This window comes from Aquarana catesbeiana, linkage group LG05 (genome assembly GCF_042186555.1).
Source record: "Aquarana catesbeiana isolate 2022-GZ linkage group LG05, ASM4218655v1, whole genome shotgun sequence".
NCBI classification, from domain to species: Eukaryota; Metazoa; Chordata; class Amphibia; order Anura; family Ranidae; genus Aquarana; species Aquarana catesbeiana.
Window position 1 is genome coordinate 109,740,878 of NC_133328.1, and position 144,179 is coordinate 109,885,056.

Sequence of the window (144,179 nt, forward strand, 5' to 3'; positions counted from 1 at the left end):
ATTTGCAAATTTCTATAGGAAGTTTATCAAGGGATTCTCAGCAATAATTTCCCCTATTACTCAACTGACAAGACAATGCAAGCGATTCCAATGGTCTTCTGAAGCACAGTCTGCATTTGAATCTTTGAAAGGACTCTTTACTTCTGCACCTATACTTTGGCACCCAGACCCTGCTCTGCCATTTGTCCTGGAAGTGGATGCCTCAGAAATGGCGGTGGGGGCGGTTCTGTCCCAACGTCAAGGGGCCAAGGCCTTACTACACCTTGTTGCATTCTTTTCATGCAAGCTGTCCCCGGCAGAAAAGAACTATGACGTCGTAGACCATGAACTCTTGGCAATTAAAGTTGCTTTTGAAGAATGGAGATACTTGCTGGGGCAAGCTCACCCGATCTTTATATACACTAATCACACGAATTTGGAATACTTACAAGCTGGAAGACGTCTGAAACCACGACAGGCCAGGTGGGTATTATTTTTCACGAGATTTGCTTTCCATATAACTTACTGGCCAGAGTCAAAGAACACAAAGCCGGATGCTCTTTCTCACATGTTTGGTGTTTCAGAAGAACCTGCTCCACCAGATACCATCCTATCTTCTGGGAACTTTTTTCTGTTACAGGGAGATTTTTTGTCACAGATCAAACAAGCTTCTATTGGTATCTGACCATCTTATGGGATGACGATGCAAGTAAGGGATGGACTGTTATGGCACGATGGCAACATTTTTGTACCTGAAAACCTGCGATTCGCTGCTTTTGGTCTCTGCCATGACCATGCCCTTGCAGGACATTTTGGAATTCACAAGACGTCTGAACTTCTACAGCGTACCTTTTGGTGGCATTGCCTAAAGGAAGATTGTAAGAAGTATGTAGAGACCTGCCCTACATGTGTCAGAAATAAGACTAGCAGGACTAAGTCTTGGGGTCTGCTGAAACCTCTGCTAATTCTGGATAGACCTTAGAAGATGATTTCAATAGACTTCATTGTTGAACTCCCTCCATCTGAAGGTCACACTGCTATCTTTGTGGTCGTGGATCGCTTGTCAAAAATGGCACACTTCATACCCATGAGGGGTACACCATCAGCTTTAGAGATGGCACAAATTTTTATAAAAGAAGTTGTGAGATTACATGACTTCCCATTAATATTGTGTCGGATCACGGGGTTCAATTCACATCTAGGTTTTGGAGAGCTTTGTGCGAAACCCTGAAGACTGAGTCTTTTTTCTCAGCATACCACCCACAGACCAACGGTCAAACTGAAAGGACCAATCAGACGTTGGAACAGTATTTACACTGCTTTTCTTCCTTTTCCCAGAATAATTGGGTGTCACTATTACCATTAGCTGAGTTTGCATAAATAATTCTGAACATTCTGCCATTAAGCAATCTCCATTTTTAGCCAACTATGGGATTCACCCCTCATTCCTGACCACCACAGCCCCTGAATGTCCAATTCTAGCAGTTCAGGACACAGTGAACTTCTTCAACTCCAACAATCAGCTGCTACAAGAAACTATGACTAAAGCCCAAGAAGACTATAAAAGGTCTTTTGATAAAAAGAAATGGGGAGATCTGATCCTGGAACCTCGTGATCAGGTATGGTTGGCCACTAATCTAACCAAACTAACTAATCTAAAGTTAGCCTGCCCATCTAAGAAATTGGGTCCTAAATACGTGGGACCATTCACCGTGAAGAAAAGAATCAATGTTGTTGCCTATGAGTTGGTGCTACCAGATTCGTTTAAAATTCACCCTGTCTTCCATATAACTCTACTGAAGTCTGCGGTGCCAGACCCATTTCCTGAATGGAATAGTGGTCCTCCTGAGCCAGTAATTGTGAATGGTGAAGAGGAATATGATGTAGAGGCAATCATGGAATGCAGAAAGAGACGGAATCATGTCCAGTACCTGGTCAAATGGAAGGGGTACGGACCTGAGCAGAATTCTTTGGGAACCTGAGGACAATATTCATGCTGAGAGACTTATCCAAGCATTCAGTCATAATCACCCAAAGAAACTAGCCGGAGGCTGCCCATTGGGGGGGCAATGTCAGGCTACACATGCCAGCAGACAGAATAATCCCTCTAGAACTCCTGCGCACAAGCTAAAACTGATTCCCTTTCGTGCTGGTAATAGATATGTGCATGCACTGACTCACGTGCAAAAACAGGCTGTCGTGCATCCCCATGCGTGCCGACGCTTGCGCACACCTGTGGCTGGTGCTGGCGCCAAACAGACTACTTAAACCCAGCCAGTGCTCAGATCCAGCGCTGCCTTGTCTTCAGACTTCTGTGTATCTGGCATTCTGTGAACCTGTATCCTGCTTCCAGTTATCTACCCGGCTTGTCTTGACCATTCCCTGTGTGAGTGATCTTGCCCTTCTGAAGGTAATGTTTGGTTTAGCACCTTCTGAAGGTAATGTTTGGTTTAGCATCTGTATATTTACAGAGGATAGGATCATTGGTGAGAAGATACCAAATATTTCCCGTATACATGAGTGTTAGCCGTTATAGGTGATAATAACCCTAGAAGTATCTTCCTCATTTTGTCAGGGTCTCTTACATAAAGCTTCCTGTCTAGTCTGCTTAAATGCTCTTTTATAGGCTTTTTTAATGCTCTCTTTGAGTATCCCCTATCGGACAATCTCATCCGTAGTGTGTTTGCTTCCTGTTTAAATAGAGTGTCATTGGAGCTGATTCTGCAAAACCTGAGATACTGCCCATAAGGGATATTGTTAATGAGAGGGGTAGGATGAAAACTATTAGCATGTAAGAGGGTGTTCCCCGTTGTCTCCTTTCGGTATAAAGTGGTGTTAATATTCCTATCACCTTCAATCACTATTGTAATGTCCAGAAAGGCAATGGATTTCTTACGTTGATGCATAGTAAATTTTAAATTAAATGCATTCTGGTCTAGATCATGCATGAAGTCAGCGAAATCAGTAGTGGAACCAGTCCACAACATCAGCACGTCATCTATATACCTATTCCACATCAGGATAAGATCCCAATATTTGGTGTACCTGTCGTCAGAAAAGAGCATGCGTTCCCACCCCCCCAGGTACAGGTTGGCATACGATGGTACACAAGAAGTCACCATCGCAATCCCCTGCACCTGGAGGTAGTGGGAATCTTTGAAGGTAAAGACATTGCCTATCAAAATGTGCTGTAAAATGGAAAAGATAAATTTGCTAGAGGACCATGAATCCTGAGTCCTCTCACTTAGAAAGTCCTGTGTAACAGACAGACCCAACGAGTGTGGAATGCTGCTATACAGGGCTTCAATATCAATAGCTACCAAAATAGTATCCATAGGTACTTGGATGTTTTCCAGACGTCGCAAAAGATCCAGTGTGTCCTGAACATAGGAAGGAAGTAAAACAACATGGGAGTGGAGGTATTGGTCAACTAGTTGACTAGCATGTTCAGTATATGCACCATTCCCAGATATGATCGGCCTTCAAGGGGGACACACCAGATCCTATGTTCATGTGAGCCCCCTGGGTGTGAATCATCGAGAAGCCTTTTCTTACCACCTCGTATGCGTCCATTGCCATAAATGAAAGGTTTCTTTTGGGGATTATGTTTTTTTCCATGAGATCTAGCCGTATCTTGTGAAAAGCAAGAGTTATTAGAAGCCTTAGAGGAATCTGAGTCCCTAACTTGCTGTTCATTATGATTCCTAAGTTGCTGTGCCCCCTGACACCAACCCCAAGAGCATCTCGAATTCGGAAGAGACCATTTATATGATTGATAATTTGCAAACCCAATTTTGGATATTAAGGACTGGTACAAAATAATTTCTGAAGAACATGCTAGCAAAGTTCAGGATGAATTCCACTTACTCCTTCTGGGCTCTTTTCATCAAGGAGTTATCTATATACAAGGCTCTCCTCATTAAATACCCTGTCATGCCCACTTTTTACTCTCTTCCTAAGACGCATAAGGATCTGGTGTGTCCCCCTGGAAGGCTGAACATATCCGGGAACAGTGCATATACTGAACAGGCTAGTCAACTAGTTGACCAATACCTCCGCTCCCATGTTGTTTCACTTCCTTCCTATTTTCAGGACACACCGGATCTTTTGCGACGTCTGGAAAACATCCAAGTACCTATGGATTGGTAGCTATTGATATCGAAGCCAAGTATAGCAGCATTCCACACTCCTTGGGTCTGTCTGTTACACAGGACTTGTGAGCGGACTCAGGATTCATGGTCCTTTAGCAAATTTATCCTTTCTATTTTAGAGCACATTTTGACAGGCAATGTCTTTACCTTCAACGATTCCCACTACCTCCAGGTGCAGGGGGTTGCGATGGGGACTTCTTGTGCCCCATCGTATGCCAACCTGTACCTGGGGGGATGGGAATATATGCTCTTTACTGACGACAGGTACGCCAAATATTGGGATCTTATCCTGATGTGGAATATAGATGACGTGATGATGTTGTGGACTGATTCCACTATTAATCTTGCTGACTTCATGCATGATCTAGACCAGAATGCATTTAATTTTAAATTTACTATGCATAAAAGAAATCCATTCCCTTTCTGGACATCACAGTAGTGATTGAAGGTGATGGGAATATTAACACCATTTTATACCGAAAGTAGACAGCAGGGAACACCCTCTTACATGCTAATAGTTTTCATCCTACCCCTCTTATTAACAGTATCCCTTAGGGCAGTATCTCAGGTTGTGCAAAATCTGCTCCAATGACACTCTATTTAACCACTTGACCACTGGGCACTTAAACCCCCTTCCTAACTAGACCAATTTTCAGCTTTCAGTGCTCTCACATTTTGAATGACAATTATTTAGTCAGGCAACATGCTACCCATATGAATCTTTTGTTCTTATTTTCACACAAAAAGAGCTTTCTTTTGGTGGTATTTGATCACCACTGTGTTTTTTATTTTTTGCGCTATAAATGAAAAAAGAAAAATTTTTCTTTGTTTCGGTTATAAAATTAACTACTCATTTTTCTTCATAAATTGTGCACAAAATGTATACTGCCACATATATTTGGTAAAAATAACCAAAATCAGTGTATATTATTTGGTCTGTATGAAAGTTATAGAGTCTACAAGCTATGGTGCCAATCACTGAAAATTGATCTCACCTGATCACACCTGATGTACTGACGGCCTATCGCATTTCTTGAGACACTAACAAGCCAGGAAAGTACAAATACCCCCTAAATGACAGCTTTTTGGAAAATAAACATTCCAAGGTATTTAGTAAAAGGCATTTTGAGTTTTTGAAGTTGTAATTTTTTCCCACAATTCTTTGCAACATTAATTTTTTTTCTTTTTTCCACAGAATTGTCATATTAACAGGTTATTTCTCTCACACAGGATATGCATACCACAAATTATACCCCAAAACACATTCTAGTACTCCTCCTGAGTATAGCGATACCACACGTGTGAGACTTTTACACAGCCTGGCCACATACAGAGGACCAACATGCAGGGAGCAACGTCAGGCGTTCTAGGGACATAAATTACACATTTCATTTTTTGACTACCTCTTACACTTTTGAAGGCCCTGGAGCACCAGGACAATGGAAACGTCCACAAAATGATCCCATTTTGGAAAGTAAACACCCCAACGTATATTCTGTAAGGCATAATGAGTCTTTTGAACATGTCATTTTTTTCCCACAAGTTTTTGGAAAACGTGAAAAGAAAATGAAAACACATTTTTTTTTTTTTTTACAAAAAGTCCATTTATTATATATAAGTTATTTCTAACACATAGCATGTATATAGCAAAAATGACACCCCAAAATATATTCTGCTACTCCTCCTGAGTATGGCGATACCACACATGGCAGACTTTTTCACCAGCGCCCTCTAAGTGCAGCATGTATGTTAAAAATATTTATTACAATAGATAAAAACACTCACATTTGAGTTGCTAAAAACCAGCATGTAAAGTAGTTTCATCCGCGTGCTCTCGGGGGATGTGGGTGTCACGGGCCAGTGGGGGGGCTCCTGGGATGTGAGTCCTGTGACCTGGGTCCTGGTAGCTGTTCCGGTGGTGCCGAGGGTCCTCAGAGCCTCCAGGTGGCCAGGATGTCGGTCATGGATCCTCCATGGAGCGCCGTGCTGACCTGCGTCTTCACTTCCGGGAGCGGGGTGAGGCAGGCGGTGCTTTGCGTTCGGAGCATGCGTGCTCCTTCATCAGGCTGGAGCATAGCCTGATGAAGGAGCACGCATGCTCCGAATGTGAAGCACCGCCCGCCTCACACCGCTCCCGGAAGTGAAGACACAGGTCAGCACGGCACTCCACGGAGGATCCATGACCGACATGGCCAGGACTGGCCACCTGGAGGCTCTGAGGACCCCCAGAACAGCTACCAGGACCCAGGTCACAGGACTCACATCCCAGGAACCCCCCCACTGGCCCGTGACACCCACATCCCCCGAGAGCACGCAGATGAAACTACTTTACATGCTGGTTTTTAGCAACTCAAATGTGAGTGTTTTTATCTATTGTAATAAATATTTTTAACATACATACTGCACTTAGAGGGCGCCGTCCTTCTTTCTTTTTTATTGTTCCAGAGCTTCTTCTAGCTTTTATAGACTGGCTGCCTTCCATTTATTCAGCATCATTTTATCCTTACATGGACTAATACCTGAACTTGTTGTGAAACATTAACTACCACCATCAAGTTCCCCCTCTCAGGAAACCCCCAACCCACCCCCTTCCCCCCACCATTTTTAGTTATATGTACTCAGCTACCTCCATTGTGCGCCATATTAACCCCTTGATCGGAGGACGCAGTAGCTGTCCTGAGGAAGCTAATATTTGTGTGAAACGCGTCGATGAGCAAGTTCTTTGAGGCATTGCTGGATCAAAAAATGTCTTTTTCACTTTGATATAATACCAAACCGATCCTTGTACCTTAGATCCAGCCCTCTGTAACTGCATTATTGGGTAACTGGTAACTGTGTCCATACAGGGTGTTGTTTTATATTGTTTATAGATATCCTAAGTATTCCACAATCAGCATGCCGGGTATAAACATCAGGGTCAGTGATATGAATAGGTCCAGGAACTGTGGGAAGGCATAGTTAGGCAATGTTTGCCTGAAAGATACTACTGCAGTAGAAGATAAAGTTTGGGGTTCCACTGCCTCATCAACAGATGTCCTGTGTTGAGGCAGGAGCACACTTTGACTACCAGTAGCATTACTAATGACAGTGTCAGGGGGAAGGCCTGTAGAGACAACCTCTCTTAAAGGGTAGGTAAAGTAAATGTTCTGTGAGCCGCTTCTCATTGTTCCAGCCATATAATGAAAGTTTCCTTACTTATATGAATGAACATCACCCCCTTGTGAGATGCAAGTGTAGACGTTTATGAAAAGACCTTGTAGATGAAGCAAAGGGCTCCAAAGAACATAACGGGTTGTCTTATGTGATAGAGGTGTCTTATTTAATGGATTTTATCCATAGTGACCAGATTTTACCGATCAAAGTCACCACTATCAGAGGATTGAAATCTGTCTGTTAGTGAAATTCTGAAAAGTGAGAACACCATAAGCCTGTTCAGTAATTTACTTGTTAACCACTTGCTGACCGGCTCAGGCACATTTACGTTTTAGGCAAAATGACGTACCAGTACATCGGCCCCTTTAAGAGCCATAGAAGGCGTAAGTACATGCTTGCTGCATGGTGAGGGGCCTGATGAGCGTGGTCAGCGGGCATGATCGCTTCCGGCCACCCACGTGGGCACGAGAGCCAGAATGGGCATTTGTGTGTGTTAACACACAAATCCCTGTTCTGACAAGGGAGAAGAGACACATCTGCTGTTTGTAGTATGTCTACTCCCCCCAGTCAGTCCCATCCAATAAATACCCACCTCCACCAATCCTAGTCAGAGAGCACAAGACAGGAGGCCCCGCCAACCCAGCCAAACAAAGGCGGGGGAGGCCGTCCACAACCATGTAGAAGAATACATATTGGCCTAAACTGATGAAGAAATTTGTTTTATAAAAACATTTTTGGGGATATTTATTAAAGCAAAATGTAAAAAATATTGTTTTTTTCAAAATTGTCACTTATTTTTTTTATAGCGCAAAAATAAAAAAATGCAGGTATTGCAAAGGGAATAAGCTCCATCATATTGTCAGGTGGATCCCAGGACTTTGAAGGGTGTTTCTAGTCCTCGTAGAAGAATGTTTTAATTACTGTGTGTAATGGAAAGGGTTTTGCAGCTGTAAGAACTCTAAATGACCTTAGACCTAAAGAAACAGACTGATCCTGTAAAAGCAAGGTAGTAGGTCCTGCATTAACCAGGTTAGAAACAACCTCTTGTAAATCTGAGTCATATGGAGTTTGTACAAAAACAACCTCTCCAGGGGTAGACTGTGAGGAGTATCAATCTGAAAGAGATAATAGGGCCTCAGGCACAGTTATAGATAGAAGACCAGATGGGTCAGAGTGAAACCCTGCTGAGGATGGTGCTGGAATGTGCTTGGAGCATCTTGGGCAAATTGCACCATTAAACGTACACAAACTGATAAAGTCTAAAGTGAATATTAAGGCTCTGTCGACAAAAGAGGAGGTCTTGACCTCACCAGGCAGAGCTAAAAAAAAACTCAAATGAGAACCCTATAAAAATGGGGATCTTAGAATCTAGGTTACAAGTGTGAGTTCTTTCTGGGGATAAATTGCTCCTAGAAATATTAGGGGAGTGTTGGGCTCCAGGCATTTGTTGAAGTGGGACTGTACTCTGTGCATCTTTGAGGATACATGTTCTACTATCGTAGCAGAAAGCAACTAGACCCAAAGTAAGGCAATGCCTCGGGTACTCACAAATACAAGCAGCTGGAGCTGATGAGGTTTCAGGTGGCCAGAGGTATTGAAGTCACTGAAGGTGGGAAGTGGAATGATACAGTACATTGGATGGTCCACAAAGAAGCAATAGCAGGATGGTGCTTCCCCTAGGATGATTAGTAGAGGATGGAGGGTCAAGCATACATGCACAGTACTCCTCCTAGGGATGATATCAGCTCCCTGATCCCTCAGGCTTAAAATGTTACTAAACCCACAAAAGTAAAATCAGTCTGTATATACAGTAAAGAATGCTTGTTATACTCACTGTAGAACCTAAGGGATTAATCCCCTGAATTGTGTAAAAAGGCTGTTTGATCCTGTCTTCTCTGATCTTCCCCTTCTTTCACTGTCCCCAATCCATCTCCTAATAGTACATAGCCTTGGGTGCACTCTAAACATGCTCAGTTTGGTGTGTATTGCTAGAGAGTTTTTTTTCTTGGGAGGATGCATGTGATCGGCAAAGGGCCAATCAGCACTGTCCAGACAGAGGGTCAGGGGTCCTGCAGCCTCAAGAGACATCCAGAGGAGAATGAAAACTCCCCCTAGCTTTAACCAGACACTGATGTAAGCCATAAGACTTCTACAGTATATACTGCTGATGAGAGAAAAGGTATTTAACAGTTTATATTTACTAAACTATTTACATTTCCATGTTCTGTGTACTGTGGGAGACCAGATAGAGCCCTGGGTTTAGTAACACTTTAACTGTTTTTTAGGTATGATGATGATGGGAGGAATTATAAAATGACATCCAGTGAGATAGCTTGTAGTGCTTCAACCTAACTGAAAAGATATAATTTTACCCCTGTACAAATAATTAGTAAGATATCATCTGGAATATACAGTACAGTTTTGGACACTAGTTTACAAAAAGGATATCGGGGAACTGGAGAAGGCGCAGAGAAGAGCAACCAAACTGATAAAAGGCAGGGAGGAGCTAAGCTATGAGAAAAGATTAGAGGAACTGTTTTTTTTTTCTTAAGAGGAGATAAGGGGGGATATGATCAACATGTATAAATACATAAGTGGTCCATATAGTGAACTTGGTGTTGATTTATTCACTGTAATGTCATCACAGAGGACAAGGTCGCACTCTTTACGTCTGGAGGAAAAGAGATTTCATCTCCAAATACAAGAAAGGTTTCTTCAGAGTAAGAGCTATGAAAATGTGGAATAGACTCCCTCCAGAGCTGGTCCTGGACAGTTCAGTAGATTGTTTTAAAAAAGGCCTGGATTCTTTCCTAAATGTACATAATATAATTGGATACCAACATTCATAGGTAAAGTTCCTCCAGGGAATATCTGATTGCCTCTCAGGCGGTCAGGAAGGAATCCCCCCCCCCCTGCTGGAGCAAATTGAGCCATGCTTTGCTGGGGGGTTTTGCCTTCCTCTGGATCAGCTGTTGGTATAGGATTGTGTATATGGAATTGTATATTTAGTTTATTTTCCCCTTTTATAGGTTAAACCTGACTAACTATGTAACTGGCTCTACTAGTTCTCAGAGACTAGGTCACAGCAGAGACAGTGCCAGGACACAAGTCTGGAAAGTGCCACAATGCAGGGGCCAGCACCCAAAAGTCACATTCCAGGCTAAGGCTAACCCTGCAATCAAGGGAGGACTTTAAATGTTCCCATTTTTCAGCCTTTAAACTCCTGTGTCCCTCAATGACACATAAGGACGTTTTATTGCTAGGATACAAAATTGCAAAAAATACTTTAGCAGCAGTGCAAGCAATACCCAAAAGCCTGGCAGCAAAAAGGTTAATCAGTTTGTCATCAGGTTTGCACTGAAGACCCAGCTACTGTGATGCTGCACAATATCCTTGTGCTCAGCGTGTCTGTCTGATAGCAGCAGTGATGATAAATATCCTAACCCCCCCCCCCACACACACACACACACACACACACACACACACACACAAACAGGCTCTGCAATTTCAGGAGCTAAGCACTGAACAGCTCTTTAAACTGGCCCCAGCTCTCCTTAATAAGCTGCTGTGGAGACGCCCACCTCTTTATGCAGCTCTGGGCAATGCCTAATGGAATCGCCCTCCCTCACTGATACATATAAGCTGTAACCCTGACATTGGGGGCTGGGGGGTGTAAACTGGAATGAGTGTCGGTCTCCAGCCCAGGAATTGGTGCTTTGAGCACAAGCTCATTTAAGTAACGGGAGAGCGAACAGTGGCCGTTTAGCACCTTGGACAGAGCAGTGGCCGTTCAGCACCTTGGACAGCACAGTGACCGATCAGACCAACGGACAGAGCAGAGGCCGTTCAGCACCTTGGACAGCCCACTGGTCATTCAGCACCTTGGACAGCGCAGCGGCCGTTCAGACCATCGGACAGAGCAGTGGCCATTCCGCACCTTGGACAGCGCCCTGGCTAGGAGGCGGTCAGCACCTCGGACAGCACCAGCACATCCCAACCCTTTGACAGCTCGTCACCCGTGCCTTAGACTACGGACATCTCTTCCCAGTGACACCCCCGCGGAGCTCATTTAGCGCAAAGTGGTAATAGTCAGTCTTCTTATCCGTGTGTAAAGATGACAGACAGGAAAAGTTTGCAGAGCAGCAGAGCTGGGAAACGTAAGAAGAAGCTGTGAGAGGTGGGGAAGGTGGACGGTGCCGTTTTCCTGGCTGATCTGGAGGGAAGGATGACAGGAGAAGCATGTGCACCAGCAGTCAGATCATCGGCAGTCTCCTGGTGCTCTCTGTGCTGGAGATAGGACTGGGCTTATCCAGCGTGGCAGTGGGAGCTGTCACCTTCATCAGGGTCAGGAACAGGACGGAGCCACCGCCGCAGCTGGGAGACTCTTCTCCGGTATGGAGCGGGGCGTGTGTACGTTAGCCATTTCACTACCTTTATTTCTATACCCTTGTGATTAGGTTAGTCATGCATCCTATTTTACATGGACATTCCCTAAGTCTCCTCCTGTTGCTCATTATCATTCCGGTCAGTGGGGTTTTAATAGAGAAGGGTAAACTTGTGCTGTATGTCTGGGTGTCCATACCTGTAGTGCTCCATAATATTGATATAAGATTACAAATTAAACCAGAAAACCAGAAATGAATAATTTGCAGTTTACCAGTCCTTGGATGTAGTGGCTGCATTTGTTTTTTTTTTTTTCTTTGTTTTTTTTAAGACTTAAAGTGGTGGTTGTAAAGCCTAAACGTGTTTTACCTTGGTTGTAAAGGCAGAAAGTTTTTTTTTTTTTTATCTTAACGCACTCTGCATTAAGAAAAAAAGCCTTCTGTTTGCAGCATTCCCCCTAAAACCCCTTTCACGCTGGGGCGTTATATAGGCGCTATAGCGTTAAAAAAGTGCCTGTAAAGCACTTGAAAGAAACCTCATCTGCAATCCCAATGAGAAAGCCTGAGTGCTTTAAGAGCCCTTTCGCACTGCCAGTGCCCGAAAAACGCTGGTAAAGCTCCGCTTAAACTAGCGGCTCTTAACCAGCATTTTTTGAGCGCTAGCGGGGCGCTTTTAACCCCCGCTAGTGGCCGAAAAAAGGGTTAAAAGCACCCACAAAGCGCCGCTGCCAAGGCGCTTTGCAGGCACTTTCCATTGATTGCAACGGGAAGGGGCGCTTTAGGAGCGGTGTATTCGCTGCTCCTAAAGCGCTGCAAAGAAGCTGCTTGCAGGACTTTTTTTGATGCCCTGCCAGCGCAGCGCCTCAGTGTGAAAGCACTTGGGCTTTCACATTGGGATTGCAGATGAGGCTTCTTTCAGGGGCTTTACAGGCACTTTTTTTAAAGCTAAAGTGCCTAAAAAACACCCCAGTGTGAAAGGGATCTCAGTGTGAAAGCGCTCGGGCTTTCACATTGGAATTGCAGATGAGGCTTCTTTTAGGCTCTTTCCAGGCGCTTTTTTTTAACGCTAAAGCACCTGAAAAACGCCCCAGTGTGAAAGGGGTCTAATACTTACCTGAGCCCATCTCGATCCAGCAATGTCCACAAGTGCTTCTGTTGTTGGGGGTTCACCCTCCTGATTGGCTGAGACACAGCAGCGTCAAAATTGGCTCCCATTGCTGTCAATCAAGGTCAATTAGCCAATGAGGAGAGAGAGGGGGTGGGCTCCGTGTCTGATTGGCTCAGGTGCCCCCATAGCAAGCTGCTTGCTGTGGGGGCACTTGACAGGAGGGAGGGGCCAGGAGCACTGAAGAGGTACCCGAGAAGAGGGGGATCTGGGCTGCTCTGTGCAAAACCACTGCACATAGAAGGTAAGTATGACATGTTTGTTATTTTTATAGGAAAAAAAAAACTAGACTTTAGCATCACTTTAATGAATTCCTTGCAATAAAGAAGTTGTAAAGTCAGAAGGTTTTTTATCTTATTGCATTCTATGCATTAAGATAAAAAGCCTTCTGTGTGCGGCAGCCCCCCTCAGCCCCCCCTAATCCTTACCTGAGCCCCATCTCTGTCCAGCAATGTCCACGAGTGTCTTGGCCATCCATGACACTCCTTCCTGATTGGCTGAGATACAGCAGCAGGGCCATTGGCTCCCACTGCTGTCAATTAAAGTCAGTCAGCCAATCAGGAGAGAGAGGGGACAGGGCCTGGCTGCAGCTCCATTTCTGAATGGACACAGGAAGCTGTGACTCGGCTCAGGTGCCCCCACAGCAAGCTGCTTTCTGTGGGGGCACTCAACAGGAGGGAGGGGCCAGGAGAACCAAAGAGGGACCCGAGAAGAGGAGGATCTGGGGTGCTCTGTGCAAAGCCACTGCAACAGAGCAGGTAAGGATAACATGTTTGTTATTTTTATTGAAGAAAAAAAATGAGGCTTTACAATCACTTTAAGGTAAAAAAATGTTTAGGTGTCAGCATCCCCCCTCACCCCCCCTTTTTTTACTAACCTGAGCCCTCATTCAATCCAGCGCCATGCAGAGGAGAGACTAGGAGAGCAGGCGGGGGACCCACAAAGAGGAGGTTCATGGCCACTCTGTGCAATTCCATTAAAAAAAAAAAATGACCTTTACAATCACTTTAATTTTCATCTGTTTATCTACCATTAAGAGTTCATTCACACATGTGGCAGGAGGTTGGTAAAAACAGGTGGTTTAGCCCCAATCTTATACAGAGAGAATTGTATGAGTATGTTTATGCTGGTTGTAGTCCTTGCCACACAAAACTGAAAAGCCCACACAACCACCCTGCAACTATGTGCATTGTGTATGGTTGCAGGGCAGTTGAAGTACAGTTTTATTGACTTGGGAAATACCACATCTGAACACAGCAGGGGGTATCATTTTTGTTATGGCTGTGAAGCAAAGCACAAAAGCTGAGGCATGTATACAACCTGCTCCAGCTGCTGTGTTAGGTTAATGTGGTATTAAATCCATAAGCAAACATTTATTATATTGCAGCTTATCAATTCTTTGGCTTCACTGGCAGCTCCCGAACTTGAGTTTAGGAGTTTTTGGTGTTTTTTTTTTTTTTGGTACAGCTCCTAAACTCAACTCCATAAAACCCTATGGGGTTTATTTACTAAAGCTAGAGAGTGCAAAATTAGTCAATTATCTGCATATAAATCAATCGGCTTCCAACCTCAGCTTGTTCAGATAAACTTTGGCAATAAATCCTGGAAGCTGATTAGTTTCTATGCAGAACTGTGACAAATTTTACACTCTCTAGCTTTAGTAAATAAACCCCTATGTGTCCATGTACACATAGGGGTTTATTTACTAAAGGGAAATCCACTTTGCACTACAAGTGCACTTGGAAGTGCAGTCACTGTAGATCTGAGGGAAAGATCTGATCTACAGCAACTGCACTTCCAAGTGCACTTTCAAGTGCACTTGTAGTGCAAAGTGGATTTCTCTTTAGTAAATAATCCCCATAGTCTTTTATCAGAGTTTAGGAGCTGCTGCGGTTAGGGGAGCTTCAACCTTCCTCAACCTCCCTCTCCTGAACGTTGAAGAATCGCATTCAGGATAGGAATGTTTTGACTGATGGCCACCGGAAAACACAAACTGTGGCAAAATCACGTCATGTTTTGCATTTTCCCAGGGCCGGTGGTCAAAGTAGGCAGTGTGTACATGAAGCCTTAAAGGATCACTAAAGATTATTATTTTTTTTTTATAAAAACAAACATGTTATACTTACCTCCACTGTGCAGCTCGTTTTGCACAGAGTGGCCTGAACCTGGTCTTCTGGGGTCCCTCGGCGGCTCCACCCGCAAGGACTCAACACCTTCATGTGAGCTCCCTCGCATGGTGTTGAGTGCTTGCGGGCACGCTCCTGTGATACAGCCGGTGGCCATAGCCGCTCACTGTATCACTTGGCCCCGCCCCTCGGTGCGCCACATCATCGGATGTGATTGACAGCAGTGCGAGCCAATGGCTGTGCTGCTTTCAATCCATCCACTGTAACCAATCAACGGCCAGGCTGACCGGCAAAGAGGATGTCGGGGGCAAGCGCGGGACTTTCGAGGGGTCAGGTAAGAAAAACGGGGGGGCTGGGAGGGCCGGTATTGTCGGATGTTTTTTTACCTTAATGCATAGAATGCATTAGGGTGAAAAAACTTTTACCTTTACAACCCCTTTAAGCCAAACAGGGACCGACTGAGATTCAAACCATGTATGAGCAGGCTGAATGTCCCCAAGTTCATTGATCGATCGATCAACTTGGGTACAACCAGCCTGTCAGATTTTACATGCGATTATTGTTAGCAGCTATTATAGCCACTAGCAGTTATCACTGTGGGGTTGATTTACTAAAACTGGTGCAGCTGTGCATGGTAGCCAGTCTCTAACTTCAGCTCGTTCAATTAAGCTTTGACAAAAAAAAAACTGGAAGCAGATTGGTTTCTATGCACAGCTGCACCAGATTTTGCAGGAGTTTTAGTAAATCAACTTCTGTGTTCCCGTCAGGACAGCTTCCCCATCCCCTCCCCCCCCCGGAATAACACAATGGAGTAGGTTGATTTACTAAAGGCAAATAGACTGTGCACTTTGTAAAATGCTGTTGCACTCTGCAAGTGCAGTTGCTCCAGAGCTTAGTAAATGAGTAGAAGCTTTGCTGACTTCCATCATCCAATCACATGCAAGCAAAAATTATTTTTTTTTTTCTTGCACATGATTGGGTATTCTTTGCAAAGTGGAGCTCAACCTCATTTACTTGTCCCTGGAGCAAGTGCACTTGCAGTGTTCACCTGCACTTTGCAAAGTGTACAGTCTCTTTGCCTTTAGTAAATCAACCCCATAGGCTCTGTGAGAGGGATTGATGGGGGAATGGCTGTATTCATTTACTTTTTTGGGCTTTCTTTCCTTTATTTTCACCTAGCGATCAGGCCAGTAGGTCTGTTGTTTTTCCAAAGAACAACCTCTACCCTAGCATTTACAGGGATGAGACAAACCATTTGCCACTGACAGGGGTGTTTACAATGATCAGCTGTTATTTATTTATGTAAAGCCTTTATCCCAAAACAAAAAAAAAAACAACAGATTGCTGTAACTGCTTATAAAGTATTAGGTGGAGTTTGGCTTCAATTTATTAGTGTATTTAAATCTGCTAGTACACCTAGCATTCCCCTCTCCAATAATACTGTCCAAGGGTGTCTCTGTTGCTCCTTCAGTGGAGGCACTCTAATACAGGAGGTGTGTTACTGGCCAGATCACCAGATGAAAACAGAGGGGAAAAGGCTTAAAAAAGAAAACTGATGCAGCTACTACATCTAATGATTGGTAAGCTGATATAGAATACATTTTTCGATTTAGGTTTAATACTTCTTTAAGGGGGTGTTAAAACTGTGTCTCAACTGCCTATGCTTACCGCCCCCTAGCCACATGAGTAAACGAACCCCAAGTCTGTTGACAGAGGTGCTTACAGTGATTAACACATTATGTAAAACCTTTATCCTAAAATGAAAACTGCTGTTGCTGTGATTGCTTGAAAAGTGTTAGCTGGAGTTCAGCCTTAATTTGTTAGCAAAGTCCATCTAAATCTTCTAGCACATCTAATACTACCCTCTCCTCAGATTGACAAAGTTACTGTCCAAGGGTGTTTATATTGCTCCTCCATCCAGAGTGGAGACACTATGGAGGTTATTTACTAAAGGCAAATCCACTTTGCACTACAACTGCAAGTCGCTGTAGATCGCTGTAGATCTGAGGGGAAGCTCTGAAATGAGGGGAAGCTCTGCTGATTTTATCATCCAATCATGTGCAAGCAAAAATGCTGTTTTTTATTTTCCTTGCATGTCCCCCTCAGATCTACAGCAACTGCACTTCCAAGTGCACTTTCAGTGCACTTTTAAGTGCACTTGTAGTGCAAAGTGGATTTGCCTTTAGTAAATAAACCCCTGTAAGACAGGAAATGTGTTACTGGCCAGATCACTAGCTAAAAATAAAGGGAAAAAAGCCTAAAAAATAAAATGAACGCAGCCACAACACCTAAGGATTGATGAGCTGCAATATTTTAAATGCTTGTTTTTGAGTTCAACATCACTTAAACAGTTTCTACATGACTATACTACTATATTACTATTACATTCTGTGGAGGTCATTTACTTAAGGCAAATCTACTTTGTACTACAAGTGCACTTCAGGTACACTTGAAAGTGCACTTGGGAGTGTAGTCACTGTAGATCTAAGGGGGACATGCAAGGAAAATAAAAAAACAGCATTTTAGCTTGTACATGGTTGGATGATAAAATTAGCAGAGCTTCCCCTCATTTCAGATCTTCCCCTCAGATCTACAGCGACTGCACTTCCAAGTGCACTTTCAAGTGCACTTGCAGTGCACTTGTAGTGCAAAGTGGATTTGCCTTTAGTAAATAATCCCCGGAGTGTCACTTACCCATGCAAGGTGCATTCTAGAATTGTGCCTCCAATCAGTGTTTGGTGAATTGCATGGGGCTCTTCAGCCCCTTTGATTTTGGCAGAGTCAGTGCTTCTTAGGACATATTGCATGACTTGCTCCCTGATCATCAGAGTATTCTATATTTTATTATATTTTATTTTATACAGTTGAGTTGGGTGCATGATAGTATTATTGTTTAAATAAGGTTTTGAGTGATATACTGTTTATCAGTAGCTCTAAGCTTATTTAATAGGGCAACTTGAAGAGCAGTAACTTGATCATATGTTACATTTAGACAGGCAAACCAGTAAGAAATTATTTCCTATTGGCTGATTGAAGTTAATACACGTTCACATTGCCATTGCTCTTTATATTGCCTTACTATACTGTATGTCAAATGGCATGGTCCCCCATCCCTTTGGTATATTTTAATATGCCCAAGATGCCAGTAAAGGTTGAAAAACACTAAACCAGAATATTGCATTCTACTTTTTGTGAGGGGTTAACATTTCTCTAAACCCTAGAATGGAAATTGATAGTTTTGCAGCTTACAGCTCCCAAGATGTGTTGGCTGTATTATTATTTTTTTTTCCTCAGTTTTTTTCCCTTTATTTTACCCACTTGACCTCCGGAAGGTTTTCTGCACTTCATGTCTAGACCATTTTTGCTATTCAGCACTGCGCTACTTTAACTGGCAATTGCTAGTCATGCGTTATGTTACACACGCTTATATAATTCTTTTACACAAATAGAGCTTTCTTTTCATGGTATTTGATCACCATTTGTTTTTTTAAATTTTTTATTATATAAATGACAAATGACAACACTGCTTGTTTGCGGACACTATACTAATGGGGACACTAGTATAGTTCTGACTGTGACCAGGATACAGACCTGTACAGACACTATACTAGTAATGGTGTGATCAGCGACTTATATTGTGACTGTGATAATGTGGCGGGCAATCAGAGACTATGCTATCTGACGTTGCTAGTGACACTAATACAGTGATCAATGATAATACTGTATGCTGTACTAATGGCACTTGCTGGATGGCAGGGGGGATCAGGAGGGCAACCAAAGGGTTAACTGTGTGCCTAGCAAGTGTATGTGTGCTGATTTTACTCACAGACTGGCTGGCTGGCATTTCTTCCTGATTTCAGTTCTGAATGGTAAGTGAATTTGGGGAGAAAAAAAACAGCCAGATCTGTGTTGTGTTTACTAACATACACAAATCTGTGCTGTGATTGGACACAGCAATCAGTAGGTTCACTGTAGCTGCGAGCCTGCTCACAAACTCATGCTGTGTCTAAGAACAGCACAAGAGGCAGGGGGTGCGCTCATGCCTGTATACCAGGAAGTTTGGCGCGATATACGCATATGCCACAGTGCCCACCCAGATAGCAAGGATAACTTGCTACAAATTTGTGGCAGTGTTGAATTGTAAGTCTGTTAACTTGCTGCACATTTTCACTTTGGAAGTTGTACATTTGCAGAGCACTTGAAGCACAAGTTCTAGTTGACACTTTTCCAATTTGTAGCACATTTGCATGGCAAGCCTATAGCAAGAACAAAGTTTCAGTGGTAAGTCTACAGAGAGAGCTCTGCAAGTCCACAGCATGAAAATTCAGCCACAGTGACCCCTGTGGTGGGATGACTATTGCACAATAAAACTAAGCCAGAACTTGCAGTAGACTTGCAGGATGTTTGCAAAGAAAGTTGATCTGGAGTCATGCAATGCGGACTTGCTGCAATTGTGCAACAAACTTGCGAAGCCTGGCAAGTCTTGCAATAGCTTAGCAATAGCTAGTCATTTTCAAACTTGCAGGACAATTGCTTGCTATCTGGGCAGTGGAGCTGCTATCCAGCAGTAAAATTACTACTGGACAGTCGGCAAGTGGTTAACCTACTAACCCTTCCATTAACTCACTACCTGTTCTAGGGTGACAACCACACAGAGTAATGCTGTCACCCAAGGATAGGGAGCGTCTTTTGGACTACATAACATTGGGGGTTATTTACTAAAGGAAAATTCACTTTGCACTGCTAGTGCACTTGGAAGTAAAGTCACTGTAGATCCGAGGGGGACATGCAAGGAAAATAAAAAACAGCATTTTAGCTTGCACATGATTGGATGATAAAATCAGCAGAGCTTCCACTCATTTCAGATCTACCCCTTAGATTTAGAGCGACTGCACTTCCAAGTGCACTTTCAAGTGCACTTACAGTGCAAAGTGGATTTGCCTTTTGTAAATAACCCCCATTGTGTTACTTAACACTTCTCTTTTATCTCCAAAACAGGGGAGGTGTTTTATAGTTCATGGAGTTGGCAGGAAATAATGCTAACTGATAAAAGTTCAGAGACAGAGAGTTCAGGAAATTATCAGTTAGTACAATTTCTGGCCGAATGATTAGCTACTTTTTTTGCACTTGTCAAACAGATATACAGTAACAAAACACTTTCAGTTATATACTTAACAGAACAAAATGCAATAAGTAAGAGAAATTTACTGTGAGCATTTACAGGAACTTTAACCATGCAAAGAGTTGTGTTTTCCAGTCAGTGGCTAATGAATCATATGGGGCTCATACAGTGGGTCCTCCTGATGTTGCCGGAGGCAGTGCTTCTTAGGAGGCATTGTAAGACCTGTTCTTTGAACATCAGAATATTGTATCCACTGCATAGAATCAAGTTAATTTTATAAAAAATGTAATTAAGTGCTTGGTGGTGTTCATTTTTAAATAATGTTTTGAGCGATACTTCATCTATTAATAGTTGGAAGCCTATTTAACAGCAAAGTTCAAAGGGCAGGCATATTACTATATGACAGGTGGTGTGGCCCACCAAAGGTTTAAAAATACTAACCCAGAATATTCTATTGTGTCCTATAAAATACCCTAGACTTATAATGTTTCTTTCTTTCTTTTTTTCTTTCTTTCTTGGTCGTGCTATATGCTTTTATTCTGAGAGCAATGCATGCATTTTTGTCTGTAGTAAATGGGATCCTGAAAGCACCAAACATGGCAATGATTTAGAACTTATATTTAAATTTTACATAACCTGCAAAAAAGCAATGTTTGATATTTTTAGACTACCTAGTTTCCATTTATGTTCTGCTGTTGTAACTTCACATAAATGTCTTGACAGGTCTCGTAAGTATAGGCACTTGAAATACTGAAAGTGCAATATGTTACAGTTTATATGCAGGAAGCCATCTGCTTATTGGTCTGTTTGCTTATTTCATGCAATATGGTATCTTTGTTATGTATTACCAGGTCAGGGCACATGCAGTACAACTACCTGATAAAATATTGCAATACCATAAACATATCTGGTGAGTTTTATGGGATCTCACTCTGATTAGATCCATAGGAGTCATGCTAAGCTAAAACATGAACTGCATATCTATGAGAGGGAAATCTGTGGTGCTATTTCAGTAGGTGGCACTTTATTACTCCAGCTAAGCTTCCAATTCGTGTGATCAAATGCTCTAGGTCAGGGATCTCCAGACTACGGCCCCACAGCTGTTGTGGAACTACACATCCTATGAGGAATTGTAACACTCTGACATTTACAGACATGACTATTCATGATGGGAATTGTAGTTCCCGAACAACTGGAGGGCCGTAGTTTGGAGACTCCTGCTCTAGATGATAAGTGGATAAGAACTGTGTAAGAATATCATGGAGCAGCCTATACAGTACATTTACCACTTGTTGGAAATTTATATGGAAAACAACTTTTGCTGATGATCTATGTGAGTATGGGCACCTTATGTGTGAGAATCTGTATCAGAAAAGTATTCAATACTGACCTAATTTAACAGAAATTAAACATTATTTTGTGTTCTTTTATTATCACCCCATGTTGGTTTTCAACAAATAAATGCAATACATTTCAATTGCAGGCCTCCAACTGTTCCTCAACCTTGGAAAGTTTTCACTACATAGTCCAATAAAATCTTTGTTTAGCAAATAGTTACCAACGGGACATGATAACATTAATTATGAGAATAATTAATAGAATATATTAAACATATTACTTGCAAAACTAATATTTTCCACCTAGTAGCAATAAACAATTTTGCATGAGGGTACATGCTTTGTGCAATTATCTACAATAGTGAGTATTTCTTGAATCATTTAAAGAGGGGCAGGAGGTACTGGAGAGGTGGACACGGGGAGATTATAGTAAGCGATTGGCACCAGTGGCCAGGGTAAAGGGATGGTTTGAAATAATTTTTAGTACAGATTTGGTTTGATGATGAACTAAAGTATAAAATTAACTTTAGTTGCCCATTCCCACCTGAGTGTTTTGTCAGGCCACTTTCAAAGAGTCATAGTGCTCAAGATGAACAATTCCATTGCTCTTAATGGGACTATTTACACTTGAGCATTTGTATTACTGGTCGCCTTTTGCATGAAGCTCAAAAAAGTACATGATAATCTTTAAATTGATTGTAAAGTCTGAAGGTTTTGCACCTTAATGCATTTTATGCATTAGGGTGAAAAACCTTCTTTGCTGCAGCTGCCCCCAGGAAATCCCCCCCCCCATTTTCTTACCTGAGCCCAATTCGATGCAGCAAAGTGCACAGACCCAGCGGCTCCAGTTGCTGTCTCTCCCCTCATTGGACAGATTGATAACAGCAGGAGCAATTAGCTCCCACTGCTGTCAATCAAATTCAGTGACACGGGAGCAGGGGGCAGGGCCGTGTCCCACTGACTGTGTCAATGGATGCAGCAGTGGGACTTGGGAGTGAGCTCACATGGGTGCCCCCATTGAAAGTGGCTTTCCGTGGGGGCACGCGATGAAGGGGAGGAGCCAGGAGCAACGGTGGGGCAACCCAGAAAAGGAGGATCGGGGATGCTCTGTGCAAAACCATTGCACAGAGCTGGTAAGTATAACATGTTTATTATTTTTATTTGGGAAAAAAACAACCTTTACAACCACTTTAACCTCCCTGGCGGTATGATTATTTCAGATTTTAGGTGCTGAAAGCGGTACCATTATTTTGCATGGAAATTTGGCGTTTTATATTGTAGGTCTGTAAATCTTAACAATAACACACTTAAATCTGTCCAAACCAGAGTCTAGTAGATATCCCGGGTATGATAAAGTTTGAAACACAAAAACATAAATTATAATATAATAAATAAAAATAAATAATTAAAAAAAATTTTAAAAAATAGTAATAAAATAAATTTCCCCACAATTCACTATCGCTCAATTCTGCAAGTGTTCTAATTTACTATCGCTGTTTTCTAGCTGGTCTAAAGCCACTTTTGACGTAAAGGGACACTTTTTGGTTGCTATGGACAATCTCCAGTTTCCAGGCAGAAAGAACAGTGTATATCATGTAAAACTGCATGCAGGGCATGGGCCAGAGCACTGGGGACAAAAGGGATGTGAAATCATTTCATACAGTACTGTAATCTGTAAGATTACAGTACTGTATGTGTTATGATTTTGACAGTTTTTTGAATTTGCCGCCAGGCTCCGCCCCCGTGCGTCGCGACGCTCGCAGGGAACGGAGCCTGGCACGGAGAGGCTTCGGAGGAGGACGGAGCCCTCGGACACTGCGGGTGACATCGCAGGATCCCAGGGACAAGGTAAGTAAAGCCGCCCCAGGATCCTGCAATGCGATCCCGAGTGTGGCTCGGGGTTACCGCTAATGGCACTGAATTTTAACCCCGAGCCACACTCGGGAATACCGCCAGGGAGGTTAAGAATGGCATGTTATGGCCTTATAGACTTTATTGTAAGCACCCACAAAAATGTTTGAAAAGATTTGTTTTTACCTTCCTTTTTCAGACACTCCAATTTAAGAGTTTGCCAGGCCAAGAACAATCATTTATGCTTCTGTACTCCTGGCTATATTCGTGAAGTGTGAATGGGGACTAATAGATTATTTAAACTGAGGGAGGGAGGGAGGTTTGGGTAAAAAACAATAAATATTGGTAACATTTACCCAAGATTGTAAAATAGAAAGGACTTAAATTTCATAGAAGTTTAGGATACTTATATTTTTATTTTTTAGGCTATAACTGTGAAGAAAGGGATACATTAGGAAACAAATTAATTTTCTTTACTTTCAAACAAGAAACCTATGGGGTTATTTACTAAAGGAAACTCCACTTTGCATTACAAGTGAAAAGTGCACTTGGGAGTGCAGTCGCTGTAGATCGTAGGAGGGCATGCAAGGAAAAAAAAAAAACATTTTAGCATGCACATGATTGGATATTAAAATCAGCAGAGCTTCCCCTCATTTCAGATCTACCCCTCAGATTTACAGCGACTGCACTTCCAAGTGCACTTTCAGTGCAATTTCACTTTGCACTTGTAGTTTGCACTTGTAGTGCAAAGTGGATTTGCCTTTAGTAAATAACCCCCTTTGTGTAATTATTGAAATCCCAGAAATCAACCTCAGAACAAAAATGAGTGTGTAAAGGGGGTTATTTACGAAAGGCAAATCCACTTTGCACTTTCAGTGCACTTAAAAGTGCACTCCAATCATGTGCAAGCTAAGCTGTTGTTTTTTTATTTTCCTTGCATGTCCCCCTCGGATTTACAGCGACTTTACTTTCAAGTGCACTTGCAGTGCAAAGTGGATTTTCCTTTAGTAAATAACCCACAATGTCTACACTATGGGGGTTATTTACGAAAGGCAAATCCACTTTGCACTACAAGTGCAAAGTGCACTTGAAATTGCACTTCAAGTGCGCTTGGAAGTTCAGTCGCTGTAAATCTAAAGGGGTAGATCAGAAATGAGAGGAAGCTCTGCTGATTTTATTATCCAATCATGTGCAAGCTAAAATGCTGTTTTTTATTTTCCTTGCATGTCCCCCTCTGGTCTACAACGACTGCACTTGAAAGTGCACTTTCAGTGTACTTTCAAGTGCACTTTGCACTTGTAGTTTGCACTTGTAGTGCAAAGTGGATTTGCCTTTCGTAAATAACCCCCAATATGTGTACATATTATCCAGAGCCTCATATGTATTTGTAAAGACCTCAGGATTAGAGGTGATAGGGGGCTATTTATTATTATTTATTTTTTATGAATTCATTTTATTTATATAATTGTTTTCAAATTTTTGTTCCTCATGAATTAACTAGATGTGGTCAGCAGGACTGATCCAGTTTGCCCATGCATCTATGCAGTAACAGATCATAAATTATATCTATTGCTTGGTGTTATCAGCCATGACCTGCTGCTGGAGGTAAAGGCAGGGCAAAGATGGATCAGCTTTGCCCTGCTCAAATGTGACTCAAGATGACATCACTGGATTTCCTCTTTAAGCACATGAAGAAAAATGTGCTTAAAGAGGTAATGCTCTGTTACTGAGCACTTAGTATCACCATCCAAACCTGAGGAGCTGGACCCTATCTGCTACAGATAGTCAATGGTTCTGACATGCAATATAAGTAAAGCCTAACTGAATAACATCTGTTTTTTTTTCATCTTCCTTTGGTGCCTCTCAGTGCAGCCTGATCTCCTTCAGTCTCTTTCCAACCTTTTCTTGTCTACAACTCCACCAATAGCTGCATGGCATTTCTCATGTCGGGTTTCCTTGTCAAAAGAAGTTTATTGAGTATACAATGTTATAAAGATACATAAAGTAAGTTTACAAGGATCTATAAAGTAAGCTCATTGTTTTACAGTAGGGTTTATATAGGTAAATATCATGAAATTTCAAATATTAAACATTGGGTTCACGTAAACCTAAATTAAAGATATATATCATTTCCTTAGTTACTTTTGTAGGTATTTAAATGATTTATACCTACTATACATATTGTTTACAAGTAGAGTGTATATAGGTCAAATAAATTCTGATAATGAGCTTTAATCGTAAGATGGAGAAAAGGAAAGAGAAAGAAGAAAAAGGGTTGAAAGGTAGAGGTATGGTCCACAAGGTTGTCCCGCTCGTCAGTTTATTATTCTTTTTAGTTCTCTTTGAAGCCTTAGAATGGGTGTCTCTGTAAGTCATTTAATCTGTTACCATGGCAACAGGACAGAGTCATTGAAGTTTGACAGGAACTGTTGTTTTATCCAAGGATGCCAAAGTTTTTCAAATTTTGGAATTTGATTTTGATCGATGGCTACCATCTTAGCATGGGACATTGTATTATTCATTCTGTGAATTGTTTCTGCTAGTACCAATGTAGGAGATTTCCATGCCTTGGCCACTGTTTGTTTTGCAGCCGTTATTAGTTGGATCATAAGTTTGAATTGAGAGAGTGTTAACCATTCCGGTTTTAGATTAAGTAAAGTTAAATATGGATCTGGTTGTATTATTTTTTTAAATATTTTAGATGCAATCACGAAGACTTCCTTCCAGAAGGTTTGGATTACTGGGCACGTCCACCATATGTGTAAATATGTGCCTATTTCTGGGCATCCTCGAAAACAAAGAGCTGAGGTATTAGATGAATATTTTGCCACTCTAGCGGGTACAAGGTACCAGCGAGTTAGGACTTTATAATTTGTCTCCAGTGCTAAGATGTTGGGTGAAGATGACTTAGATGTGAGCCATATGTTAGACCAGTCCGTGTCTTCTAAAGTTCGTCCCAGGTCCTCCTCCCACCTCTGAACGTAAGAGGGTCTATTAAGATTTGGTACTCCATATAATTGATTATAAAGTGATGAAATTGTACCTTTAGCAAATGGATCTTTTGTACAGATTGATTCAAAAATGGATAATTGGGATAATGGTGTATCCCCCTTTAGGAATGGTGTATAGAAATTTTTGATTTGGAGATATCTAAATATCTCAGAGTTTGGTAGATCATATTTTTCTCTAAGCGATGGGAATGAAAGGAATGATTTAGATGCTATGAAGTCATTTAGTGTCTGAATGCCTGATGTTGTCCAAGCTTTAAAAGAATTTGGGTAGATCCATGCCGGATAAAAGGCCGGATTTCTGATAAAAGAAAGGAGAGGATTGTGTGGAGATTGTAACTGATATTTGGTTTTTAGTTTATCCCAGAGAGATAAGAAGTGTTTAGTTATGGGATTATGAATTTTAAAGCGGTCTTTAGGATCAAGCCATAATAAATTTGATATTAATAGAGGGTCATTTTCTGAAGCCTCTATAAATACCCATAATGGGATTTCCTGTTTTGCATGGTATTTGGACAGACTGGCCAAATGTGCCGCTCTGTAGTAGTTAGTAAAATTAGGGTATCCCAGGCCTCCTTTATTTTTGGGAAGATGTAGTGTGTGTATAGGTATACGTGGTTTAGAAGAGCCCCATATAAACGAAGTTGCTCTTTTTTGTACTATTCTCAAAAAATTGGAAGGAATTGGAATAGGGAGGACTCTGAATAGATAAAGCAATTTGGGTAGAATAGTCATTTTGATTGCATTAATCTTCCCCATCCAGGATAAAGGAAGTTGTGACCATTGTTTTATTAGATTTGTGATCTGTCTTAATACAGGAGGATAATTGGTTGAGAATAAGTCAGAATGAGAGGCTGTTAAATGAATTCCAAGATATGGGATTGATTTTTCTGCCCATGTGAATGGGAGTGCAGCCCTAGCCGGGATCAATTCCATGTTTGTGAGTGAAATATTAAGCACTAGGCATTTCTTAGGATTAATCATAAGGCCGGATAGGGTTGCAAATCCATCAAGAGCTGGTATTAAGTTAGGACCAGAGACCTGTGGTGATGATAGAAAAAGTAATATATCGTCTGCAAATATACATAATTTGTGTGTAATACCTCCTACTTCAATGCCAGTTATAGTTTGGTTTGTTCTGATATATTGGGCCATGGGTTCAAGTATAAGGGCAAATAATAAGGGAGATAATGGGCAACCCTGTCGGGTACCTCTTTCGATATTAAAGGCTTCAGATTTGTATCCAGCATATTTTATATAGGCTTTGGGTTTATTATATAATGCTTTGATCCATGTTAAAAAGTGGGGTCCAAAATCCCATTTTTGTAATGAATATTGCATATATTGCCAGGATACTGTGTCAAATGCCCTCTTAATATCGAGAGATAGAAAACATAAAGGGATTTTCCGTTTTTTAGTAATATGTGCCAATAACACTGCCCTGCGTATATTATCGCCTGCCTGTCTATTTGGCATGAAGCCTACTTGATCTCTATGTATTAATTTTCCTATAATGCTATTGAGGCGTTTTGCTATTATTTTTGCTAATAATTTAATATCGAGGTTTAACAGAGAGATAGGCCGATAATTCACACAGGAAGTATCATCAGAAAGGGGTTTTGGGATCATACAAACAATTGCCATTAGTGTTTCTTGCCGAAAAGAATGTCCATCTAGAAGTTTGTTAAAAGTTTCAGTGAGAATGGGAGAGAGTATTTCTGAGAATGTTTTATAGTATAAAGCCGAGTAGCCGTCTGGGCCTGGTCTTTTGTTAAGTTTTAGGTCTTTTATGGCGTTAGCAACTTCATCTATAGTTATAGGCTCATCCAAACTGCTTTTTTGATTCTGAGATAACTCAGGTAAGGTTATTTTTGAGAAGAAGGATTCAGCCTCTGTAGGATTAAATTCATTGTTTGTCTTGTAAAAAGTTGCGAGATGTGAGTGAAATTTATGGACTATTTTAACTGGATTACAAGTGTAAACATTTTTTGATAATTTCAAACGTATTGGTTTGAAAGATTTGTTAGTTGAATTTAATGCCTGAGCCAAATATGTACCTGGTTTGTTTGTATTCATGTAGAAATTGTGTTTGGAGCGTTTGAGGGATTTATCAACTGACTCAGTGAGAAATAGATCGTATTCCAATCTAGATTTTTCCAGATGAGATTTTGTACTCTGAGATGGATTATCTTGAAATGATATGTAGGCTGCATTAAAATTGAGTTCTAGTTTTTTTGCTGGATTTTTGCGTTCCCGTTTAAATAGTGCCATTTGTCTTTGTATTGTACCACGCAAGACAAGCTTATGAGCTTCCCACAGTGTTATTGGGGAGATGTCTGTTGTATTATTAATTGATATGTATTCCTTTAAAGCTTGTTCAATGGCCATCTGATGTAGTGGGTGTTTGAGCATTATGTCCGGTAAGTACCACGTTCGGTCATGCGCTTTTGGTATAGCTGAGGCTAAAGTAGTGTATACTGCATTATGGTCAGACCACAGAATCGGAATTATATCTGATGCAATAATTTCTGGTATCATTCCTGTTGTTAGAAAAATATGATCTATTCTGGTGAAGGTTTGATGAGGGTGCGAGAAATAAGTGAATTTCTTTTTCATTGGGTTACTTTCTCTCCATGAATCTACCAGATTGTATTTGGAAAGAAGTTGAGAAAAAGGTAATCTAGAGGTTATTTTGGATGGTGTAAAAGGTGATTTATCTAGAAATGGGAGGAGGACCTGGTTCGAATCCCCACACATTATCACTGTTCCTATTTTGTGTGTATTAATCACTTGTAATATATGTGAGAGAATGGTGTAGGTTGTTTGTTAGGAGCGTAGTAGGAAATCACCGTGTTTGCTGTATCCATTATATAACCCATGAGTATCAGGTATCTACCTTCTGGGTCTTTAATTTCTGATGATAAGGTGAATGGTGTGGATCGGTGAAATGCAATTAGAGTTCCCCTTTGCTTGGTACAGGCAGAAGCCGTGTAAATTTGTTGATAAAAAGGAGAAATATATTTTGGAGTAGAATCTTTGGTGAAGTGTGTTTCTTGGAGGCATACTATGTGAGCCTTCTTGTTATGGAAAGTACGGAAGGCTTTGGTCCTTTTTTGAGGGACATTTATTCCCTGAACATTCAGGGAAAGTATATTCAGTGGTGCCATGGCAATAGATCAAATAGTTTTGACTTACTTTTTGTTATGCAGAGCTGACTGCGCAGATCAACCTGTGTGGACTGAAGAGATGAATAGATAGAAAAGAAACCAGTGAATTCTGGAGTAAAGAGTAAACAAAAAACATATGAGATTAGATGATACATTGTATAAATTATTTTTTGCAAGTAATCACAATTTACCCGTGAAAGAGAATAAATATCTCTCTCAGGGGAATAAGTGCCTTCGTCACACTCCCACATAATATGGTTGGGAGAATGAGGAGGGCTAATGGGGGTACACGGATCTTCCGCTTACAGGAGAGAAGTGCTATGGCAAAAGACATCAAAATGATGTTTCATTAGTTGGAGTGCAGAATATAGTTTTTGTTGAAATTATTTATTCCAGGGTGGTTGTATATGGTTAGTCTTGCCCTAAACTAAATAATTCAGTTAGAAAGGTACTGTTAATAACTTTGGTATTGATGAAGATAGTTTGAATTATTTTGGGATTTTAACCCTTTTTAGAGTAAACAATTACATATTTTATTCATATGTAACTGTTTAGATATGTTAACTCATAAAATTGAGGTTGTATTGCTTCAGATTAGAATAAACAAAAACATAATTCTAGGAACTAGTTAGGTAATAATATATTTGTTTTAAGAAAAGAAAGAAAAAAAAAAAAAAAAAAAAAAGCTTCCTTTACTTCTGGATTTTTGAACATATTTGTCCTAAAAAGTAATAAATCTATTGTTATTACCTGATAATATATAACTGAACAAGAATTTCCTTATTTCACTTATATATTCTAAGGCTATATGAATCAGAAGTAATAAGAAATATAACTGGAATGTAACATGATCCCACACAGTGTGTGACTATCAGAATGCAGTTACATTCAGTTATAAATATAGGTTTTTTATAGAGAACCATCTCTTAGTATAATAAATGAAGAGATATCAGGAATTAGGATGTCAGTCCATTGAATCTTCTTGGTCCATGGATGATGTGGCATAACGGCCTCTTTTGTGAGAATGATGATTCCCATTTTGTTCTGGAATTTTCTGGGTGCTGCCTGAAAGTGAAGATGACACCACTCTTCTGCGTGTGGGAGTGTTGCTGCTTGTGGGTTCTGTCAGATTTAATTTTAAAAGGGTTTGTTGTAGTTCATCTGCTGATCTGCTTCTGTAAAATGTACCTTGGTAGTTAAATCTGACTGAAAAGGGGAAGCCCCATTGATACATAATGTTGTGGCGTTGCAGTTCCATTAGTTGGGGTTTCATGGATTGTCTTTTAGTAATAGTAAGTTGGGATAGGTCAGCAAAAATTTGATAATTGTGTCCTTGAAAATTAAGTTCCTTTTTTTCTCTTGCAGCAATTAGTATTTGTTCTTTCGTTCTGTAATAATGAAATTTTGTGATTATATCACGTGGGGGTCCATCTTTCTTTTTGGCTGTGAGGGCTCTGTGTACTCTGTCCAGTTCTAAACGTTCAATAGGGATATCTGGCTTTAGTTCTTGTAATAGAGCAGTAATAGTAGATTGCAGGTCTGCCACAGTTTTAGGTATTCCCCTTATGCGCAAGTTTGAACGTCTGGCTCTATTTTCGTAATCTTCGAGCTTAGTTTGAAGTATTAAATTCTCTTTTTTTAATTGTTCCAATTCTGTTATATTTTCTTGAGTTGTAATTTCAATTTCATCCATTTTTATTTCTAAGGCTGCGGTGCGGTTTCCCAGCTCTCTTATTTCTTTGGATAGGCTGTTTGTTATTTGGTCTGAGGTTTGTTTTAAAGCCTTATGAAGCATCTTTTCAAATTGTAATAATATTACTGGGGATACTGAGGAGGCTTGTGGAGAAGTTTGTGAGAGGATTTGTTCTGTATCTGACTCAAATGGAGAGTCTTGCTGTGACATTTTCTGTCTGTGAGAGCGCCCTGATGCTGTATCTTGTGAGGTGACTGGAGCTGCTTCAGCTGCAGTGAGTGCCTGTGAGCTCTTTGTGAGGTGATTTTTATTTCTGCCACGGTTTCCTCCCAGTACCATATTTCCTGCCCAAACTTTCCCAGTTTGTTCCCTGGGGCAAAAAGGTTCAAATGGATACCTTTTGAGCCTGCAGGCTCCACTTTGTCCTTCTCTTCTCTCCTCAGCGGTGTGGAGCTCTAACAATGCATGTCTGCTCCGCTAGGCTCCGCCTCCTGCCCCCCATGTCGGGTTTCATTATTGTTGTAATAAATGGATCATATTTTGTGTAATGTGTATTGAAATGGCCCACTTATAGTCTCTGCCGGGGCCAATATGGCATGGTGGCAATGCATAACAAAAAGTATGTCACCAGCACACCAAGGATCCCCAGGTCCAAAGCTTTATTCAGAAATTATATCATAGTTACAGAAGCAATGTTTTGGAGCCAGGCAGGACCCCTTAATCAGGCATGAATGATGAAGGGGTCCTGCATGTCTCCCAAACATTTCTTCTGTAACTATGATGTGATTACTGATCCATGGTGTGCTTGTGACATACTTTTTGCTTTGAATGTCTTCGGTTCCTAGTTGGTGTTTTCTGAAGCCCCAACTTACACTCACAGCTGATTTGCAGGAACATGTGTATTGGGAATAGTGTATTTAAATAGTGACTCTGCAGGAGCACAATTAGGAAAAGGGACTGAACATTGTCATTCTATAACAGGAAGTGCCTGAACAAGGATGTCCACGAAATATTTAAAAATATTTAAAATTACTTTGGAAACGACTTTAATATGTTAAAACTTATATAAATGTTTAATTATTTGGTTTGGGTCTACTTTAACAACCCCCAGGATCAACTACAACTGCTGAGACTGGGCACCGTTTTAAAATGCTGCTGAGACAAACAAATGTTATTAAATCTATTCAATATGGTGCCTGAGAATCAAGTGGTTAACCTCAGTGCTTCATTAAAATCTAATCTTGGTAGGTTATAATTAGGAAGATTTAAATGACCTTTCAAAAATACTTATTTGGTGCAATTTTCCTAAACATGTGCCCATTAAACTAAATAATTATTTTCAGTGGAATTATACAGAAAAAAATAAAAACATTTAATCAAAAGAGATTGCTTAGGCCACAAATAAATATAACATTGTTTATGAAACTCATAAGTTAGTCAAAACTAAAAACAATGCACTAAGGAGCTCAGTCTATGGTCTCAGGACCTACACAAAGAGGCCAGCCGAAGAGCACAGATTGATGTGGCAAAGATCCACAGTTTCTTCCAGAATAACATTTAAGCACCTTTAAAAATCTAGCTGCAGTAGAGTTCATAAATCTCAGACTGAAGTAACTAGACAAAATTATAGCTGCTTAATAAACGAAAGTACATGCAAGCCTTACAACCCGAGTGGATGAACTCCAGCTGTCACGGACAGCCAGTGGTTCTAGCCTTAAAATATATGTGTAGATGTGTCCAGTATGGACCCTCTGACCTCAACGCCCAACACTAACAGATTTATGTAACTGTCTTTGACATGTATCAGCCACAGGCACAGACAATTGTGGTCTGTGACTTGCTTTATGAATTCCCACCATAGTTTAATAATGGAATGGGTGTCAGAAACAGTTGCCTTTTTTTATATAAAATTCTTTCTGGAATATCAGCTCTGCTGATCACCTGCAGCCTTATTGTAACCTGTTCCTGTCTACATGCATGCTTCAGTCCAAAAACTGCACAGTCCAGAAAATCAGGGCGGTTTCCTTATGATGACAACAGTACACCATACGTTTGCAGTGTACATCAGCCCCGCTGCTTGTAGTCTCCATTGTGAGGCCGTGTGACAGTGCAGGAGAACACTTGGGAGAAAGGGAAAGAACTTTGACAGCACATAAAAGGAAGTACCTGCACAAAGTCCAATTGCGCAGTCATGCGATATTGTACCCAAACAAAATGAATTTCCCTTTTTTCCCACAAATAGAGCTTTCTTTTGGTGGTATTTGATCACCTCTGCGGTTTTTATTTTTTGCGCTATAAAAAAAAAGAGCAACAATTTTGAAACTTAACACTATGGGGGTTATTTACGAAAGACAAATCCACTTTGCACCACAAATGCACTGCACATTCACTTGGAAGTGCAATCATTGTAAATCCAAGGGGGACATGCAAGCAAAATAAAACACAGCATTTTAGCTTTTACATGATTGGATGATAAAATCAGCAGAGCTTCCCCTCATTTTGGATCTACCCCTCAGATTTACAGCGACTGCACTTGCAGTGCACTTGTAGTGCAAAGTGGATTTACCTTTTGTAAATAACCCCCTATATTTTTTACTTTTTGCTATAATTAATATCCCCCAAATAAAAAAAAAAACAAATGTATTCATCAGTTTAGGCCAATATGTATTCTTTTACATATTTTTGGTACAAAAAATAGCAATAGGCGTATATTGATTGGTTTGCGCAAAAGTTATAGCTTCTACAAAATAGGGGATAGGTTTATGGCATTTTTATTTATTTTATTTTTTTACTAGTAATGGCGGCGATCTGCGATTTTTTTGCGGCGGACAGATCGGACACTTTTGACACTTTTTTGGGACCATTGACAATTATACAGAGATCAGTTCTATAAAAATGCACTGGTTACTGTGTAAATGTCACTGGCAGGGAAGGGGTTAACACTAGGGGGCAATCAAGGGGTTAAATATGTTCCCTCGTGTGTGTTTCTAACTGTGAGGGCAGTGTACTGACTGGAGGAGGAGACAATTCCTAATAACTAGGAACAACAGATCTGTCTCTCCTCTCCTGTCAGAACGGGGATTTGTGTGTTTACACACACAAATCCCCATTCTGGATCTCGCGCCCTCGGGTGGCCGGTGGACATCGCACCCGCCGGCCACGTGCATCGGATACCCCGCCGTGCAGCGGGCATCTGCTAAAGCTCTTAAAGGAGCCGACGTACAGGTACATCAATTCGCACAGGGGAGCCAACCTGCTGCCGTAAATGTACGTAAGCCGGTAGGGAAGTGGTTAAATAGAGCGAGTAGCAGATAACATTTTATCTGTTAGCTATAATTAGTGTGTGTACTTTTAAAGATTTTTTTCCCCATGCAAGTTTCTATCCTTCAGGTGTATGCACTATATGGAGAAATAGGCCTCCAGCATAAGCCTAGGCTCCAGCTGGGCATTCACTTAATTTATGTAACATGTTTCTCATTGTTTGTGCTCTCATAGATTTGTACCTTGATCTGGAGTTCCCATATATATTTTGAAAGATATGTAACTGAAACCTTTTTTTTGTTCTTAAAAATGGATGACAGGTTCTCTTCACTTGCTAGGTAGAACCGACTACTCAGAAATTTTGTATTGGATTTTTAATTCATGTTTTAAAAAAAACAGATCATATATTTCTCTGCAACATACATGAAAATGGTATGTTTTCTATAAAGTACTTTTTAATGTTTTACACCTGCACTGTATTGTATTATGCATAATTTAATCAATGAACGATAGGTTTTCTTTTGAACAGGAGCCACTACTGCTTGCACGTACCTTTTTTCTGATGACTGCCTGAATGATTTATGCTTTATATTTATGTACGTTTCAAATGAGCGCAATGGAAAACATAATAATAACGAGAACAAAATGACCTCCTGAGTTGAACTATTTTTGTTTTAATACTTTTCTTTTTGTTGTACCTAAGCAACAAAGAAAATTGCCTCTGACTTTCAAGCAAGTTACATTAGGGTTTTGCAAATAAACTCTACATGCCAACCTGTATATATTTAAGTAATGATGTCACTAGCCCTATAGTAGATTCCCTGCAGAACTATATTGGTAATATACTCTGAGACTAAGGGGGTCCAGCAGAGTTCAGGCTGTCATGGATGGAGAGAGGTTGGGGAAATTTCCTCATCAGCTGAGTGGAGAGTAAAACCTGGGCTCATCCCATGCAAGACTTTTCCAAAACACGCCAAAGCTCCAACTCAGGCCAAAAATGATATTTTTGCACTTTTCGCAAAATCTTTTTCCCAGGTTATTGAGTGTATGTGCTGAGAGTATGGGCAGAGGTTACCCGTTGCAGCTAGACTGTCTATATGTCTTTGAGAAGATATGTTGCATGATGTGGTGGAGAAAAACTGGACCCAAAATGGAGCAAAGCTTTGCATACTCACAAACTCAGGCAGCTTGTGTTAATGAGAGAATGTCTGGTGGCCAGGGGTGACCAAGTGGCTGTAGGTGACCAGACACTGGATGAACCATATTGTTCTTAAGGAGCAGGAGCTATAGCAGGATTGTGTATTCTCTAGACTGAAATGGTGACAAAAAGCATGTGTGCACAAAACACTCCACCTAGGAGATTACGTTGGTGCTCAGTTCCCTCAGCCTCAATCCTTAATGTGAGAAATGGCAGTTCTGGGAAATTTGAAAAGGCACCCAACAGTGCTAACTGTGAGGAAGTTCACAATGATTTAGTCTGGTAAGCTTTACTCAATATGTGAGTCTTCAGAGTTAGGGGCATACCAGAGGCTATACCACACCTCATGACCCAGAAAGCACTCTGAGGCTAACTAACACAAGGCTCAAAGGTCTCAAAAGCACCAAGAGCCCAGTTCCCAAAGGTCGCATTCCAGGCTAGCCCGGTAAACTCCCAGTACAGCAGGGTGAAAGTACAGCTTCCAAATCTGTTGCTGAGGATATGCCAATCCGGATAGCTGACATGTAGAGACTAATCTTGAATGAAGTCACCAAGGGAATAAATATCATCAATGTATCAAGAGTCTTGGATGAAGTTATCAAACAAATAATTAACATGAAGATACTGTATATATATATATATATATATATATATATATATATATATATATATATATATATATATATATACAGTATCTCACAAAAGTGAGTACACCCCTCACATTTTTGTAAAAAATTTATTATATCTTTTCATGTGACAACACTGAAGAAATTACACTTTGCTACAATGTAAAGTAGTGAGTGTACAGCTTGTATAACAGTGTAAATTTGCTGTCCCCTTAAAACAACTCAACACACAGCCATTAATGTCTAAACCACTGGCAACAAAAGTGAATATATACCCCTAAGTGAAAATGTCCAAATTGGGCCCAAAGTGTCAATATTTTGTGTGGCCACCATTATTTTCCAGCATTGCATTAATCCTCTTGGGCATGGAGTTCACCAAAGCTTCACAGGTTGCCACTGGAGTCTTCTTCCACTCTTCCATGACAACATCACTGAGCTGGTGGATGTTAGAGACCTTGCACTCCTCCACCTTCCATTTGAGGATGCCCCACAGATGCTCAATAGGGTTTAGGTCTGGAGACATGCTTGGCCAATCCATCACCTTTACCCTCAGCTTATTTAGCAAGGCAGTGGTCGTCTTGGAGGTCTGTTTGGGGTCATTATGATGTTGGAATATTGCCCTGCAGCCCAGTCTCCGAAGGGAGGGGATCATGCTCTGCTTCAGTATGTCACAGTACATGTTGGCATTCATGGTTCCCTCAATGAACTGTAGCTCCCCAGTGCTGGCAGCACTCATGCAGCCCCAGACCATGACACTCCCATCACCATGCTTGACTGTAGGCAAGACACACTTGTCTTTGTACTCCTCACCTGGTTGCCACCACACATGCTTGTCTCATCAGACCACAGGACATGGTTCGAGTTTGTAGGCTTTCTTGTGCATCATCTATAGAAGAGGCTTCCTTTTGGGACAACAGCCATGCAGACCAATTTGATGAGCACTTACAGCCTGACTCCCCACCCCTTCAACCACTGCAGCAATGCTATCAGAACTTATACGTCTATTTCGACAACCTCTGAATTTGACGCTAAGCAGTGCACTCAATTCCTTTGGTCAACCAAGGCGAGGCCTGTTCTGAGTGGAACCTGTCCTTGTAAACTGCTGTATGGTCTTTTCCAAATGCTGCAGCTCAGTTTCAGGGTCTTGGCAATCTTCTTATAGTCTAGGCCATCTTTATGCAGAGCAACAATTCTTTTTTTTCCAGATCCTCAGAGAGTTCTTTGCCATGAGGTGCCATGTTGAACTTCCAGTGACCAGTACGAGAGAGTGAGAGCGATAATAATAATTTTGAGGGGACAGCAAATTTACACCGTTATACCGTTATACAAGCTGTACACTCACTACTTTACATTGTAGCAAAGTGTAATTTCTTCAGTGTTGTCACATGAAAAGATATAAAAAAATATTTACAAAAATGTGAGGGGTGTACTCTCTTTTGTGAGATACTGTATATATACTGTATGTATACTGTATATACTGTATCTTCATGTATCTTCATGTTAATTATTTGTCAACAAATGGCTACAGATGGGTTTTAAAGTGGTTGTAAACCCTTTACAACCACTTTATACTACAGGCAAGCCTATAATTAGGCTTACCCGTAGCTACACTGGATATCTCCTAAACCTGCACGGTTTAGGAGATATCCCTGTATTTGCGTGTGCTGACGTCATCGGCACATGCGCACTTATGCAAACTGAAGCACTTTAAGCAAACTGAAGCAACGGCATGTACGTGCCGTTGCTTCAGTTGTACTGTGCCATTACCATGCTCGGGAGTGACGTCATCGCGGCTCCAGCCAATCACAGCGCCGGAGCCACGATACCCGGAAGTAACCCCCAGGGGAGATGTCAGCCGCTGGAGCGGTGAACGAGGACTGCTGCGGGGGTTTCGATCTCAGGTAAATAATTCATAATGAGCTACAATGCCTTTGTCTTGCAGGTTTTCTTTTTTTTTGGAATTGTTTAAATGGGTTTACAACCACTTTAAGTCCTCTTATAAAGGGTAAGTTTGTAGTATATCGATATTGATTAATTAATTAATCGGTAGAGGCTGGTGAGCTGCTTCATAAATGACCATTTTATTATTTTAATACCCAGGAGTAAGGATGAGCCGAACACCCCCTGGTTTGGTTCGCACCAGAACTTGCGAACAGGCAAAAAATTTGGATGAACACACGAACACTGTTAAAGTCTATGGGACACGAACATGAAAAATCAAAAGTGCTAATTTTAAAGGTTTATGTGCCATAAAAAGTGTTTGGGGACCCAGGTCCTGCCCCAGGGGACATGTATCAATGCAAAAAAAGTTTTAAAACGTCTGTTTTTTTCGGGAGCAGTGATTTTAATAATGCTTAAAGTGAAACAATAAAAAAGAAATATTCCTTTAAATATTGTGCCTGGGGGGTGTCTATAGTATGCCTGTAAAGTGTCACAGTTTTCCCGTGTTTAGAACAAAACCACAGGAAAATGACATTTCTAAAGGAAAAAAAAGTCCCAGCAATATAATAACTCATTGAAAAAAATGGCACCCACCAGTCCATTACCAGGCCCTTTGGGTCTGGTATGAATATTAAGGGGAGCCCCGAACCAAAATGAAAAAAAAAATTGCATGGGGTCCCCCCAAAATCCATACCAGGCCCTTCAGGTCTGGCATGGATATTAAGGGTAACCCTGCACCAATTTTTTTTTAAAAATGGCGTACGGGTCCCCCTAATAGCCATACTAGACCCTTCAGGTCTGGTATGGATGTTAGGGGGAACCCTGCGCCAAAGTTTAAAAAAAATGGCATAGGGCCCCCCCCAAAATCCATACCAGACACTTTTCCAAGCACGCAACCTGCAGGCTGGAGGAAAAGAGGGGGGTGAGAGAGCGCCCCCCTCCTGAACCGTACCAGGTCACATGCTCTCAACATGGGGAGGGTGCTTTGGAGTAGCCCCCAAAGCATCTTGTCCCCATGTTGATGGGGACAAGGGCCTCATTCCCACAACCCCTGCCTGTGGTTGTGGGGGTCTGCAGGTGGGGGGATTATCGGAATCTGGAAGCCCCCTTTCACAAGGGGACCCCCAGATCCTGGCCTCCCCCCCATGTGAATTGGTAACGGGTACATTGTACCCCTACCAATTCACAAAAAAGTGTCAAAAATAGTAAAAACGACAAGAGACACTTTGTGACAAGTCCTTTTTTTAAAAATAAAAAAATAAAAATGTCCCTTGATGTAGATCCATCTCACGCCGCCTGACGGACCGAAAAAAGAAAAAAAAAAGCAACAGCTCCGTCTCCATGGAAGGCTTCCGCCGAGTGACACCACGTGATGTCAGAGGAAGGCGGGGTCACTCATTTAAGTCACTGGGTGGCCCCGCCCAAAGCTATATAACAGCTGTCAACTAGAAGAAGAGTCACTCAGAGGGAGCCTCCCATGGAGGTGGAGCTGTTGCTTTTTTTTCTTTTTTCAGTTCGTCAGCTGGCGTGAGATGGATCTACATCGCGGGACATTTTTATTTATTATTTTTTAATAACGGACTTGTCCCAAAGTGTCTCCTGTCATTTTTACTATTTATGACACTTTTTTGGTGAACTGGTAGGGGTACAATGTACCCGTTACCAATTCAGATAGGGGAGCCAGGATCTGGGGGTCCCCTTGTTAAAGGGGGCTTCCAGTTTCCTATAATTTTTTTCAATGAGTTTTATCTATATTGCCTATATTACCTATATTGCCGAGACCCGACAATTCATTACAGCCGCAATCAGTTTTAAATGACTTTTTTTTCCTTTAGAAATGTAATTTTGCTGTGGTATTGTTCTAAACACAGGAAAACTGCGCTACTTTACAGGCATACTATAGACACCCCCAGGCACGATACAGTGCCTTGCAAAAGTATTCACCCCCTTGGCATTTTTCATGTTTTGTTGCCTCACAACCTGGAATTAACATGGATTGTTTGGGGATTTGCATCATTTAATTTACAGAACATGCCCACAACTCTGAAGATTTTTTTTTATTATTGTGAAGCAAACAACAAATAGGACAAAATAACAGAAAAAGTCAATGTGCATAACTATTCACCCCCCTAAAGTCAATACTTTGTAAATCCACCTTTTGTGGCTATCACAGCTCCAAGTCACTTTGGATACGTCTCTATGAGCTTGCCACATCTTACCACTGGGATTTTTGCCCATTCTTCCTTGCAAAACTGCTCTAGCTCCTTCAAGTTGGATGGTTTGCGCTTGTGAACAGCAATCTTTAAGTCTGACTACAGATTTTCTATTGGATTGAGGTCTGGACTTTGACTAGGCCATTTCAACACATTTACATGTTTCCCCTTAAACCACTCAATTGTTGCTTTAGCAGTGTGTTTGGGGTCATTGTCCTGCTGGAAGGTGAACCTCCGTCCTAGCCTCAAATCACACACAGAGTGGTACAGGTTTTGCTCAAGACTATACCTGTATTTAGCATCATCCATCTTTCCCTCAACCCTGAGCAGTTTCCCAGTCCCGACTGCTGAAAACATCCCCACACCATGATGCAGCCACCACCATGTTTCACTGTGGGGATGGTGTTCTTTGGGTGATGTGATGTGTTGGGTTTGTGCCAGACATAGCGTTTTCTTTGATGGCCAAAAAGTTCAATTTTAGTCTCATCAGACTAGAGCACCTTCCTCCATACATTTTGGGAGTCTCCCACATGCCTCTTCGCAAACTCAAAACGCACCATTTTGTTTTTTGCTAAAAGTAATGGCTTTCTTTTGGCCACTCTGCCATAAAACCCAACTCTAATGCCCTGTACACACGATTGGACATTGATCGGACATTCCGACAACAAAATCCATGTATTTTTTCCAATGGATACTGGCTCAAACTTGTCTTGGATACCATCGGTCGCACAAAGTTGTCGGAAAATCCGATCGGTCTGAACGCGGTGACGTAAAACACATACGTTGGGACTATAAACGGGGCAGTAGCCAATTCTTCTCTTAATTTATTCTGAGCATGTGTGGCACTTTGTGCGTCGGTGATGTAAAACACATACGTTGGGACTATAAACGGGGCAGTAGCCAATTCTTCTCTTAATTTATTCTGAGCATGCCTGGCACTTTGTGCGTCAGATTTGTGTACACACGATTTTAAAAGAGAGACTCTGCTGTCGATCGCTGTTTATTTTATGTAAGTGATGCTATTGTTTATTAAAATTTATTTTAAAACCTACTACACTATGGAGCCCATTTCTCTTTTTATGTCCATCTGAGATTATCAATTAAGTGAGGGCAAATATCATCCCATCCTGCTCCAATCCCACTCCCAAGGGAGCTGACATCTTGATCGGGAGTTGCATTTTTGGGAAGCTGTTCCAGAGATAATATCCCTACCCACCTGTGGGCATAAGCGTGACTCTGCCCATCTGGGGGACGCCACTACAGGTGAGAGGCTGGGGGAAACGATCACCGTGGTCACTGCACATCGCACTTGGGAACAGGATTGGATGAATTATTCATAGACGTTTGTTTTCTTCATCACTGCACCAGCACTTTTGTATCTCTTAGAAGATTCCTTCCTTTTTGTCTTGTAATTTTTGGGAGCGTTATCAGAAGCCGCACTCATAGGTTTTTGGACTACACTTGAATATTTTTTTATTTTTATATCACTTTATTTTAAGAAATGAACTCACAACTATTTGAAATATTTTTTCTTCACTGAATAATTTTTATTCATTATACACAGTGCACTTTATTAGAAATATTAATTATATGTTTGCTATATTCAGTTACTACATATGTGAATTGCATGCTCGTGCAATTTTTTGCACATTATATATTTTTTATGAATTTCATTATTATTATTATATGCACATTGCACTTTGGTAGAAATGTTATATTTTTCTAGTTGCATGGAGCTTTGCATCTGTGAATCGCATACTCGTGGAATTAATTAATTTTAGTTATATATATACTACATGTTGCAATCTTGTTTGAAAGTTACAGTTGTGAAGTACCTACTTTATGATTATGGGGTCTTTCAGCTATATTTTTTGATCACGCACATTGCACTTTGTCAAATTTTGAAAAATTGTATTGTTTTATTACATCTGTGAATCGCACACGTGTGAACTTGGATGCCATTATCATCATTTTTTAGTATTCGGTTGTTTTTTTATGCTCTATATTGAATGGATGATTTTGGAGACACTATTTATGATTTATTTAGTACATTGTGCCACGTGAGGTTGGATTTTCCATCATATCGGGTGTGTGATTGAATTACTTTTTTGTGCTTCACTTTGCACTTTACACTGTTGTATGGAGCCTTAACTATTTTTGCTTTGGCCCTATTAATGATTATTGTTTCATGTTGGGACCGAGGTAGCGCTACATATTTTCTATTATATAATACAGGGCACTTATACACCTTCCTGCCCAGACCAATTTTCAGCTTTCAGCGCTGTCGCAGTTTGAATGACAATTGCGCGGTCATGCTACACTGTACCCAAACTAAATTTTTATCATTTTGTTTCCACAAATAGAGATTTCTTTTGGTGGTATTTGATCACCTCTGCAGTTTTTATTTTTTGCTAAACAAATAAAAAAAGACCGAAAATTTTGAAAAAAATAAAAGTTTTGCTTTTGTTTCTGTTAAAAAAATTTGTAAATAAGTAAGTTTTCTCTTTCACTGATGGGCACTGATAAGGCGGCACTGACAGGCACTGATACGGTGGCACCGATGAGGTGGCACCAATGAGCGGGCACTGACGGGCACTGACGATGGGCACTGGTAGACGGCACTGATGGGCACTGGTAGGCAGCACTGATGGGTGGCACTGATATGCAGCACTGATGGGCATTGAGTGATGGGCATTGGGTGGCACTGGTTGGCACTGATGGGCACTGATAGGCGACACTGGGCACTGAAAGGCGGCACTGATGGGCACTGATAGGGTGGCACTGATAGACAGCAATGATAGGCAGCACTGATGGGCACTGATAGGCGGCACTGATGGCCACTGATGGGCACTGATATGTGGCACTGATGGGCACTGATATGTGGCACTGATATGAGGCACTGATAGGCATACCTGGTGGCACTGGCAGTGGTAGGCATTGGAGTGGGCACTGATTGGCAGCTGCCTAGGCACAGATTGGCAGCTGCCTGGGCACATAGTGGTATTTCCCTGGGGGTCTAGGGGGCATACCTGGTCCAGTGTGGTGGCCATCCTGGTGGTCCTGGGCGGCTTCCCTAGTGGTCCTGAGCGGGATCCGAGGGGGGGCTGTGCTGATAAACAATCAGCACAGACCCCCCTGTCAGGAGAGCAGCCGATCGGCTCTCCTCTACTCGCATCTGTCAGATGCGAGTGAGGAAAAGCCGATCACCGGCTCTTCCTATTTACAGCCTGATCAGCCGTGATTGGACACGGCTGATCAAGTGGTAAAGAGTCTCTGTAAGAGACTCTTTACCTAGATTGGAGTTGCGGTGTGTCAGACTGACACACCGCAACAACGATCGCCGCGATGCGCGCCCCCGGGGGCGCGCAGCGGCTCAATATCCTGATCACGTCATATGACGTCCGGTCAGGATATTGAAACCAATTTGCCGCTGTCATTTTGCTATATGGCGGGCGGCAAGTGGTTAAAGGAATATTTCATTTTTATTGTTTCACTTTAAGCATTTTTAAAATCACTGCTCCCGAAAAAACATCCGTTTTTAAAACTTTTTTTTGCATTGATATATGTCCCCTGGGGCAGGACCCAGGTCCCAAACACTTTTTATAAACTGCATATAAGCCTTTAAATTAGCACTTTTGGTTTTTCATGTTAATGTCCCATAGACTTTAATGGTATTCCGTGGTTTTCGAATTTCCCGCGAACACCGCATAATGTTCGCTGTTCAGCGAACAGGCGAACGCCCAATGTTCGAGTCAAACTTACGTTCGACTCGAACATTGGCTCATCCCTACCCAGGAGAGGTGACCAGAATTGGGAACCCAGGAACTGTAGAAATGCGTAGAAAATGTAACCCCCTTCCTCCCTCTTCTTTGATACCTGCTGGACTGTTTACTACACATAATGGTTCTTTGTGGGTTTCCTCTCATGACCTTTTTACTTTCCTGTAATGAATTGGGGGAATAGGGCACCTCTGCCTCTGATGATTACTTTATGTACTCCAGTGCTCTCCCTTGTTAACAGTTTCTGCCTTCCCTGTTTTATGTATGTTACCACTGTTTATATATTTCGCACTATATTTGGAATTTTGTCCATCCAAAGTGTGCTTCCTTCCAATCTATTATCTAAATACTACCTGCACATTTTCATGTCTCTCTTTGACTGCAAACAGTATCATTGTAACATTTCTTTGCTGTTCATTCAAACCTGTAAAAGAAAATGTCACCCCAACCTGGCTAAATTTGCAGAGTACAGTTTCTCTTTCCCAATGCTTATGAATAAAATCTAAAAACATTGCTTGTATAAATTTACCTAGCATCAGATATAGTTTTTCTTATTGTAGTGATGGCCCCGCGGGGGTTGCTACATGTTACAGCATCCACACATTTCATACTGCTCCCAGACCCCCATTAGACACACTTCTCCATCAATGAACAGTCTTTTGCTTGTTTTTGTTGTTTTTATTAGGGGATTGAACTTGGTTGGGGAAAAGGGACATGGGATGCCCATAGGATAAATTGTACTTTGTAGAATAAAAGTAACTGTGTCGCACTTTTTAGAAGAGCAAGATGGCTGACCCTAAACTTGACAGACTTTTACCTCAGAACACTTCTTCCAGCTCACTTCCTCCAGCTCACTACTTCACTTTCCAATTTTAGTAATCCTGTCACACCATCAGAACATGCCTAGGTCTCACTCTGAATAAGTCCCAGTGTCTTTACTTGATAGGCCTGTAGTACCCCTTTGTGGCAGCAACCGATTTACTTGAGAATAATAAGTGTAGATGGACTACTGATCCCAGCAAGTCCGACTTGCGAATCCTGCCTGCCCTCCTGGGTGCAGCAACTTGACACAAAACTCCCACAGTCTCTCCCTCTGGCTCTACATCCAGCTCCCCTGGCATGCCTCTTCCAGAGCTTTCCACTGTGCTTTCAACTCACTGACAACTGCCCTGGATCCTTCCTGAATGACTTTACTCCAAACGTGCGGACCAACTGTCTCCACTAGCTCCTGTTCCAGGACTCCTCTCCATGACCGTGTAAGGAGAGGCTCCCTCCCAGCTCCTGAGCTCCCGCCTGAGGTACACCCCCCAGAAAGGGGGTTCCCTCAGATACAACAGTCTAACTCTCCGTCATCCAGTTCACCCAGCCGACAACTCCTCCCCTAGCAGGCTGACCATTAGTATATGTAGGAGGCCTGCCCCCTGCCAATCCTAGTTGGTGATTGGTCAGAGCTCCTCACATGTACCCCATGTCGAGCCAGCTCTCTGCCCTGCCCTTTTTCCAGGACATTCTCCCTGGAAACAGAGGAGGCGCCCAAGAGCTGAAGTACATGTCATTCACCTACTGCTATACTAAACCACTCCCCTGCCCCCAGATCAAAACAAACAGGCCTAGCTCACAGCATAGGCCTGCTTAAATTTACCTGCGCTGGCAGCTTACACAAAACCTACACTTAGCACCTACCTATCTATGGTAGAGGGTGCTACATTATTAAAGTAGAACTAAAGGCAAAAGAGAAAATCTGTCCAAAGTCAGGGAATCCATAGTTGTTAGCAGAAGTAGTGTCCCATTGGTCAATGTTTGACCTGAGAATTATCCCAGCATTTCGTCCAGCAGAACAATCTCAGCAGTTTCATCCTGCCCTGCTGCCAGCGGCCTGACAACTGAATGCTGCACCAAGGGATGCTCATGCTTAGGGCCCGATGAATTCAGGGACCTATGCTCATAAAGATGGAATTCTGTACTTCTAGCATACATCCCTTAAAGGGTTACTAAAGGCATTTTTTAAAAATTTAAATAACAAATATTATATGATCACCTATTGCACAGTATGGCCCCAAACCTCCTCTTCTGGTGTCCCCCTTCGGCAATCTTGGCTTCTCCTCTTCTCCGTGTGCCACATAGCAAGCCACATGCTCTCCCCCAAGCTGGGTGTGTCTATGGAGCCACACTCCATAGAAACACACAGCGTAACTTGGCCCTGCCACTGCTTCCTCCTCACAGCATTTGATTGACAGCAGCAGGAGATAATGGCTAAGAGGAAGAGAGGGGAGAGAAGAGATGCAGCTGAGCACAGAGCTGGATCAATTGAGGGCTCAGGTAAGTATTTAGGGAGGACAGCAAGCTGTAAAATGTTTTTTTTCCCTTAATGCAGGGAATGCATTAAGGTAAAAAATGTTCTGGCTTTAAAACCACTTTAATTTATTCCATTCTAAATGTGAGTACCACTCTGTGCAACATTCAGCTACATACAGCCACCATGTTTTTTAGTCCAGGATTTGACTCATATGGGCCAAACCTTCCATGTGCATGTAGCTTTAGTGCAATATCAGGTATTTAGTATTTCTTATAAAGATTACAGTATTCCTGCTGAGAAAGCTTTGGTCCAGAAGGGCAGCACCATTTTTGTGCAGCTGTTAAATACATCCATCACTTTGGGATCTGTACTTTCCATTTCATACAGTAAAATAGAACTAAATACATTTCCTATTAGGTCGAGTTATGAGTGAAAGCAACAATAGCTAAGTCCCCTTTGTTAGTTATCAGTGCTGAGATTAGCAGAACTTTGTATCTGTATCCATGTGATAAATTCTCTCCAGCTGTTTAATTCCCTAGCTATTATAAAGTCAGCCCTCAAAATTTCCACTCGCCTGCTCGCATTTGGCAAGTGGAAATTAGCCGAGGGCGAGTGTGGAGCAGGGGTAGACTGGGCCAACAGTTTCCTGGTTGATGGCTTCTGGCAGAAGCGGTGCAGCCTTTTTTACATGGCATCAGAGTGGCTCAGGGGGGCAATTGACTCCCTGTCCCCCGGGCCACTCTGATGCCCTGTAAATAAGGCAGCACCACTTCTACCAGAAGCAAACAGCCAGGAAATTGTCAGGAGGAGAGCCGGCTGGATCACACACAGCGGGGATCTCATGCTGTGAAACAGCTAGGCTAGGAAATGCTGGCCACTGTCAAATAAAGTTTTGCCTCCTGGACCGGCTTCTATGATAGGGCTGCACTGTTGGGCACTGATAGGCTGCACTGATGGGCATTGATGAGACTGCACTTATGGGCACTGATGAGGCGGCATTAATTGGCACTGATGAGGTGGCATTGATGGACACTGATAAGCACTGATGAGGCTGCACTGATGTGGCTGCACTGATGGGCCCTGATGAGGTGGAACTGATGGCAACTGATAAGGTGGCATTGATAAGCTGCACTGATGGGGCTGCACTGATAAGGCAGCACTGATATGCTGCACTGATGGGTCCTGATGAAGCTGCACTGATGGGCACTAATAGGCTGTACTGATGGGCTCTAATAGGCTGCACTGATAGCCACTGATGAGACTGCACTAATGGCCACTGATGAGGTGGTAATGATAAGCACTGATAAGCTGCACTGATGGGCACTGATGAGCCTGCACTGATGGGCACTGAGGAGGCCGCATTGAAGGGCACTGAGGAGGCTGCACTGATGTGCACTGATGAAGCTGAACTGATATGCTGCACTGATGGGCACTGATGGGAACTGATAGGCTGCACTGATGTGCACTGGTAAGGCTGCACTGATGGGTACTGATATGCTTTATATTAATATTGTTAAAGTTGTTGTTGTCAATATTTACTTTAGTAACTTAATTCTGCATAAAACATATAAGTGTCATTTCATGATATAATTTATGAGTGCGTGTTTAGGGGTGGAATCAGGGGTGGGGCAAGATAGGGGTTGGGTGGGGCACTGGTGGCAAGAAACTCTTAAGGCCTGGCTAGTAGCTCAGGACTTGAAATTTTGAGCCCTGATATAGTGATTGAGCAGTTTGCTTTTTTCATTGAGACTAAACACTAAAAGTATATGTACACCTGATCACTAACATCTCATGCAGCCCAGTCAAGGCATACTCTGGACTACAGCTGCACAGACCAGTCTGCCACTGACAGTGTCTCATATGCTGCTGGCACTCATACACAGCCAAGGACACCATTAATCTGGCAATGTTGAGGACCATAGATGCAGTGGTTGGCCAAGGAAACTTAATGCAGCAGATGAAAGACACATCATGCTTAGCTCCCTTCAACATCGGAAGATGTCCAGCAATGCCATCATCACAGAATTGGTGGAAACCAGTGAGAAGCAGGGACATCCTTTTACTGTTCAGAAAAATCAGGCCAGAAGTGGTCTTAATGGAAGAATTGTGGCCAGACAAGGCTAAGCAACTCAATTATGCACAAAAACATAGGAACTGGGGTGGAGAAAAATGGGTGCTCTAGAGATTGGAGAGTCTGAGGAAATTGTACCCTTTTTCTTAATCATTCTGGCTTGTATGTAGTGATGACATATGGTTATACCTACATACCCTTCCCATCAGGAAGGTTCGCAAGAAACAAACTGAAACACATTGGATTCCCCTGGAATAGTTTACACTGTCAGGGAGATCCTACAGTTGATACACATATTGCCTAACCTCACCGGGGGTAAATGGGTATTGTGGTTTTCTTTGTGTCACCAGAAGATTGTAATACGATGTCAGAACAGTTTTGTTTATGTAACGAGGTTTTAAAGTTTTTGTATAAATAATAAATTTCCAGTTTTATATAATTTGTGTTACTCTATCATTGAAAGTACCATGGGAGAAAAAGTGGGATTGTAGTTGTAATAGGGATGTTGGCAAGTTACTACTCTATACAGACCTATCTTGTACAGAGGGTATACCACTGCTGAGAATGTCACTGGCATCCTGAGTCAGGGGACACAAACATCAGCAGTGGGGTAAACACTATGCTCTCAAACATAATAATCTAATTTCAAAAGTAATTTTTATTCTTTTTAATTCTACAGATTGTATTAAATTAACAACTGGTGATCTTGCCATAAAGGTACTTGTTCAGGCATTTCCTGTTATAGGGTTACAGTGATCTGTCCCTATCTTTCAGCTGTTCTCCTGGGTTGTTACCCTGACCAGTGTGTTTCTTATGGAGACTACATATTTATGCAGCTATGGATCCCTGTTGTCACCAGGAAACCTGCCCAGGGAAATTAAATGGAGCTCATGCTGAAGTGCATGCACGTAGACAGAAAGTGACACCAAAGAGACTGCATGAGTTCAGTAGCACCGAGATGCAACAGAGAATGAAAAAAAGTGGAAACAAGTATTTTACTTAAAGAAATATACATTGATTTAGCAAACAAAATATTGTCCCGTTAATATTTACAGCTTTTATTGTTGAGTGTATACTTTACTTTGTGTTGTGAAAAGCACACACTTAAGTTGTGGATTTTTAGTGTTGTAAGGCATGCGTTATTTACACTGTTTCCCAAAATGCTCTGAACTGCAGCGAAGAGATATAAATAGGCCTGACTACTTTTCTATGAGAATTCATGTTGCAGTTAACTGTGTTTTACACCTGGGAACTATTTAGATGTGAGCACAGCCTCAAATACTACCTGCAGTTTTGCATCTTAGGATCCATTCACATCAGCCTGATTTGCTGCAGTGTGTTGTGCTGCATGTTAACATTTATTGTTGCTGATGCACCAATGATCAGGTACGAAGAATTTTCAGCAGCACACTGCAAAACATTAAAGTTGCACTTATGCTTGAAAGGTGGATGAGGTTGCCATTAAGAATGAATGGCACTGCAGCACATCAACATGCATTATTCTGTGTTGCAGTAATGCACAGAGTAACGTACATGTTACTGCAAAGTATTGGTGTAAAAATCATAGGTCTGAAGGGGGGGATTCCACGTAGAGGATATTGCTATGACATGGCAAGAGAGAGACTGTGCTAGGGAACCAACCAGCCAATTTTTTCTAGGGTCAGAGGCACATTGTAATGTGTGTGCAGCTTGATCTGCCAGGTGCTGCAGGCAGGCAGGCAGCACATTCAAGTCTATGGAGATGCAGTGGCTGCACAGACACAGCTGTTGGTCTGATTTGACAGGTGTGTAGGTGTAGGTAAGTGCACCGCTCACCTATAGCTGCACACCTGTCACAAAACTGGGACCAGCACCTAAGTGCATGCATACACAAAAACTTGAATGGGCTGCCTACATGCAGCACCTGACGCCTCAAGCCACAAACACATGGCCCATTCACGGACTACGGGTCTCAGCGCTCATGTGAATGACGGCTTAAAAACATTTTAAAGATTTAAATATGGGACAATAGCCTGCAAAATATGTAGCAAATAAAATATAATGGATATTAAATATTTAATTAGCACTGAATCCTAAAACAAGCAAAAAAATGTGCTGTGGAAGTTTCCATAAGTTAGTTCAGTTATATTGTTATTCGGTTACTGTATATTGTGCGTTGATTTAAGTGTACAGGCTGTAGTATAATGATATGTTTTGGTGCACTGCTTTTACACACCTACATACATAGCTGTGAAGTCAGATTTCACTGGCCATGTGTATATTAAAGCTAACGACCGAAAAAAATGAACGGTGGGCTTTTCTTAGTGCTTTGTTGTTTGAAAAGACCCAGAGTCATGCTATATAATTTACTGGCAATGCACTCTGCAAGCCATCAGCCACTGGATTGCTCCCACCTCTAATTCAATTACAATATGTCTTGATGAACAGGCAATACATACAGTATATATACTTTAGGTTCATTTCATTGCACCTTGATATTATTGTCTCTCTCGTCTGCTTCTCTATAAAACACAATGCAACTATTTAAACTGCATCTTTCCACAGGGTTTTACTGTCAATGGAAATATTCCCCAACAAAACAGAGTTAGCATAGAAACAATGATATCTGCAGGCGGTAAAACTTATTGCCTGGAATGACTTAAAGTGTACATCAAGGCACCATTTTTAGTACAACTCAAGAATGCATGCAATTTTCCCATGTTTTATCCCATTAAACACCCTGCAAGTACAGAAAATAATCAGAAATATAGTATGCTCCTACCTTCCTCTGTAACATGACAATACAGGTTTAAATTCCTAGGCACGTGGTGTCAGCCCTGCCAACTTCACGGCATCTCCACATCTCCTCCCCCTCCTCATCTCCATAACCCCTCCTTGTTAACACCCAGAGAACACAGGAAGGGATCATCTCAGAAGAATTCTGACAGAGTCAACAGATAATTTGGCATTTATCAAACGGAATAACAAAACACTTTCAATAATATATTTAGTGGAGCAAAAAAAAAGCAAATAAGAGATGTTTATCGTTAGGGTTAGGGTTTATATATACTTTAAAAACAGTTGTTAAATGATAACAGCACAATATAAATAAATAATTTCTAAAATTTTACTATGACATATCCCATGGAAATGTATTCGCCCTATCCTAGAAGCCCTTTAGCTGGGTCTTAATGTTGAGAGGCAGAACAGACTTCCTGATCACGTGATCACTGCGACTGGTCATTAGAGATGAGCTTCGAGTTCGAGTCGAAGGTAAGTTTGACTCGAACATCGGGTGTTTGCCCATTTGCCAAACAACGAATTTTATGGGGCATTTGCAAATTCGAGCACACCACATATTGAAAGACTGCAGTGCATTGCTGTATGATGATTGGCCAAAGCATACGCCTGACCTGCATGCTTTGGCCAATCACAACACAATCCTCAGCGAGAGCCATAATTGGCCAAAGGCAGGGTGCCTTTGGCCAATCATGACTCAGGGGTACTAAGTCCATGCCCCACACAATATAAGGCTGCTTACACAGCGCCCGTATAGTGTGTTATAGTGGATGGAGATAAAGATTTGGCTAGATTAGGCAGGCAGGTTAGTTAGTTAATAAATATATATATATATATATATATATATATATATATATATATATATATATGTATACTCTGCATTCAGCATAGCCTATATATACAGTGTAAACTCTATACTCTGCATTCATAGCCTATATATACAGTGCATTCGGTAGTGTACAGTTTCTAATACAGTGCAGGCAGTGTACACAGTATATAATACAGTGTGTACAGTTTCAAATACACTTCAATCGGTGTACACAGTATATAATACAGTGTAGTGCGGTGTTAAAAAAAATACCCATCATGTCCAGAAGGCCTCCAGGGAGAGGCAGACGGGCAGACGCTCACAGGCCACTAAAATAGGGCAAGCAGCCTCTGAAATAATAATAGCAGGGACCGTTCCTGCACCCAACAAGAGTAACTGTGAGGGGTTACAGTGTTCTGGCACCACCAACACCACCAACACCTAAGGCCCAATGTTTCTGCCCCTGTTTAACAGGGGCATGTAATTACAATTTTTTGAAATAATATTTAACAGCAGGGACTGTTCATGTGCCCAACAAGAGTAACTGTGAGGGGTTACCATGTTCTGCCACCACCAACACCTAAAGCTCAATTTTTCAGCAGAGTATATAGTTCAGTCCATATAGTATATATTTACTGCAGTTCAGAGTATATAGTGCACTCAGTGTAGTATATATAATACAGTGCTGGGTATATAGTGCAGTGTATAATATGTAATATAGTGTATTGAAGTGGTTAAGGGGAGCCCTATGACAGAATTAAGGAAAAAATGGCATGGGTTCCCCCTGTCCATACCAGGCCTTTTGGGTCTGGAATGGTTTTTTGGGGGGGACCCCCACGCTATTTAAAAAAAAAAAATTGGCATGGAGTTCACCTTAATATCCATACCAGACCCGAAGGTGACGTAAACTTGTGACCCCACCCCCCTCTGACCTTACGTAAGAAGTGGCAGGGTCACCCATTTACATCACCGGGTGGCCCCGCCCTCAGCTATATAACAGCTGTCGAAGAGGCTTCAGTCAGCAGGAGCCTCCCATGGAGCTGGGTTTTTTTCCGTTTTTTTTTTTTTTATCGGGTCATCATTATGCTGTGGTCAAAGATGAATGGACATCGCGGGGCAGGTTTTTTTTTTTTTAATAAAGGACTTGTCCCAAATTGTCTACTGTCATTTTTAACATTTTGACACCACATTTTTGGTAAATGTGTAGGGGTAAAATGTAATGATACCCATTCACATGGGGGGGTTGGAATCTGGGGGTCCCCTTGTTAAAAGGGGCTTTCAGATTCTGATAAGCCCCCTGGCCCCAGACCCCCACAACTACCAGGCAAGGGTTGTGGGGATGAGGCCCTTGTCCCCATCAATATGGGGACAGGGTGTTTTGGGGGGACCCCAAAGCATCCTCCCCATGTTGAGGGCATGTGGCCTGGTGCGGTTCAGGGGGGGTGCTCTCTTGTCCCCCCCTTTTCCTGCAGTCTGCCAGGTTGTGTGCTCAGATACGGGTCTGGTATGGATTTTGGGGGGACCCCTACACCATTTTTTTACAAATTTGGGCTCGGTGTTCCCCTTAAAATCCATACCAGACCTGAAGGGCCTGGTATGGATTTTGAGGGAACCCCTACACCATTTTTTTTTATTTTGGTGGAGGGTTCCCCTTAATATCCATACCAGACCTAAAGGGCCTGGTATGGATTTTGGGGGGGCACGCATTTTTTTTTTTAAATTTGGGTGCGGGGATCCCCTTAATATCCATACCAGACCCAAAGGGCCTGGACCCGACAATACATTATAGCTGCGAGTAGTTTTAAATTTTTTATTTTAGAAATGTCATTTTGCTGTGGTATTGTTCTAATCACAGGAAAAATGCGCTACTTTACAGGCATACTAAGGACACCCCCCAGGCAAGATATTTAAAGGAATATTTCATTTTTTTTGTTTCACTTTAAACATTATTAAAATCACTGCTCCCGAAAAAAAGGCCATTTTTGAAACTTTTTTTTGCATTGATACATGTCCCCTGGGGCAGGACCCGGGTCCCCAAACACTTTTTAAGGCAATAACTTGCATATAATCTTTTAAAATTACCACTTTTAGTTTTTCATGTTAGTGTCCCATAGACTTTAATGGCGTTCCATGGCTTTCGAATTTGCACGAATGCCACATATATAAAATGCACCTGTGTTCATTGTCCATAGCATACGCCTGCCAATACCATAACCCCACCGCCACCATGGGCCACTCGATCCACAACATTGACATCAGCAAACTGCTCACCCTCACAATGCCATACACGCTGTCTGCCATCTGCCCTGTACAGTGAAAACCAGGATTCATCCATGAAGAGAACACCTCTCCAAAGTGCCAGACGCCATCGAATGTGAGCATTCACCCACTCAAGTCGGTTACAACGCCGAACTGCAGTCAGGTCAAGACCCCATTGAGGATGACGAGCATGCAGATGAGCTTCCCTGAGACGGTTCCTGACAGTTTGTGCAGAAATTTTTTGGTTATGCAAACCGATTGTTGCAGCAGCTGTCCGGGTGGCTGGTCTCAGACTATCTTGGAGGTGAAGATGCTGGATGTAAGGGTCCTAAGCCGGTGTGGTTACACATGGTCTGCAGTTGTGAGGCCAGTTGGATGTACTGCCAAATTAAATATTTAGTTCAAGGGCAACAGCCAGGGATGCTTGGGCCCAAGAATTAAATGTTGACCCTCCAAAAAAAAATCACACCCACCAAAAGGCCCCCACATCCATCATTTTATATCATGACAATTAAAACTAAAATTAAATGTATTAGGGAGTTAGATTTACATGCAACAATGGTGGTGGTGGGGGTTCCATCCAATGCAGCTGTGGTGGTGGGAGGTTCAGTCAGAGGAGGCAGTGGTGGTGGGGGGTTCAGTCTGAGGCAGCAGTGGTGGTGAGGGGGTTCAGTCAGAGGCAGCAGTGATGGTGGTGTTGGGGGGGTTCAGTCAGAGGCAGTGGTGATGTGGTGGTGGGGGGGTTACGTCAGAGGCAGCAGTGATGGTGGTGGTGGGGGGGTTCAGACAGAGGCAGTGGTGATGGTGGTGGTGGGGGGTTCAGTCAGAGGCAAATGTGGTGGTGGTGGGGGGGTTCAGTCAGAGGCAGATGTGGTGGTGGGGGGGGGTTCAGTCAGAGGCAGTGGTGGTGGGGGAAGGTCAGTCAGAGGCAGCGGTGTGGGGGGGTTCAGACAGAGGCAGCGATGGTGGTGGGGGGTTCAGTCTGAGGCAGCAGTGGTGGTGAGGGGGTTCAGTCAGAGGCAGCAGTGATGGTGATGGTGGGGGGGTTCAGTCAGAGGCAGTGGTGATGTGGTAGGGGGGTTACGTCAGAGGCAGCAGTGATGGTGGTGGGGGGGGTTCAGACAGAGGCAGTGGTGATGGTGGTGGTGGGGGGTTCAGTCAGAGGCAAATGTGGTGGTGGTGGGGGGGTTCAGTCAGAGGATGATGTGGTGGTGTGGGGGGTTCAGTCAGAGGCAGTGGTGGTGGGGTGGAGGGTTCAGTCAAAGGAAGTGGTGGTGGGGGAAGGTCAGTCAGAGGCAGCGGTGTGGGGGGGTTCAGACAGAGGCAGTTATGGTGGTGGGGGGTTCAGTCAGAGGCAGCAGTCATGGGGGGGATTCAGACAGAGGCAGCGGTGGTGGGGGGGTTCAGTCAGAGGCAGATGTGGTGGTGGGGAGGAGGGTTCAATCAGAGGCAGTGGTGGTCTGGATGGGATCAATGGTGCTGGCACTTACTAGTTGTGCCTCCAGCGATGCCTTTTTCAACATGGAGTCTCTGCTCACAGCAGAAAGCTCCTCCTCCTTCACACTGTTGGCCGTCAGCTGGTCAGCTGACTTTCTCCTGCAGTTTCTGCATCTTGTTCCGACAATGCATTTGTCTGCAGCAATGGGAGAGGGAGGGCGTGGAGAGGATGGGTGGTCGGGTCCGCTGTGTGGGTCCGTTGTGTGGGTATGGCAGTGACAGGGGCGGATCCAGAGTCTAGTCTCAGGAGGGGTACTGCCAGAAAACTCTTTTTTTGCGGGCAATTTATCAGGGAAATGACTGGTGTTGGTGCTTCAATCATCACGGCTAGGGATGAGCTTCGAGTTCGAGTCGAACTCATGTTCGACTCGAATATCGGCTGTTCACCAGTTCGCCTGTTCACCTTCAGGTCTGGTATGGATTTTAAGGGGAACCCCGCGCCAAAATTTTTTCAAAAAATGGTGTGGGGTCTCCCCAAAAATCCATACCAGACCCTTATCCAAGCACACAACCTGGCAGGCCGCAGGAAAAGAGGGGGGACGAGAGAGCGCCCCCCCTCCTGAACTGTACCAGGCCACATGCCCTCAACATTGGGAGGGTGCTTTGGGGTAGCCCCCCAAAACACCTTGTCCCCATGTTGATGGGGACAAGGGCCTCATCCCCACAATCCTTGCCCGGTGGTTGTGGGGGTCTGCAGGCGGGGGACTTATCGGAATCTGGAAGCCCCCTTTAACAAGGGGACCCCCAGATCCTGGCCCTCCCTCCTGTGTGAAATGGTAAGGGGGTACAAACGTACCCCTACCATTTCACAAAAAAAGTGTCAAAAATATTAAAAAGGACAAGAGACAGTTTTTGACAATTCCTTTATTTAAATGCTTATTCTTTCTTCTATCTTCTTTCTTCTATCTTCTATCTTCTATCTTCCTTCGGTTTCTTCCTCCATCTTCTTCTTCTTCTGGTCCTTCTGGTTCTTCTGGTTCTTCCTCCGGTGTTCTCGTTCAGCATCTTCCTCTGCGGCGTCTTCTTCCCTTCATCTTCTGGGCCGCTCCGCATCCGACCATGATGGGTGGCTCCCGCTGTGTGACACTTCTCCTCTTCTGACGGTTCTTAAATAATGGAGTGCGGGGCCACCCGGTGACCCCACCCCCCTCTAACGCACGGGGACTTGACGGGGACTTCCCTGTGGCATTCCCCATGACGTCAGAGGGGGCGGACAGGGAAGTCCCTGTGCGTCAGAGAGGGGCGGGCTCACCGGGTGGCCCCGCCCTCCATTATTTAAGAACCGTCAGAAGAGGAGAAGCGTCACGCAGCAGGAGCCTCCCATCATGGTCGGATGCAGAGCGGCCCAGAAGACAAAGGGTAGAAGACGCTGGCGCCGCGGAGGAAGATGCCGGACGAGAACACCGGAGGAAGAACCAGAAGAACCAGAAGAAGAAGAAGATGGAGGAAGAAAGCAAAGGGAGATAGAAGATAGAAGCTAGAAGAAAGAGGATAGAAGATATAAGAAAGAAGAAGCATTTAAATAAAGGAATTGTCAAAAACTGTCTCTTGTCATTTTTAACATTTTTGACACTTTTTTGTGAAATGGTAGGGGTACTTTTGTACCCCCTTACCATTTCACACAGGGGGGAGGGCCGGGATCTGGGGGTGCCCTTGTTAAAGGGGGCTTCCAGATTCCGATAAGCCCCCCGCCCGCAGACCCCCACAACCACCGGGCAAGGGTTGTGGGGATGAGGCCCTTGTCCCCATCAACATGGGGACAAGGTGTTTTGGGGGGCTACCCAAAAGCACCCTCCCAATGTTGAGGGTATGTGGCCTGGTATGGTTCAGGAGGGCGCTCTCTCATCCCCCCCTCTTTTCCTGAGGCCTGCCAGGTTGCGTGCTCAGATAAAAGTCTGGTATGGATTTTTGGGGAGACCCCACGCCTTTTTTTTAATCTTGGCACAGGGTTCCCCTTAAAATCCATACCAGACATGAAGGGTCTGGTATAGATTTTGAGGGGGACCCCACGCCATTTTTTTTTTAAATTTTGGCTGGGGTTCCCCCTAATATCCATACCAGACCTGAAGGGCCTGGCATGGAATTTAGGGGGACCCCCACATCATTTTTTTTTTAATTATGGTTCGGGGTTCCCCTGTGGGGAATTCCCATGCCGTTTTTATCAATTAACTTTTATGTGTATTGTCGGACCGGCAATTCATTAATAGCCGCAAGTAGTTTTAAATGACTTTTTTTTCCTTTGAAATGTCATTTTGCTGTCAGACTGTTCTAAACACGGGAAACATGCGCCCCTTTACAGGCATACTATAGGCACCCCCCAGGTACGAAATTTAAAGAAATATTACACTTTTATTGTTTCACTTTAAGCATTATTAAAATCAATGCTCCCGAAAAAAGGCCGTTTTTAAAACTTTTTTTGCATTGATCCATGTCCCCTGGGGCAGAACCCAGGTGCCCAAACACTTTTTATGACAATAACTTGCATATAAGCCTTTAAAAATAGCACTTTTGATTATTCATGTTCACGGAGGAGAGCAAAAAAAATCCCAAGAAATCCCAAGAAAGTATGTAAACAGTAAAAAAGGGAGGAAAGACCATATTGGCCCCATAAAGAATGAGGAAGGACATCTGGTTACAAAGGATGGGAAGATGGCGAAGGTATTGAATTTATTCTTCTCCTCAGTCTTCACGAGTGAATCGGGGGGCTTCAGTAACCAAAACTGCAGTGTTTATCCTCATGACACAACACAGGAAGCACCTCCATGGTTAACAGAGGACAGAATTAAAATTAGACTTGAGAAACTCAACATTAATAAATCACCGGGACCAGATGACTTGCATTCGAGGGTACTTAGGGAACTCAGTCAAGTGATTGCCAGACCGTTGTTCCTAATTTTTACAGACAGTCTATTGACTGGAATGGTACCAGCTGATTGGAGAAAAGCCAATGTAGCACCAATATTTAAAAAGGGCCCAAAATACATCCCTGGGAATTACAGACCAGTTAGCCTAACATCAATTGTATGTATTGGAGGGGATGATAAGGGACTATATACAAGATTTTAGTAATAAGAACGAGATTATTAGCAGTAATCAGCATGGATTCATGAAGAATCGTTCTTGCCAAACCAATCTATTAACCTTCTATGAGGAGGTGAGTTGCCATCTAGATAAAGGAAGGCCCGTAGACGTGGTGTATCTGGATTTTGCAAAAGCATTTGACACAGTTCACCATAAACCTTTACTGTACAAAATAAGGTCCGTTGGCATGGACCATAGGGTGAGTACATGGATTGAAAACTGGCTACAAGGGCGAGTTCAGAGGGTGGTGATAAATGAGGAGTACTCAGAATGGTCAGGGGTGGGTAGTGGGGTTCCCCAGGGTTCTGTGCTGGGACCAATCCTATTTAATTTGTTTATAAACGACCTGGAGGATGGGATAAACAGTTCAATATCTGTATTTGCAGACGATACTAAGCTAAGCAGGGCAATAACTTCTCTGCAGGATGTGGAAACCTTGCAAAAAGACCTAAACAAATTAATGGGGTGGGCGACTACATGGCAAATGAGGTTCAATGTAGAAAAATGTAAAATAATGCATTTGGGTGGCAAAAATATGAATGCAATCTATACACTGGGGGGAGAACTTCTGGGGGAATCTAGGATGGAAAAGGACCTGGGGGTCCTAGTAGATGATAGGCTCAGCAATGGCATGCAATGCCAAGCTGCTGCTAATAAAAGCAAACAGAATATTGGCATGCATTAAAAGGGGGATCAACGCAAGAGATAAAACAATAATTCTCCCACTCTACAAGACTCTGGTCCGGCCGCACCTGGAGTATGCTGTCCAGTTCTGGGCACCAGTCCTCAGGAAGGATGTACTAGAAATGGAGCGAGTACAAAGAAGGGCAACAAAGCTAATAAAGGGTCTGGAGGATCTTAGTTATGAGGAAAGGTTGCAAGCACTGAACTTATTCTCTCTGGAGAAGAGACGCTTGAGAGGGGATATGATTTCAATTTACAAATACTGTACTGGTGACCCCACAATAGGAATAAAACTTTTTCACAGAAGAGAGTTTAATAAGACTCGTGGCCATTCATTACAATTAGAAGAAAAGAGGTTTAACCTTAAACTACGTAGAGGGTTCTTTACTGTAAGAGCGGCAAGGATGTGGAATTCCCTTCCACAGGCAGTGGTCTCAGCGGGGAGCATTGATAGCTTCCACAAACTTTTAGATAATCACCTGAATGACCGCAACATACAGGGATATATAATGTAATACTGACACATAATCACACACATAGGTTGGACTTGATGGACTTGTGTCTTTTTTCAACCTCACCTACTATGTAACTATGTAACTATGTGTCCCATAGACTTTAACGTGTTCAAATTTTTTGCCTGTTCGCATGTTCTAGTGCGAACCGAACAGGGGGGTGTTCGGCTCATCCCTAATCACGGCATGGTTGTTATGGTGTCAGGATGATTGAAGCACATTATTTCTATTATTACATTGTAATATAAAATGAAATCATTCAACTCACCAAAATGCAGAATTAGTGGCAGCCCTGACCGTGTCACCTGCCACGTCACCTGCCCTCAGGTGCAGATTGTCACTTGCCACACGTTGTGGATTGTCACTTGCTGTATCCCACAGTGAAGGCAAGCAGCAGAGAGATGATGTGATCTCTTTGCTGCCTGCAGCTGCACAGTGAGGTCGGAACTGCAGTGATGCAGTGCGGGCGGAAAGAGATGATGTAATTTCTCTGCTCCCCCACCCGTTGACCGCTGTCTGGCCAGCAAGCCCACTCACCTGCCGACTGGCCTGGTGAGTGGCAGTAGGGGGCACACACCAGGGAGGATCAGGCGGGTATACACCAGGGAGGGTCAGGAGGGCACACAACAGGGAGGGTCAGCAGGGCACACACCAGGGAGGGGTCAGGAGGGTATACACCAGGGAGGGTCAGGAGGGTATACATCAGGGAGCGGTCAGGAGGGTATACACCAGGGAGGGTCAGGAGGGTATACACCAGGGAGGGTCAGGAGGGTATACACCAGGGAGGGGTCAGGAGGGTATACACCAGGGAGGGTCAGGAGGGTATACACCAGGGAGGGGGCAGGAGGGTATACACCAGGGAGGGATCAGGAGGGCATACATGAGGGAGGGTCAGGAGGGTATACACCAGGGAGGGGTCAGGAGGGTATACACCAGGGAGGGTCAGGAGGATATACACCAGGGAGGGGTCAGGAGGGTATACACCAGGGAGGGTCAGGAGGGTATACACCAGGAAGGGGTCAGGAGGGTATACAACAGGGAAGGATCAGGAGGGTATACACCAGGGGGCAGTGAAAACCTGGAGACAGTGCCAATCATTAAGCCCAATTACTCATGGTGCTTCCCATTTGTCAGCTAACAGGCTGCACTTTCATGCTAAACTGCAGTAAGCCAGCAAACTTAGCATAGAGGTGCCTGCAAGCTACAAAAGGTACGGCAAGATGATTTTACCTCCACACACGCTGGCACGATCTCGTAGGTCAGGCGCATCCCCATCCTGCCCATTTAAACAGCAGAGGCCAGGAGGCTCCACCTCGTGGATGTCACTGTATTCCTGCAGGACAGTGGCCGTGCCTGAAAAAACTGCTGGAGGAGCGAGGTGGGGGGGAGGTACAGGTGGCAGAGATTCCAGTCCCCATCTACAGCGATGCGATGAGTAATAAAAGTAGTGGCTGTAATCTGTACCGGCCTGCTCCTGTCACCTCTAACAGCAGCGGCACCAGGCTCCCTCCCTGTGGGATAAGCAGCAGACGGGCTGGCTGGTGGATGGCAATTCTGCCACTGCTCTTGGGCGGCAGTTTGCCGCCCTCCTGAAAGTGCCACTCGAGACCCATGGTCCCACCGGGTCCCATGGTAGGGCCGGCCCTGGCAACAGCTCTGGTGGACATTCTTGCAGTCAGCATGCCAAATGCACGCTCCCTCAAAACTTGCGACATTTGTGGCATTGTGCCGTGTGATAAAACTGCACATTTTAGAGTGGCCTTTTATTGTGGCCAGCCTAAGGCGTACCTGTGCAACAATCATGCTGTCTAACCAGCATCTTGATATGCCATGGATGGATTTTCTCGGCAAAGGAGGAGTGCTCACTAACACAGATTTAGACAGATTTGTGAACAATATTTGAGAGAAATAGGCCTTTTGTGTACATAGAAAAAGTCATAGATCGTTGAGTTCAGCTCATGATAAATAGGGGCAGACACAAAAGTGTTGCGTTTATAATTTTTCTCAGCGTACATGTTAACCTCTTAGTCTCTTACTGAAATCAAATTACTGAGAACCATGTTAGAAAAGATTAAGAGCAGCTTCGCAAAGGTTCTGTTTTAATAAAAAGGAAATCTGTATATATGAGCAGAATTATGGAAAATAGAGTTAAAAGAGGAGTTTTCCTTTAAATTCCCAGGCTGCTACCAATGGCCTTTATCTGCTACATGTCAGATGGTTTTGAGCATCTAGCCTAAATAACTCTATGAGATTTTTCTTATAGTTACACTGGTAAGAACAGAGCAGTGGGGACTGTTTGGACCTCTGACTACTTTCCATTGTTGAGCATATCATTGATCTTGCTGAACATAACGGCTTTTCTTGACATAAAGAAAAAACAGAACAAGGAACACATCTAATAACTATAGTATAAAGCTAAGGAGAACATAAAGTATTACAACTGTAAGTGAAACTTTGTACTGGAAGCTATTAGCCAAAAACAGTAGACAAAAAAAAAAAAGCAAGATACTCAGCAAAAGGCTAGAGGAGACACATAAGCTTAATAAACAGGAAAGTTGTCAATAACATCTAATTGGGAGTAGGGATGACAATCATTAATAAAATGATAAATCTGACAAGGGCAAAAGGTCAAGAATGTCAGGCTAAGGCTTATACAGAGGACCTAATAGTGAATGATTTTATCTTGTCCTTGTCCACTGCATTTGTTTGAATAAGGAAATGTTTAATTATTAAGAGCATAATGAGCCTAAAATATCTGCACCCCTAAAAAAAAAGAAAAAAAGATGAATTAAAAAATGTAAAATAGTACTGACTTATCCACAAGTGTCTTATTTTTAGTGCTGATGTGATGCCTATAAAATATAAATATTAATAGAATATTACTCTTGCTCTGCAAAAAACTGATATGTCATAAATAATAAGCCTGTACTAAATACTGTATGTGACTACTACCACACACACAATGTGTCACACACAACCCCCATCTTATAAGCAAGAGTTTACTATAGGAAAGGGATTAACAAGTGGTAACACCTATTCATTTGCTTATGTGTTGTATATATGAAGATATTTGGACCTAAGCATTTATTTTCCCATTTCCACTGCATGGTGCAGGTTTTTAACTATAAGGAGCAGGGATGCCTGAAGATGCTAATTTACTGGCTAAAAGTGTATATTCACTGTGCTGTAACCCCATTGTAATATATATATATATATATATATATATATATATATATATATATATATATATATATATATATATATATATATTATATATCACAAAAGTGTGGTTCTCCCAATTATCTCCCACACAAAATACAGTATACGTTAATACATGAATACACAATCTATCAAACAAATTAATGTTCATCAAATATGAAAAGAATGTCCCAGATTTATATAAGTCCAACTTTAAAGACACCAGTAATCATCTTTCAAGAACGTCTCCACCCAGAAATGAAAATGCAAAAAAACTCCACAGTGATTCCACCAATCTCTCTATTTTATTAGATGTACTCTCGCCTTTTTCTGGACCACAGTAGTTATGCTCAATAAATCAAATAAAAAGCACAAATCACTCTGGAATGGTAGGTGCCAAACCCTCAAGGGTTAATCTTTCTCCATAGCTCCAGGCATAGTTAAGTCAACCACAAATCTGTGAATACAATTTCGAAGAAGTGCACCACTGTGAAATTCACCACATGCAATGTCACCAAGGGCATTCTCACCTTTTTGCATAGGACTCCAGTCTATCAAGGGTCCAATATGAACTTGTTGAAGTCAAGGATAAAGGCTACTGAAACCATCAGATTCAAGAAGATCCATTCCACAAAGAGGTTAATCCTCCACGCCACATGATTTTAGGTATAAGTGAGATAATAACAGAATCCAGTTGCACAAGTACTGGGTATAATGCTGAATAGAAACTCTAGACCACTTTCTGCTCCCTGCCTCATCTTACTTACTTAGTTTCTATATTGTGAGATACAGTGGTCTAGCAGTTTACCAGGGCTTAGAGGTATTTTTTAGGAAAGTAGGAAGTTCCTATTCAGCATTATTATGGTACTTGTGCAACTGGATTCCATTATTATTCCACTTACGCCTGAAACTGTGTTGAAGGATTAACACCTCTGGGGAAAGGATGTGATGGTTTCAGTAGTCTTTATCCCTGTTTTCAACAAGTGCATATTGGACCTACAGGTATGAGAAACTGGGTCCTATGTAATAAGATGAAAATACACCTGGTGACACTATAAAATATAACTGGTATTTGGAGAGAAATGCTATTTTCACATAGTTTGGGTAGATGTGTTTAATAAGACCTAAAGTGGACCTTCAACCTAAATTACCTTTTACCCCCTGTCAGGATTCAGCAACTGGGAGACTAGATACACTATATTGTCAAAAGTATTGGGACGCCTGCCTTTACACGCACGTGAACTTTGGCATCCCAGTCTTAGTCCGTAGGGTTCAATATTGAGTTGGCCCAACCTTTGCAGCTATAACAGCTTTACCTCTTCTGGGAAGGCTGTCCACAAGGTTTAGGAGTGTGTCTATGGGAATGTTTGACTATTCTTCCAAAAGCGCATTGTGAGGTCAGGCACTAATGTTGGACGAGAAGGCCTGGCTCGCAGTCCACAGATTCCCAATTGGATTTAGGTCTGGACTTTAACTGGGCCATTCTAACACATGAATATGCTTTGATCTAAATCATTCCATTGTAGCTCTGGCTATATGTTAAGGGTTGTTGTCCTGCTGGAACGTGAACCTCTGCCCCAGTCTCAAGTCTTTTGCAGACTCTAACAGGTTTTCTTCTAAGATTGATCTGTATTTGGCTCCATCCATCTTCCCAATAACTCTAACCAACTTCCCTGTCCCTGCTGAAGAAAATCATCCCCACAACATGATGCTCCCAGGACCATGTTTCACAGTGTGGATGGCTTGTTCAGGGATATGTGCAGTTTTAGTTTTTCTCCAAAAAGTTCAATTTTGGTCTCATCTGACCAGAGCACTTTCTTCCACATGTTTGCTGTGTCCCCCACTTGGCTTCTCTCAAACTGCAAATGAGACTTCTTATGGCTTTCTTTCAAAAATGGCTTTCTTCTTGCCACTCCTCCATAAAGACCAGATTTGTGGAGTGCACGACTAATAGTTGTCCTGTGGACAGATTCTCCCACCTCAGCTGTGGATCTCTGCAGCTCCTCCAGAGTTACCATGGGCCTCTTGGCTGCTTCTCTGATTAATGCTCTACTTGCCTGGCCTGTCCGTTTAGGTGGACGGCCATGTCTTGGTAAATTTGCAGTTGTGCCATACTATTGCCATTTTCGGATGATGGATTAAACAGTGCTCCGTGAGTTGTATAAAGCTTGGGATATTTTTTTATAACCTAACCCTGCTTTAAACTTCTCCACAACTTAATCCCTGACCTGTCTGGTGTGTTCCTTGGCCTTTATTATGCTGTTTGGTCACTAAGGTTCTCTAACAAATCTCTAAGGGCTTCACAGAACAGCTGTATTTATACAGAGATTAAATTACACACATGTGGACTCTATTTACTAATTAGGTGACTTCTGAAGGCAATTGGTTCCACTATATTTTAGTTAGAGGTATCAGAGTAAAGGGGGCTGAATACAAATGCACGCCACACTTTTCACATATTTATTTGTAAAACATTTTGAAAACCATTTAATAATCATTTTCCTTCCACTTCACAATTATGTGCCACTTCGTGTTGGTCTATCACATAAAATCTCCATAAAATACATTTACGCTTTTGGTTGTAACATGACAAAATGTGGAAAACTTCAAACGGTATATTTATATATATATATACATATATATATATATATATACATATATATATATATATATACATATATATATATATATGTATATATATATATATATATACAGTGGGGATGGAAAGTATTCAGACCCCCTTAAATTTTTCACTCTTTGTTATATTGCAGCCATTTTTTTCCTCATTAATTTACTCACAGCACCCCATATTGACAGAAAAACACAGAATTGTTGACATTTTTGCAGATTTATTAAAAAAGAAAAACTGAAATATCACATGTTCCTAAGTATTCAGACCCTTTGCTCAGTATTTAGTAGAAGCACCCTTTTGATCTAATACAGCCATGAGTCTTTTTGGGAAAGATGCAACAAGTTTTTCACACCTGGATTTGGGGATCCTCTGTCATTCCTCCTTGCAGATCCTCTCCAGTTCTGTCAGGTTGGATGGTAAACGTTGGTGGACAGCCATTTTTAGGTCTCTCCAGAGATGCTCAATTGGGTTTAAGTCAGGGCTCTGGCTGGGCCATTTAGTAACAGTCATGGAGTTGTTGTGAATCCACTCCTTCGTTATTTTAGCTGTGTGCTTAGGGTCATTGTCTTGTTGAAAGGTAAACCTTCGGCCCAGTCTGAGGTCCTGAGCACTCTGGAGAAGGTTTTCGTCCAGGATATCCCTGTACTTGGCTGCATTCATCTTTTCTTCAATTGCAACCAGTTGTCCAGTTAGAAAGTATATATATATATATATATATATATATAACCCCAGATGATGTCTCCTAGGACGAAACGCGTCGGGTTGAGCTGCTGATACCACTAACATTGCCAGATATTTGTATCCAAAAGCGCTGTTTTTTCTACCAAAATGTGAGTTTTCCTACTTTTAAATAAATGAGTTTTAAACCCCTTATACAGTATTACGCTATGTACTCTTACGTCTTTTATATGTATACGCTGGATGCCTGAGTGGACTTACTCCCTTTGCCATATCTAAAGTATTGGGTCACCTGGATTAACCCTCACGTTATACAGACACCACCGTGGATCCCCACAGTTACAAGCTAGATTGACCCAGTGGGTGTACACCCATCTGTGTCCAATCTTTCCGGTAAGCCCCTAATCCAATAGGGTGGTGGATCTTCTATCAACACATTCACTTGCTGTCTTCACTTTTTTGGTGTTATTTATCTACTAAAGACTTTCACTTTTAAGGATATTATCAGCATTTTTGCATTACGGACTTTATTTTTCTCACAAGGATCTTTATACATATCTATGTGATTTATTTATTGGGCTTAACCATGAATATGGTTATGGACTATGTCTATGGTTGTTAGCGCTACACTTTTCTTTATATTTAACCAGTTGTCCAGTCCCTGAAGCTGAAAAACACGCCCACAGCATGATGCTGCCACCACAATGCTTCACTGTTGGAACTGTATTGGACAGGTGATGAGCAGTGCCTGGTTTTCTCTCTAGAATTAAGGCCAAAAAGTTCTATCTTGGACTCATCAGACCAAATAATTTTATTTCTCACCATCTTGGAGTCCTTCGGGTGTTTTTTAGCAAATTCTATGCGGGCTTTCATGTGTCTTGCACTGAGGAGAGGCTTCCGTTGGGCCACTCTGCCATAAAGCTCCGACTGGTGGAGGGCTGCAGTGATGGTTGACTTTCTACAACTTTCTCCCATCTCCCGACTGCATCTCTGGAGCTCAACCACAGTGATCTTTGGGTTCTTCTTTACCTCTCTCACCAAGGCTCTTCTCCCCCGATAGCTTAGTTTGGCCAGACGGCCAGCTCTAGGAAGGGTTCTGGTCCTCCCAAACGTCTTCCATTTAAGGATTATGGAGGCCACTGTGCTCTTAGGAACCTTAAGTGCAGCAGAAATTATTTGGTAACCTTGGCCAGATCTGTGCCTTGCCACAATTCTTTTTCTGAGCTCTTCAGGCACTTCCTTTGACCTCATGATTCTCATTTGCTCTGACATACGCTGTTAGCTATAAGGTCTTATATAGACAGGTGTGTGGCTTTCCTAATCAAGTCCAATCAGTCTAATCAAACACAGCTGGACTCAAATGAAGGTGTAGAACCATCTCAAGGATGAAATGGACAGCACCTGAGTTAAATATATGAGTGTCACAGCAAAGGGTCTGAATACTTAGGACCATGTGATATTTCAGTTTTTCTTTTTTAATAAATCTGCAAAAATGTCAACAATTCTGTGTTTTTCTGTCAATATGGGGTGCTGTGTGTACATTAATGAGGGAAAAAATGAACTTAAATGATTTTAGCAAATGGCTGCAATATAACAAAGAGTGAAAAATTTAAGGGGGTCTGAATACTTTCCTTCCCCACTGTATATATATATATATATATATATATATATATATATATATATATATATATATATATATATATATATATATATATATATATATCAACAGCATATTTAAAGTGAAACTAAATATATTTTGATAGCGGGAACTGACTTTCCTCCAAAGCAGCCTTCTCCAGTGATATGATGTTCACACTGTCTTTCTGTCTAGGAGCTCTTATTGCACCGGAGTCATACAGAGTCTTGTTTGCAATAAAAGCCTACCTGCCAGCAATTTTTAAAAAGGAGCCTTTAGTTTCAATTCGATTATCAACTGAGTTTCATTATAAAATAAGCACCAAAGAAGTATGGAGACTGTTAATGCTGCAGAATCCTTTGATTTAGCATAATAGACAAGGAATGCTATCTGCCTGGCTGTCAGGTTAAATCAATGGTGTTAGTAGTCATTGCCCCAGAGCTAGTATGAAGATCAGGAGTTTGGACTTTTGATCCAGGATAATGTCTCATACAGTATGGTACTGGATCAGCATAACAGTCAAGCAACTAGCATTTTCAGAAGGAGATAAGCAATGACAGTCCATTCATTTTTCTTAAAATAGGTTTCCTTTAATAATTTTTATTGCCATATGTTTTTCTCTAAAGACTTTTTTTTCTGCTGTGATTTAACAGAACTTTCTTGTGGGCCTACATTCAGGTAGGGGTGAAGCTACAAAAAGAAAAATTATTTTTATACAGCAAACCGATTGTGCTTAAACCACCCCAACAGGCATAGTGTATGTAGGTATAAAAATACATTATTTAACAGATTTATAGACTGGATAAGGTGCAGTCCTTAAAGCAAATAAAAATAGTCAACGATATTTACAGTCAACTGCCATGCATAAGACAGTACAAAATTAATGGACGGTGTATAAACGCACAATAAACCCTTGGAATGGAAGTAATGTTGCATATATTAAATATTCATAAAGCAGAATCCATCAGTGGTTTGAATGCTTTATAAAAACTAAACTTATTGCAAAGGGCAAACTATAAATCTGTTGTATGTTAGGAAGCAAGGATAGGATTTGATTGCTGATCAAATTGTATCTGAATGCATTTTTTTTAATAGAATAGTGAGGAGATTCTGCTAGTGCTGGTGGACACTGTCACCTGAACTGAGAGGTAAGGGAAAATACAAAATTTAGTGTTGTCACAACTCTAATATAATCTTCCAATGAGGGATACTTTTACTAGTGACATCTGTCTAAGAAGGAATTTCCCTCTCTTTGGGGGGATTTCTCATTTCCTGTTGTGACTACAGAGCAGGAGCAAGGGGAAATCTACTCAATAAGACACAGTTAACAAAAAAACAAAAAAAACAATTGACAGGGGTTTGACCATTAGCTTTAAAAATGTTAAAAAAGTTTTGTCTTTGGATGTACATTAAGGAACCCATGGTTCACACCAATCCATGTGATATTTAACCATCCGTACACTTTTTTTTTCCAAAGTACTGCCCATCCTTCTGTTCCACTTTCACTTCCCTACTTGTATTTGCTGGCCATTCCCAGCTGCCAAAATGACAGCTGGGAGTTGCTGAGTAAATACAGCAGCTGTTATAGCTGCTGCTGTCAGAAAAACAGATTTTCTGACAAGTTGTTTATAAATACTGTTCAGATCCTGGATAGGTAGATACAAAGTAATGGTAGTATGCCAACTAAAACAACTTGACAAGAATTTTATTTTATTTTGCATTTTTTAATAGTTGCTCTTTAACTACTTAGTATTCTTTAGTTTACCATAATCAGCCTAAATTGACACCTTCTTCCCCTTTTCCCCATTTCCTGTAGATTTTTTTGTGTTTATTTTTATTTTTTCGTAACCATTAATATTTTTTTCATTAGTTTTGTTTATTAATTTTCAGTGTTGCAAATGTAGCGGTACCTCCGTAGGGGCTGCTATGTGATGTGGCCCACCTGCCCGGTCCGGCATTCACTTCCCAGATGCTCCAAGACAATGAACAGTCTGTTGGCTTTGTTTTGTTGTTTTTATTGGGGGAATTTAACTTGGATGGGGTATGGGAATTATGGGATGCCCAATGAAATAACAGCAATGTTGCTAGTGACAGCTATATACACTCTTTGTACACTTCTTCAAACTCCTCCTGCACAACTTTTGCTTGCAGACTATTACTCTCTAGGAGCAGCTAGCACATGGTTAGGCCTGACACTGGCTCAGCCAAGCCTTGGGAATTGCCCTTTGCAGGCAGAGACCGTGGGTCCCTATAGTGTAGCAGAAAATATGTAAGTTCTTGTTAGTGCTAGCTGTCCTTCTGGTGGAATACTGCTTCCAGTCAGTCCTCTTCAGGCCCTGCCAGCCCTCCTGGACTTCACTGCCCTTGACATTGCAATCCTCTCTACTGGCTCCACACTTGCTCTGACTGTTTCCTCTCAGTCCTCCCTGGCATGCCTCTCCTGTCCACCTGACTGCACATGTCACCCACCAGCCCTCCTGGCTGCGACCAGTGGTTCCCTCCTGACTTGCTCAGTAGCACTAGCTCCTGCTGTCCTCTCTGACTCCTCCTGTGCCTCCTGTTTGGATCCTTCATGCTTTCCTGAAGGGCTCCATTCTGCACCTGAGTCCCAGGCCCAAGGTCACCCCCCCAGACTGGGGAGCTCCCTCAAAGGCCCTGAAAGACTAGTACTCCATCTCCAGTTCTTCCACCAGACAACTCCTCTCCAGCTGAGCTGAACCTGGGTGTTTCAAGGAGGCCTGCCCCCTGCCAATCCTAGTTGGGGATTGGTCTCTTCCCCTCCTCTTCTTCTAGAATCCTCCAGAAGGAAGAGGGAGGTGACAGTGGAGAGATGCTGTCTGTGAGTCATAGCTGCTACTCAGAGACGCTTCCAGCTAGGCCTTCCTAAATTTACCTGTACTAGGGGGTGCTACATTCATCCCGCACCAAAATCCAGCTGGTCCTTCAGCTGGGAAAATTTACAAAAATGGCTCCTGGGCCTAGGAGCAAAGGCATCCCATAAGATAAAATGGAAGGGGAGAAGGGAAACAACTTGGATAGGGAACTGTACAAATAAATTGCATACAAAAATATATGAAGATTTCTGGTAGGTATTTACATCTGTACAAACAACATGAGCCTAACTACAGGTCCCTGTAGCTAACAATAAAACACACATAATGTACACATCTGAGCCAGAGCATCTCTCACTTGAGAGAGATACTCTGCCCGCAGGAAATCTTGACTCCAGCCAGAGGGGATGAACACCTGTCCCATCCCAGGGGATCCTGAAAAACACAACAGCATCCTAAACTAAAAGCTATCTACACACTTTAAACAGTTTCTGTCGGGAGGGGGTTAGCATCCTACTGACAGAAATATCAAACAAATATTCATTTTAACACAATTCTTCTATTGTTCTGTCAGAATGGGGTTAGGGTTATGACCTGCTGACAGAAGCAATGGGGGAAAAAAACACACAATATTAAATTGGAAAGTTCTCTTCGGAGTTCCTGATGGGAGGGTCCCTCCCCGGACTGACAGGCTCCTTAGAAAAGTTAAAGTAGGGATCAGACCTCACCCTCAGTGTCTGTCAGGAGTCCGGTTGGAGACCAAGGTGCTGAGAGGGCTCCCCTTGCGGCTGAGTGCAGCACAACCCTGAAGGTGAAACAGGGAATGCAGTGCCCAGAGAAGCACGGTTTGCCAGTGGCCGTGGTTTGAAGACTTGACTAGAACAAGCATGGTGCACTGTATGGCAGGTGTGCTTGTGGAGTGCCAGGCCCAGAAGGAGACTCAGAAGCCAGGCCAGGGGTCATACACAGCAAGATCAGTGAGTAGCAGATTCAGGATTCAGGCAGTAACACTGGAACAAGCCAGGGTCGTTAACGGTGAGACAGGCAGAAGCAGAGTCGGTAATCCAAGCTGGGATCGAGCAGAGGAGCAGGCATTAGTAGGTCAGGATACAAGCCAGGGGTCAAACCAGGAGAACAGGATAAACAGGTGAAGGAAGCCGGGATCAGTAGCAGGAAGTCCAAGATCAGAATACAGGAGCACAGGGAATATGGGGGAGCTGAGGATATTCTAGCAACTCAGGGAACTCAGTAGCAGGTTTATATAGGGCAGAGAGCACCAACATCTATTACAACCAGCGCATGCGTGTGCCCCTTCGCGCTGTCGCACCTCGGCATGTGCCGATTCGCATCATCGTGCATCTACACGCACCAACGCGCCTGGAAGCTTACCTGGTGCAGCCATAATGAGTATTGGCAATATTACCAGTCCTGCGGCCATTTCCCTGACAGTGCCCCCCCAAGGGGCAGCCTCCGGATGCCCAAACGAGCCCATCTTTCAGGATACCTATTGCAAAATAGCTGTAAGAGCCTAGGAGCATGTATATTGCTTGCAGGTTCCCATGAATTCTCTTCTGCAGACTACCCCTTCCATTTAATAAGGAATTGATTTTGCGTACCTCTTCTCTGGCAGTCCACAATGATTTCGACCTCAATTTCCATTTTGTTTCCAACCGAGACTGGAGGTGGAGGTGATTCTTCTCTACCAGGAAATGGGCTGGGTACAGCTGGTTTAAACAGAGAGACGTGGAACACAGGGTAAATTTTGTATGAGTCTGGAAGTGAGAGCTCGAATGCCACCGGGTTAATTTCCCTCTTAACTTCAAAAGGACAGTTGAATCTTGGCCCAAGTTTCCTGGAAGGACAAGAAAGTTTGAGGTTAGTAGAAGAGAGCCATACCTTATGTCCGACTTTAAAGACAGGATCTCCCCCTTTCCTCCTATCATTTCACTACTTGTAATCTTGTTGGGCTTTTAGCACGGCTTCCCAGAGTACTTGGTAGTTTGTTTGGATGGAGCTGGAACTGAAGCTTCGGGAATGATGTTGGGTAGGAATGGGGGATGGAACCCATAATTAGCCCAGAAAGGTGACTGATTGGTGGCAGCATACATTGAGTTATTGCATGCAAACTCCACACAAGGGAGCAAGGAACTCCAGTCATCTTGAGAAAAGGAGCAGAAACATCGTAGATACTGTTCTAGAGTTTGATTCATTCTGTTTGGCCGTTACTTTGTGGATGTTACGCAGAAGATAGGCATACTGCAATGTTTAAGATCTTGCAGAGATTTCTCCAAAGTCTGGAGGTGAATTGTACCCCTCTATCAGAGATGATATTGTTTGGCAGACCGTGCAGGGTGACTATTTCTTGAAGCCTGTTCAATTGATGCTCTTAGGTCAGGTAGAATTTAGTAAGAAGTTCTGTGCTGACACAATTCTACTAGGTATCGTTTCCCCAGGCGTATCGGGAAACATTTGTGATAAAGCATCGGCCTTCCCATTCTTGGACCCCGGCCGATAAGTGATGTGGAAATCAAACCTGGAAAAGAACATGGCCCATTGGGCTTGGCGGGGTCTTAAACTTTGGCATTTCTGAGATATTCCAGGTTCTTGTGGTCTGTATAGATCATTATAGGATGGGAGGCCCCTTCTAAAAGATATCTCCATTCATCCAGAGCAGTTTTTATAGCCAACAGTTCCCAGTCCCCAACATCATAATTCTTCTCCGGTTGGCTCATTTTCTGTGAAAAAAAAGCCACGGGGTAGAGTAATGTCTTAGGCCCCTGACGCTGAGACAGAACTGCTGCTCTCCTGTAGCTATTTCCAAAGTATCAAATTCCAGTACATGGGGTAGAGCCGGGTCCGGATGCTGTAGCACTGGGGCTGAAGAGAATAGAGACTTTAGCTTATCAAAGGCTGCCTAAGCTTCTGAAGACCACTGAAATCGGATATGCTGGCGAGTTGCTTGGGTAATAGATGAAATGATAAAAGAAAAGTGTTTCACGAACCTCCTGTAAAAGTTTGTGAAGTCCACAAACCTTTGAACGCCTTTCTTATCAGACGGGGCTGGCCATTCCAGAATAGCTTTCACATGTTGCGGATCCATTGCGATCCTATCTGTAGAGATAATACCTGGAAGCAGCTCGATTGGGCAATCATAAGGCCTGTGGGGTGGGAGAACATCACCCCTTTTTTTGTCAAAAACATCCAAGAATTCCTGATAAACTGATGGTATGTCCTGATGGGTGCTGGTCATTGGTTGGACAGTCAGATAACTTGTGGAACCTTTGGATTCAGGAACAAAACAGTACTGCAGACAGTAAGAAGAGGTGAAGATAAACTTCTTTCTTGCCCCAATTGATTTGTGATATGCGCCTGCAGCCATGGGGTTCCCGGGGAACATGGGTGAACACAAAACATCAAATCGTAAGTGTTCCTGATGGCTGGAGTCAGTTGAGGTAAGAATGGGTACAGTCTCATGTGTGACAGGCTCTAAATTGGGCATGGACTCTGGCCAACTCGTCTTTGAGAGCTTCGATAGTCCCAACCAATATTGGTACCTCAAGATTGCTTCATTCTACCCTGTGTCTGCGACTATTTGCGGAACTCTACAGTATAGTCCTCCACTGGGAGCTGGCCCTGCTGTAATGCATGGAGAATGACTTCTGCGGTCGCCACCCACTGAGGATCATCATATAGTTGTGCCATGGCTTCAAAAAATGAGTCGACTGCATTAATGATAGGACTCTTCTGTTCCACCTGAGATCCAGGACCAGGTTAACCCCTCCCCCCAGTCTTGGGAGCTCCCTCAAAGGCCCAGTACTCCATCTCCAGTTCTTCTACCCGACAACTCCTCCCCAGCTGAACTGACCCTGGGTATTTCAAGGAGGCCTGTCCCCTGCCAATCCTAGTTGGGGATTGGTCAGGGTTCCCTGAGACACACCAGACAGCTCCACCTCTCTTCCCCTCCTCTTCTTCTAGAATCCTCCAGAAGGAAGAGGGAGGTGACAGTAGAGTGATGCTGTATGTGACTCACAGCTGCTGCTCTGAGCCACTCCCAACCCACACAGATCAAAACAAACAGGCCTAGCTTCCAGCTATGCCCAGCCTAAATTTAGCCGTACTACAAAAATTCTCACTTCTAGCACCTACCTAGCTACCTGCTACACACAAAAAAAACTTATTTCATTTGTAATAACTTGCCAATGTATTGTACCTGAGGTTTATTGTGATTTTAAAATGGATAAATTATAAAATAAAATACATTTTTTTTCACTACAAAAACAACCTTATTTTATTAACTAACACCTAAACAAGTAAAAAAAAAATATTTTTTTTCTGGCTTTGTTAGTTTTTATGTCTATGAATTCCATAAAAAAAATCATTATTGCAAGACAATATAACCCAAAAGAAAGCCTGATTTGTCCATAAAAAAAAAAAAAAATGTATGTATTCGTTTGTTATCTTAAAGAGATTCTTCGCTCTGGAAAAAAAAAATTAAAAGTCAGCAGCTACAAATCCTGTAGCTGCTGACTTTTAATAACAGGATGCCTACCTGTCCAGGGATCCCGCACCATCTTCACCCAGGCTAGTTCTTTACTAGCCTTCAGATTCCCGACACCGGCATCTTAACTGTGAACAGCTGGCTGTGTTGCTTGTGGCTTTGCAGCTGGCTGCCCATTGTGCATGTATGAGAGAGAGTGTATGCTCCCCCACCAGAAGTTATGGGGGAAGCACTGTGCCTGGAAGGTAAATAACAGTTTGGAAATGAATAGTATCGAAAATACTATATTTTTAAAAAAAATATTTTAACCATATACACAGAGAAGTTAATTTTATATAGAGGGTTTAATTCTGTTTTAATCATTGATCCAAGAGATAAACCTCACTGTTTCTCAAGGTTGATAAGGTGTGCTACACAGATGGACCATTTTCTCACTTTGCTTGGTACACAACAGGGTTAGGTCTTTAAAAGCAGGACTGGATGAAGCTGGTCAGGGGAAAGCTTCTGAAGAGGAAAGAGAACAAGATCATTACACAGCACTCATCAATCAGCACTCTTGCTATCTGCCTTCTGTCTTTACATCTGTGGATGGAGGATATAAGAACTCCTAAAGTAATAAACAGATTACCACTTCCCTGTATGTCAAATGTACACTATTACATGAAAATACAGATACACAATGAAAATGTATGCATTGTTTATGTAACATGGCCCTAATGCACAAATGATATAAATGCCCTGAAGAAACATTAACATCCAGTAAACAGTAATGTTGTTTTATTTAAAAAAGATGCCCAAGCTGTAAACTATAACTTATACTTAATTTACAGTGATGTCACTTTTTAATCTATATATCTTTAGAGAAGGGATGACTCCATAATGAAGCCATATTGATGAGATTACACTTACCTATCACCATCAAACATAAAGTGAGCTAAGTAAAAAACAGGAATAAAGGGGCTGGCCCTCTATAGAATGGTGGGAAAACTCTAAAGATTAGGCCCAAGGCATTGGGTGGGCAGGGTATCGGAGACTAGACCCCAGTCCCTGAAGACATTATCCCATATTACCAGTAGTCTCTGCACAACTCTGAACTTCTCACATCTCATCTTCCAATTAGGCCCTGATCACACTTGTGTATTTTATGTGCATTCTAGTTGTGGTGCATTAAAATGCATGCTGCATCTTTAATGTGCTTTCATCAAAATTGCATGTTCTATAGGCTTCAATGGTAATACAGCTAAAACACATGTGGTTTGGGGTCCCATATACACAGGCTATTCTACCCTATTTTCCCGTTGTGTGCTAACTATTTACCCTGCAGAAAAGGTAGATCATTCACTTTCCTTTACATCTGTCATACCATCATGCTATCTGCTTTCTGCTCATTTGATATATACTGTTTGAGTATTGGAGTAGCAAGTCTGACTATCCCAAACATGTATATTATCTATTTAACATAACTTACCATACATGGAGATTATAGTACATTTTTGTTCACATTTTAGACAACAGTATGAATTTGCTTTGATATGTTTTTATTTCAAATTAATATTTATACTGAAGAAGCTCCAGTTAATTTTAATACAATTGATCAAAGGCCAAAACTTGTGGACACAACAGGAAATAGAAGGAAATCCATTTAAAGGAAATGCCCACTTGCTTTCGTCGGGAGAGTTGCCATCTATTGCTGGTTTAGTGACAATCAAAACTTAGTATTTTCCTCACTTTCAGTCCCAGTAACAACTGTCACCAGGACAAACAAATGGTGAATCACCCCAAATAAGCCACATAAGACAATACAAACTCCACAGGGGTTTTAATCTATCGATACGCCATATCTAAAACTTTTCAGCTTTGCAGGGCTGGTGAGTTGGGGCTCTGACCCCCCCACACCACGAATTTTATGCACACAGAGATTCTTAGTCCTTCTTCATCCTTAAGCCTGGTCAAGAATCACTAATTGCACTTTACTCTTGAGTCCTTAGCCTCCCAGTGGTTACAGGCCTAATCTATAGGGGATTCCATCCAACACCTGAGGACCTGAGGACCTGAGGACCATAGGAATGTGTGACTAGATGACCAACATCCCCAAACAAGCACTAAGGCTGGCCATACATTATACAATTTTCTTATTCAATTTCCTTTAGATTTACCTCCAACTATGTAGTGCAGGGGCCTGTCTGATTGCATAAAAATGTAAAGTTGTTTAGGTTTGACCTCCTATTACATGGAATTGATAAATCTAAAGGAAAACTGTACAAGAAAATTGTATAATGTATGGCCAGCCTTGCCCCTGCCCCAAACTAGATGCTAGATTATTCTTTCCCCTAGGTATTGGTTTGTGTCTCACAGAGACCTTACAACCAGTCCAGCATATTTAACAGCAACATCACTCATCACACCTGGCTGTTGAGAAATGGTTAATTAGCCGTTTCACTTCAAATGCTGAACATCTTTGCTGAACACATCACACGAGACATTTTTTGATTAAATGTTTCTTTTACTGAGCATTTAAACGTTTACACAGTAAACGTCAACTTAAGGTTTATGCTCTATAGTCCAAAAGCATGAAAAGATAAAGTCCAAACTTATAGTACAGTTCCAAAAACATGGCTGGCAAATTTTCACAACTGTTCCTATTGTTTGGGTGTCTTAAAAAGGGTGCTGTGATGCTCATAAGGCTGTATCAAAAGGACTGTTCCAAAATTCATTCTCTCCAATTTCTTCTGCTGGCCTTAGGACTACCTGCGTAACCCAAAAGGAAACGCCTGCTAGTCTCCTTATCGCTCCGTCTCTACTCTACTGCCACGCTATTTTTTCCAGACCTTCTGTGCCTGTAATAATAACATCCTTTCCCTCGACAGACAAGAGACTAGTAAGGCAGGACCCGCTAACAGGGTATTACCCCCATTACATACTCCATTTACAAAAAATGCATATCTCTGTATAATCCTATGGGGAGTCCATCAGTAGTTCAAGTGAAAAGCCAAGGTAAGTCTGTCACAGCCGTTTCAGGAGTTTGAGGAGATCTCCCATACAGAAGTACTGTACAGACCTGGTTGGGGTTCAAACACTATCTCACTTCATGCAAGATAGAGCAATAAATATTGGATGACATTTTTCTTTAAATCTCTGCTTAGCATATGCAAATTACAATGTGTTAAATGTTTTATGTACAAACTTAATTTTATATATCATTAAATATGTGCAGTACACTGTGAATCCTATGAATAGTTGAGAGCATAAAAGCTACAGCATTTTCACAGAGAGTACTTTCATAACTTACATGGACATTTTCAATTATGTGAATCAATTTGCGGTAAACTTCCTCATGTAATAGTAAAGATTCATATCCCCTTCTTCTAAATTCTGCTCCATGTGCGCAGAATCCATTCTGTTCAGCAAACAATAGACGATTTAGTAGTTTATGGTTCACATTTGTCTTTTCATTGCAGTTCCTGATATGTGGAGTGTGCGGCATTTTCTGTGCAAAAAAGAAATCTGGACTCATAGTAAGTGCCTCTTTTTGAAAGCGTGGCTATAAAATACCGTAAGTAGTTAACTTTTAAATGATGCTTGCAATATCTGTGCAGAATTAGACAACATTAATCCACTTGTCAAAGGTAGAATTGCTTGGCATAAAATAATAATTTAACCAAAACTGTAAACACAGTGATACTTTCAGTGCTTAAGCACACTATGAAATATAATGTTTTTAACTAACAGAAGAAATTCATGAAGTTAATAAATAGATAGTAAAAGTGTGCCTGTTCCAGAACAGGCAAGGTTGGGGTTGTTACAAGCAATGCTGGCGAAGTGTTTTATATACAGGAGTGTCAATAAGATGTATAAACACAATTTTGTTGTAAACAAAAAAAGGAAAATTGTCTATGTGCAAAAGAGGAGCACTGGAGGCAGGAGAGAGCCTATGTTAGTTGCCGCCTGAGGCACATGTGTTTGTTAACATCCAGGTTGCTAGGATGCAGGCACAACAACCAATGACACTGTGGCATGGACACTCCACCCTCAGAGCATGCCCCTGGCTGAAGGGTATGACAGTAGGCAGAATCTGCAGGACAGGACTGTTAGAGGGTATGACAGTGGGCAGTATCTACAGGGCAGGGGTGTTAAAGGGTATAACAGAGGTTGGTATCTGCAGGACAAGAATGTTAGCGGGTATGACGGTGGGCTGTATCTGCAGAAAAGAAGTCTTAAAGGGTATAACAAAGAGAAGTATCTGTGGGACAGAAGTATTAGAAGTTTTGACAGAGATAAGTATCTGCAGGACTGAAGTTTTTAAAGGGTATGACAGTGGGCAGTATCTGAAGGACAGGGCTGGAGTGCTAAAAAAGTATGATAGTGGTCACTATCTACAGCTGCCTTTTTCAACCGGGGTGCCTTTAGGTGTCTTCAGGGGTGCCCAAATTACCCAAAAACTGTATACAAGCCAGTGGGCGGATCAAGCCTGCCTATTATTTACATAAAGCCACAAGTTTGAATTGTGCACCATTACAACCTTCCAACTGCCAGTGTCCAAACAACCAATTACATCATCTGTTGATAAGGAAGATGTTGGGCAATTGCACAGCATCCTTGTTTGACCCTCCCCTGCACCTCTCTATAAACTCTGGAGTCACATTAGCTGAATGAGGGAGAGAAACTGAGGGAGAAGAGGCACATTGTAAAACTAATCAGGACTAGTATGCAAAGGTGGGATTTGCTTTGGAAGAATAATCTCCTCTAACATTGGGTGTCCTACGTGTGTGGTTGTTGCTGTGTTATGTAAAACTATTTTGTTTTTAAACTTTAGAATAGGGTGCCTCAAGATTGCAATGAATTTTAAAGGATGCCTTGGCTAAAAAAAGGTTGAGAAACACTCATCTACAGGAAAGGACTGGAGTACTAGGGTGTATGACAGTGGGCAGTGGCACAGAAAGCTTTGTTAATTCCCTCATAATGTCAAAGGGTGTCATTCATCAAGATAAAAATTAGGTATTCAACAAGTGCAAAGAAAATAGCTAGCAATGTTATATTTTGACATTTCAGCAGCTCCTCAATTGTAGTCAATATTTTTTTATTTAGTTCTGAGCTGTTTTTGAATGCTATTATCACTGACCTTTATATGTTCTTCGACAGGATAATGGGTCACTGCTATTTTTTGCGCAATGCATAGATATGTTATAATATTTTATGTTTTCCACCTTCTAGATGATCCTTTTTTCTGCCTGCTGCATCTGTGGACTCATTGGAGGCATCCTGAACATTCAGTTCCTAAGAGCTCTGTCCAAGAGGTCCTCCTTGCACCTTGCTTCCTTGTCCCTCGCATGTATAGGCATCAGTGGATGCACCATCTCCACTTGGCTTACTTGTCGCTTGGCCAGTTATGAGCAAAGGAGGATGTTTCTAGAAAGAGAACACTCACTTCATCACTCTCATGAAATGACAGAAAAGGTAATCAAATATTAGTTTCTTAGATAGCTAAACTAAACATTGCTCTGACAAATGCTATTTGTTGTATTAAGCATGGTGTAAGCGAAAAGTGCTCATTTAGCAGATATTGACAGCTGGAATCAGAATGGTTGCTGCACACAATAGCTTTTGTCTTCTTTTGTTTTTGCACTCAGCCTGGATATGTCATGATAATATCAGTGACAGTAAGATACCTAAACAGATAAATGCATAAATTATAAGCATCGTAGGTTGTCTGTAAAAAGGAAAGTTGTGTTTCATTATGTCATAATTACTACAGTAAAACATTTTTTTATGAGTGGGGACAAAAAAATTGCTCTTTAGTCATATTTGCTTAGAACATTTTAAATAGTTTATTTGCATTCATAACTGTTTTTACCATAATAGTACCCACAGGCTAGTGCATAGAGCAGTGGGGTAAAATGGTCAGCATGTAAGAAGGATTTACCTTTGTCCCTTTTATTTTTGTCCCCCCTCTGTTGCAGTGTTTGCATCACTAGCACTGCCCTACTGGCAGACTGGATATAGTTAGAGGGTGGAGCTAAAGGAGGAGTTAGTTGGGGAAGTGATGAAGAGTCCAATGAGAGAGTTGCAGGGTAACTGCATGCTGCAGCCCTCTCATGGGCTTCCACTGTTATTGGTTTCCCTGTTTTTTGTATTGGGCTCTGATGGGAACAGCATTCTCAGGATCATGCCAGAAGATTGGGGTTATAGACTGCGTTAAGAGGTTTGTAGCCTTTATATTGTGCCTTTTGTACCATGCCATCATTTAGAAGTTGCATAGTTTTCTTATCTGAGAAAACAGTACAAACTGTGTAGGGGATTCTTTGCTCTTAGAGTGATAAGGATGTGGAACTCCCTTCCACAATTGGTGGTGTCAGAGGGGAGTGTTGATCATTTCAAAAGCTCTTAGATAGGCATGCTAGTGAATGTGAAATATACAGGGATATGGGAAATGGTAGAAATAAAATTACAAACACACTCATGCACCCACACCCACACAGGTTGAACTGGATGACCTAATGACTTTATTCAAACTTACTAATGCCCCGTACACACGGTCGGATTTTCCGATGGAAAATGTCCGATCGGAGCGTGTTGTCGGAAATTCCGACCGTGTGTGGGCTCCATCGGACATTTTCCATCGGATTTTCCGACACACAAAGTTGGAGAGCAGGAGATAAAATTTTCCGACAACAAAATCCGTTGTCGGAAATTACGATCGTGTGTACTCAAATCCGACGGACAAAGTGCCACGTATGCTCAGAATAAATAAAGAGATTAAAGCTATTGGCCACTGCCCCATTTATAGTCCCGACGTACGTGTTTTACGTCACCGCGTTTAGAACAATCGGATTTTCCGACAACTTTGTGTGACCGTGTGTATGCAAGACAAGTTTGAGCCAACATCCATCGGAAAAAATCCTAGGATTTTGTTGTCGGAATGTCCGAACAAAGTCCGACCGTGTGTACGCCCTATAACTGTGAAATATGAACAACTTCTGGCTAGATGTGTTGTTTTCCATAAAGGATGTCTATGTTTTCAAGTGTCAGCATTTGAAATAGGTCTGGATAAGGTCAGGCTGCAGGTGGCTGTACAAGTGATTACATTCTCATAATATGCTGGACTGGTATTTGTCACAAGGCCCTGAAAAATGTGGTACTGAGTTAAAACCTGGTCAGGTTAAGAGGTAGTGGTGGCTAACTGAGAAGAGATCTACCCTTCTGTCAGTAAGAAAAGGACCAACTGATAGCAATATGGGTCAGGTGACCTGGGCCTCCATGACAAATGGGCCTCAGATGTGCAGCCAGACCTTGTGAGCATTAGTCTGGAACCACAGGAAAATACAAGACAGGTAAACCTCTAGGAGCAGAGAGGCCCCATCAGAAGATCTGGAACACAGACATCCCACCAGGTCATCCGGGTTTTTCGTGTTGAATGGCGACATGAGGATAACCTAAGGGAGCCTGGAGATTTACCCCCCATAGGAACACCGGGAGCGTCAGCAAGCTAAAAGGCCTTGGCTAGGCTAAAGCCACTTGCCCTTTTATGCTTGCCATCTGGTAAGCAGGCTCTACTACTAGGGTGGATTGTCACTACTGCTTAGAAGTGCACGGTGGTGGTGTTTTCACTTTGAAATAAGGACTTGGAGAAATCCCCTTGATGTCATTTATATGAACTTTTAATAATTTTAGCGCAGCTTTTTACAGGACTCTAAATACAAGGCCTTGCAAGTAAATAAATCCCAACCAATAAAAGGGCTTAATACTTCTGTGGTCTGGGGGGTGCCGTTATGGGGTTTTGAACTCATCATTTGTATACATAGGAGCAGATAGTTGGTGTTTGGGTCCTGGGCTAGCAATGGGCTTAACAACCTGGCCCCTTAGTGACCGATACCTCTAACTTGCTAATGATAGTAGCGTAGTTGGCAGGATTGGCCTCCTGGCATAACATGGCACTTGTTGGGGGGGTCTGTCATGAACAGGTGTGACTAGACTGTGTGGACTGCAAAGAGGAAACCAAAACGCATGTAAAGTGAATAATAATAATGTTTATTTAAGATAAGTGATATAAATAAGTAAACACCCCAAATACAAATAGTGCTCAACCAACTAACAGAAACCTACAAACAACAGATAATTATATACAGCCAAAGGGAAGTACCAAAATCAAACAGGTTAGCCAGGCCAGGGTCATACACGGAAGATCAGCAGATAACAAGGGCAGGACAGGAGAGAGAGATGATGGATGGAATCAGGCTACAAAGAGGGACAGGATCAGGATGGGTACGGGTCAGGGCACAAGGAAGATACCAAGGCAAACATGTGAGTGTTTGCCAGGTATTTATATGCCTGTAATTGGTCTCAAGTGACACCTGTTTGCAAGAGGTGCTGTCTGCTCCACACTGCCAGGATCCATCCTCTGGTGGACGCCAGTACTGCGTCCCAAAGATGACATAATACTACCAACAGGGGAAAGCTCCCCTGGCAGTTCCAGACTGCCAGGAGACACCTGCTGGTGGACCACAGTACTGCACGCCAAATATCAGGCCGTGTCATCAACGGATGGAACCTTCCCAGACAGGGTCCTAAAAGATTCTAGAATACACTCAAATTTACTAGAAGCCTTGAGAAAGTGCTGGTACCTAGCTGAAGGGTCACTGTGCATATTAGGAGTGGAGGGGGTGCTCAGTGGTGTGTGGTCTTTTTGTGTCTGTGAGCAACAATGGCTGAACTTCATGGAAGAAGGCCAGGGCACAACCAGAAAGGCTTTGGAGGTTGTATTTATTAGGCCCTAGAGTGGTGTTGGATACTGGTCTGAGATTTGTGCCACAGAAAGGTTATGCCCTTTGCAACCAGATGATGTCTGACTCTTTTTGCCTGAATGTGACCAGGTAACTTCAGCAGTGTCTCCGTGAACAAGGTGTAGTTTCTGCTGTGCGTTCTTGTCCACCCTGTTACTGGATCAGGCTGAGCCCCAAGACCTGTGAATTTAGGGTGGATTGTGGAAAGACAATCCCTAAGCTGGCAATCCCAGAGCTGGTGAGGTCCTCAGGCCTGGATGTGGTAAGGCCCAATTTCCTCATACCTACTGGGGTTGAGCAAGGGGATCCTGAGGAAGAACGCTGTGGCTAGTGCAGTGTCTGTACAGACTAACTTTGCAGAGGGACCAACTGAGCCGCCTGCACTAGTGGAATGCATAAAGTGCAAGGGTCAGGAGTAATGCACATTGTGTAAGTCAGTGGTGGGTTTAGGAATGCATAACGCAGAGTGCAGGGGTCAGGGGTGTGCAAATTGCTGCAGTCACTGCTCTATTTAGGAGTACATACCACACAGAGAGCAGGGTCAGGAGTAAGTTATGCACAGAATGCAGTGGACGGGACTGTGTAAGAGTCAGGAGTACAAAACAAAAAAAGCTCAATAATCAAGGGTGGGTAACACACAGTGTAGGGGTCAGGAGAGTGCAAAATCCCCCCTCCCATAACAATTCTCCCCAACTTTACCCTTTCAACAAAAATCACAACTCTTTCCCTCCAAAAAATCCAGCAGGCTCACCTCGATTCTCCCAATAGAAACTCTTCCCCCCAAATTCCTCCTCCCAGCACAAATCCCGCCAATCTCCTCTCCCAGCACAAATCTTATCTCCCCACTAAAATCCCCCTTCTTGCAAAAATCTTCTTCCCCACAAAATCCCCCCAAGCACAAATCCTCCTTCCCTCCAACCCTCCAGGACAAATCCCCCCATCCCAGGACAAATCCACCCCATTCCTCCCAGCACAAATCCCCCCAATCCCTCTTTTAGTACAAATTCTCTTCCCCCCCAGACCCCCCATCCCAGAACAAATACTCTTCCCCTTTAGTACAAACTCCTCCCCCAATCCTCTTTCCATTTCAGCACAAATTTCTGTGTCCCAACTCCCCAAATCCCCCATTATAACACAAATCCCTTCTCCCAGCACAAATCCTCTTTTCCCTTCTAGCACATTTTCTGCCCCAACCACCCTTCCCTCCCACCTTCCAACACCAATTCTCTCCCCTCCCAAATCACCCCCCAGAACAATTCCCCTGTCCTTTCCTCCAGCACAATATTTGTTCCCTGCCCCTACCCTGCCAGGTCATTGTGTCCCCTCAAGTGCAATTGTTAGATCCCAAATAGAGTGCTGCTCACTCCATGGGATAGTCCCTTCTCCCCTACTCCTCCTCCTGTTATATATGATGCATGTCAGAGCTGAGGAGTAGCCTAGTGGAAGATTCCCTCAGCCCTGCTGTGTATTATTGTGACAGGCAACTAGCATCTCTCCCTGCTGACTTCCTGTCACAGTGGGAGATCGTGGTAACAGAGATCTAAGGCATTTGCAGCATATACAACAGTGGAGCCAAGTGCCAGAACTCACTCTGACAAGGGGCTCTAGGATTTAAGACCGGGCACAGGGATTTTGTTGGAATCCAGGATGGTTGTAAGGTACGCGTTATTGCATTTTTAAATGTAAGTAGTGTTGTGCAGCTGTTCTCATGTGCTAACAAGGAGCTTTCTGATAGAAAGAGAGAGCAGAGTGACAGAGAGATAGGCTCATCAGTCGGTGGCTTCTCCTTTCAGTGTCTAGTCACTTAGCTAAGGGTGGAAAGGACACCTATGTTACTAAACTGCAGCAAAGAAAAGTTTACTCCCCTGCCCCACCAAACAGGGCTGTGCTGTGTAGTCGAGCTGTGTAAATTTCAGAACTGAATGGATAGAAATACACTATAGATCCTTTGGCTCATAAATAGTTGTTACATACATATGTATTTCATCTGTATATTTAGCTGCTTGTTTGGAGTTTAGCTTTAATGATTTGCATAAAATGTTAAATGTTCACAACTATCTTTTGCCAATTGAGATCCTTCAATTTGTATTTAGGGATGCCAAAACTCCTACTTGATAATAAAGAACTGCTTGGTGTTTTCAGGTTAATGAGAAACAAATCAGTCCACAAATTAGACTAAGTTGTGCATTTCACATTTTTTTATGCATGCAGATTTATCAATGCCCAAACTAATTTTATTGACCACGAATTACAATTGGCTGGATTCCTGAACTGTGTGAATCTCTTTGGATTATACACATCTAAATGCAAATATTCAGGTAAATCTGACTTTGTGAATTACTGATTCTTCTGATTTGATCTCTATTGTTGGGTCATTGAATAAACAAAAATAAGAGAGAAATTTCAATAAATATCAGCAAACCTGTACAGCTAATACTTTTCATTGTTTGCAAATTATAGGTTGATAGGACAACATAAGGTTAATGAAAATAAGTGACATCCTGCTAATAAGGTACAGTGGCAAGTCTATTTGGGTTACGTGATTTTCATTAATTCTTCCTGGGAGAGAGGGGTTGAAGAACGTATGCAATAAGCTACTTAAGAGAATGGGGACTCTAGGGACAGTGGGTACAGTCCCTGTTCATAGAGATGCTGCTATGTCAAGCTGTGTCATATTAAAAGGGATGTTTAGTGTTTTTGTATACACATGTATATATTACTTTAAAAACTTCTTTTCATTTTTTATGCATTATGCATTAATTGTAAGTTTATATTTACCTACCTAACCCGTTAGTCTCCTTTCTGATGCTTTCAGAGTGATTTGTTGAAAAAATAAAGTATGTTGTCCACATAACCAAATAGCTTAATAGTTCATCCCTTTTACTTCCTTTTTCTTATCTAGTCTGACAAACTTTCAATCAGAATAACAGTCTAAAAGCAGCTACTGCTATGTTTTAGCTTTAGAAAACCCATAACACTCTGTGAAATTAAAGTATAACATACTTTACATTTTCAATAATAAAACAGAGATTTTATATAACTAGTTAAACAATATAAAATGTTTTAAAATGTATGAAAATTAAAAAAACAAATATACCTGATCCAGCACCTTTTTGTACATCCACACCATACTCATTCACATGGGGAGACGTTTGTGATCTGGGGGCCCCCTTGTTAAAGGGGGCCTCCAGATTTCGACAAGACCCCTGCCCACAGACCCCCACAACCTCCGGTCAGGGTTGTGGGGAAAAGGCCCTTGTCCCCATAAACAAGGTGCTTGTTTTTTCAGGTTTTTTTTTTTTGGCGTGGGGTTTTCCCACGCTGTTTTTTGTTTTTTTTAAATTGGTGTGGAGTTCCCCTTAAAATCTCTACCAGATCCAAAGAGGCGGGGGGGGGGGGGGCATTTTTTTTCACAATCTGTTATTGCCAGCAATGTTTTTTTTTTACATTCAGCTGTCAGCGGGGAAAAACTAATAAGTCATCCATTGTTAAGGCCGCGGCAGAAAACTTCCCGGCCTGCTCTTTAACAGCCAACTAATGTTAAAGATACCAGTGGCCGCCAACTACAAAACTTTGCTTCTGAACTGCATCTAAACCGCAGCTGAACTGCTAAACAGCTGCTTGGGAAATTTGCAGTGAAAACTGAGGGGAAATTCACACCACACATGTGTGAAACTAGCCTAAGAGAGCCCCAGATAGCAGAAAAATTCTGATAACAATTTTAAACTGTCCCCACTCTAGCTAAAACTAAGAACATTTTTAGATTGGACATATACTTTAAGTATAGAGCTTGTTTTGTGTACACATAATTAAGCCCTTGTGTATGGTCAAAATTACTATTAAATAAGAACAATTTTATCATATTCTTTTCTAGATTACCATCTATATGATAAAAAAATATTATTTGATTTTGTGATAAGCATGTTGTTAGAGTAGATGCAAATGCTAACTAAATAACATTTAGTTTGATAAAGCTCTGTGTATCATAGACAATTGTAATAAAATACTATTTTGTATTTATTGTTGTATCTCATTGTTGTTGATCTCAGGCAGCCCTTTTGCAGCACTTCCTGTCTACATACATGTATTCCAGCGATGGCTGCTTTCCATTTCTTAGGGCCAGTTTTCTGATGGTAACAGTGGACAATGTTTGAGAATGCATGTTGAAACAATCTCTAGACTGCATTGAAAGACCATGTAACAAGGTGACAACACAGGCGCATGACTAGGAGACAAAGACAAAATGATGTTACCCTATAACAGGAAGTGCCTAAACTAGGTTCTTCATTGCAGAAAAAGTAGGTAGTATTTTAATGAATGCTGCAGATGTAAAATGCTGATAATTATTTTCAGAATTACATTAAAGCGGAGGTCCGCCCACCGCTGCAAAAATTAAAAGCCAGCAGCTACACATACTGCAGCTGCTGACGTTTAATAATAGGACACTTACCTGTCCTGGAGTCCAGCGATGTTGGCACCGCAGCTGATGTTTCCATCAGCTGTCAGGTGCTGCCGCTGCCATTGCTTTACGGCTTCATGCTGGGAACCCTACAGCGCATGCACAAGGCTCCGCTCCTCTCTCCTACTGGCATGGAAGCCGGGGAAGGTGGAGGGAGGAGGAGGAAGCCCGAGCGGTGATGCAAATATCCGCGGCTGAGGCTCCCAGAAGTGGGGACAGGATACCTGTCAAAGACAGGTATTCTGTCCCCCCTCCCCCCCTAAAGGTGCCAAATGTGGCACCGAAGGGGGGAAGGAGTACAATGGGTGGAACTCCGCTTTAACAAGGTAAAGCTTTTATGATATTTAAGTGATTGAGTTTACATATACCTTATTTATAAATACAATTTTATAGGGCCAGTGACATTGAATTACATTGCTGCTTGCTTTTTATGTAACCTTGCTGACAATGGGCATGAATTGGTGAAGAATATATATATATATATATATATATATATATATATATATATATATATATATATTTTCAATAACAGCAAAAACTTTCCTGATCTTAATATAAACATTCCAAGATCAGCATTACCATTGCCAGCAGCAATAAACTGTGCATGTCATTGTGCAGCATATCAATTAACTCTAATGGAACAGAAATAGAAATGACATGACTCATACTTTGCATGGCTGTGTAGTGGAGGCATTGTCCATCACAAATTCGAGGAATTTATTTTCTGCCAATTAGAAGTGAAATTACAAACTACTTGTAATAAAGTAAAAGGTGCCCGTGGAATGGAACAAAGGATATTTCCTGGGGAGAATATTTCATGCAAACAAATCTCTTGCAAACCTAACACAATTGAATGAAAGTGTTTATTTGTCATAGCAAGTAGAGATTAATGGTTGAAATGTGGAAGATAGAAGCATTTCTTCTGCAAACAGGGAATTGCTCTACAATTTAGGGCTTGATCACACTGCCTGAATGCTAAACGCTTATGCCGCAGACACACGGTCGGATTTTCCGACGGGAAATGTTCTATGGGAGCTTCTTGTCGGAAATTCTGACCGTGTGTAAGCTCCATCGGACATTTTCCATCGGAATTTCTGACAAACAAAATTTGAGATCTTGATCTCAAATTTTCCGACAACAAAATCCGTTGTCGTAAATTCCGATTGTGTGTACACAATTCCGACGCACAAAGTTCCATGCATGCTCGGAATCAAGCAGAAGAGCCGCACTGGCTATTGAACTTCATTGTTCTCGGCTCATCGTACGCGTTGTACGTCACCGCGTTCTTGGCGATTGGAATTTCTGACAAGATTTGTGTGACCGTGTGTATGCAAGACAAGTCTGAGCCAACATCCGTTGGAAAAAAATATGGATGTTGTTGTCGGAATGTGCGATCTTGTGTACACGGCATTAGTGTGCAGGCAGCGGTCAGTTTTTGAATGCAGTGAGGGGACAGAGTGATGCGTGATTCAGCACATCATACTGTTTACTTTTTTCTTTTTAACTTTATTTCAAGTGCACAAAGTGACACTTTATTCATGTCTTGACAAAGCAGCATGGGGTGTTGTGCTGCTGTGCAATGACATGCAGTGGCTGCCAGTCCAATATAAGCCAGCTGAGGGACATAGATTTTTGAATGTTGTGCAACTAAAACTTCTGTTGTTAATGCAATTTTTTATAAGTAAATGCACTTTTTTTTTTTGCTGGCTAGCTAGCAAGTGTGCTGGGAAATATGTTTTACTTGCTGTGTTCAAAGCCCTTCCGTATGCACCTTACCAGTGGAAGGCTGCAGGGGCGCCGTCCCCCCCAATCCATGTGCCCAGCCCCTAATCTCCATGCAGGGCACCGGACGCATGGATTTCAATAGGGCTTTGTTTTTTGGAAGCACGTGATTAGAGCCTGAGGCTCTAATTGGTTTCAAAAAAGGGAGGCTCGGGGCGCAGAGCACTGAACCCTGAGCCCGCCCAGTTGTGCGACAGTATTAAATTAATATTTGCTATTGTCTTCCTGATTCTCCTCCTGGCCAATCAGGAAGCAGGGAGTCTTAGGATTCCCAGCCAATCGGGTCTCAGGGCCTAATTTCTGTTCGGCCGGGAGGAGAAGCAACGTCTGTTCCGCCAGGAGGAGAAGCCCCGGCTTTTCCCTCGGCTCGAGCAAGGAGCACTAGCCCTACCCTTCGTCCTCGATTATCTCCTAAGGAAAGGCCACCTTCCTATCTGTCTCTTGCAGGGGGGGGGGTGGCGGCAGTGCGAGTGAGGAGGTTTGTTTGCCACCCCCTCCAAAATATTGAGCACCAGCCTCCACTGCACCTTACTCTGAAAGCTAGTAATACATTTGTGACAGTTGCAATTTTTACCTTCCTTTAAAACATAATAAAAAGTAAAATAAGGTTTTGTAATACGTAATGGCAACACACACTTTTCTATCACAGCAGTAAGTAACTGGAAAACACATTAGGGTATCTGATCTTGGCAATCTGCTACCAGTCATAAGAAATTCAGATTCTCTCAATTTTTACTACAGCAAGAGGTTACTAGCTGTTTTCTTCTTTAAATGAAATCTTCAATTACAGTATCTCACAAAAGTGAGTACACCTCTCACATTTTAGTAAATATTTTATTCTTTTCATGTGACAACACTGAAGAAATTACACTTTGCTACAATGTAAAGTAGTGAGTGTACAGCTTGTATAACAGTGTAAATTTGCTGTCCCCTCAAAATAACTCAACACACAGCCATTAATGTCTAAACCGCTGGCAACAAACGTGAGTGCACCCCTAAGTGAAAATGTCCAAATTGGGCCCAAAGAGTCAATATTATGTGTGGCCACCAATATTTTCCAACAATGCCTTAACCCTCTTGGGCATGGAGTTCACCAGAGCTTCACAGGTTGCCACTAAAGTCCTCTTCCACTCTTCCATGATGACATCACAGAGCTGGTGGATGTTAGAGACCTTGTGCTCCTCCACTTTCCGTTGGAGGATGCCCCACAGATGCTGAATAGGGTTTAGGTCTGGAGACATGCTTGGCCAATCCATCACCTTTACCCTCAGCTTCTTTAGCAAGGCAGTGGTTGTCTTGGAGGTGTGTTTGGGGTCGTTATCATGTTGGAATACTGCCCTGCGGCCCAGTCTCTGAAGGGAGGGGATCATTCTCTGCTTCATTATATCACATTACATGTTTGCATTCATGGTTACCTCAATGATCTGTAGCTCCCCAGTGCCGGCAGCACTTATGCAGCCCCAGACCATGACACTCCCACCACCATGCTTGACTGTAGGCAAGACACAATTGTCTTTGTACTCCTCACCTGGCTGCCATGACACACGCTTGACACCATCTGAACCAAATAAGTTTATTTTGGTCTCATCAGACCACAGGACATGGTTCCAGTAATCCATGTACTTAGTCTGCTTGTCTTCAGCAAACTGTTTGCAGGCTTTCTTGTGCATCATCTTTAGAAGAGGCTTACTTCTGGGACGACAGCCATGCAAACCAATTTGATGCAGCGTAAGGCTGACCCCCCACCCCTTCAACCTCTGCAGCAATGCTGGCAGCACTCATACGTCTATTCCCCAAAGACAACCTCTGGATATGATGCTGAGCACGTGCACTCAACTTCTTTGGTCAACTATGGTGAGGCCTGTTCTGAGTGGAACCTGTCCTGTTAAACCAATGTATGGTCTTGGCCACCATGCTGCAGCTCAGTTTCAGGGTCTTGGCAATCTTCTTATAGCCTAGTCCATCTTTATGTAGAGCAACAATTATTTTTTTCAGATCCTCAGAGAGTTCTTTGCCATGTTGAACTTCCAGTGACCAGTATGAGAGAGTGAGAGTGATAACACCAAATTTAACACACCTGCTCCCCATTCACACCTGAGACTTTGTAACACTAACGAGTGACATGACACCAGGGAGGGAAAATGGCTAATTGGGCCAAATTTGGACATTTTCACTTAGGGGTGTACTCAATTTTGTTGCCAGCGGTTTAGACATTAATGGCTGTGTGTTGAGTTATTTTGAGGGGACAGCAAATTTACACTGTTATACAAGCTGTACACTCATTACTTTACATTGTAACAAAGTGTAATTTCTTCATTGTTGTCACATGAAAAGATAATATAAAATATTTACAAAAACGTGAGGGGTATACTCAATTTTGTGAGATATTGTATCCATATCAAATAAAAACGTCCTTTTTTATGATAAAATTATGGCAATTGCTGCTTAATCAAACCTGAAATATTTTCTGTCTTTGTTTTAACAGGAAACCATTGAAAACATCAGCAATGGAGGAACACAGCTTGTTTTTAATGGACGAGTGTAGAACAATTTTGTATGATGCATAATGACCAGTTCAAATTATACAAGAAGAAGTGAAGAGTTGTAGAACAATGTTTCTAAATTATCCAACAATGTATTCATATATCTCAGCATATTGCCATCCACTAACTGCAACCTACAGGAAGCACTGGTATATAATACAAAAAAAAGACTTGTAACCAGGTTAAACATGTGTTCTTTCTGGAAATAGGAGACACTGCAAATTATGCACAAAGCTATTATTAAGCATGCTACTTTGGAAAGCACAAGGCTTCTAGAGATATAGTTTGAATTTCTTTTACATCAACATGTTCACTCACGGTACAGCAAGCTGAGTAAATTTGTGTTTCCTTCACATTCTGATCCAACCTCAAGAGAAAGTAATATGTATGTATTACGCTGTGCCAGCATAATTCCATTTCTTAAATAATTTGACATGCCTTAAAAAGTGTGTAAACCCAACATTTCATATTCCATGTGCCTGCTGTGCCATGTACTTGTATGCAAAAGGATCATGTTCTCTTTGTATTGCTTCCTTTGTGTGAAATCCCTGGTGTTTCTGCCAGAACCTCTGCTTTCCTGTTCAACTGCCAGCACCAAGCAGAAGAACACATTGTGGTCAGCTCTCTAGCTGTGGGAACTGATCCTGCCCTCCTCCAATGATCAGACTTGTCTTGAACCCCCCCTCCCCCTCACAGCCTTTCACTGGGGAGATCTGTGTGCTGTTGCTTCTCCTCCCCCAGCTCTTATGCAGCTGAGAACAGAGGGAATATGCTCATTTGTGAAAAGGGGAAAAAAGGTATTTATAATGTTTTTATATCTATACACAAAAATGTTGCCTTTAATTTCTATTTTAAACTGAATGGGTTGTTTTAAAAGGTGATCATTTACAATCACTTTAAGGACAAATGGTACCTTTCCAACAATATTCACTGTGTAGCCCCACCCAGAGGCTTACAGCCATTGCCCAAAAAAGGTCCCCCCCAGGTCCTCCACTTACTGCGCATGCATGTCTTGTTCTGGCCTGTAGCTATCCAAAGAATTAATATCACTGCAGTGTCTTCATGGAAACCTGTAGGAATTTTAAAATGAACAATGTTGCATCAGAAGAGGCCTGTGCACATGCTTCCCCTGAAAAATGTTGTATTTAGCGAACAATAACCAAATATCTTATGGTTGCACTTTGGCTTGTTTCTTCCTGTGCTCTCTTCATTTCTCTAGTGGCCAGTAGGGCTGTCCGTCATACTTTACATTTTTTAGGAAAGCAAGGAGAGTGGTAAGGGAAGCTGTAGCGTGAACATGAGAGATCTGGTTAGTGTTTTGCAGAATATTGTGTCCAGGATTTTTGGCTCACCATGGTATAACCTGGAGTTGCCTCCCTAATCATCCCAATGTCAGTTTGAGGTGATTATGCAGCCAACTCCAGATGTCTATCCTTTATTGTACATCTACAGCTCCTATATAATAGTCTAAACAAGTACTAAATCCAGTTACTATGTGATGCACAAGCCTAATGAAAAAATGCTGTGGAAGCCTCATAAAGTGAATACAAAGCTTCCTTTTCCTTCCCTGACTGAGCCAAATCTGCCTTCATGTATGTCTCACAAGCCCCCCCTTCTAGAAATTGCAGTCTACAGTGGGAGGGTTTCACCAACATAGTTTATGCTGCCAATCTAGAAAGTGGGGCACCATATACAGAGTGACAATCTGCAGCTGATAGCCAAACCCCTGCAACACTTTTTCATTCCACTATAGAACAACCAGGCACAGCCTACATGAGAGTGGCAACTCTGCTTTGAATTCAGGAGCAGTGCTGTATCATTGCCACACCATAACAGGCAGCTGCATTAGGTGGACCTCAGTGGCAAGTTAACCAGTGGTTGGGGAAATTTGCAGGCAGCAGTGTTAATTAAGTTAATTTAGCAGTGAATGTTCAAACCTTAATACCATAAATAATAACATGTTATTCACATTTTCCTCCAGGAGCATATAATGAGTTTGGCAATTCTAGAGAAATGCTTAAATAATGCATTACAATTTAACTAAATTCATTCGATTTTAGTCGACCAAAATGTACTGGAGATTTTAGTCGACTAAAATGTACTAAAACAATTCAGATATAATTAAATGCAGAACCAAACATTTTTAGTAGGGGATATACAGTAGTTCTATTTTAAAGGTCAGATATCATACTTTAAGAATATCTTTTAGAATGCTTTAAGAATATCTGAGCATGCAGAGGTTTAAACATTATCTGGAAGCATCAGAGGGGCACAGGTATCAGTAACCCATTTTTTCCTTAAAAGCAAGAGATGAATACATTACAGATACTCCTTGTTGAATGACTTACCTGTTTATCGACTCCTCTGACTTACGGCCGGCTCTCCCCACTCTAACATCGTGTTTTACATCATTGTATTGTACAGTACAGTACAGAATTTTTGTTGCAAATTAAAACAATGTTATTGAGCTGGAGTTTAGTGTTTAGACCTTTTTATCACAAAACAGTACAATACAGTACACTACAGTAGTTAAGAATGCTTAAAATATTGATTACTTGTGATTCCTTGTTTAACAACCAATTAGTTTAACGACCTAGTCATTAAGTGAGGAGTACCTGTACATTACAATAAACTTGTTCAAACATTTACTTTATTACACAGACATGCAACAATTCATAATTGTTTGCTAAGGTGACGTTGGTTGCCTTAACCATACCAACCAGTGATGCTGTGCAACCCACAAGTGTCATTGCCATTGGTTGCTCGGACCCAGGCAGTTGCATGTTATTGGTTGTCAGGATGCGGGTAAATAAAAACATTATATATATATATATATATATATATATATATATATATATATATATATATATATTCACACTATATTGTCAAAAGTATTGGAACACCTGCCTTTACATGGACATGAACTTTAATGGCATCCCAGTCTTAGTCCGTAGAGTTCAATATTGAGTTGGTCCACCCTTTGCAGCTATAACAGCTTCAACTCTTTTGGGTCTGTGTCTATGGGAATGTTTGACCATTCTTCCAGAAGCGCATTTGTGAAGTCAGGCACTTATGTGGATGAGAAGGTCTGGCTCACAGTCATGTTGGAACAGGAAAGGGCCATCCCCAAACTGTTACCACAAAGTTGGGAGCATGAAATTGTGCAAAATGTCTTGGTATGCTGACGTCCTAAGAGTTCCCTTCACTGGAAATAAGTCCAACCCCAACCCCCTGAGAAACAACCCCACACCATAATCCCCTCTCCACCTAAGACTGGGATGCCTTTAAAGTTCATGTAAAGACAGGCATCCCAATACTTTTGGTAATATAGTGTATATATATATATATCAGTTGCCCAATCGTGTCTATGTGGAGCACTAGACACTGGCTGACAGTTCTTTTGGTGGAAACTTACTTCAGACAGGTAACTATCTCTTTCCTCCTTTTCTGTTTGCCATTGACAATACCAAGAATGCTTAGCCAGGAGTGTTTTTGTTTAGTTACATAGTTACGTGCTTGGAGACTGAGTTGTCAAAGGGATTAGAATGCTATACATCCCCAAAACTAATTATGTATTCCCTTTCCCACTATCCATGTTAGGGTACCACTTCAATTATTTTTTCCCAGGCTGTTTATAGGGATCAGCTTCATTCTAATTTAGAAAAACTGAGCCTCCACCCATCCTGCTAGTGCTAGTGAACAGCACTTAATTTCAACAGAAAGAGAGCCTGTTCTGTACAGCATAGGCCAGAAAATCCACAACCTCTATAAGGATACAGGAATTTATTTGAAGATTAACACAGCAGTATGGTTACCTCAGATATGAAAAGGCCACCATGTGTGTCTGTTGTTATTTAGAATGTGTAGGCAAATTAAGTTGCAGTCTCACGTTTATGGCCATTTTGGGCCCCAAACTATGCAAAAAATATTATTAACACATTGCAAAATACAAAAACAAATTAAACAAAGTCTACAAAAATGTTATTTCTGAAGGGTGAAAGTGTGGTGTAGAAATGCATCTAATGTACTAATGTAGCTCAGTATGGTCAGTTCAGATGATTAAATATAGGAAGAAGGCTGACTATGGTAGCCTGTGATTACTGCTTGGTACAGTCAATTCAAGGCAATAAGTGTAAGTTGTAGTCCACAGTTGTCAAAGAAGCAAGCATTTTTTTATCATTTGAACTGATATGACATTTTGCTTTGCACCTGAGTATTATTTAACCACTTAATGCATTGCAAAAAAAAAAAAACAGATCAAGCAAACTCTCATTTATCCTCTGTCAGTTTTTTCAAACAACTCCACATGGTACCATTGTAAAAAAGATTGTTATATCTAGGCAAGTAGAAGTAGCTCACAAATATATTTATGTGCACGCACACACCTTTTTCTACAATTTGATAGGCTGTAACATGGAACAAATATAATGAATATAAAGGCAAAATAATTTTTAAAAATCTACGAGAACCAGTGTAAAAATGACAAATAATGTATACATATATGTACAATTTATGAATGAGGTATTGTATGTTTTATAAGTTATAATATTGCAGCTATAGATCAAATGTGTTTCTTGATCTACTGGTTGAAACATTTTGTTAACAAAGCAATACTTAGAATTTAATGAATTTTATGGAGAGAAATAATAAACTAGACTTTAAATATTGTACATATAGTGTGTTCTCCTTGCTGTCCTGCTTTTTAAACTCTTATGCCACATGCACAAGATTGGAAATTCGGCCAGCAAAAGACCGATGAGAACTTTTGATTGGAAAATGTGACCGTGTGTATGCTCCATCGGACTTTTGCTGGCCAAATTCCAGCCAACAAAAGATTGAGAGCATGTTCTCAATTTTTCGTTCGGAAAAAGTTCCTATCCGAAAATGCGGTCATCTGTAGCAATTCTGATGCACAAAATTCCTATGCATGCTCGGAAACAATTCGACGCATGCTCAGAAGCATTGAACTTAATTTTCTCAGCTCGTGTTGTATGTCACCACGTTCTTGAAGGTCGTAAGTTCAGCGAACTTTTGTGTGACTGTGTGTATGCAAGGCAAGCTTGAGCGGAATCCCATCGGAAAAGCCATCATATCTTTTTCTGACCAAAATCCCGATCGTGTGTACGCAGCATTAGAAGGGCTACAAAATTAGATATAAGCTGCCACCTTACCTTACTTACTCATTATTGCCCGTCATTCAAAAATTGTATTGGTATATTTTTTCCGTATGTCTGTCAGCTCTATCAGTGATTAGAGAGTCACATTACAAAGCAGTGAACTATAGACAAGGACCAACTGCAAACATTAAATTTATTTTGCTGGAGATGCTACGCTTGAGGGGGGACATGATAGCGATCTACAAATACCTCAATGGGGATCCCAGCATAGGAAAAAACTATTCAGTCCCAGGGAGTGTAAGAGGATATGGGCCACACATTGAGACTGGAGGAGAAGCGGTTTAACCTTAAACTGCGTAGGGGGTTCTTCACTCAGGGCAATAAGGATGTGGAACTCTCTCCCACAATTGGTGGTGGCTGCGGGAAGTATGGATATTTTTAAAAGACTCTTGGATGTATATCTTAAAAAACACAACATACAGGGATATGGGAAATCATTATAGACACTGACACACATACACCTACACAGGTTGAACTGGGTGGACTAGTGTCTTTTTTCAGCCTTACCTACTATGTATCTTTGTAACTATGTAAATAGACAATCTGCATAAAAGTCTACTAAAGAAGTGGATACTGGCACAAAGCTACTGTCGACTTGGAAATTGAGCTTCATTGGTGTGAAGAACTGGTTGTTGTTTGCTAACAGTCTATTCCCTTCTTCTCTCTGCGATGACCACTGCAGTCCCATTTACCTTTCTCTCTGAATTAGCTATAGCTGTAGAATCCTAACTTTCTTTTGTGGCTGTAGTTAACTTTCGGTTGAAACCCCAAAGGTAAGTACGTAGTAAAGTAACTTGCATACCGGTGTGCTCCTGTACACACGAGCATTCATCGAACACTCATTATTTTTTTTCCTTTTGAGTGTTGTTATGTATAGGGTTAAACTTGTTTGCAGTGTATAAATATATTTCTACTGTTTCTATATATGACATCTTCTTGATGTAAATGGTTCCTAAGGACATGGCAACCACTTTTTCGCTAGAAACCACTGCCTTCACTGGTACATTGGCTTACATGGCCAGGAATTCCAGACTCTTTGTTTACATTGCCGTAACATCACTGCCTAAATATGGTCACTGGCCTTATGGGGGCAATGACATTAACAAAGATGTTACTTATATCTCCGCCTCTTTCCTTATATAACCGATGACAGCTTGGGAACTGTCATATGGCTTTTAGTATCATCGGGATTGAGCATGTGGGTACCATTGGGTTTTTAATTTTGGCGATTTGCCAGGCGGTGTGCATTGTGATTGAAAATTCATTTTCAAAGAAGGACTTTTTTCTGGATTTCTTATTCTAATAAAGTGTCAACATGTCAACTGTTTAGATGTTGTTGCTTCTAGGTTCAATTTTTATTGTGAATGAGAAGGGGTACCCCTTTTTCATTCATGTGGGGGGCAGTATCTAGGGTACGATTATTTTTAAAGGGGGATTCCAGGTTCCAATAAGTCTGCTGCCCACAGAACTTCACAACCACAGGGCCAGGGAAGAGGCCCTTGACCTCATCAAAGGAACATAGAGGGTGTGTTATGCACTTTTGGGGGGACATTTTTTTTCCATTCTTGCTGTACAATGTGCTACAGCAAAAGTGACATTTACAAAGAATCAATTATACAGTTTAAATTCTCAAATTGTTGGCAAATTACATTTCATTGCCATCTTCTTTAACCACTTCCTGCCCGGCCTCTTAGCAAAATGACAGCCGCGAAGTGGTTCAGTTTTCCTGACTGGGTGTCATATGACATCCAGCAGGTTAAGCCGCGATTGTACGCCCCTGGGGGCGAGCAGCGCAGCGATCATTGGTGTGGTGTGTCAGTCTGACACACCACATCACCGATCTCGGTAAAGGGCATCTGATGGAGGCTCTTTACCACGTGATCAGCCATGTCCAATCACAGCTGATCACGATGTAAACAGGAAGAGACGTTTAACGGCTTTTCCTCACTGGTGTCTGACAGATGCGAGTAGAAGAGAGCCAATCAGCTGCTCTCCTGACAGCAGGGGTCTGTGCTGATTGTTTATCAGCGCAGCCCCCCACGGATGCCCGCCCAGGACCACCAGGGATGCCACCAGGACCACCAGGGATACCCACAAAGGAACCCCATCAGGTATGCCACCCTAGACCACCAGGGATATGCCAATCAGTGCCCAGGCAGCTGCCAATCAGTGCCCATTAATAATGCTTGCCAGTGCCAGTGCCATCAGTGATGCCTATCAGTGCAATCTATCATTGACAGCCATCAGTATCCATCAGTGCTGCCTATCAGTGCCCAGCAGTGCCCAGAAGTGCTGCCTATCAGTGCCATCCATGAGTACCCATCAGTGCAGCCTTTCAGTGCCCATCAGTGCTGCCTATCAGTGCACACCAGTGCCACCTATGAGTGCCCATCAGTGCCGCCTATTAATGCACATCAGTGCTGCATTTCAGTGCCACCCATCAGTGCCCATCAGTGTTGCCTATCAGTACCCATCGTCAGTACCCATCAGTGCCACTTCATCGGTGCCATCTCATTGGTGCCACCTCATTGGTGCCGCCTTATCAATGCCCATCAGTGCAGTTTATCAGTGCCCATTAGTGAAGGAGAAAACATACTTTTTTACAAAATTTTATAACAGAAACAAAGAAAAAAAATTTTGTTTTCCAAATTTTCGGTCTTTTTTATTTGTTTAGCAAAAAATAAAAACCACAGAGGTGATCAAATACCACCAAAAGAAAGCCCTATTTGTGGGAACAAAATGATAAAAATTTTGTTTGGGTACAGTGTTACAGGACTGCGCAATTGTCATTTAAAAAGTGACAGCGCTGAAAGCTGAAAATTGGCTTGGGCAGGAAGGGGGGTATGTGCCTGGTATTGAAGTGGTTAAAAAAAAAAAAAACAGAGCACAGACCCTTCAAAGTTTCCTCAAATATGTTATACAAAGCCAGAAGGGAAATGTCTTTTGCAGCAATTTAAACCCATTTTTCATAAATGTCAGTGCTCTAAAAAAGACAACAACAAAAAAAAAAAACACTTCTCATGGTCAAATACTGTAGAATTAAAAAAAAAAAACCTTTTGCACTGGTATAAGTTCCTCAGGGCAGTGCCCACCTACCCCCATGCTATTTTTTTGATAGGTTCAGCATCCAAACCCTGCTCAAACCAAACCTAGGATAGTTCGACTCATACCTAATTAGCACACACTTTTGAGATTCCTTAAAAGGGTTGTAAAGGCAGAAGGTTTTTTATCCTAATGCATTCTAAAAAGCTTTCTGTGTGCAGCAGCCCCCCACAGCCCCCCTAACACTTACCTGAGCTCCCCCTTTGTCCAGCAATATCCACGAGTATCTCAGCCATCCGAGATTCGCCTTCCTGATTGGCTGAGACCCAGCAGCAGTGCTATTGGCTCCTGCTGCTGTTAATCAAATTCAGATAGCCAATCAGGAGAGAGAGGGGGCGGGCCGGGTCAGGGCTCCGTCTCTGAATGGACACAGGGAACTGTGACTCAGTTTGGGTGCCCCCATAGCAAGCTGCTTGCTGTGTGGGGCACTGAACAGGAGAAAGGGGCCTAGATCATAGAAGAGGGACCCGAGAAAAGGAGGATCTGGACTGCTCTGTGCAAATCAACTGCAACAGAGCAGGTAAGTATAACATGTTTATTATTTTTATAGAAAAAAAAACGAGACTTCACAATCACTTTAAGCTATCCTGTGAGCTAGGATTGTTGTGTTATCACTTTTTGCACTGCCACACACACCCACACAAACCAGACATATGACTTATGCCCCGTACACACGGTCGGACTTTGTTCGGACATTCCGACAACAAAATCCTAGGATTATTTCCGACGGATGTTGGCTCAAACTTGTCTTGCATACACACGGTCACACAAAGTTGTCGGAAAATCCGATCGTTCTAAACGCAGTGACGTAATACACGTACGTCGGGACTATAAACGGGGCAGTGGCCAATAGCTTTCATCTCTTTATTTATTCTGAGCATGCGTGGCACTTTGTCCGTCGGATTTGTGTACACACGATCGGAATTTCTGACAACGGATTTTGTTGTCGGAAAATTTTATATCCTGCTCTCAAACTTTGTGTGTCGGAAAATCCGATGGAAAATGTGTGATGGAGCCTACACACGGTCGGAATTTCCGACAACAAGGTCCTATCACACATTTTCCGTCGGAAAATCCGACCGTGTGTACAGGGCATTAGTGTAGCTTGCCACCACCTGCAGTTTGCCAATTGACTGGTCTGCTAAGCAACCACACACACCCGTCACTGACACTAATCTGCTTGCAGTTATCAGCCGACAGCCACACAATGCAATTTCATAGATATTAACAAGCCTATATCAAGAATACAGACTCTGGTAGCACAGAGCGCCAGTCTTTCTACGAGTATGAATTCTAAGCTTGGTACACAGAAGGCACTTATTAATTTTACAATTTGATATCCCTAAGTAAGCAGTGAATAGAAATATGTACAAAGGAAAAGTTACAAAAATACATGAAAGAAAAAGTGCATGCAGAGATTTGCCTATATGCTATATAATAAAAGGGAAAAGAAACAGAAAAACTTTACTGTTTTGGCAGTATTGTTTTATCCTGATGGCAGGAGTCTTTGAATATATTCTCCCAGACAAATACAATGTTCGTTTTTTCAGACTGTTTAATTTACAGTATAGAGGTATGCCTGTGAAACAGACTTTAACCATCTTTTCGGATTCTAAATGGTGAATATTTGTCCAAGCTTACTGACGACCAGATTAATAACGCGTTCTGTCTACTGCTGACCACTAAAATGATAACATATTTGTGATATTAACTTGCCTTTATAGTTTATTATGAAAATATGTATTTTCAGGGGACATTTTTAGTTATTTTCTTAAGTTTACCCTGAAGTGATATTGCCAGCTATTTCAAACTTTTAAAAGTGCAAATCCAGTCTAAAAACAGGTACATTTGCTAGATAAAATATTTACTGCTGTGTGCCAATCTATTCCTGGTTCCATTTTTGGACTAAAATCTAACTGTCCCAACTTCGGAACTGAGCTCTGTCTCCAAAGTTCCAGTCCAGCCCTTGTGTCAAATGACTGTAACCTAAAGGCAAAGAAGGATAATCTGACTGGACTGGGGAATGAGAGGTGGGCATAGGTTAGCTCCTTGGAAGAAGGTTAAGCCAAAGTTAGGGAACTCAAACTCAAATCACAAAGTGAAATCCTAATTTATGTAAAGCCTGCTGGGCTCCTTTAACACTCATTGGCAACACAGGATCCTCTGCTGTACAGACATTTTTTTTCTTCTTCTCTCCCCTTGGTGATGAATAGCCCAGGGAGAGAAAAGTGGGGACACTGAGATCTGTGATTAGCTGTTGCTGCAGGAGGACATTCTATTGGCTGGGCAGGACAGGAGAGCTGTAATTGACCGCCAACAGGGACAGAACTCCATGACCCATGAGGTGGACAGGAGACCCAAAAAAGTATGTGCGATGAGCCAGAATTCACAGGAAGAGCAGGGTATCCAGTCAGTACAGTGTCTGCAGAGGTGCTGTCTGCTTCCAAGTAAGAGGGCTGAAGAGACTACCTGGAGCCTGTCAACCTGTGTACAGGGCTGTAAGTTATCATTGCTGCTGAAATATAGTCTGTGAGCTGCTTGAGATGCTGCAGGTCAGAGCTGCAGTCCAATAGCTGCTGCTGTGCTGAGAGACTGACTGTTGCTGCTGTTGTTCTCGCCAGAAATAAAAGCCTATGTTCTTTGACCTGTGCTAAGATGGCTGCAATGATGGTGACAGACTGCTGCTGGATGTCTGGGGAGAAGGCTAAGAACTGCTGCTAGAGGTTGTTTGCTGCATAGTCATGACTATGTGCTGCTGTTGCTGCCGCTGTCGCCTGGTGTTTAGGTAGAGGAGTTGGAACTTGCGGCTGTGGAGACCATGGGTTGTGTTGCTAACTTCAAGGACTCAAAGCCTCTGCAAGAAAAAACCTTTGATCCTGAGAAACACATGGCTGCTGTGCCAAGGTCGGTGTCAGGGCCTGAACTTGAACCTGGGACCTCTGCTGTGTCTGGCAATGACTCTGTTGCTGAGCCTCCTTGATTGCTGAACAGTTCCCTGGACAATTCCTTGAATAACTTGCCTTGAATCTTGTTTGTCTTGAACCTTGAACTCTTTGCTTCTCCTATGAACTTTCTGATTTAAGCCATATCTCTGCACTTCCTGTTTACCAGATTATTGTGCTCCCTAACAGCCATTATCTCGCTTTTTTCTGTTTACAAATTTTTTTATTTGGGGTAAAATGGTGGTACCAATATCTCGTCGCTTTTGTCTCTCCTGCTGCCATCCATATCTTCACTACCATTCGTTACCAACCTTGTTCCTCGACTACATTTCTGCTTAATCCCAACCTGCAACCATTCATTACCAACTTTTGGCTTGTTCCCTGACTACACTTCTGCTTGATCCCTACCTGCTGTATCTGTTATTGTACCCTGGCTTGCTCACCTCCTGGTGGGGTGATCCTGGTACTAACACAGCAAACCCCATCTCCAACATCAGGAGCTCTGGTAAATACTAGTTACTTAGACCCCGCACCTCAGGTGAACCCATGTCATCAGCGAGGGTGACCTGCTTGTATACCTATCCCACTTGTAGGTGGGTGCTGCTCCACAGCTACTGGCCTCTGAGCCTGACTCCAGACTGTGACAGCTGGAATGAGTATGCTGGGGAATTCCTTAAGGACACGTGTTAAAATCTCTTCGCTTTTGCTGTAGTATGTTGCTAACCATTTATATCGGATTCCATGAGAGTCCATGGCTATTTCCAGATCCTTTGAGTGAAGATGACCTGGAGATGGACAACAACTTGAGAGGGAGGCCCTGGGAAAACCTTTCAATGTTCACTGGGGGACTGCATCTCTGGTGACATTCCTCTTGCCATTTGTTCTGCTTGTTTGCTGGGCCTTTGTAAATGCAAATACCCGTAGAAGGGAGGGGAGAGTAATCCATCAGAGTATGAGCCCCAATGCGAGCAGGACTTAGTTAACATCCCACTGGCCAGAGGAGTAGGAGTAGACATGTGTTCTTGCTTGTAGTTAGGGCTTTTGTACAGAATAAAGCCATCCTATCGCAGAGTGTTTCATTGTGCTGTAAACTGACATTGCATTGGTTAAACCTAACCCTTTTTTAAATAAAGCTTATTGAAACTGTTCAAGTGTGTCGGTGTCATTCAGGTCCAGATAAGTTTGAGTCATCATATGGAAATAAAATCTCAGCTACACATAGAGAAAATTGTTTTCAGTCAGCCCTCTTGATACATATACAGACGTTTGAAAAGGAAATTGTTGTCGTTTAAATATTCTCCTCCACATAATTGGGAAATGTGCTTGAGTAACTGACTATATATCTTACAGTTCATATAGACATACTGTGTATGCAGAGTTGGATTTTGCATTATACATTCAGTTCTCATGTGTAGGCCTGGAAGGATTAAAGTGGTTGTAAAGGCAGAAGGTTTTTATCTTAGAAGATAAAAAGCCTTGTATGTGCAGCAGCCCCCCTCAGCCCCCTTATACTTACCTGAGGTCCATCTACATCCAGCGATGTTGTACGAGAGACTTTGCTGTCCGGGACTCCCCTGCTTATTGGCTGAGACAGCAGTGTGGCGCCATTGGCTCCCACTGCAGTCAATCAAAGTCAGTGAGCCAATGAGGAGAGAAAGGGGGCAGGGCCAGGCCATGGCTCTGTGTCTGATTGGAGCTGCAGCTCCGCTCAGGTTCCACCATAGCACGCCGCTTGCTGTGGGGGCACTCAACAGGAGGGAAGGGCCAGGAGCACCAAAGAGGGACCCGAGAAGAGGAGGATATGGGCTGCTCTGTGCAAAACCACTGTGCTGAGCAGGTGAGTATAACATGTTTGTTATTTTTAACGGAAAACTGGACTTTAGTATCACTTTAAATACATGGATTGAAGTAATGTATACCTGTTAATCAACAATCTAACCTTCATGAGTATTTATCCAGTGCAAGCACAGCAGTGTATTGTCCACGTAAAACCAACCAGTAGCTGCCAATAGTGTTCACTTTTACTGGAGTTAGGTCCAGTGGAAAACATAAATAACATAGAGTCCGATGCCATTTTTGGGCCCTTCAATCACATCCAGGACAAGTACAAACACTGTGTATAGGTAGATACAGGTGAAGAATAGCCTTTGCAATGCCCTGAATTCTCTCATAGCTCATAATATGCAACTGGGAGAGAATGAAGGAGGTACATGCTGCCCATCACCACTTGGATATTACAAAGAAATAGAATGGTTAGACCTTCAAGATGGCTATCTGCCTCTCCTGACCTGCTTTATGAAATAAGCAGTACTTAGGTCTACATGACAGTGGGGAATGTCTCAGCACTTGTCTAACCCACATCTATTATAAATGGACAAAGACATGCTAGAGGGCTTTTGAGCAGTTGTACAGTCTGCACAAATGCTATGGCCACCTCTGATTAGGTCAGTGGTTTTCAACCCTCTAGTGCCATGACCCCTTAATAAAATTTCCCAAGTTGTGGGGACCCCTAACAGAAAAATTATTTTCGTAGCATGGGTTGTCAGCACCCAAGGCAAGGCAAGTCATTTGCGCCCCTAACCCACGGACATTTAGCGCTCCCTTAGTCCCTTCCACTTGAACAGTATTAAAACCCCTTATGGTACATTTTAGGATGTACCACTTTCTCTTTGTTCTCCTTTTGTTTCCTTTTATCTCTCTCTATCCTAATTTCTTGTTTGTTTTCCCCATCCCTCTCTCAAACCGTCTTTTTCTTATTCTTTTTCTCCCTTTTTCTTTGTTCCCCGACCTCTTTTCCTCTCCCTTCCATGTATTCTCTATTTTTATTCCTTCTCTTACGCCTTGGGGGGTGGAGGGAATGGGATGCGTGGCAGTGCTGGCAGGAGTTGGGATGAGTGGCAGTGCTTTGGGGAGGTCTGATCAGCCAACTTAGGTGCTCTTGATCAAGGTCATCTGCTGATCTGAGAACTGTAGTAAGGACTTTCAATGGCAACTCTAATCACAGGTAGGGTTACTCACTGTGTCTCCGGCTTCACTGTGTCTCCAGCTCTGTGGTGTCTCGCAGCAGTGACACCTATGCCAAAATCAGGAGATAGGGTCTCCTCCAGGCCCTACCACGTCACATTCCTCACCAGTCAGATGACATCTAGTCTCTGCCCCCCACCCATGCCGTGAACTGAATGAACGGCTGGGAAGAGGCCGAGTGGGCGGCCGCGGGCTCCAGGAATGGCTCAGCTGGGATTCCACAGGCTCCAGGGACAGCCCTGCTGGGCGGCCGCAAAAAAGCTGGGAGAGTGGTGCGGGCTTCAGGAACAGCCCAGGATTTGGTGACCCCTGGCAAATCGTCAGCCGGCCCCCAAGGGGGTCCTGACCCCTAGGTTGAGAACCACTGGATTAGGTCATAATGTATATTTATAGGGTAAAAACCCAGATGGCCATCTAGGTGTTGGAAGTTGTTTGCGGTTATGCCACTGATACTCTTACACAATGGACTCAGGGGGAAGTTACTAAAACTGGAGAATGCTAAAATTTGGTGCAGCTCTGCATAGAAACCAATCAGTTTCCAGGTTTTATTGTCAAAGCTTAATTAAACAAGCCAAAGTTAGAAGCTAATTGGCTACCATACACAGCTGCACCAGAGTCTGAGTGCTCCAGCTTTAGTAAATTTCCTCCATAATGTTGTTCTCTTCTGTTTTATTTATTGTACTGGAAATTATCAGAAAAAAAATACAGATTTGATTTATTTCTTTATTTATTTTTTACATCTATTCCCATCAATCACAATAGAGGTGCCACCATGCTAGTGAAATCCAATAACAACATTCTTAAAGTTTTACTAAACCCACAACAGTAAAATCAGTCTGTATATGCAGTAACTCTTGCTTGTTTATACTCACTGTGGAACCTAAGGGATTAATCCTGTGCATTGTGTAGAAAGGTTGCTTGATCCTGTCTACTCAGTATGGAGAGTTTTTTTTTTTTCTTGGGAAGGTGCATGTGATCAGCACAGGGCCAATTAGCACTGTAAATAGATAGAAGACAATCTGCAACTCCATACATTCTTTTCAATAAGTCCAAATGTATTGTAACTCCATAAAACATAAATATGTATAGCAGAAGTGAAAGAGGAAGTAAAGTTCCTCTGTAAACTTTTATTTATTGGTAAGCCTAAAATAAGGCTTACCTATAGGTATTGAAAATATCTCCTAAACCTGTACAGTTTAGGAGATATTTCCATTGCATGCAACCAGTGACATCACTGACGCATGCGCACTGAAGGAATGGCCCACGTGTGTCATTCCTTTACGAGCCCGTGCAGTGAACGGCAGCTCCTGCCCACATGCGCGGGAGTGACATCATTGTGGCTCTGGCAAATCACAATGCTGGAACAGTGAACCCAGAAGAAGCTCCGGGAAAGATGTCGGGCGTGACAGCAGTGTGCGGGGACCACTGCAACAGTTTCGTTTTAAGGTAAGTATTTTATAACGAGCTTTTATGCAATGCATACTAGCTCATTATGCCTTTGTTTTGCATGTTTTTTTTTTTTTTTTTTTGAGAATTTTTTAAAACCTTTTTAAACATTTTTTTATAACCTCTATAATGTGTTTCAGCCATAATGGCCTTGTCCAGACAGAGGGTCAGGGGTCCTGCAGCCTCATAGGGCATTCAGAGAACAATGAAAACTTCTTTAACCAGACACTGATAAAAGTCACAAGACTGCTATATACTGCCGCTGAGAAAAGGTATTTAGCAGTTTATATTTACTAAAATAATTGCATTTCATGTTCTGTGTACTATGGGGGACCAGATATAGAGAATACAGGATCCTGGGTTTAGTAACACTTTAATGCAATAATGGGCCAAGATATAATCATATGTTTTCATCTCACTGCCAGAAAAATATATCAGTCCATAAAATTATTCTTAACACTAAATAAAAGGCCTACATGTTTTGTATAAATTAATATAAATTCCAAAGCATGGTAGATTTCCAGTAAGCACAGTGTGACAGCTCTCTAGATAAACACATCAGCGGTCTTAGTTGTGGGTCATGCAGGTAATTTATGTATCTCTATGTTTCATCTCTCCATGGGCCATTATGCTCTGATTTTTCGATGAAGAATAACTTGCCATTAAAATATATTTTTCTACAGTAATGTCTGACAAGTCACACTGCTAGATTAATCACCACAAAAGTATCTAAATGCAATAATTAATATTAAGGAAATACATTTTGTCTCTTTATTTCATGTAAGTAATAAAAAAAAAAATGAGTAAACAATATACTGACAGGAGAAATTGCTATGTGTTATTTCATACACATGAGGTCACGCTGAAAGCGCAACTTAGGGATTTAGCTAGAGGGAGCCCCCAGGTGAATTAGATGAATGCTAGGATAAAAAGAGCTGTTCACGTGGTAAGTTTATTGTAAATGGTTTCTGGGTACTGCATCCTTTGTATCAATATTGTTTTAAAGCAGTTCTTAAGTCAGCAGCCACAAATACTGTATCTGCCCATTTTCAATATAAGGACACTTACATGTCCAGAGATACAACACTGTCCTCACCCAAGCCAGTTTTTTGCCAGTCTTCAGGTCCTCGGTGCTGGCATGTCGAGGTTGGGAAGCCGGTTGTGACTCCTTTAAGCTTCACAGCATGCATGAGTTGCACTGCTCTTTGTGAATGGTCCTGTAGCCTCTTCAGACCTGTGACATGTCCCAAGAGGTTGTGGGCAGGGAGGGGGGGTAGGGTTGCCACCTCATCCCTTTAAACCCGAACACATATGAATTACACAGGTTCTGTGGATGATTAAGTTGGTAATTAAACTCACTTTGTGCCCTATCTGCATTAAATTAGCCTCAGAACTTGGGGCTAAAGCCTCAGAACCTGGGGTTAAAGGGATGATGTGGTAACTAGGGGGGGGCAACTTCCAGTGGAATCGCCCTGGTAATTCCAACGGAAGTAGGAGCAGGTGCCTGCCAAATCTACACACCTGCTCCCCCCTAAAAATATAATCCTTCAATATCGTTAGAGGAGGGAGGACATTTTTAAAAGCAGAAATTTGCCTTTTGGGTTAAAGTATACTTTAACTGTAAAGTGAATGCATATATATGTCCTTATGACCCAGTGTCTTATTCCTGGACAGAATTTTTGAAAGGACTTGTGATCACATAGATCAGCATGTTAGAAAAAGCCTGAAGTAGATTTGCTTATTTGGGTCTTTATATGTTATAGCTTTCCAGAAGGAAATTATGAGCTTTGATTTGAATAACACAGGCCTATTGCAATAACCAATAGTATAAAGAATTCACACCTTGACCCATGTGGCTAGAGTAAACTGTCTTTGCAGATAATACAAGGCTTTCCCAGCTGCTGCCATTAGAATAGAAACATAGACAACAATAAAAAAACATAATGCAGGTTCTAACTCTTTATTACTCTATAAAAAACTTTAGTTTTGGCTTTAGTTATAGGTATGAGCCATATGTCTTTGGGTTTGGTTTGAGGTGGATTTGGAGAACATGACTAAATTTCACGTGCTGAATCTGAACCCCATTGAAGTCAATGTTAGCCAAATGTTAAAAAACACTAATGGCCATTTTTAAGGCTAGTAAGGGTTTGTCAAACATAGGGTGCTGGGCACTACCATGGGGTACATGGACCAATACAAAAAAATAGTATTAAAAAATCAGTTTGGTGGAGAGGAACAATTTTAATAATTGCTTTACATGAAACATTAAAAATGCAAAATTCCTTTAAATAAAATGCCTGAGAAGATAAATAAAAAAAAAAAAATTTTCATAATTTGTTATAAAATTTTGCAACTGGGTAATTTTTCTCCTTCACTGATGTGTGCTGTTGAGGCAGCACTGATGGGCACTGATAGGCAGCACTGATGGGCACTGATAGGTTGCATTGATTAGATAGCACTGATGGGCACTGATAGGCTGTACTGATGGGCACTGATGAGGCGCACTAATGGGCATTGATGGGTACTGATAGGCTGCACTGATGGGCCCTGATGAGGTGGCACTGGTGGGCACTGATGAGGCTGCACTGATAGGTGGCACTGATGGGCACTGATAGGTGGCACTGATAAGCACTGATGGGCACTGTTAGGTGACACTGAAAGGTAACAATAATGAGGAGGCACTGATGGGCATCGATTGGCAGCACTAATGGGCACTGATTGGCTGCACTGGTGAGCACAGATTGGCACCATGGTGGACACTGATTGACAGCACTGGTGGTCACTGTTGGGACTGCACAGATAATTTGGACACTGATAACCAGTGCCCTGATTATGAGTGTACATGTCCCTTTCACACAAGCCAGTTATCGGCTCTCCTCACACTGTCAGCGTGAGGAAAAGATCGCAGATAACCGGCTTCTGTTAACATGGTGATCCGCTGTAATTGGACACAGTTGATCACATGGTAAAGAGCCGCTGATTGGCTCTTTACCTCAATCGTGATCAGCAATGTCCGGAGGATGGGCGATCATGGGAGGACATCATATGATGGCCTCCCAGAACTGGACGGCTGCGATGTAGCCATAATTCAGCTATAGCGCGGTCTGCAAGTAGTTGAAGTTCAACTCCAGGCAAAATATTTTTTCAATTACTTTTTTTTTAGGGGCGAAGTTCATACTAACCTGATCTGCCAATCCTCCAGAAAACCATGCTCCCCCCGGTCCAGAGTTGGACTTTTCAAGACCATCCATTTTTAAGACTGCTGGAGTGCGGGGGTGCCGGCTGGTCATGTGCGGGTAGGATCGTCAAGTCAGGTAAGTATATCTCCGATGTCCTCTCCCACAGAACAAAACAAGCAGTTACCTGTGCAGTGCAAGCAGAGCCCCACTGTATTAAAAAAAATTGCCTGAAGTTCTGCTTCAATACTAACATGAATGGAGTTATGATGGGGTCTCTTCAGGCCCCTTTCACACAAAGATTGTCTTTCCATCCTTTTGTGACATCTGTGTCTATTCCTTGCTTAGCTCCATTTTTAAACCAGAGCTTTCAATCTATGGGTGGCTGTATGTAAACTGATTTGTATCTGTTTACATTAGACTACAATATAAAAAGGGGAGTACCATCCAACTAGGTCATATAGGTTGCCACCATCCCTTGTAAAGGAGAAAAAGAAATAACCCCTCAAAAATTGATGGGACTTTGAAGGCAATAAAGTAATCAAAACAATTTTATTAGTACAAATATACAATACACATAAGAATAAGGCTAAAGCAATAACATTGAATATACAAAAAAGTGGTAAAATGAGGAATATACTGATGTAGAGATCGAATGTATATTCGTGTAGTCTTCCACCTGGGCCTACGCGTTTCAGGACTGCCCATAGAGTCCCTTCATCAAGGGCAACTTGTAGGAGGAATTACACTACATAATGAAATATAAATTGACGTAATTAGAGATCATATGTATAGTACATATTGCCTGTATCTCAAACCATTCTGTACAGTATGACATCAAAAAACAGAAACAAAAAAAAAAAAAAAGACAGAAAAAAAAAAATTTTTGTAAGAGAGATGATACACATACCCAAGTATATTCAGAAAAGGAGGCTCACTGTCAAGGTCTCGGAGGTAAGTATGCAAAAACGCCACAGAAATCCAGAAAGGAAGTGGGCGTGTGTCTGGCCCCGCCTTATTCACACTGGTCCCAACGTGCGGCCCCGAGGGAGCTAGAGGGGTAGCACTTATCCCGGAGGGATCCAAAAAAACAGAGAACCAATGGAGGATTGTCTGGAACATAAAAAAGACCCGAGTAGGCTGATGTCCCTCTACAAGCGAAAAAAGCCCCTGTCTTAATAATTGGCGCCGCATGGACGCAGAGCGCGATGTACACCGTGCAAAACCGCGTCCAGGCAGGGCATGAGAATAAAAGCTTCAAATGTACATAACTTACCCTAATGCTAATTCGTAAAGAATTTCATTAGTAGATATAAACAGATGCCCCCAAGGTGTCAGCAAAAGAGCGAGGGTCCCTTAAAGACATACGCAGCTCAGATGGTTGCAGAAGATGACAATTTCCTACGTAGGCAGGATCTATGAAATGATACAAAGAAGGGGGAGACTTAGTCACAAACACTGGAGCAGCAAAGTCCTCTATGTATTGCAATATATGGTATATATTGCATAAGAACTCCAACAGAGGAGGCAAACGAAAAGAGCCTAAAACAAGTTGGAGTTTACCAAAAAATAGCAACATGAGGAGGAAGCAAAGAGCAGCATTACCGTGTTAGTAATGGGACTGTGCTGTAGTGTGCTGGGGAGCTCCGTTCATCAGATCTATGACCACCGCCGCCGAGCAGGACAGTGACACTGACTCGGCGTGCGGGGGCTTAATAAAGGATAGGAGAAAAGGGGAGTGCGGTGCTGATTGGTGCGCAAGTTCTGCCCAATATACCGCCGCTCCTATGAAGAGGTGGGGACCATGGCAACCTCATGATGCCGCCCCGCCCAAGGAAAGGAGGAGACGGGAGCCATGGCAACGCCACGACGCCGTCCCGCCTAGGGGAAGGAAGAGATGGGAGCCATAACAACAGATAGGGAGCGTCCTATACTGCATGCTAATGTCGTTGAACAAGTATGTATAGGCTTAACACTTTGTAGGTAAAAAAGAGGTATATATCAGCCTTGGTATTGCAGCCTTAGCCGCCGGGGAAGCAGCAAAGTACGGGACTGCAAATGCAGCTCGAATGTACATGAAAGAAAAATAAGTGGATAAATGGAAAAAAAAGCAAAAAACAGTAAGTGAAAGCTGACAAAAAAAATAGTCATTACATCTAGCAAAATGATAGTCCAAAATTACAGCCCTGTACCCACAGATGGTTGCTCATGGATATCAGCGGGGTGGAGGGACCCTGAGCAACAACTGCACGGCACCCCCCCACAGCGGACTGTGGGAGGGGTCATGCAGCTACCGCCCACCGACGCAAAAAAAGGCGACCGGGTCCATAGGAAAGGACCAGCAGCAGAATCGCTACCAGTCGCCCCGCGGGATATTCCGGGCACCTAACAAGAGGCCCCCCAAGGGACCAGGAGTCCCGGGAGGCCCCCGTGCGGCGGGCGGGACAAGGAGGGGTCAGAACACTGCGATAGGGTGGTACTCCTCAGGGGAGACTGACAGTGTGCCTCAGTACATAACACAATGCCTATATACACAGGGCTATAGTAAAAAAGCGCAAACAGGACAAAGATATCACATAAAAATGGCCAAACATAGCAGAAAACATTAATGATCGATTGGAAAGAAGGTCGGGCAACCAGCCAGCCATCAAACATTTAGCCCCACTGATTGGTATAGATCAAGAAGCGTACAAGAGGGGGAGAGCCCAGATGGCATGGAGTTTGCGAAAAACTGGGCACCTTATAGATCTTTCTCACATACCCCAGAGGAAAAGCCCTCTAAAAAGGGTCTGTAACTCAAGTGATCGTTTAGCCCGGGGGGTGACGTGGCAGCAAGGTCCATAATCCAGCGGGCTTCCCGCTGTAACAGGGCCTTGTTCCAATCCCCACCCCTCGGGCTGGGATGGAATCTATCCAGGATTAGAAAATAGATGTTTGGGAAAAGGCCATGATGTTCATTGGCCACATGTCTCCCCAGAGGAAACTCCGGATTTGCTTTCCTCATGGCATTGACATGTCATGAGGCTCGCAATGAGAATTTTTGTTTCGTCTTGCCTACATAAAATTGTTGACATTGGCAAACTAGAAGGTATATCACACCCTCGGTCTTACAGTTTGAAAAATGACATGGTCTGTATGGACGTCCATTGGGAAGAATCAGGTTTTGTCTAGTATTCATAAATCTGCATATGGAACATCCTCCACATGTGAACGTCCCGAACCTCTTACAGGGATCACCACGAGATTCGCCGACGAATTCACTGTGGACCAGGTGGTCACGCAGGGAATTGGTACGGCGATAGGTGATCGCTGGTCGTGTAGGTAAGTATGGACGTAAGGTGGGATCGGAATACAGTAGATGCCAGTGTTTATTGAAAATCGATTTAACAGACTCGTGTTGGTTGGTATACCTCATAATCATCCTGGTAGTGGGGTCTGTTTCTGTTTTCTTTTGGAGGCTAAAGAGCAGTTCCCGTTGAGTGCGTTTGTTGGTGCGTTTATAAGCTTTCTTTAACAGGGAAGAGGAGTAGCCCCTTAAGAGAAGCCTGTCTCTGAGTGCGGCAGCTTCGATCAAATATGTCTGCTGATCCAAGCAATTCCGTTGCAGCCTCAAATATTGGCTGTAGGGGATTGCACGGAGTAATGGTTGAGGGTGAGAGCTGGAGGCATGTAAGATGGTATTGCCTGCGGTGGGTTTACGAAAAAGGCCACTGGAGAGGGTCCCCTCAGGGTTCTTACTGATAGTCGTATCCAAGAATGTGATACTATGTTGACTATGGGTAACAGTGAACTTTAGGTTGAAAGTGTTGTGCTGCATCAATTTGATGCATTCATTTAACTCCCTTTCAGAGCCCTCCCACAACACCAAAATGTCGTCTATATAACGATACCACGTGGTTATATATTGGGTGTGGGATTTAAAGGACTCATCTGAAAGGAATGACTGCTCCCATTCCCCCAGGTACAGGTTGGCGTAGGACGGGGCACAGGAGGTCCCCATCGCAACGCCCTGTACCTGGAGGAAATGGGAGCCATCAAAGGAAAAGATGTTGTGCTGAAGGATGAACTCCAAGGCCGTAATAATAAATTCGCATAATTTTTTATCGTTTCTATGTGTTTGGGTAATAAAATGTCTGACCACAGCCAACCCCAAATGATGGGGTATCGAGCTATAAAGGGCCTCGACATCAATAGCTACTAGTAGTGACTGTGGTGAAACGTGTAGATCCTCTAAGGATTGTAATAGGTGGATAGTATCGTGCACGTATGAAGGCAGGTTTTCAACAAATAGTTTGAGGTGAGAGTCTACAAAAAGGCTCAGATATTCCGTAATAGCCCCATTCGCGGAGACTATGGGTCTCCCTGGGGGTGTCTGGCAGTTTTTATGGACTTTAGGTAGACAATAGAAAGTTGGGATTCTGGGAAACTTTATACGCAAAAACTCCCAGATATCCTGATTGATGATTCCTTGTGAGAATGCACCATCGATCAACGCATAGAATTGGATCTTGAATTTAGCGATTCTGGCCTTAGAGATGGGTCTGTACCAGTCCCGGTTGGCCAGGACTTTATGGCACATGGTTTTGTATTGCTCGTTTGACATGATCACAATATTGCCGCCCTTGTCGGAGGCCTTAATGACAAGGGACTGGCATTTTTTAAGATTGTTGAGGGCAAGCAATTCAGAAGGGGATAAATTACCGGTCTTTTTATGTATTTTGAGTTTTTTGATTTCAGATGTGACAGTTGTCACAAAGGACATCAAACTAGAGTTGGAACTAAGGGGAGGGAATTTGTCGGATTTGTTCTTCAACTTTTTAGCACACGGTAAAGTGGTTGGTTCAGTAGGTTTGTTGTAGAGGAGAGAGTCTAAGTCGATAGAATCAATGAGGTCAGAGGTGTCCTCTTCCTCTAACAAAGACAGAAGAACATCTAGGTCCTTGTCGTGTTGTGCATCAGCGGTTTCCGATTTTATTTTGGCCTTGGAATACATACTCTTCAACAACAGCTTGCGGGCAAAAAGATTTAGGTCTTTAATAGCCTCAAAAGTATCAAGATTGGAGTTCGGGGAAAAGCTCAAACCTTTAGACAAGAGAGACTTTTCTTCATCTGACAGGGTATAGCTAGATAAGTTGATGATATTTCTATCATCAATGGTAGTGATATTAGACTGTGTACATTTTACGTTTTTAGATTGGGAGTCATATCCTGTGGAAAAAATCGTCTTTGGCCTCCCTCCATCTTGGATGCTGAACTCATACTCGATTGAGAAAGCTGAACCCCCGTGAGTGAAGAAGAGACAGAATTGCCACCAGAAGTGCCTAGAGGGGGAAAAGAAACCTCACCACGTGCACCATAGTTACCCGACGTGCCTGAAGTAGATGGAGCAGAAGAAGCAAGATGCTCAGGGATGTGTTTCTTGTGTGCATTACCATCTTCTCCGGACAGAGGACGTTTAGGTTTATTTTGCCTGTTCCTGTTACGATTGCGAGAAGAGGAGGAAGCAGAGACAGAAGAGTTAATAGATGAGTCTGAGCCCCTTTCCATATTGGATTTTACTAGACCTTTACTTTTAAAGTTGGAAGTGTGGTTGTTTTGGGTCCACTTATATGCTTTCCCTTCCTGAAATTACAGTTTGTCGCGCCAGAATTTTTTGTCTTTCTTTCTGAGGGTTTCTATAGTGATTTGGTCAAGATGGATTTTAATTCTTTCCTCATGTTCTTTTAGAGAGGGAAGGCTCTTAAAGGTTTGTAATTTTAAATATATACTATCAATCTCTTTTTCAAGAGCTAGGTTGTGGGTCTTATACTCCTCTATGAGCATCCTCATCATACTTCGTGTTCACGCCTGCAAGTTATCCTCCCACTTCTTCTTAAACTCAGGACTGATGTGGTCGATCAGAGGGAAGATTTGAATGCGCAATCCATAAGGATTGATGTCCTCTCTGATGTATCTTTCGAAATTGTCTATATGCCAGAAAAGGGCTGCTTTTTTCTCCACCTGTTTACTGAGTTGATTACAGAGGGAGGACAGTTCTGATTGAACTGCCTCACCTTCCTCATGGTTTTTTGAGTAGTCTGCCATTAGGGCCGTCCAGCTTTGTCCCTGAAACATGCTGATGGTGTCTCTCAAAAAATATAATTACAAAAACAGAAATGCTCACGAAGACAGAAATAGGCTCCAAGATACAAAAACAACGTACAAAACATAAGGCATAAGAAAATACAAATAGTACTATTTTTAGAAGGAGAAATTATGACATAATTGGATGGAAAGGAGGGGTATGGGTATTTACTACCCTGAATCTAAAATATAAAAAGGGGAGTACCATCCAACTATGTCATATAGGTTGCCACCATCCCTTGTAAAGGAGAAAAAGAAATAACCCCTCAAAAATTGATGGGACTTTGAAGGCAACAAAGTAATAAAAACAATTTTATTAGTACAAATATACAATACACATAAGAATAAGGCTAAAGCAATAACATTGAATATACAAAAAAGTGGTAAAATGAGGAATATACTGATGTAGAGATCGAATGTATATTCGTGTAGTCTTCCACCTGGGCCTACGCTTTCGGGACTGCCCATAGAGTCCCTTCATCAAGGGCAATTTGTAGGAGGAATTACACTACATAATGAAATATAAATTGACGTAATTAGAGATCATATGTATAGTACATATTGCCTGTATCTCAAACCATTCTGTACAGTATGACATCAAAAAACAGAAACAAAAAAAAAAAAAGACAGAAAAAAAAAAAATTTTGTAAGAGAGATGATACACATACCCAAGTATATTCAGAAAAGGAGGCTCACTGTCAAGGTCTCGGAGGTAAGTATGCAAAAACGCCACAGAAATCCAGAAAGGAAGTGGGCGTGTGTCTGGCCCCGCCTTATCCACACTGGTCCCAACGTGCGGCCCCGAGGGAGCTAGAGGGGTAGCACTTATCCCGGAGGGATCCAAAAAAACAGAGAACCAATGGAGGATTGCCTGGAACATAAAAAAGACCCGAGTAGGCTGATGTCCCTCTACAAGCGAAAAAAGCCCCTGTCTTAATAATTGGCGCCGCATGGACGCAGAGCGCGATGTACACCGTGCAAAACCGCGTCCAGGCAGGGCATGAGAATAAAAGCTTCAAATGTACATAACTTACCCTAATGCTAATTCGTAAAGAATTTCATTAGTAGATATAAACAGATGCCCCCAAGGTGTCAGCAAAAGAGCGAGGGTCCCTTAAAGACATACGCAGCTCAGAAGGTTGCAGAAGATGACAATTTCCTACGTAGGCAGGATCTATGAAATGATACAAAGAAGGGGGAGACATAGTCACAAACACTGGAGAAGCAAAGTCCTCTATGTATTGCAATATATGGTATATATTGCATAAGAACTCCAACAGAGGAGGCAAACGAAAAGAGCCTAAAACAAGTTGGAGTTTACCAAAAAATAGCAACATGAGGAGGAAGCAAAGAGCAGCATTACCGTGTTAGTAATGGGGCTGTGCTGTAGTGTGCTGGGGAGCTCCGTTCATCAGATCTATGACCACCGCCGCCGAGCAGGACAGTGACACTGACTCGGCGTGCGGGGGCTTAATAAAGGATAGGAGAAAAGGGGCCAGACTCACACCCACTTCCTTTCTGGATTTCTGTGGCATTTTTGCGTACTTACCTCCGAGACCTTGACAGTGAGCCTCCTTTTCTGAATATACTTGGGTATGTGTATCATCTCTCTTACAAAAAATTTTTTTTTTTTTTTTTTTCTGTCTTTTTTTTTTGTTTCTGTTTTTTGATGTCATACTGTACAGAATGGTTTGAGATACAGGCAATATGTACTATACATATGATCTCTAATTACGTCAATTTATATTTCATTATGTAGTGTAATTCCTCCTACAAGTTGCCCTTGATGAATGGGCAGTCCCGAAACGCGTAGGCCCAGGTGGAAGACTACACAAATATACATTCGATCTCTACATCAGTATATTCCTCATTTTACTACATTAGACTACGGTATCTCACAAAAGTGAGTACACCCCTCACATTTTTGTAAATATTTTATTATATCTTTTCATGTGACAACACTGAAGAAATGACACTTTCCTACAATGTAAAGTAGTGAGTGTACAGCTTTTTTTTTTCAGCACAGCCTTAACCCTCTTGGGCATGGAGTTCACCAGAGCTTCGCAGGTTGCCAGTGGAGTGCTCTTCCACTCCTCCATGACGACATCACAGAGCTGGTGGATGTTAGAGACCTTGCGTTCCTCCACATTCCATTTGAGGATGCCCCACAGATGTGCAATAGGGTTTAGGTCTGAAGACATGCTAGGCCAGTCCATCACCTTTAACCTCCTTGGCGGTATGATTATTTCAGATTTTTAATGCTGAAAGCGGTACAATTATTTTGCATGGAAATTTGGAGTTTTATATTGTAGGCCTGTAATTCTTAGGAATAACTCACTTTAATCTGTCCAAACCAGAGTCTAGTAGACATCCTGGGTATGATAAAGTCTGAAACACAAAATCATAAGTTATAATATAATAAATAACTATAAATAATAACAAATTATAATATAATAATAATACATTTTATTCAATAAATTTTAGTCAATAATATAATCAAATCAAAGACACTGACATTTTTTTGGGCCAAACAAGGGTGCAATATTAAAAAAGGGGCAGAACACCGCGCTGTGAAATGAGAACAAAAATTGAAAGAAAAAAATCGAGGTACAGAAGGTGACAATTCACTGATCAAAACTAAATACAAAAGCAGCCGCTGAAAGTAAGATACACATTACTTAATAAGAGATAAATACAAGAAGAGCAGCGCTGTGACAAAAAACATGTGATATAACAAATCAAATAAATTGAATAATAAACCCAATCTCGAGATAGACTCAAAAGTTCATATAAAGTACATAATAAACAAAGGTGTAGGAAGTCCTATCCAAAATCGGTCCTAGATAATGGATATAGTGGGAAGCGTAGGTAGGTAGATATGTGAATAGGTCAATATGTCCTTCACCGCCCCACTGTGGTATTGTTAAAAATATACGCTTACCAAACGGCAAGCTTAGGAAGCTTGCGACCTTAACCCGGTCGGGGCCTTTCAGGATGGACCATCAAGGAAAAGCACACCACCTTCGCTTTAGGATAAGCACGCTGTTCAGCAGTTATCACTGTATGTGAAGATGTAACCCCTGGCTAGGGATAAACCTCAGGAGAGGTATACCAAAGAAAAGAAGGAAAGCGACATAGCGTAATCCTGCTTTCACTATTTATTAAAATCAATAAAATTACACTTACATTTAGAAGGATAAACACAAGCACATAAGCCGGCCGGCTAGGGTGCAATATTACTAGTCATATTGCTTCAGTAAACATCCCGGGTATGGCAAATTTTGAAACATGGGACTGCACAAAGTCCGACGCCACAATCAGGACAATAGAACTTGGTTTCCTTTTGGATTTTCCTTCCAGTGTCATCACGCTTTGAGCAACAAAAAATGCACATCCTTGTGGGTGCTGACTTTTTTTCAGTTGGTGGGATGTGGTCCATGAAGTGATGACCAGTCAGGCGTTCCGGGTTGACAACACCAGCAGCACGGCGTCCACCTCTATTTACAGCCGTTGGTGTTTGGTGGTTCAGAAAGATCAGTTTGGCAACTTTCCAAACAAAGTCAGCATGAACCACAGGCTTGTCACTCTTTTTTTTTAGTAGAATGAAGGCATTCCACAAGCATTGCTCAAGAAGATGCCTGAAGATCTTCTTGTAATACTTTTTTTGTTGTTTTCTCATTGCTGGATAAAATGTCATTGCCTGGTCAGCTCTGTCAACACCTCCCATAGTGTTGTTGTAGTCTATTACCACTTGTGGTTTCATGATGTCTTTCCCACCTTTTGTGTATACCATGACAGTGAAGGTGTTATGAATTGTACTCATTAGGCACACATCTTTTTTGTCACGCCATCACAGCACCATCATTTTGCCTTTCTGCCAGGCAACCATTTCTCCTGTCTTGAGCTTCTTATTGCCAAAGATTGGCGGCATGTCATGCCGGTTAGCCCTAACGGTTCCATAGGCATCCATTTTGGTTTCTAGAAGGATCTCATAGAGTTCAGGAGATGTGTAAAAATTGTCTGTAGTCACACAATAGCCCTGATTTAGCAATGGCTCAATCAATGAAAGAACTGAAGATGTTGCCATTCCATAATTACTGTATTTTTGGTTGAATTTGGTTCCTTTCCCAGTGTATAGGACAGAATTCCAAATGTAACCAGTGCTCGATTCACATAGCATGAAGGATTTGATGCCAAATCGTGCTCTCGGACGCCGTATATTTTATGCAGCTGAGCAGGGCCGGTCCTAGACGGGGTGCACGGGGTGCAGTGCACCCAGGCGCCAGAGAGGTGGGGGCGCTGAAGCACCGGAGTGCTCCCTTCCCCCCTCCTCCTCCTCTTGATTGCGTCCGGCGGCGGCGCTCTCCGCCGGTGTTAAAAGAAGAAAGGCGCCGCCACCGCTGTGTGTGCTGCTCAAGCCCCTCCCTCCTGAGCGGCTGGTCTCTGCGTGGAGAGAGACCAGCCGCATAGTGATGTCGCACGGGGGGGAGGGAGCGGAGGAGCGGTATGTGCCCGACACATTCTGCTCTGTGTCTCCCACTCCTGCCTACTTTAAACTCCTCTGCTCTTCACCCGGGCGGCGCGGCTGGCTGCACACTGTTCTCTCCTCTTCAGCTGCCGCCCGGGTGTATATATGTACCCTAATGGAGGGGGGGGCTGTACTAATGGAGGGGACGCTGTACTAATGGAGGAAGGGGGCTGTACTAATGGAGGGGGGGGCTGTACTAATGGAGGGGGGCTGTACTAATGAAGGGGGGGCTGTACTAATGGAGGGGGGGCTGTACTAATGGAGGGGGCGCTGTACTAGTGGAGGGGGGCTGTACTAATGGAGGGGGGCTGTACTAATGGAGGGGGGCTGTACTAATGGAGGGGGGCTGTACTAATGGAGGGGCGCTGTACTAATGGAGGGGGGGCTGTACTAATGGAGGGGGCTGTACTAATAATGGGGGGGTCTGTACTAATGGGGTCTGTACTAATGGAGAGGGGGTCTGTACTAATGGGGTCTGTACTAATGGAGGAGGGGTCGGTACTAATGGAGGGGGGGTCTGTCCTGGGGGGTCTGTACTAATGGAGGGGGGGTCTGTACTAATGGAGGGGGGGTCTGTACTAATGGAGGGGGGGTCTGTACTAATGGAGGGGGGTCTGTACTAATGGAGGGGGGTATGTACTAATGGGGTCTGTACTAATGGAGGGGGGTCTGTACTAATGGGGTCTGTACTAATGGAGGGGGGTCTTTACTAATATGGGGGTCTCTACTAATGGAGGGGGGTCTGTCCTGGGGGGTCTGTACTAATGGGGGGTCTGTACTAATGAGGGGGTCTGTACTAATGGAGGGGGGGTCTGTACTAATGGGGTCTGTACTAATGGAGGGGGGATCTGTACTAATGGTGGGGTCTGTACTAATGGAGGGGGGTCTGTACTAATGGGGGGGTCTGTACTAATGGGGGGGGGTCTGTCCTGGGGGGTCTGTACTAATGGAGGGGGGTCTGTACTAATGGAAAAGAAAAAAGGAGCAGAGAAGAGGATTGTGGGACATATAGTCCCGAGAACTGGCAGCCCCACTGTAACACAGAAACTGCAGCCCACACAGCATGCTCAGCTGAATGGGAAAGAGAGAGAGAGAGACAGGAACCTGGGAAAGTTTTCAGGGAAGTACACCCAGGACTCCAGAGGGAGAGGACAGTGCTGAGAGAACACCATCAGAGAGAGAACCCCGCTGCCCTGCACCACCAGAGGGAAAGCCACACAGCCTAGCGCCATCGCTGGCATTGAAAGGAATGGAGTCATTGCAGGAATACAGTGGAGTCACCATGGGCAATTCAGAGTGAGCTGACTCCTGATCAGAGGAACCGTTGCTGTATCACTGGGTCAGGTGAGAGGGCCGATCGGCCAATATGTACTATGTCTGCAGTCTCTGACCATCTCCTGTACTATGTCTGCAGTCTCTGACCATCTCCTGTACTATGTCTGCAGTCTCTGACCATCTCCTGTACTATGTCTGCAGTCTCTGATCATCTCCTGTATTATGTCTGCAGTCTCTGATCATCTCCTGTACAATATCTGCAGTCTCTGATCATCTCCTGTATCATGTCTGCAATCTCTGATCATCTCCTGTACTATGTCTGCAGTCTCTGATCATCTCCTGTATTATGTCTGCAATCTCTGATCATCTCCTGTACAATATCTGCAGTCTCTGATCATCTCCTGTAGTATGTCTGCAGTCTCTGATCATCTCCTGTATCATGTCTGCAGTCTCTGATCATCTCCTGTATCATGTCTGCAGTCTCTGACCATCTCCTGTATCATGTCTGCAGTCTCTGACCATCTCCTGTACTATGTCTGCAGTCTCTGATCATCTCCTGTATCATGTCTGCAGTCTCTGACCATCTCTTGTATCATGTCTGCAGTCTCTGATCATCTCCTGTATCATGTCTGCAGTCTCTGATCATCTCCTGTACTATGTCTGCAGTCTCTGATCATCTCCTGTATCATGTCTGCAGTCTCTGACCATCTCTTGTATCATGTCTGCAGTCTCTGATCATCTCCTGTACTATGTCTGCAGTCTCTGACCATCTCCTGTACTATGTCTGCAGTCTCTGACCATCTCTTGTATCATGTCTGCAGTCTCTGATCATCTCCTGTACTATGTCTGCAGTCTCTGATCATCTCCTGTATCATGTCTGCAGTCTCTGACCATCTCCTGTATCATGTCTGCAGTCTCTGACCATCTCCTGTATCATGTCTGCAGTCTCTGACCATCTCTTGTATCATGTCTGCAGTCTCTGATCATCTCCTGTACTATGTCTGTAGTCTCTGATCATCTCCTGTATCATGTCTGCAGTCTCTGACCATCTCTTGTATTATGTCTGCAGTCTCTGACCATCTCCTGTACTATGTCTGCAGTCTCTGACCATCTCCTGTACTATGTCTGCAGTCTCTGATCATCTCCTGTATTATGTCTACAGTCTCTGATCATCTCCTGTACAATATCTGCAGTCTCTGATCATCTCCTGTATCATGTCTGCAATCTCTGATCATCTCCTGTACTATGTCTGCAGTCTCTGATCATCTCCTGTATTATGTCTGCAATCTCTGATCATCTCCTGTACAATATCTGCAGTCTCTGATCATCTCCTGTAGTATGTCTGCAGTCTCTGATCATCTCCTGTATCATGTCTGCAGTCTCTGATCATCTCCTGTATCATGTCTGCAGTCTCTGACCATCTCCTGTATCATGTCTGCAGTCTCTGACCATCTCCTGTACTATGTCTGCAGTCTCTGATCATCTCCTGTATCATGTCTGCAGTCTCTGACCATCTCTTGTATCATGTCTGCAGTCTCTGATCATCTCCTGTATCATGTCTGCAGTCTCTGATCATCTCCTGTACTATGTCTGCAGTCTCTGATCATCTACTGTATCATGTCTGCAGTCTCTGACCATCTCTTGTATCATGTCTGCAGTCTCTGATCATCTCCTGTACTATGTCTGCAGTCTCTGACCATCTCCTGTACTATGTCTGCAGTCTCTGACCATCTCTTGTATCATGTCTGCAGTCTCTGATCATCTCCTGTACTATGTCTGCAGTCTCTGATCATCTCCTGTATCATGTCTGCAGTCTCTGACCATCTCCTGTATCATGTCTGCAGTCTCTGACCATCTCCTGTATCATGTCTGCAGTCTCTGACCATCTCTTGTATCATGTCTGCAGTCTCTGATCATCTCCTGTACTATGTCTGTAGTCTCTGATCATCTCCTGTATCATGTCTGCAGTCTCTGACCATCTCTTGTATTATGTCTGCAGTCTCTGACCATCTCCTGTACTATGTCTGCAGTCTCTGACCATCTCCTGTAGTATGTTTGTAGTCTCTGATCATCTCCTGTACTATGTCTGCAGTCTCTGATCATCTCCTGTACTATGTCTGCAGTCTCTGATCATCTCCTGTACTATGTCTGCAGTCTCTGATCATCTCCTGTACTATGTCTGGGGGTTCTTTCTAACAGACTCTCTAACAGAAGCCATCTTTGTGTGCATCAGAGAGACTCCCCTCCAGGTCTCATTAGTGTACTCTCTTCCTGTATTTTTTTTTATTGTTAAAAGATCATGGGAGGATCCCAGGGTAACAAAGAGTTCTTAGGAGAGCATCTCTGTGTTTGAGTCATTGCCATAGAAACATTTGTAAAGGAGAGGAGTTGGTAAGATGACCACGCCCATGTGGGGGCGCCAGAAATATTTCTGCACCCAGGCGCCGGTGACCCTAGGATCGGCCCTGCAGCTGAGTATTGCCTTGTAGGCCATTAGACTTTAGTCTACGCTGATGTCTGTATCTTGGACATAGCTGTTTTCTGAATCATTTGATATACCTCCCAAATCTTCTTGAGTTTAGGTGCTGGATGAGTAGTTTCGTCAAATTCTTCATTATTTTCAAAGTGCAAATACTTCATTATCAGGGAAAAAAACTCCGACATGACCGTGTCAAAGAATGGAGTGGCTAGTAATTTATTGGTTGTCCAATACTAATTCTGCAGGGGTTTCCCCACCACTCCCCGAAGAATTATTAGGCCCAGAAATTTCCAAAGGTCCTCTTTGGTCACTGGTTTCCACTTTCTGCTCCTTGAAAACCTCTGATGCGTAGCAGTTTGTTGCTCCTGGTACCGGTTTGTCTCCGTAACATTTTTTTCTTTAACCTCACTGGTCAAAAATAGTTGGAGGTATGCCAAGGGGTTGTCATCTTCAACATTCACTTTCTTACCAGGTGCTCCAGTAAATGGGAATCTTGGGGGAGCTGCGTGATCGGTACCGCAGTCAATAGAGCACCAAGTACGCACATCACTGAGGTCAGTTGCAGAATCGTCGCTGAAATCACTTTCTGTGTCTGATGATGAACTTCCCCACAAATCGCTATCACTCAATTCTGCAAGTGATTCTGTATCGCTATCGCTGTTTTCCAGCACGTCGTAAACAGCTTTTGAGGTAGAGTCGCGCTTTTTTTGATGCCATGGTTGTTCTCCAGTTTCCAGGCAGGAAGTACAGTAAAACTGCAGGCAAGGGCACTGGACAAAGCACTGGGGGGCAAACTGAGGTCAATTTATTTTATACAGTAATGTAATCCAATAAGATTACAATGTATGGTGTGTTGTGATTTACACTTTTTGAATCTGCCGTTGGTTCAACCCCCCCCTGCGTTGCGACGCTCGCAGGTAAGGGAAACCAGAACACACAGAGGATCGGGCGGAGGATCCGGCCGCTGTACACAGCGGGAGTACATTGCGGATTCCAGGGACAAGGTAAGTAACCTCTTCCAGGATCCTGCGATGCAATCCCGAGTGTGGTTCGGGGTTACCACTAATGGTGCTGAATTTTCACCCGCGCCACACTCGGGAATACCGCCAAGAAGGTTAATAGACAAAAGCAAAACAGAAAAGAGGCACCTTTAAATGCAGTATGTTAAAACTTTTTAATAACCTAGAGGGATTAAAAACACTTACAAGATGGATGATAAAAAGGAGCTCATCATGGGTAGGGTGGGGAGGTGATCCGGCATCAGTATGGTCCCAGTGTGTATCTCCAGAATTCCAAAAGGTGATCCAGTCAGCAGCAAAATCCTAAAGAGGCCAGCAGAGGGAAGCCGCAGCTCTGAGAATGCCAATGGTGCAGCCGCGATGCCAGGGACAGCGTTGGATGCATGTCCCGGAAGTGACGTCAGCAGGAAGGGGACCAACAACCAGCGTGGAAGGCAAACCGGAAATGAGGTAGGGACTATGGATGGGAGTAAAAAAGGAGGAGAGAAAAGGAAAAAAGAGAGCAAAATAGCCAGGGGTTGTGGTGTGCTATGCAAGCACTAGAAGCAATGGGGATGACAAAAATAAATGTACAAAAGCACATGTTAGACAAAACAAAATAAACAGGACAAAACCAAACAAGGCGAAAGCTCCAATTTGTCAATGACAATGGCCATGCAGGTATAAGGTCGACCATAGCAACCGCATTGCATAACCCTCTTTCCATACGCATACGCACACATTTACACATATACATATATGGATAATTGGAGAACCTCATATACATTGGGGGATATAACATAGGGTAAGGGGTTATGTAAAATATCTAAAACACTGGGGGACATGGTAGGAGTAATATAAATTATTAAATTATTAAATCATATTATTAAAGAGGATGTTTAAAAATTGATCCTGAAATTATATACCGGTAATAATAATTAAAAAAATGGGGATCATAAAAGAATGTACATATATACATAGATACACATACACACACGCATAAGCATATACAGTATATTCTGACGTCACTTCTGGGACTCGCGTCCAATGCTGTCCCTGGCAGCGCGGCTGCACCATTGGCATTCTCAGAGCTGCGGCTTCCCTCTGCTGGCCTCTTTGGGACTTTTGCTGCTGACTGGATCACCTTTTGGAATTCTAGAGATACACACTGGGACAATACTGATGCCGGATCAGCTCCCCAGCCTACCCACAATGAGCTTCTTTTTATCATCCATCTTGTAATGCCTTGTACACATGATCGGACATTGATCGGACATTCCGACAACAAAATCCATGGATTTTTTGTGACGGATATTGGCTCAAACTTGTTTTGCATACACATGGTTGCACAAAGTTGTCAGAATTTCCGGCCGCCAAGAACGCGGTCATGTACACCACGTACCATGAGACTAGAAAAGGGCAGTTCTGAACCAAGCACGTTCATGGACCAAGAATTGGTTGCTCCAGCGTGACCAGTTCTGTCATATGCCTTTGCTCCGTGAGATCCGTGAGAATAATCCTGAAGATTTCAGGAACTTTCTCCGGATGACGGACCCCGTATTTCACCGTTTGTTGGCTTTGCTGACCCCTTATATTAGCAGGCAGGATACCTGCATGAGGCAAGCCATCACTCCGGAGCAGAGGTTAGTCGCCACCCTGTGGTACTTGGCGACGGGGAGAAGCCTGCCGGACTTGAAGTTCTTGACAGGCATCTCCCCCCAGGCTCTGGGGATCATTATCCCAGAGACCTGTTCTGCCATCATCCAGGTCCTGCAGAAGGAGTATATTAAGGTAAGATTTATCCTTTAACATCACATTTTATTGTATATAATGTTTATTAATATATTGTATTTATTTCCTCATTCCCTAATTACCATGATTGTAATATGCTGTGAATGTCCCCTTTGTCCTCATGCATGCTGGTTTTTTTAACAAAATTTTTTTGTCCTTCATACATATTTGCCTTCACTTACCTCCCCAGCATGCTCTCCTGGCCCTATATTCACCTTGTGTAGTCACTTAACAATGTATTTTGTCAGCCCCATAGTAGTGCTTTACCCCAAACACCTCCTAAAATGTGTAAAAATGTGATTTGTGCTTTAAATTCAGGCAGAGTGGCAGAGGCATTTTTTTGGTGTCCCAAAATCATTTGGAACCCTCCCTCCCCCCAACTGCTAACTCAGCTGATACCAATACTCTATCTGCTGAGTTTGTCAAACCCATACACACTATACCCACCTCTTTAGTGGTCAGATTTATGGATGAATTCCCCAAAGCATGTAGTGCAAGGGCCTGCCTGAATACTTTCAAATGGTACTGTTTAAAGTTTTGTATCCTATTATTATCTTGATAGGTAATAGCAGAATGTAAAATTGTGCTAAAATGTGTACAGTGTGTATTTATCTCTTTGTATTATGACACTTCTTACCTGTCCAGTGGGCTGCCAATAGTGTAAAGTAAGGAGGGGCTGGCCAAAGTAAGACACATTATTTAGGCATTCATCTCTCAATGATGTGGAGATAGTTACCTGTCCAAAACACCCCCCCCCCCATAAAATTTTACAAATGGCCCATGGGGGGGAGGAATCTGATAGGTGGACCTTATACCTTTGTCTTTAAATACTCCCTAAAATAAATGTTATACTGATGTTGGCCAAGAATGTTTGTGTCTAATCTGCTTTCCCTGTTTATGTGCAAAATGAGTAATTTATTTTTCTTGTTTGACTCCCCAGTTTCCTTCCAACCCACAGGAATGGCAGACTGTGGCCTCCCACTTTGTCCAGTGGTGGGACTTTCCTAACTGCGGAGGGGCAATTGATGGGAAACATGTCCACATTGTCCCACCACCCAACTCAGGGTCATACTATTATAATTATAAGGGGTTCAATAGTATTGTGATGTTGGCAGTGGTGTCGGCTACTTATGAGTTCCTGTATGTGGACGTGGGGAAGAATGGAGGAGTCATCGCCCAGACGGAGTTCTACAGGCTTCTCCAGAATGGCAGCTTGGACTTGCCACCTCCAGAAGACAATGTGGAAGGACTCCCATTCGTCTTCGTTGCTGATGAAGCATTTGCGCTGGGGGACCATCTTATGCGGCCATTCCCGATGAGGACCCTCACCTCGGACCAGAGGGTTTTTAATTACCGGCCGGCCAGAGACAGAAGAGTGGTGGAGAACACATTTGGAATCATGGCCAGCCGGTTCCGCCTATTTCTTACACCCATACACATGGCGGAGTATGAACTAAATCATATCATCCTGGCGTGCTGTGTTCTCCACAACTTTTTAAGGCAAAATTCTGCCAACTATGCTGCCTCAGTTGGGCCTGAGGCCGGAATTCAAGTAAATGAACCAACCCTGATGGCGCTTGAAAGTGGCCGTCCTGGCTTGCCCCCCCTGAGTGCCCGCGAGGTCCGTCTTAGATACCTTGATTACTTTGCGGGTAGGGGGCCATATGCCAGACATATGCCAGACAATGTCTGTTACATTTTTAAAATAAAAAAAACATTTTAACTACTAAAATCTTCGGTGACATTTACTGCTTGTGTTTCTTTTAGCTGACCCTGACAGAAATGTGGGGAGTCCTGAAAATGTCGTGATTGTGTAACCTTAAAAAGCACTGTTGGGTGTTATTTACTAAAGGAAAATCCACTTTGCACTACAAGTGCTCTTGAGCCTGCACTGAAACTGCACTTTTAGTGCAAAGTGGATTTGCCCTTAGGAAATAACCCCCATTGTCACTGAAAACACCAAGTTTACCTTAACAAAATTTTAGGAGCATTGAAACAATAATCCACACATTCTTGATTATCAATCATTTTAATACCAGCACAATCACATGTGTATTTCTAAAAGGTTTTTTAAAACAAAACACCATGTTTGTTGTATAACGATTTTTTTGGTAACACTAATAAATATTGAAATGTCCATTTAAGGTAAAACAGGCATGTTTCAAACAAACAAGAAATACACAAATATGGAACTTACAAAGTTCAACTTTTGTAGAAATTGAAGGCAATATCAGAAATGAGTATTTAGAAACTGTGTTTGATATTCTGTTCAGATGGGGTGAAGTCACCCCTGGAAAAGCCAAATTTTGAAGATGCACATAAATTGCCGAATGTCAACATGTGCCAGCTGCCATCACGGGGGATCAAGGGACGTGTTTTGTGGGTGCAACCCCTTCCTCTCAGCTACTTTATTATTGAGGAAGGGGTTGCACCTCCAAAACGCCTACATTGATCTCCCGTGATGGCAGATAGCACATGTTGACACACTGTGTGCATCTTCAAAATTTGGCTTTTCTATAAAACGGCAAAAAATGTTAAAAATTTTTACTTTACAAATACCACAAAAAAGGAAGGGATTTGGAGGTGTTTTAAACTCTCCCTAAAACATCAATGATGTTCTTCATTTTGTTTTTTAACATCATTGATGTTTTTCTGGATGTTTTCCAAGTCCCTTTTACACCCCATGATCTCCCTGATCAGGATCTGTTCACTTTCACTGGTGAAATGACCTGGATCCACAACATCACGATCACCTAAAAATAGAGAAACAAAAACACACCATGTATTATAAATATGCCGGCATCCATCTCTTACCTGAGCCTGTGGTCGCAGACACTCACCTGTTGTGGTGACTATTTCCACCATGTCTCCTTCCTCCTCCTCCTCTGCTTGGCTTTGGGAGATTTCACCTTCTTCATGAAGTGGGGGGTCTGTTGTCTCTTCTGCTGAGTGGTGTCCTCCGAGTATTTTCTCCCCTATGTAAAAAAAAATAGGTATACTTAGCACACAGATATTTTATGGCAGAAAGAGGAATATGAAACATTGCTTGGAAGTGGGGTACAATTGTCTATTTTGGCAGAGTTCCAAGATGAAGAAATATTGTTTTCCTTTGTCAAGCTTGAATACTTACCTGTTTTGTACAAGCTTCACAGATGGAGACACCCCTATAGTATACACTGGAGCACCTGTGTGGGCCCCCTAATAAAAAGGGTGTTCTTGTGTCCCCCACTAGTGCTCCAGCATCCAGATGTGTAAACAGCTGCTGAGTGTCCTCTCCTTACACAGAATCTAGTTTGCATTACATTCTAGTTACAAACCCATCTAGACTCCAAAATGATTTTAAGAGAAGTAGGCTAGAAAAAAAATGTATTCAAATGCATATGGCCAAAACAATGGTGTTTTCAATGCCGAATGAACAATGTTTCATACTAACGAACAATGTGCCCATGAACATGAAAGTTGCCATTTTAAACTGTACGATAGTAAAGAAAAGCACATGGAGCAGCACGAACGTAATAAACATAAAGAATAGGAACAAAGGACAACTACTTACTTTTTTGCAGCACTCTCCTGATCCTTCTGTACTGCTCATGCTCTCTGATTTTGAGGTCCGACCACCGCTTCTTGAGCTGATCCTTGGATCGTCGTTCCCCGAAATTCTTCTGCAGACTTTTGACTACTTTTGCCATGATCTTGGCCTTTCTGACATTGGGGTTGGGGTAAGGTCCATACTTCTCGTCATAGTCGGCCCTCTTCAAGATGTCGACCATCTTCAACATCTCCCCAAAGGACATATTTGAGGCCTTAAATCGTCTCTTCTGGGATCGGGACGTTTCTGGCTCCGGGCTTTTCTCCTCCTCCTCCTCATTGCTGCAATTAGCATGCACCTGCTGTGTCTCCGCCATGTGCTCTTCCCCCACTGCGCCGAGCGAGAAGGGGCAGGGAATAGACTAGAAAGAACATCAGGGGCGGGCGGAGTTTCACGCATGCGTAGTGTATATAAAGCGCAACACGTGTGCGTAGTACGTACGAACTGTGAGCGGAGGAAGGAGTATCAGAGGTGCCGATCGTGATAACGAAGGTAAGATCTAAACTTGGGCCTATACTGCTTCTAGATTGAGGCCTATATTGTAACAAGATTAGGAGAGTTTCGCCTGACATTAGGGTTTGTCTTGTGTTGTGTCTTGCAGATAAAATGGATGGCTTCAATGACCACAACTTCCTCCCCCTGTTCATAGACAAGTACAGGGAGCTGCCCTGTCTGTGGCAGGTCAAATACCCCCAATACAATAAAAAAACAAGAGGCAGGCAGCGCTGGAGAAACTGCTGGAGTTGGTGAAGCCAGTGGTCCCCACGGCAACCATCCCCTATTTAAAAGCCAACATTGGTGGCCTGAGGAGCACTTATCTTAGGGAGTGCAAGAAGGTCATGAATTCCCAGAGATCTGGAGCTGCAGCAGATGACGTTTATGTCCCCAGGCTGTGGTACTATGAGAGACTGCGATTTCTGTCAGACCAGACTGGAGTCAGGGAATCCCTCTCAACATTTCCTTCCACTCTTCCTTCCACCCTATCTTCCACCCCAGCTGAGGCTTTCGATGTCCAACCTGGGACTTCCAGCCAGGAAGAAGTGGAGGAGCCCAACTGGAGCCAGGTATAGCATTCTTCTACAGATTTCTGGTTAATAAATAAATGATGTTTACTAGATGTTATTATTGATCACTAATTGCTGATTTAATAAAGTGTTTTACATATCAATAGATAGTAGTGGGCAAAAATAATTGGGACAAGAATGAAAAATGCTGGGCTCAGAATGATCATCAGTAATATTTGTTAACATTCAATTTGCAACAGTCATGAGGTGAAAATTGTGTGTGATTGATGAATAAAAAACTAAAACTATGTCCCTTTTTCATACACAGGAAGACCTCAGCCAGGAGGAGACTGTGGAATGTGGCACACAGGAGGAGGCTGTGGAATGTGGCAGCCAGGAGAAGGCCGGGCCCAGTAGGAGCCTGACAGAATCGCAGGTTCCTTCCCTCCACCTTCCAACCAAAAGACCCAGGAAGGGGAGTAACGTGCAGCATTCAGCACTTAGGCTGATTCAGGAGGCTTCTGTGTCCCTCAGAGCCTTCCCCACTCCTGAAGAGGCCTTTGCCTGCATGGCTGCCACAAAACTGCAGGGCATGCACGAGGTTCAACGCCTCATGTGTGAGGACCTTCTTTACAAAACACTAACTAAGGGGGTGAGGGGCGAAATCACACACAAAACCCACCTGTGTGAGTTGGACCATCCTCCTCCTCCTCCTGCCACAACTCCACCACCACAGACACAGCGTGGAAGGAAGCATGGAAGGAAGACCAGAGAGTGATGACCTGGGTTCAGTCTGGTTTGACAAAAGATGTAGGCTCTTGTATGACCACAGCCTGGGGACATACATGTCATCAGCTGCTGTTCAGGATCTCTTGGACTTCTGGACCAGACTGCATTCCCTTAGATATGGACTCCTCAGGCCACCAATTTTGCAGTAAAATAATTGATGTGTACCCTGGGGGCCAAAGGCTTTGCCAATTTCTGCTGTTTCTCCAGCGTTGCCTCCCTCTTTGTTTGGTTCTGATCCCTTAATAAAGGATTTTGTGTTTCAATTATAAATGCCTATGTATGTTTTCCATCAAAAAGGACAGTTTGTTTGTGAGGAGGCAGGTGCATTTCAAAAATACAATGTGAAATTAACAAGAGACACCAACACCAACCAACAGACAACAACCTCCTTGAGATGAAATAATACAAGATAATAATAGTGTGGTGGTAACTTGACACACAAAACACACCCAAAAATATTCAGGATGTAAAATCAAAAAATAAAAAAAAATAAAAACACGATCAGGCTTGAAAACAATACAAACCAAAAAAAAAAACATATATCTTTTTTTGTCAGATGTGACAAATCAAAATATATTGATGAAATCACGATAAATAATAAAGAAAGACGTTTGTGAGAAGTCTGTGTGGATATCAGCAGCAAAACTACTTCATTCTTCTAGCATTATAAAGAAGAAGAGAGTGCGCTGTATTAAACAATTTTAAACATTGCAGCCTGACGAAAGTCCTATATCCATTCCGAATGCTAATTTTACCAGACCGAGCTGTTCCGTCTCAGAATTTCTTCTCACCATGCATGGCACTTTGTGCGTCGGAATTGTCCACACACGGTCGGAATTGACGCAATCGGATTTTGTTGTCGGAAAATTTTATAGCCTGCTCTCAAACTTTGTGTCGGAAAATCCGATGGAAAATGTCCGATGGAGCCCACACACGGTCGGAATTTCCTACAACGCGCTCCGATCGCACATTTTCCGTCGGAAAATCCGACCGTGTGTACAGGGCAAAAGTGTTTTTAATCCCTTTGGGATATTAAATAGTTTTAACATACTGCACTTAGAGGCGCCTCTTTTCTGTTTTGTTTTTGTCTGTTAGAGATCGCTTTGCTCTTTTGAGTGCTGCCTTAAAGTTTAAGAAGATTTCATGCCATTTGAATACAATTTTATCTCCAATAAAGATAACCATCTGGGTCTTGCTACCCAGAGCGTCCTATACACACACTCATTACCTTTACCCTCAGCTTCTTTAGCAAGGCAGTGGTCATCTTAGAGGTGTGTTTGGGGTCATTATCATGTTGGAATACTGCCCTGTGGCCCAGTCTCTGAAGGGAGGGGATGGTGCTCTGCTTCAGTATGTCACAGTACATGTTGGCATTCATGATTCCGTCAATGAACTGTAGCTCCCCGGTTCCAGCAGCACTCATGCAGCCCCAGACAATGACAATCCCACCACCATGCTTGACTGTAGGCAAGACACACTTATCTTTGTACTCCTCAACTGGTTGCCGCCACAAACATTTGACACCATCTGAACCAAATAAGTTTATCTTGGTCTCATCAGACCACAGGACATGGTTCTAGTAATCCATGTCCTTTGCAGGCTTTCTTGTGCATAATCTTTAGAAGAGCCTTCCTTCTGGGACGACAGCCATGCAGACCAATTTGATGCAGCGTGTAGTGTATGGTCTGAGCACTGACAGGCTGACCCCCCACCCCTTCAACCACTGCAGCAATGCTGGCAGCACTCATGTGTCTATTTCCCAAAGACAACATCTGTATATGACGCTAAGCACTCAACTTCTTTGGTCGACCATGGTGACGTCTGTTCTGAGTGGAACCTGTCTTGTTAAACCGCTGCATGGTCTTGGCCACCGTGCTGCAGCTCAGTTTCAGGGTTTTGGCAATCTTCTTATAGTCTATCCCATCTTTATGTAGAGCAACAATTCTTTTTTTCAGATCATCAGAGAGTTCTCTGCCATGAGGTGCCATGTTGAACTTCCAGTGACCAGTATGAGAGAGTGAGAGCGATAACACCAAATTCAACACACCTGCGCCCCATTCACACCTGAGACCTTGTAACACGAGTCACATGACACAGGGAGGGAAAATGGCCCAATTTGGGCATTTTTACTTAAGGGTGTACTCACTTTTGTTGCCAGCAGGTTTAGACATTAATGGCTGTGTGTTGAGTTATTTTGAGGGGACAGAAAATTTACACTGTTATACAAGCTGTACACTCACTACTTTACATTGCAGCAAAGTGTCATTTCTTCAGTGTTATCACATAAAAAGATAGAATAAAATATTTAGAAAAATGTGAGGGGTGTACTCACTTTTGTGAGATACTGTCTCTATGATCAGTCACATTTAGGTCCAGAAAAGGGAAAAAAGATGCGGACCCTTTCCATTTTTTTCCAGACCTGGGAAGATTCTGAGGTAAGTAGATGTAAACAAATGTGTGTTCATTTACATCTACCTACTCATAGACTTGCATAGAGATTCCCATCAGGACTGCCCAGGTGAAAGCACCCTTAAAGTTTATTAGAATATCTAAAGTGGTTATAAACCTCTAAAAAGGAAAAATGAACAAAGCATATTCCTCTATATTGTGTACTAGCCTCAATCCAAAGCACTTAGTGTGGTTCATATCTGCTCTGTCTTCCCTCAGCTATCTTCATGAGTCACTTCTGACAGGTTATGCTGACACCATAGAATCCTGGGGGGGCAGCCCTGCCCCTACCAAAAGATAGAATGTGATTGCCATACTCAGCTGTGCATTCTTCCCTGGGTGACTGTGCAGAGGGGGTGTGTCCCTCCACTCAGGTCTCAGACTGCACTCAGCTCTCTGTTCTATGCTGTGCAGTATGTGACATGCTGTGTAAAATGCAGTGTCGGCTGCTCATTAGGGGCGCACGGGCAGCACCCCCCTAATCCATGCTCCCGGCCCCCTAATCTACATGCAGGGAACCAGACACATGGATTCCTATGGATTTTTAATTTTTTTTTTTAGAAGCACATGATTAGAGGCTGAGGCTCTAATTGGCTTCAGAAAGGGTGGGCTCAGGGCTCAGGGCACTTCACCCTTAGCCCACCCTGTTGTGGGACATTAGCAAATTAATATTTGCTAATGTCTTCCTGTTTTTTCCCCTGGCCATTCAGAAAGTGGATCCTGAGACTCCTTTGGCCGGGAGTCCTAAAACCCCATTGGCCTGAAGTCCTAAAACCCCATTAGCCAGGAGGAGAGGCAACGGCCAGGACATGGAGGAGACGGAGGGGCGAAGTCGCTGCCGTAGCCGTGACCTATACAGGCTAACCAGGGCCTGGTGAGTGAGAGGGCGAGCCGGGGGGATGGGCGGTGTTGTCCATGGTGTGCGGTGGCAGGCTTAAGAGCAACTGAGGGGGGTTAGTGTGGGGTGGTGTAATCACTTCAGTTGGCATATGTAAGGTTTTACAATCACTTTAAGCAGCAGTGGGAGCCATTTAGACTTAATACACTACTTTAGTGCTTTAAAAATTGCTGGATTCATTTCGAGATCTAGAGAATTGAACCAACTGCCCTTGCCCAGGAGGTAAAATTGTAGGAATTCTGAAAGACATTCTGAAAGAATAATTAAATGGACATGAATCTTTTTAAAACCTCCTAGAATATGCCACACACAACTTCTCGTTGTGAAAGAAGGACACCTTGAAAAGCACAGTAATAAGAGTATCTTTTCATAAAGATAATTCATTATTAGTCACTTTAGAATGAAATCTAAACCCTTCTAAACCCTTAAAGTAGACCCTGCACTAAAATTCAGGTCCACTTATTAAATACTAGCTCCCCCCTCTCCATGTGAAAATGCCACAATTCACAGATTATTCTCAATTAGATATTTTTATATAGTATCTATTATATCACTCTTGTATGATCTGTTTCTTTTATACATACATCATTGTTAACTCTTATGCCTTGTACACACGGTCGGATTTTCCGACGGAAAATGTGTGATAGGACCTTGTTGTCGGAAATTCTGACCGTGTGTGGGCTCCATCACACATTTTCCATCGGAATTTCCGAGCCTCACCTGCCATGAACATAAAATAACATTTAAAATACCAAAAAAACAAAACAAAAACAAATCGAGCTTTGAGGTTTGTAGCTCGGCGACCTGGGGTCTCAGAAAAAGAGAAAGGGTATGTAGCTGAAATCCTATCCCACCACTGGTCAAAATTTGGGGCTCCTGCCACTTATAGTTTTGGAGATACGGGGCTTCTTGTGCAGCCTGTCAGAAGCTACATACAGAGCGGCCAGCTTAAATACAAGCTGGCACACTGTTTGCAGCAGACCGAGAGGATAAGCTCACAGTGCCTCTCACTTATTGTCTGAAGCATTGAGCTTAATGGACAGCTTGGAGCCTTGAACCAATGGTAAAGCACAATTGGAACAAGCTGTCCAATTAAAATGCTGCAGTGGAGGCTGTCCTCTGCTGTGTCATAGAAGGGGGCATGTGTCTAAAAGACACATGCTCCCTTCCAGCCCAGCCCCCTTAACTAGAAGGAACAAGCATGGGTTAATAGGTATAACATTTACCCATAATCCCATGTTTTTCTCACACAGTTAAGAGGGAGAATGAGAATCTGCTGCCTGCTGAAAAGGTAATGTTTTAATCAAGCTAAATAATATATTATTATGCTATATGTTATAACATAATAATTTATTATTTATCTATTTACTGTGAAATTACTGGTTTGAAGTTATAACTTCAAACTTCAGTAATTTGTCCGTTAAGCCACCTGCTTGAGTACTGTTTTTGAAAATATAGTAAATTACCTTAAAAAACAATATATAATAATTATTTCTATATTACTTACTTATGGTAATTAACCCCTAGGCCAATTCTGACACTTCTCTCCTACATGTAAAAATCATTTATTTTTTTTGCTAGAAACCTACTCAGAACCCCCAAACATTATTTATAAAATGGTGGTCGTTGAAACATTTTCTATGTTACACTGTATTTGCACAGCAATTTTTAAAACGTTTCATGAATATAAAGAAAACACTAAAGTTAGCCAGATTTTTTTATATAATGTGAAAGATGATGTTATGCCAAGTAAACAGATACTTCAGTACTTAAAAATCTCCATAGGCGACGCTTTAACATTTGTTATAGTTTAGAGTTACAGAGGAGGTCTAGTGCCAAAATTATTGCTCTAGCTCTAACGTTTGCAGCGTATGTAACCTGTGTGTATCGGGTTCTGATACTAGCCAGTGCCTCGCCAGCCACTGACCTCACCACACATTGGGGCTAAAACAGCCAATACTCATTTTGACCACCTTAAACACTTAAATATAATGTCCACTGAATCTTGTTGCATTGATTCAGTGTTCTGCATACAATAAAGACTTTCATGGATGGCAAATGTTTGGAGAGTTCGGCTATCTGAGGAATTTTGTCTGCAGTGATTGTCTCTGCTATATTCAGGCCAGGCATTGAGGTCTCAGGAAGGGAGGCCAATTTACTGTTCTTCAAACTTTAGGGGGAGAACAAAATGTCCTAGTGTCAGTGGGAGTAAACAATACCCCATGATTGGTATTAGGAGGAGTAATACTGCCCCATCGTTGGTATCACTGGGAAGAATAGTGTCCCATTGTTGGTATTAGTGGGAGGAATAATGCCCCATTATTGGTATCAGTGGAAGGAATTATTCCTCACTGTTGATGTCAGTAGGAGGAATAGTGCCCCATCATTGGTATCAGTGGAAGGAATTATGCCTCACTGTTGATGTCAGTGGGAGGAATAGTGCCCTATTGTTGGTATCAAGGGGAGAAATCATGCCCAATAATTGGTATCAATGAGAGGAATAGTGTGCCATAATTGGGGTCAGCAAGTACCCCATTGTTGATGTCAGTGGCTGAAGCTATGCTGCACTGTTGCTGATGGGGGGGGGGGGGGAATGCCCCAAGGGCCGGATAAAAGGAAGCAAAGGGCTGCATCCTGCCCCCGGGCCACAGTTTGGAGACTACTGATGTAGGGGATGTAGTGGGAAATTGGGTTGTTTTCTACATACAGTATACTGTATGTGGTGGGGTGTTGTATCAGACAGTAAGGTAATAGGTGTAGGGTTTACGGGAGCTGTCTTTTTGGATACTGTAAAGAGATGTATGTTGTCAATAGATAATGGAACCATTTAATTCTTGCTTAGGAGCCATAAAATGTGATTTTGTACATCCAGTCTTATTATTTACACACATCTGCCACACTTCTCAGCCTGACAGGTTACTCTTATTTCTAAGTTCAAAAATGCAGCTGCCTACGTCACCTCTCTATTCTAACCTTAAAACTGAACCATGAATCAGAATCATCATTATCTTTATTCAATAAAAGGAGAGATGATTCACAAAGCAGTTTTGAACCAGGAATTAGCAGAGTGATTGTTTTGACTTTGCTTTGTGGCAGAGCTGTTTAAATTACAAGACTGGCTAAACAAATTACATTTCTTTTGAAAATAAAACAATAAACATATACAGTATGCACTTCATTTGTGTATTTCATTTTTTGTCTGCAGCAGTTCCACTTTAAAGTGGTTCTTAACTCAAAATATTTTTTTTATTTTAATGCATTCACTGCATTAGGGTAAAAAATCTTCTGAAATATGTCCCCCTCACACCTCCATAAACACTTGCCTGGGTCCTCTCATGTTTTAGTGCTATGCCAGCTGCAGCACCACTACTCCTCTCTTCCTGGACTCACAGGAGACTCTGAAAGCAGAAGGAGGCTATGGCTGTCCATTAAATCCTGTAGGGAGGGAGCGGGGGTGTGGCCGAGCCACAGGGTATGTGTCTATAGACACACACAGCTTGGTTCATGAGTGCCCACATAGCTCATGGCTTGCTAAGTGGGCACCTGGAAGGAGGAGTGGAGAGAGTAGGCTGGGGTCTCCAAAAGAGGAGTTAAGGGGCCGATCGGTGCAATATCATTACACAGAACAAAAATTTGTGTTGGGGAGGGAGCTTAATTGGAGATAAGCACTGAGCTTGTCTATTCAGAATACAGCTCTGCATGTTCCTTCGTTCCTCTGCCTATGTGGAGGGGGTATCCCTTTCCTCCAATCAGCTCTCACACAGTGTAAGTCAAATAGTTGGAAGTGAAAAAATTGACTTTCTAGGCACCAATAATAAGAAAAGAAAACAATAAATTGTATTAATAACAATTAGTACATGGAATTAAAAAACATTTAAAAACAATGCTGTAGCTTTCTACAGTAACAAGGTACGTCTCTCCGATAATAGCCATAAATGTCAAAAAGTATCGGGCCTAGGACAGCCCAGATAAATATGACTAAGCTAAATGTAGCAATAAATTAAGCTCTACATGTTTTGCGGAATGCTCGCTCTGCCCGTTCCAGCTCTGTGATGACTGTCTCTGGCGGACGCTCATGCGCAATGGGGTGGTGATGCGCGCGCCCTGTTATGGCTGAGTCAGGTGATGCAGAAGCGTCTACGCTGCTCACCTGATTGGGACATGTATTTAAAGCACCTTGTGGAGCCTTACATTGTGGCAGCTACCCTCTTCCTGTGTCCCTGCGTTTGGGATATTAGTACCTGCGTGACACATTTTTTCAGATATGTGCAACCCCCTTACCAGCGTGTTAGCAGTAGCTTTATGCTATACAGATGGATTGATTCCATATTATTAACTTATTTTTACAGACTGCTCAGATGTAACCTTATGGTGCTGACTGCGGTTTAATCTACTTCATTATCCATGGAAGGACTGTTTATGATGAGGCTTAGAATGTCCCCTTAATATAGTATATATTCACCCCTAGCAAACTTTGATAAAATTGCCCACATTATTTGTATAAACCTTCAAGTGAGACTTTATTTAATTATGTATATACTACTGGGTTCTCTTTTTGGGCCACTCTATTTCCTCTCTGGTAACCCACAGGATCTTTTTATCTAATGTTGTTTCCTATATTATCCCTCAGATGGCAAATTCCTACCTCTAAGCACAATTAGAGCTCTCATGTGAGAGTCTCAGTTTTATATTACCCATACAGTGATCCTGCCCTTAGATCTCTATGCTTAACGTTACCAATCTTAACAGAGGTAGGCAATTATGTTTTATCTCAGTTTTGGGTTCTATAAGACCTTAAAACCACAACGCATGTAATATCTACAGGTATGGGTCCAGTTTGCGTTCCCTTTCCCTTCTTTCACGCTATTCTAGCATAGTCATCTATTTTTGCTATCAGGCATGTCCCCACATAGTACCTGCAGCTCACCATGCATGCCCCTCTTTGGTTTGCTCCTTCTCAGACACAGTCATTCTATGTAGTTTGTATTTCATGAAATTTAAATGTTATATACAGTATGTTTGACATGTATTTATACTGTTTTACAGTACTCATTGAATGTTTTCTCTCCTTAGAAAGTACACACGCTCCTGAAAAAGCATTTCCCGCAAAACATGTAGAGCTTAATTTATTGCTACATTATAGCTTAGTCATATTTATCTGGGCTGTCCTAGGCCTGATACTTTTTCACATTTATGGCTATTATCGGAGAGACCTAGTTTGTTACTGTAGAAAGCTACAGCATTGTTTTTAAATGTTTTTTAATTCCATGTACTAATTCTTATTAATAAAATGTATTGTTTTCTTTTCTTACTATTGATGCCTAGAAAGTCAATTTTTTTCACTATTTGACTAACTTATGTTTAGAATGTGGGAATGTACTACTATATGCACCCACAGTTCCATCCAGTGATGGCGTATGTTAGCTCATAGACTCACACAGTGCAAGTCATGTCTCCCCACCCACCCCTATGTAACACTCAAAGATTTTTAACACAATCTGCACATTTTCAAAGGGTGCAGAAAGGGGAAGACAGCAGATATACATGTAAAACGTATGTAGGGAGATTTGTTTCATCTCTGTGTATCATCTGAGGCTAGACACTTCACTGGGTATATGTGAGGGTTTACAACCACTTTAACTACCTCATGCACGCCATATTGTAAAATGACAGCAAGATCCTCTCTCATTCTGGGGCACCGTCATATGACATCGTCCAAGTGTCACCACTATCCCATGCCCTCTGGGGTGCGTAGTGAGGTGATTGCGGTTACGCCGTGTTCCTAAGACACAACGCAACCCCGATCTGGATAAAGAGCTGATGTCTTGGCTCTTTAACCATGTGATCGGCTGTGTCCAATCACAGCTGATCACATGTAAACACGGAAGTGTCGTTTTTCGACTCTCCTTGTTTCAAACTGTCAGTATGAGGCGAGGAGAGCCCATCAGCGGCATCTCCTCACAGCTGAGTGTGTAGAGGTAATCAGGGCACTGATCATCAATGCCCTGTTTATCAATGTAGCCCCAGCAGTACCACCAATCAGTGCCCAGCAGTGCCACCAATCAATGCCCATCAATGATGCCAGTCAGTGCTGCATACCAGTGCTCTGTGCCTGCTCATCAGTGCTGCCCATCAGTGCTGCCCATCAGTGTGGCCTATCAGTGCCACCTATCCGTGACCATCAGTACCACCTATCAGTGCCCTAGGTGCCCACCAGT

At 42.5% G+C, this 144,179-nt stretch overlaps 1 protein-coding gene across 7 annotated transcripts; it reads left to right on the forward strand.

Moving 5' to 3' along the window:
* The first annotated feature begins 10,761 nt into the window (after positions 1–10,761).
* TMEM196 (transmembrane protein 196) lies at positions 10,762–98,672 on the forward strand. 7 transcript variants are annotated; one of them, XR_012244401.1, is made up of 7 exons: positions 10,762–11,693; positions 79,070–79,126; positions 80,823–81,065; positions 86,600–86,706; positions 86,849–86,900; positions 88,438–88,686; positions 93,115–98,672. XR_012244401.1 is itself a non-coding variant. In XM_073630062.1 (5 exons), exons 1-4 carry the CDS (start codon positions 11,523–11,525, stop codon positions 86,864–86,866), a joined length of 489 nt encoding a protein of 162 aa, XP_073486163.1. In that variant the 5' UTR covers positions 10,762–11,522; the 3' UTR covers positions 86,867–86,900; positions 93,115–98,671. The 7 variants fall into 7 exon arrangements, 3 of the variants coding, with proteins under 3 accessions (XP_073486163.1, XP_073486161.1, XP_073486162.1); XR_012244402.1 differs by lacking the exon at positions 88,438–88,686; XR_012244404.1 differs by lacking the exon at positions 86,600–86,706.
* The last annotated feature ends 45,507 nt before the right edge of the window (positions 98,673–144,179 follow it).

Coding starts and splice junctions, on each gene's coding strand:
- TMEM196 (XM_073630060.1), top strand. CDS start 11,523: ATGTGCACCAGCAGTCAGATCATCGGCAGTCTCCTGGTGCTCTCTGTG. Junction 11,694..79,069: donor CGGTATGGAGCGGGGCGTGT/GTACGTTAGCCA, acceptor TTTTCATTGCAG/TTCCTGATATGTGGAGTGTG. Junction 79,127..80,822: donor AAAAGAAATCTGGACTCATA/GTAAGTGCCTCT, acceptor TCCACCTTCTAG/ATGATCCTTTTTTCTGCCTG.